A 144,179-nucleotide genomic window follows, 5' to 3' on the forward strand; every position below is an offset into this window, starting at 1 on the left:
ATACATATATTATGTATATCTGTATAATATATTCATGCACTCATACATAAACATGTGTGTTCATATTTTATACACATAATATTTTTGATTCGTTCTTAACCCATTTCTAATGTGAATAGGTTTTCAGCTCTGCCAGCTCTCCTCTGCCCTCTAATGCCTCTGAGTTAGCTCTTTCTCTGCATCACATTGTGTCAAGGATCATTTTTATTTTTTTGTTCATAGCTTTGAAGTAGTCCAATCATTCCTATATTTTCTATTCTTGATATGTTTTTAGATCTTTTTTTCTTATATTTCACATTCTGTTCTATTTTTTTATTCTTTTTATTTTATTTTATTATTTCTTGGTCTTTTATAGCTTTACTGGCTTCCCCTTGCCTAATTCTAAATTTCATGGAGTTATTTTCTTTTTAAGACTTTCTATCTTTTTTTTCTTGTTAATTAACTATTTTTCATAATTTTCTTGTTTTTCTTGCATGGTTCTTATTTATTTTAGTTTCTCCTCAATCTCATTTGATTCATAAAGTCTTTTTTTTTTTTTTTGTTATTTTGTTTTGTTTTCAGTTCTTCTATAAATTCTTTCCATGCAAGTAGCTATTCACCATTATTCTTCAGGGCAGAAGAGGTTTTTTTTTTTTTGTTTGTTTGTTTTGTTTTGTTTTGTTTTGTTCACTGTTCTCTTCTTAAGATTAATTCTGGTCTTCCTTATCCCCAAAGTAAGTTTTTATGGTAAATTTCCTTCCCCATGGTCTACTCATTTTTTTTTTTTTCTTTATGAGAATTTTCTAAGTGTAAGCATGTCTAATCCTGGGATAGAAAGGAATGTTGTCTCTAGCTTCACTTCACCTCTCCCCTCTGACCTGGAATGTCAAATCAAAAATTTCACTTTATTCAAGTGCTTGCAGCCAGAAGCTCCCCTGCCCCATTGTTTTTGCACCAATTGTGGTCCCTAAGTGGGGGCCTCGGAACCTATCTTAGCAGCACAACTGTACCTGGTGTTCCTAATTAGATGAGATCCCTCAGTCTTTATAGACTCAGATCATTGACTCTCCAAGCTGTCAAGGATGTGAAAGATCCAGTTGTTCAGACTGAGGTTCCAGTCAAATTCAGATAGCCCCAGTGGCCTTGCTTGTTGGTTTTGTAGATCTAGTCTGAAAGTGTAGACACTTAACACTGGTTATATCCTGGTTCTGTCCCTAATCTTTCTCTGTATCTACAGTTGTCCCAAGAGGATCCCTGTTCTGCCCCAAGTCTTATTTGTTTTTCACAATTCTTTGTTTTCTATGAGGTGCTAATTTGCTTTGTTTTTCAAGGAAATCTGGAAATCTTGGAATTTTCTGACCTATTTCCACTTTCCATCTTCCCAGAATCCTCCTGGCTTTGTTTCTTGATAATAGAAGATTCATGAGAAAGATAAGTTTCTGCAACTCATTGGATATTTATTATGAACAAGACTGTGGAGTCAGTTCCTTTACCAATATTGTGGTTCTTGGTGACTAGGGAGAAAGTAGCATTGATTTCAATAGACTTAGAATCATTTTTAAGGAAAGTATTTCAGTAATATATTTCATAAATCTCATTAGTAATTGCTTACCTTATCATATAGTAATTTTCTTTGTTTTGTAGGATGTGATAAGAAAAAAAAAAGAAAAAGAAAAATTGCCTAGCCTTCCAGATGATACACATCACCAAACTTGTCTAAATTGGTTCTTAGAATTTTTAAAGTGCTTTCTAAAGCGTCCAAATTGAGGTGTCAAAATATATCATCCGGAACTAGCTCTCTGAAGGATCTTGGGACCAGCCTGAGTCCTAAGTCTAAGTAGAGGAGTGAAAAAGGTAGAAGACCCAAGAGCATGGTCAAAGATGGAGTCCCTTTATTTCAAGTCTTCTCAGCCATTAAATACCTTAATATGTTTTTATCATTATAGCACACTGAGCATATGCTAACTGTTGTAGCATTACATCAGCACAGCACACTGTGCAAGTATTAACTATAAGCACCCTGCCATTGATATGTAAATTTCTCTTTATAGTAAGTATCCCTTGCTTTAAGTAGAACACAGGTGGTCACATCCTCCCTGACTTCTCAGGAAAGGTGTGAAGCACCAAAAGGAATGAGGAACCCAACTAGACGTTGTCAGCGGGTTCATATTGGGCTGAAGGGTCTTATACCTTACCCAGAGTTCCCCCACTATCTGTGGCCCTTTACAGAATTCACATAATCTGATCAAGGGACATAAACTTTCAGCTTGGTAATCCTTGCCTCAGCTCAAATACTTTAAAATAGCTTTCTAAAAGTCATGCTTTTAAAAAAATCTTTTAAAGCACATTGTCTTAATCAAAATAAACTTAAAGTAGACTTAAAATCACATTATCCACTCCCTGACTCTGGGCAAAATTTAAATTCTAAAGAAACTAGATTTAGCAAAGGAAGGGAATTTATATGTTACCTATTCTGATTTTCTATTTTTGTTTATATGGAGAAAGTTGTGGTCCAATGAAATTAAGTATTTTGGCCAACCTCACACAAGCAGCGAATAGCAGAGTCTAGATGCAAGCCCAGATTATTTGATTCTAAAGTAAATATATTTTTCACTGTATTTCCAGGTTCACATAACATTATTGGCACTACACATTTATAAAAGCACATGGCACAGGCCAAAGATCCTATTGATTTTTAAATATGTACACACCATAGGAATATAGAGAATCCTAAGGCAATGATTTCTGCTTTATGCAATTATCCTCTATAATTGTATTCCAACTAATATCTCAGCGCTTTGTTTAGATACTGACAGTTAAAAAACACAGTAGATAGGGTATTGGACCTGAAGTCACGAAGTCCTAAATTTAATCATGACCCGAAACTTTAGCTTTCTAACCCTGGAAACATTATTTAATCTCTTTAGGCCTTTTTTTTTTCTTTCTTATAAAGTGAGAAAAATAGCATCTATCTCCCCAAAAGCTAAAAAATTGCTTTGCCACCTTTGGATGCTTATACTCATAATCATCAGCAGCAGCATCTTCATCATCATCATCAGCAGCAGCAGCAGCAGCATTGTCATTTGAAATCCCTAGTGATAATTTTCAGACATAGTTTATAAATAAACTTGTTAGTTCTCCCTTGCTTCTCAAATAGACAAAGTACAATTAGGAAACCAACCCTGACAACATTTGCCATTAATGATAGCTAATATAACCTGTTGCTGTTAGCCAACTCTAGAAACACATACTCACAAAGTTTACATGCACACACATGTGATGCATATAATGTTTATACATATATACTTATCCATATATATATAGACAGACATGTTCACAAATGCATGCATTTTTTAAAATGATGGATAGATAATGGTCCCAGTCTTTGGGACCATTTTGTGTATCTCCTAATTTACATTAAGTATTTTACTTAACACTGTTAACACTGGTGTTCACTGTAAGTTGTCAATACTTTTCATCCAGTGTGGTTCTTGGATATATTCTCTCCAAAATATTGTACAGAGAATCTTCATTACATCCTGGAAAATTTTCTTATATTAAAGCAATTGGACATTCTGCCTATCCATTATGGTTTCTCTTTTGTTTGTTTGTTTTGTTGATACTTGACTGGCCAGTATCCATTTTTGATTATGTAAGGTATAATTTTTTTTTTATTTTGTTTTGTTTTGTTTTCCCCCATAAGCTCTTGTTAAGTCCCGGCTAGCTCCCTGGAGGCCTCAGGATCAGCCAGAGTCAGGATAAGTAAAAGTGTTTGGTCTTTAGTGGGACAAACAAACAAACTGCCAGGAGTTTTGCCAAAGATCTCTTCTTGATTCTGGAGTCCAGAATCTCCACCTTTCTACTTCTCCCCCTGCCAAGCGAAGACTCTCTCACCCCACCCTCTAATCCTTGCCTACAATTATCTTAACATCAAACATTGAGCCAGCAGTAATGGTGAGAAGAGCCATTTTTCCAAACATATGCTAATAGAATCATTGTTGAATAGGTAATTAGCCTTAAGCACTTGGTTGTCTGATTCAAGCATACCTTTTCGGAGTTTCAGTTCTTTACAAGCTCTCACCAAAAATAAAGTACAACTGAAATGAACCTAAAATTGCCTTTTAGAATTTCATTGATTCTTCCTAGATTCTGCTTTGTTGAGATATACAATATTTTAACATCCATTATTCTGGAAGAATTGTGGAATTTCCACCAAGAGAATAGGTTGCAAAACTGACATCTCATTACATGTAGCCAGGTCAGAAGTTAACATTATCCACACAAACTATATATTTTCCATGTATTAATATCTCTTTCGCTTTTACCTGGTGTTCTGTAAACAAAAAACAAATCAAAATTAACACTCATTTCTAATAAGTGTTTTTCTGTTAAGTGCATTCTGTCAAGTGACAATTCATTGCTGGAGTATTCTATTCCCCTTTCATTTGACTTCCTACAACAGAATTTCCCTGTCTAGCTTTCAATCCCCTATTAGAAATACCTCACCCATTAGACTGAAGGCTCCTTCATACTATTACCTGGAATTAAGAAATAATCATACACCCTTGCTGTTGTTAATGTTATTTCTACTGTTGCTATTTGTTCATTCACTCTATTCATACCTTCTTCCATTCACCATAAGAATGCTTGTATAAAAATTAGATTTTAATTTCGTTCTACTCTTCTAGTAAATTTTAACTTTTGACTCTCAGATCCTGGGCTCTATATGAGTATTCAAATTGTATCATTCTGACTAATATGCTGCCTCCTAGCCATTCCTAAGTCACTAGAGTATGGCTGTAACTTGTACTGAACCCTTTTTTAAAGTTTTCACATCTATATCTTGGGTTTAGGGGCCTTTCAGAGCTTTGCCCAGTACTTTGAACATAATTAGTATGGAAAAATGTATTTTTCCTTTTTTCCTTCCCTTATTCCTTTCTTCCATCTTCTTTTCCCTTCAGGTTATTTTGCAATTTTATATTGCAATTCTCCAAAGGCAAAAATAGACTGAAACTTTCCTGCTAATCAATCATGGGCGAAAGGGATTGTCACCTCAACATATGTTTATAAACTAATTTAATTAAATATCTGCCTAACTGCATATAATAGAGTAAATAATAATAATGTTTCAAACATTAATTTTTCCATTGTGGATTATTAGGTTGAATTCTTGTCATTCATCATAGATCCCATTAAAGAGAATCTGGTATGTCCTTGAAGTTGATTTAATTAAGATAATTTCAGCAATCAACAAGAGCATATAGAAAAATTTCACCACCTACAGGCAAATATTCTTCAATTTTATTTCCACATGTGAATGTTATTTCCATGTAGAATACTCTTTACAACAGTGAATTAAAAATATTGATAAAATTGTATTTTTCCCTGTCATCTTGTTTGATATAATTCTTCATTTAAGTATTTAACAAAGTTATCACCCAGACTTTAATTGTAACTTCTGTTGGAGAGCTTCCTTATCAGTGGGGAATCCTTTAAGTTTGTATTTTATTTTACTCACTAAAATGTTTATCAATAAATATGATATTCAATCCACATATCCAGAACTCTTTAAGGGGTATTTTGAAGATATTAACAAAGAAATTCACCTGAATATACACAAAGTATATATATATACTTTGTGTGATAATTCACAATAACCATTCTCTTTAGCAAAAGATAGATTTATTTAGGGGACTACAGTTAAAATGAAGGGATACAAAAGACACTAGGTAAGGTAAATATGAAAGGGGGAGAGAGAAAGAGAGAGAATATGAAAGACAATTTCCTCAGTGGAACTTACACATGCAAGAGAAAGAAAAAATCCCTTGAGACTGGGGAATGTTTTTAGCTGGCAAGCTAAATCCCTAAGGGCACTTAGCCCCCTAAACCATTTAGTTGTCTATAAGGATGAAAAGTGAAATTAAGAAATATAGTGAAGTTAGGGGAGATACCAGGTTCCATGTGAGAGATAAGGTGAAAGACAACATGAGGCAGTATAAAAGGGCAGGATGACCTGAAGGATAGCAACAGCCATGAGATGGATTATAAATAGATTGTATTCAGGGACATAACAAGGATTTCTGATAGAACGTGGCAAAGTAACACTGCTCAAGGACCCTACAGAGGGTAGGTCTCAAAGGTTTGACATAACTTTGATTTCTGTCTGGACAACCTCCCCAGAAGGACAACAGAACTAAAGTGCCTTCTTCTTGCCTGCCTCAGAGATTTTTTTTTTTTAAGTCCTGCGCTAATTGCACCCAACATTGAATACCTCATCATACACACATACACAGACTTTTATATACACTCATATGTGTGTACATATGTGTAAATCAACACAAAGACAGATACACATTTGCATATACCTATATAGACACAAACATATAGCTAAATTCACTACTGATGGTATGAGTCTTTAGAGATAATTAGGTAGTAATATAAATAAATGTACGTACATAATATATGTATGTGTATTTTATGATTGTATATATGTGTATAAATATGTATATATGCATGAGTATGCATGTATATGAATGCATGTATTTATGTGCATATATGCATTTATTCATTTACACATACTTTCCCATATGCCTATTTGATTTCCTCTCAGAATTCAGTACATTTCTCTCTATATTATGTCACTTCAGTCATTATTTATATTTAAAGAAATATAAACTTGATTTATTTAACATGTTTTCTACTATATTTTAGCTCCTAATACCCACCAAAAAGTGAATTTTAATTGATAATACTAATAATATCTTGTTCTCTGATAGATCAAAACAAGTTCCATAAACTGCTTTGGACTTCCTCTTCGCAGTAGCTGAGAAAAGGATCCCTAATCATGATATTTGCACTGATTTTCTTTCAGTTAAAAAACTTAGAATCACCAGTTTTCTGTAATGAAATTAAAGGATTGGTAAACAATGAATTGTCTAATCAAAATATCAATTACGATTGAATCACAGGAACTGGCAATTTATTCCTTCCATTTTATTGTTTCAGATCTTTAAATAACATGGTTTATATGTAGGGCTATTAAAAAAAAAAACTTATATGAATGTGAAAATTACAAACATTTCTTTTATATGCGTATATTTTTATTAACTTATTTTTTTATTTTCAATACAAATATGTAGATAATTTTCAACATTCATCCTTGCAAAACTTGGATGTGTATCAAAATTTTCCCCTACCATTCACATGGATTGCAAGTAATTCAATATATGTTAAACATGTATAATTATTCTATACATAGTACCACAATTATCACACTGCACAAGAAAAATTAAATCAAAAAAGAAGAAAAATGAGAAAGAAAATTCAAGCAAATCATCATAAAAAATAAAAATACTATGTGGTGATCTACACTCAGACTGCAAAGTCATGTCTCTGGGGGCAGATGGCTCTTTTCATCATGAGACCATTGGGCTGGTCAGAATCACCTCCCTAATGGAAAGAGCCACATCCATCAGAATTGATTATTGTATAATCTTGCTGTTGCTGTGTACAATTGTCTCCTGGTTCTACTCATTTCCCTTAATATCACTTCATGTAAGTCTCTTACAAACTTGAGTCAGTTCTCTATATACTTTAGAAACGAGGCCTTTATCTAAAATACATAAATAATTGGCTCAAATTGGTAATAAATCAAGCTATTATTCAACCGATAAATGATCAAAGGATATGAACAGATAATTTTCACATGAAGAAATTGAGACAATTTCTAGTCTAATGAAAATGTATTCTAAATCACTATTGATCAAAAAATTGTAAATTAAGACAACTCTGAGATATCACTACACAGCTCTCAGATTAGTTAAGATGACAGGAAAAGATAATGACCAATGTTGGAAGGAATGTTGGAAAACTGGGACAGTAACACATTGTTACTAGAATTGTAAAGTGATCCAACCATTCTGGAGAACCATTTGGAAATATGTCCAGAGTTATTACATTGTGCATATCCTTTGATCCAGCAGTATTTCTACTGGGCTTATATCAAAAAAATATTTTAAAGGAGGGGAAAGTTACACATGTGCAAAAATGTTTATGGCAGCCCTTTTTGAAGTGGCAAGAAACTGGAAAATGTGTGGGTGCCCATTAGTTGAGGAATGGCTAAATAAATTATGCTATATGAATGTTTTGGAATTATCCTATAGTAAATGCTCATCGGGCTGAATTCAGAGAAGCATGGAGAAACTTACATAAACTGATACTAAGTGAAATGAGCAGAAGCAGGAGAACATTGTACACAGCAACAGCAAAATTATTCAAAGATTAATACTGACAGACAAGGCTCTCTTCAACAATGAGATTATTCAGTCCAATTCCAATAATCTTGTGATGAAGAGAGCCATCTACATCCAGAGAGAGGACTGTGGGAAATGAATGTGTTTCACAACAAAGTATGTTCACTCTTTTTATTGTTTTTTTCTTGCATTTTATTTTCTTCTTCATTTTTTCCTGTTTGATTTGATTTTTTCTTGTGCAGCAAGATAATTGTATAAATATGCATATAACAGATTTAATATATATTTCTACTGCATTTAACATTTTGGATTATATATGGAGAACAAATGAGGGAAGGGGCAAAATTGGAACGCAAGGTTTTGCAAGGGTTAATGTTGAAAAATTACCCATTCATATGTTTTGAAAATAAAAAAGCTTATAAAAAATGAAATGAAATAAAAAAGAAAATGAGGCCTTTATCAGAGCCCTTGAATGTAATTTTTTCCCAAGTTTGCTATTTCCCTTATAATCACGTCTGCATTGGTTTTGTTTGTACAAAAAGTTTTAAACTTATTATAATAAAAAATTATCCATTTTACTTTCCATAATGTACTCTAGTTATTCTCTGACCACAAATTCCTTCTTTCACCACAAGTCTGAGACATAGACTATCCTTTGTTCTAATTTGCTTATACTATCATTCTTAATATCTAAATCATGAACCCCTTTCAACCTTATCTTAATATACAGTGTTGGGTGTAGGTCAATGCATAGTTTCTGCCATACTGATTTCTAATTTCCCCAGCAATTTTTGTCAAATAGTTAGTTCTTGCTCCAGAAGCTGGAGTTTTTGGCTTTATAATACACTAGATTATGATAGTCTTTGACTATTGTCTCTTGTGAATCTAATCTATCCCACAGCCTTAGTCAAATACATATTGTATAAGTTTCTCAGAGATTTTTAAGGTCAGATGCCTGTTTCACATAAATTCTTTTACAGAAAACCTTAAGTTCTTGCTTGGATTGTGAAATAAAAAAGCTTCCTTCTGTTGGGACTCTATTTAAGTAGATAGTATTCTGAGTATTGCTTCTTTTTAATAATGTTTTCTTTTATTAGAGTTTGTAGCAATTAATCCTATCTTAATATTTGCAATGATGATAATCACTTCCAGTGGAGTAGATTTATGGATTAAGAAAAATCTATACATATAATTACTTTAAAACATCCCAGCGGGCAGGAAGAGTGAGGAGTGTTACTTAAAATTCTGTTAAACCTAGCAAGAATATCAATATGAGGTAGTTATATATTTAGAAATCTGAGAGGGCATTTAATATGTAACTTAAGTGCACTAAATTATGGTATATGAACATCATAATTTATGAACCAATCTAAAATGTTTTAGTGATAACCAGGGAAAGAAAAAAACGAGATATTAGACTTATGAATGTTATATTTTTAATTATTTTATTCAATATGAAATCACATTCATTTTTCCATTAATATTTGAACCTTCCAACAGATTAGGCTAAAAACTATCCATTGTTATGATATTAGGTCATACTTGCTCCACAAATGTCTTTTTGTTTGGTAGCTTTGACCATAATTTGCTCTGAAGATTTGTTTAGTTCTGACAGATATTTCTTTCCCCTTTAAAAATAGCATCAATGTCATGTTAATTCTCTTATTAGAAGAGTTAGGAATATTTACAGAGGTTGTCTTCAGAACCCAGACAAATTCAGAGTTTAGCCTTCAATTATTGACAAGGAGGACTCAACAGAAACAAATAATCCTAATCTTTAGAGGAAGCAATAATGCATTTTCAACATTTTAAAATGTTAGGGTGTGTTTTAGGTTAAAAATATTTATTCTATTAAAATTAGTATTGTTGCATGGTCTTTAAATTAATATTCTGCCTTATATATTATATGAGTTTGGCACAAAGAACTTTAGTATGCATCTACTATGTAGAAACCCTATTCTGGGAAATGCAGAGGCAAAATACATTGTCCTTGGCTACAGCACTTTCATAATACTAGAGGGAAAATACATATAGAAATCAGTTTTTACATGATTAATAGAGGAGACAAACCACCACAAACTGTTGTTTGCCTTTTTTGTAGAAGAGGACAATTGATATCTTGGGTTACTGTCTTGACTAAAGTGGATTAAACTTATGTGATCAAGAGTTGTGCAAAGTTGTTAACCACACTCCTTTCAGAAATGTGCAGTTACAAGACAAGACAAGAAGAGTGATTGACAGTGGCTTGGGATGTAATGTATCATTGTGAGTTCTTCAATGTCTGACCAAGTTCTTAATGCTACTAATCACCCACTTCAGTTACCTTTATAGTTGCTGAGAGAGAAGATGGTACCACTCTTAATTACACTGAAGGAAATTTTCATTTGCACCCCCCTAGCTCATCAATGGTTTGAGATCTATTGATTTTTTAGCCCTAACTACTAAAACATTTTTACCATGCTGTAGCTGTTGGGCACAGCTCATTTGAGACACAAATATGGGCTGTTTGAAGGAGGATATCAAAGATGAATGAGAAGGCCTGAAGAGGACCCAAGAAATCCTCATAACACAGGTGCTAGTACTCCTTAAATACCCCATCTACTCTAAACATTCTGTAGAATAGAAAAGAATTAAATAGGGGATGATGATAATAGTGATGATGATAATGATGATGATGATTGTGATAATGACTATTGATTTATCAATTTAAAGTTTACAAAGCATTTTGCATTGCAAAGCTAACTAATCTGATAACACAATAACTACACCTAAAAAGAGAAAAGAGATTATAAAAATGTAAATCTAAATTTTCTCAGCATAAATACACATGGATATTATACATATAAGAGAAATTATTGCAGATGAAACAAAGATTTGGCATTTTAATCAAGAATATTTGGTTTAAAATCCTATTCCTCTCATATGTATTTCTATACACAAGTCATTTAAAGTCATTTCTCCTTTTTCAGGAGACCTCATTCCCAGTCTGCAACATCTTTGTCAGTAAAGGCTGCCCTGCAACTCTTTCAGATTTTATGATCCATACCTGTGGAGGCTTTTGGAGAATTGACCTGTCCCTTAACAGATTACCATTCATCTACTAGGTTTATATAGTTATGTATCTATTTATATATTATCTACCCTATTTAGAGTGGGAATTCATTAAGAGTATGATATTTTCCTTGTTTTGTATCCATAGATCTTATATAGTGCCTAGGGCATAGTTAGTTAGTCTGACTGATTGTGTGAGAAACTCTCAGGGACTCCAAAGCAGGAAGCTAAAAACTTAAATCTTAGAGTTGATGATTTGTATCAGCACACATAATTCTTCAAATTGAAAGTTCTCAACATAGATGAAATAACTGGTGCAGCTCTACATACTTATTCATTCACATATATATTTAGTATTTCTCAGTGCTGGCCTCTACTACAGCATAAATTTGGATGCATTTTTCTATTATGACGCTTCTTGATTTGAGTATCCATATTTGTGTTCTAATAGGAATCTGATAGGACTGAGACTATTGTCTCTTTTATCAAGCAGTTTATAAAATATTGGATATTTTTTCTTTATATGTTGGAAGAATTCACTTGTAAATTCACTGGACCCTATAAGTTTTTTTTTTTTAATATCAAAATCATTCATGTCTTTTTCAATTTCTTTTTTATCTAAAATGGGATTATTTAAATATTTTATTTTCTCTTCTGTTAATCTGGGCAATTTATATTTTTGTAGATATTTATCTATGTCATTTAGATTGCCAGATTTGCTGGTATAAATTTGAGAAAATTAGCTTCTAATTATTGTTTTAATTTCCTCTTCATTTTTATAATGATATTGTTTTTCTTTTTCTTCAAATCAAGTCAACCAAATATTTGTATCTTGCAATCTTTTCTTTAAAATCACCAACTCCCCCCCTGTTTTTGTCATTGAAACTATACCTCCACCAAATTAAAAACAAAACAAAGACAAAATTAATCAAAGAAAGACCTGTCATCACTCTGAAGTTCTTATTGAATCTGAAGAAGTTAAACCCAGCCTCTTTGGAGTAAGCAATAATTACCTCTGAGTATGAGACATGTTTGCCTATAAATTCACTACCAGTTCAAAAAAAAATACACATCTTGCATACTGATGAAAACAAAGAATAAAACCAGCAAGCAAATAAATTCATATTACATTCTTCAGCAGTCCCCTCAGTGGGCTCTGTGATACTTCTTCATGAATAAAGATGGAGTAAACCACATTTCTAGCATAATAAGAAAAGCTAATTAGTGTCATCTATTCACCTCTGTTAGGATTTGACTAGAACAATTTGATTACTTTTATTGCATTTTAAACTTTGAGAAAGATTTCAGTTTAGTAATTCAGTTAGTGTGGAGAATATAAGTCAGTTTTCTCATATGATTGATGAGAGTACACCAGGAAGAGTACATCTATGAAAAAACACACATACACATATATGTATTATATATACATATATATTTATTTTTTTAAAGTGAATGTGTGTATACATACACACAACTACCACAAAATTGATTGTATTGACAATGATCATTGTTTAAAATAAAAATAAAACTATTATAATAAATCTGTTTTAAATTGATGTAAATATTTTGGTAAGACTAATTCAAAAAATATCAAGACCTCTCCAAAACAATTTTTTTTAATAGAGTAAGTTCTGGGCATGAAAATATTTTAGTTTCAGAATTTCAGAATTTGATTTCCACATTACTTATCATTCTTCAACCATAAGTTTTAAATTTCACATTAAATAAAGAGTCCTGAATTTTAAACTGTACTTAATGAATCTATGAAATGATTAATTTTGTATAATTCCTGCAAATAAAGTAGAAGGCATACCATCCATAGCCACTTTCCTAGTGTTTCTCTTGTCCATATTCTTTTATTTTTTAATGAAAGAATCATCCTAAATGGCAAATGGTCATTTTTTTTCCTGTTATTATCAATGGAAAATTCAGAATACCCATTTGTTATCTCTCCTTCTTGTCAAATGATTAGCTTAATTTCTCTGTATTATAAGTGCAATTATAAATTTAAGCATTTTAGAGAGATGAGAACCATTAGGCATGGTCATTCACTTTTACAAATGAAGAAACCAAAAATAAAAGAAACTAAGGGATTGTTTGTCCAAGATTATATAGTTAGTTTTTGGGCTAATACTTAAATTTAGGCTTCCTAAATATAATTTAGCAAATTTTTAAGAGACTGTTTTAAATGAAAAATATCATTGTTTTCTAAGCTATGATGACAAAGAATAATTTATTAGTAGAGTTAATCTTTGTAAAGTTGTTAAATCCAATCCAACCCATCAAGTATTTAATAACTATTCATTATGTGTTAAGCATCTGGATAAAAAAATAAACAAATAAATGGTCCACCACAACAGAGAAATTATATAAGGATTATTAAATATTTTGATTATGTTTATCAAAATGAAAATTTCCCTCTGGAATAATTTTAATTTCTCATTAATCCAATTTGAATGCTGTGTGCTAGGGAACATAAAATATTTCAGAAGATAAAAAGGATAGTGAATAAACCATGTCCCAACTTGTCAAATCCAAATGTTTTGGCAAGGATGATGAGATAGTAGAATGTGTATTTAGAGTGGAAAGGCAATAATGTTTGCTTTAGATGAGGGATTTTCAAGTTTGGAGCAATGATTCTTTTGAATTTATTCTTAATCTGACCCTTATAGCAATAGCATCTGTGGTCTGACGCAAAAAGTGTGGTCTGAGGATGAACTATATACTACTCTGCCCATGATAATCCTCGGATTTGTCTCCTATACAACTTCACCCACTTCTGTTTTCTAACACACATTCTATCCACCTACTCTGTCCACCAACACCAAAAAAAAAAAAAAAAAAAAAAAAAAGGAAGAAAGAAAGAAAAGAAAAGAAATTATATTATCTGCAGAGCTTTAGTCATTCAGAGCACTTAGATACTAATCTGGTATTAATAGCATCTGTTATGTAGGTATCATTGGCAAAATTACTCCTCTAATACCCATATGTTTATAATATTAAAACCTCACCCAAGATAGTAGCACAAACATGAGCCACTAACCCCTACCAAGGAAAGCTTCTGTGCCTGAATAAGAGTCTCTTTATTTTCATTTTGAGGAATATTAAATCAAATGGAATAGACAGGAATTAATTAGTTGTAATATTTACCACATATTTCATAATGTTATCATTTTATTTCTCCCCCAAGAAAAAGTGCCCATGATTCTTTTAATATTAGTGTGTTCTAGGTAACACAATTTATCCAGGTACTCTGGTACAATGTATTGTGATATTATTACTTTTTCTTTCTTCACAGATCCAATCATTTATATTTTTTTGTCATTTCTAACTAAATTACATATATTGAAATTCCTTACTTTCTAACCTAACAAGTAGCACCCTCTTTGAGATCTTTATATTTCGGTTCCAAATTGCTATCTGTTAAAATTCCACCCCTTTTTGAATCAGTCTATCACAAAACTATCAAACTAGCATTCCTAAGGCATCTATTTAATTATTTTTTTCTAATTCTTAATAAACTCCATTGGTTCCCTACTGATTTTAGAATCAAATTGTTTTTCATCTTTATCTCTTCATTTTCCAATTTATATGCTATTTATTTTAAATTAAATGGTTAGTCAAGACTGTGAAGGAATCAAAGAGAATTACCAAGAATGACCAGCCAAAAAGAAAAAAAAAAATAGGCAAGACTATAGTTCTAGTGTTTTTTTTTTAAGGCACCCTAAATTCTTGTTTTTTAATTATAGTTTTTTATTGACAGAACATATGCATGGGTAATTTTTACAACATTGTCTTTACACTCACTTCGGTTTCAACTTTTCCCTTTCCTCTCTCCACTCCCTCCCTTAGATGGCAGGCAGTCTCATACATGTTAAAATTGTTAAAGTGTATTTTAGCTACAATATATGTGTGAAGAACTATACAGTTCTCTTGTTGCACAAGAAAAATTGGATTCAGAAAGTAAAAGTAACCTGGGAAGAAAATCACTATTAATCAAAAAAAATGCAAATTAAGAGAACTCTGAGGTACCCCTACACACTTTTTCAGATTGGCTAAGATGACAGGAAAAGATAATGACGAATGTTAGAGGGGATGTAGAAAAACTGAGACACTGATACATTGTTGCTTGAATTTTGAATGGATCCAACAATTATGGAGAGCAATTTGGAACTATGCTCAAAAAGTTATGAAACTGTGCATACCCTTTGATCCAGCAGTGTTTCTACTGGGCATATATCCAAAAGAGAATTTAAAGGAGGGAAAGGGTCCCACATGTGCAAAAAAGTTTGTGGCAGCCTTTTTAGTAGTGGCAAAAAACTGGAAACTGAATGAATGTACATCAATTGGAGAATGGAAAAATGAATAAATTATGGTATATGAATGTTATGGAATATTATTCTTCTGTAAGAAACGAACAGCAGGATGATTTCAGAGAGGCCTGGAGAGATTTACATGAACTGATACTAAATGAAATGAGTAGGACCAGGAGATCATTATACATGGCAACAACAAGATTATACAATGATCAGTTCTGAAGGATGTGGCTCTCTTCAGCAATGGGATGGTTCAAAACAGTTCCAATTGTTCATTGATAAATAGAGCCATGTACACCCAGAGAGAGGACCATGGGAATTAAATGTGTTTCACAACATAGCCTTTTCACTCTTTTCTTTGTTGTTTGCTTACATTTTCTTCTTCTTTAACTAATTTTGTTTCCCCTTATATCCTCTTTGGCTATATCCCATAAATTCTGGTTTGTTGTCTTATTTTTGCCATTCTTTTGGATGAAATTATTAATTTTGTCTTTGATTTGCTGTTTCATCCATTCATTCTTGAGGGTTAAATTATTTAATTTCCAATTCAATTTTGGTCTGTTTTCCCCTGGTCTTATATTGCACACAATTTTAATTGCTTTATGCTCTGAAAAAAAAAATGTGTTTCCTTTTTCTGATTTTCTGCATTTGATTTTGAGGTTTTTATGCCCTAACACATGGTCAATTTTTGTATAAATTCCATGAGCTGCTGAGAAAAAAGTAAAATCCTTTTTGCCTCCATTCAATTTTTTCCCAACTTTTTTTTTAACATTTTGTTGATCTCCTTAATATCTTTGTCATTTATTTTGTGGTTTGATTTATCTAGTTCTGTGAGAGTAAGTTTGAGATCTCCCACTATTATACTTTTACTGTCTATCTCTTCTTGTAGCTCTCTTAACTCATCCTTTAGGAATTTCCATGCTATATAACTTGGTGCGTATATATTCATGTTTGATATTGTGTCATTATCTATTGTACCCTTTAGTAAAATATAGTTCCCCTCTTTATCTCTTTCAATAAGCTCTATCTTTGATTTTACTTGGATCTTAGATCAGGATTGCTACCCCTGTTTTTTTTTTTTTTTTTTTTTTTTTTTTTACTTCATTTGAAACATAAAAGATTCTCTCCAGCCCTTTATCTTCATTATGTAAGTATCAATGTGCTTTAAATGTGTTTCTGGTATTTACTCCTCTCTTAACCTGGATAGTCTATACTTTTTTTAGTTGTTCATTTCACCTAATTTATCATATTTATTGGCTTACTGTTGGACAAACTACCTCTTATTGCTCTAATTTCCCTTTGTTAGTGGAAAGTTCACTCTTTTCATTTTTGATACTAATAATTTGATTTCTTCTTTCCTTTTTCTAATCATATTAGCTAATGCTTTATGTATTTTGATGTTTTTTCATAAAACCAAGCCTTCGTTTTATCAGTTCAATAGTTTTCTTACTTTCAACTTGATTAATCTCCCTTTTTATTTTTAGAATTTAGAATTTTTGTATTTAATTGGTGGTTTTTGTTTTTTATATTTTGTTGTTTGTTGTTTTCTTATTTTCAATTTCATTAACCTCCCTTATTATTTTTGGAATTTCAAATTTGGTATATTCTTGAGGGTTCTTTTTCTAGCTTTTTTAGTTGTAAGCCCAACTCAGTGATCTTCTCTTTCTCTCTTTTATACAAGTAAGTATCAAGAGACATAAAATTTCCTCTAAGAACTGTTTTGATTGCAATTATATTTTGCAAATTTTGCAAATGTAATTTTGGCTGCAAAATAAGTTTTGGCATGTTGTCTCATTATTGTCATTCTCTTGGAAGAAATTATTGATTTTGTCTCTTATATGTTGTTTTACCCACTCACCCTTTAGGATTAGATTATTTAATATCCATACAATTTTTAGTCTATATTTCCCTTGCCATTTATTTCAGGTAATTTTTATTGCATCATGAACTCAAAAATATGTATTTACTATTTCTGCCTTTCTGCATTTAATTTTTGAGGTTTTTATGCTCTGATATATATTCAAAGTTTACATGTATCACCAAGAACAATATATATTCTTTTCTGTCTCTATTCAATTTTCTCCAAAGATCTGTCACACCTAACTTTTCTAAAGTTCTATTTACTTCTTTAACTTCCTTTTTATTTATTCTGATTTTATTTACTGATAGAGCAAGTTTGAGATCCCCCATAAGTATATATATTTTTAATTTTATTAAAACTTTTCTATGGCTAATTAATGACCTTTTTACTTAATCATGTTAATTTGCTCAGGAAACGTATTCCCTATGATGGTCCACAGAGTAAAAAGAATGTTGTTAGTGTATATGGATGTGTATATGGAGAGATTAGGTGATGTATTTGTGGCTACACATTAAGTATTATCACACAGGAAAAGAAGGACTTATACCCAGGACTTCTGATTCCTTCCAAATTACTTCTTTGAAGTAATAGAATAAATAATTGAGGACTAGTGATTTCAGTGTTGAAAATGACATGGTCACATGGTCACAGTCATTTTGAAACAAAGGCGAGTTTGAAACCAAATTTTTCCTAACTGCAAGACCAATTCTTTATCCTCTAAATACAAATATTCCTCTTAAATTTATATGCCAAAGGTAGACAAGAGCCACAGAGAAAAATTTCCTTGCACCCTTAAAATAATTATAAAACATACTTAGCTGTTTTAATCATTTTTATCCTGAATATCAGTGTCTTCTACTGAAGCAATTCAAGATTAAAGTCGTGGTAAATAAAAATGGCTGTCAAATGTCATCATTAAAGTGAGCTAACATCACCCATGGGATTTCTCTTTGGAGATTCTATTCATTATTTTTCAAAATCTGTAAAGCTATCTTTTCAGATACTCTTTTGAGAATAGACATAAAAAGAAACAGTCCTAATTTGTAAAAGTGTCAGTGAAAAATGCCCTCCCCCTCCCAACAAAGTGTCATTTTCAAAAAAGGGGAAAGATTACAGTGTGTACTGCCTATCATTCACTCTCAATCCTAGAACTTATATCTAATTGCTTAGATGCATTTCACACAAGGAAAAATGAATACAGTTAATCTAATTTGCAAATTCCCTCTTTCTAAGCTGTGGGGTAGCATCCCCAACTGTCACAGTGGAAAGCAAATGTTGCAGGAGATAAGAGAGCTTTCTCCTTTCCCATTCTCATTCTTTATTTCTGAAATTTGATTCACTGTGAGAGAGCAAAATAAAGCCTTTTGATAGTATGGGGTATTTTCAATAGTAGACAATCAATTCATAAAGAAACAATAGAGATATCTATTAAGAATCATTTTTCACCACTCTGGTTAAAAGATATTTTCATGCAAAGATTATGCAACATTATTTGGCATGTTGTAGAGGAAATTATATTGCATTTGTTCTATCTTATATTCCTTTAATATACATTTCCTAACACACAATATATGCCAGGTATTTTATTAGACAATAGGAATAAAAAGACAAACGAAAAATGGATGCCACTTTAGATTATATAGGACAGAAACAATGTATAAATAAATAAATAAATGCTATACACACAAAAATATATTTACATGCATATGTTTATGTGGAAGTATACATCTCTATCTATCTATCTATCTTTTAAATTGACTCTGGACTCATTCTTCCAATTAGAAGTCATAATTTGAGGGCCCAAAGACCAATGGATAAATTCATAGAATTCAAAGGATAACCCTGAGGGGCTGGTATTGTTTTTTACTATTATTATTCATGAGGCTTCTTTTTGTATGTTCCCCTTAAATATTAATTATCTATTAATATTTCCTTGATAAATTTGACCAATTAGTATGTTAGCTTTCACAAAGGGATATTTATTAAATATGTATAGGAGGAAATATTAAAACATCCAATCTGGAAGTATTCTCTCCTTTGTCATTTTAATTATTGGGAACAATGGGCTCATACTTCAAGTTGTTAGTGGGAAACATTTATTCACCAAGTTTACTAGAGCATATAGCATAAGCAATCTAAAATGTATTCTTATAATTGAAGAAAATTATGTCTTGGCTATCAGTTAATTTCACAAAGAACCAAATTGTGGGGGGAGGGGAGGAGCCAAGATGACAAAGAGCAGACAAGTGTATGAATGATCTCCTCCAAGCTTCCCTCAAAGTAAAAGTAGATTAAGCCTCTAAAATGGTTTTGAAGTGAAATAACCCACAAATATTTGGAGTACAACAAATTTCCAGGAGAAGATACTGTGTAAAAAGTCTGTTTCAATTGGGCATCGGGAAAGGCTGCAAAGACTGCAGAGCAAGGAGGTCAGGGCATAAAACCAGGTTGGGAAGCCAGGGCATTGCTGCATCCATGTAAGAGGGAATATATTATAAGGTTCTTGGGATACTCTGTCCTGATGGTTAAGCAGATTTGCTGTAAGACACTCAAAAGCCAATACAACAGGTAGATTGTGAGCCATTGAGGCCTGGAACAATTTAGGAGTTGGCCATGCTTAGATAAGCCTTGGAAATCAGTCAGCTGAACTGCCTCAGGTCAAACTAAAGCAACTGTCACTATTTTAACTTAAGAGCATTACATAACCTTTTAAAAAATGAGCAAAAAAGCAAAAAGAACTCTGACTATAGCCTTTATGGAGAAAGAGAAGAAGAGGCTTCAAACCCCGAGGATACTCAAGGCAAATTAATACCAGATGAAGCCCACCAAAATGATATGAATTGGTACCCATTTCACAAGGCTCTCTTGGAAAGATTTTAAAAAGTATCTTAAAAGAGAGTTAGAACAAAAATTAGGGAAAGGAAATGAGATCTTTGCAAGGGGGCATGGAAAAGGAAACCCAGAAATTATGTGAAGTAAACTGCTTAAAAGTAGACTCAATTAACAGGAAAAATAACTCCTTACAAAATAGATATGAAAAAGAAACCAATTCATTGAAAAACAAAATCTGTGAAATGGAAAAAAAACTGCAATGAACAAAATATTTCATATCACAGTTCAGTTAGCAAAATATAAAAGGAGATAAAAAAGCTAACTGAAGAAAATAATTCATTAAAATTAGAATTCACCAAAACAAAGTGAATGAATCAATGAGACATGAAAAATCAATCAAACAAAACCAAGAAAATGAAAAAAAAAATTGAAAAAAAATAACTTATTGGAAAAACAACTAACCAGAAAACAATCTAAGAATTATTAGACTTCCTGAAAACCATGATGAAAAAAGAGCCTAGACATTAGCTTTCAGGAAATCATCAAGGTAAACTACTTAAATGTCCTAGAACTAGAGGCTAAAACAGTCATTGAAAGAATTCCTTGACCACTTCCTGAAAGAGATCCCTAAATGAAAACTTCAAGGAACATCATAGCTAAATTTCAGAATTATCAAATTAAGGAAACAATACTGCAAGCAGTGAGAAAAAAAAACAATTCAAATATTGAAGAACCACAATCAGGGTTATCCAGGACCTAGCAGCTTCCACTTCAAAAGCTCAAGGGGCACGGAATTTGGTATTTCAAAAGACAAAGAAATTTGGATTGCAGCCAAGAATCAATTATCCAGAAACATTGAACACAATCTTTCAGGAGAAAAGGTGTACATTCAAAGACACAGGTGAATTTCATCTCTTTCTCATGTAAAGAGCAGAGTTAAATAGAAAATTTGATCTTTAAATAGAGAATTCAAGAGGATAAAAAAAGAGTATTAAAAAAAAGGAAAGAAAAAAAAAAAACAACTTTCACTTAAAAGTTAAACGTTTGTGTCCCTATATAGGAAGATGATAGGTTTAACTCTTGAGATCTGTATATGTGAGATGGGTATTACATAGAGGGTATTAGTATGATTTGATTTTATTATGATGATTTACAAAAGGAATTAGAGGAGAAATGATGATTCTACTAGTAGAAGAGGAAAATGATGTTAAAAGGGGGTAAATTACATCTCATGAGGAGAAGACCTATCCCAATTGAGGAAAACAGGGAACGGGGACTGTGCAAATCCTGCTTTCATCAGATTTGGCTCAAAAAGAGAATATCACATACTTTTATCTTCATAGAGAAGTTTGTTTCACACTATAGGGACGTATGAGGGGAAGAGGGAAAAAAAAGAAGAAAGGAAACGAGAAGTAGAAAGGGAAAGGAAGAGGAAAGAAGAGAGCTGTTTGAAGGAGGGAGTGATCAGTGACAAAATACGAGGGGGGATGGAAAGGGGAAAGCAAAGAGAAAAATATAATTGGATATAAAGAAGATGACAGGAATTACAGAGATAATAATTTTATCTGTTATTGTAAATGAGATGAACTCTCCCATAAAACATAATCGAAAAGGAGACTGGATTAAAAGCCAGAATCCTACAATATGTTGTTTACAAGAAACTAATTTAAAGCAGAGTGATACATACAGAGTGAAGGTGAAAAGCTGGAGCAGAATCTATTATGCTCAAACTAAGGTTAAAAAAGAAAAAAGCAAGGGTAGCAAATCGTGATCTCAGATCAAACAAAAACATAAAGAGCTGTCAGAGACAACACTGAAACTATATTCAATTGTACTAATACAAACGAAGACGAAAAAAGAGTAATGACAAGATTCACTCCAGCTTATTACTACTAGAGAATTAAGTAAAAACAAATACTATTTAAGATGTAACTAAAAGTCAAGCATCTACCTCTATGGTTTTTACTAAGAGAAATCATTCCTATTTTATATAACAATATACTTCACTCTTTTCTGAAGAGAACCACAAGATATGAAGGTTGTGAAATGTAGTGATAATAATTAGGATAACAATTATAATACCATACAATAAAAATATAGATTAGTAAAGCTGGGCAAAAAAATAAGTGGAATGAAAAAGAAAAAAAAGGGGGGGAAGTAGAATATCTGAAAAGCATTCAGTCTTGAATGTTTGTGAAATTTTGAGGAAATTCTGAGAGAATCATTTTAAAGTGAGAAATCTTTTTAAAAAGTAATATGGAATGAATAGAAAGCATGAGTCACAAAGAATGATATTATAATATAGAAGTGCAGATAGAAAGCTATCATGAGAAAGTCAATGTGAAAAGAAGGTAAGATTACTAGTTCAAGTAAGGAAAAACCTGGATTCAATGTTTACCATCAGTGATTACAGTCACATAACTCTGGACAAGGCTTTGGTCTTTCTTAATTTTGAAAAACAATTCATATTTCACAGGATTCTTATGATGATCTAAGAAAATAATGTTTATAAAATATTTTTTTAAAACATAAGTTCAAAGGAAAGATGATTATTAGAGAACAAGTCTTGGAGCCAAGAAATCCTGGTTCATGTATTATCTTTGACACTTCCTGTGACATCTTGGTTAAATCACTTAAATCTACATTGTTGTATAGATAAGTCTCTAAGACTACAACATGTGGCAAAAGTGCTGACCTCTATTGGAAGACAGAATTTCCTGACTAAAGAGATCCAATAGTGCAAGAGAAGTGCAAAGAAGTTCCTCACTTGGTTTTTGTAAGGAGTTGAAGAGGGTTGGAAAGAGATATTCATGCAATGCAATGATTAATATACACACAAAAAAAAATACTTTGCAGTAAAAACTGATATTTAAATATCTGACGGCTACCTGCCATGGTGTAAGCTGGGGCAATTCCAGAGGTCATTCCTTTCTCTTCAAAGCTTTCTTAACCAAAGTCCCTTCTCCAAGTCCCCTTTATATTAGCAAGGATTTTTTTTTTTGAGTTCCATAGCAATGCCCAGAAGATCTTTACTGCTTGCTGCAAATTCATTATTATAATCATATTGGAGATCTGTGAACACTTTGTATATACAGCTAGGGTATATTTCCTTGGGGTGCTTTATTTCTCTTTATATAATGATTTAGAAGAAAAGAAAGAAAACTATTTAGAATATTTCTTCTACATATCTTTGAAACCTCACAAAATAAATATGAATGACTGAAAATTCCACCCTCATTTTAGACAGTTAGAATCACATTTGTATATTACCACACTAGCTGTTAAAATATTTCAACAATGCCCCGCCCCCCCCCAAAAAAGTGTAGGTTCAATATGTGTGTAAAAATTAAAAACATTCAAATACAACTTTCAAAATATATTTTGTCATATGTAAACTCCTTTCATTGATAAACATATATATGTGCATAAATATATTGTAAAAATAAAAAACAAACATAATTTCTACATTATACATTTTTACTAAATAACATAAATATTGACATAAATTTGCAATATGAATTTGTTATAAAACAAACTCATTATTTTTTACATTATAGTTTATTGAACTTTTTCCACTCATGACCCTTATATGCATGTAAATAGACATCATGTATATGTATACATATATGTACATTCATATACATTAACATAAAATACATTAACATATATGTATATGTATATACACATACATGTAAGTATACAAATCAAACATTTATTGATAATAATTCATAATTGCACAACTCCCACATTCAGTTATGAAACTCCATATGAAATTGTGAAATACAGTTTAGGAAATTAACTATAGATGATTTTGTCTGTTGTGTCCAAAAGATTGTTTAGTAAACTATTACTATGTGTTATTGATTTCATTAGCATTTGTTTATTTTTTCTTGTTTTCTCTTTTTATCATCACTTGATATTATCAGTTTCTGTAGGTTCAATTATAATGTCTATATAGTTGATTCTAAATACTAGATATCTGTTTCTATTTTCTTTCCTGACTTGATATTATGTCTCACCAAATTATTTTTGGATAATTCAAACTTTGTGCCTCAGAGGCATCTCAAACTCAGAATGTCTATAACAGAACTCAATTATCTTTTTCTACAAACTTACCCCTTTTTAAACTTTCTTATTACTTTTTGGGCCATCATCATCCAACCAGGCACCTAGACTCATAATTTAAAATTTTGGTGTTACCTGAAATGCTTCAACCTTGCTCATTCTACAGATGTATTCTTTTGGTTCATCCAATGTTTTTTATATTTTATCAAATAACAACAAAATCAACAACAACAACAACATTTGTATGCATCCTCTTTCTTCATTTATAAAGTCTACCTACTAATTCAGGCCTTAGCAACTTTTCATTTGGACTATTGCAAGAGGCTCTTAGCTGGTCAATTGTTAAGATCTATGTTTTCTTTTGTTATATGAATATAATCATTTTTAATTTAATATAAATAATATTTTAACTATGTAAAATAAAGAAGTTAGGTTAAGAAACACTAAACATATTGACAGATTTTTTAAAATGTTACATTTTACCCATCATTGTAAAATGTCCTGTTTTTGTCACCACCTGACCCTATTTTCATACACACACACATATATATGTGTGTGTGTGTAAATATATATAGTTTTAATGTGTTTTAGTAATAATTTCTTCTATTAAGTTTTTTGAAAAATTCAGTAGTGATTGCTATTATTTCCTATGAACTCATTTGACTACTTCTCTAAAACAGCTCTCCCTCATAAGGAGGAAACATAGGTAAGCAAGACACATCAATATTTAATCATATTTCCAAATGTGTTACTTTACATCTTTTGTCTATCAGATCTCTATCAAACGGTAATATTTTTGTTTGTTTGTTTTTATTTTTTGATTTAATAGAAAATAGAAAGACAGAAAAAAATAAAACAAAATAAAGCAGAATATTGCATGTGCCCAGCAGAATGTCAAGAATTCAAAATATAACTATTTAATTTTCAATTCAAGTATAAGAATTTAATTCAAATATAACAATTTAATTTTCAGTTCAAGAAAGTAAAATAAATTATATTTATGACTTTCCATCTTTTCTTTATTTCTTGTAGGTTGTTTTTTTATTCTATATTGTGCATTTTTTTAACTTTTTTAAAACTTTTTATCCCTCCCATTTCCACCAAGCAGGCTTATATATATATATATATATATATATTTTATTATATATTCATAAACATATATTTGTGTATTAAGCAGAGGTACATTTAATAGCTATACACATATACTCATACACACATACATATATACATGTATACATTCACATCATAGACCCTTACACATATACATATAAATATTTACACATGTAGAGCAACATGCATACATATATACATATACTCAAACACACATACTTATACACATGTATTTATCAATATGTAAACATGCATCCAAAATAATATTACTATGCCTGACATATAATGTAACTATCTCTCTTAATTGAATCTTCAATCTTGATTTCTCTAATATCAATGACTATAACTTGTACTTTTTTTTCTAATAAATTGTACTCCTGACCAATGTTGTAGTGTTTATGCACATCTCTTCTTTTTAATCTCTGCAAGTCTTCTACTTTAATTCTGCTTCTTAAATTGCCTTGCTATTACTTAATCCCTCCCTACCCATGGATTCATCTCTAATCTTGTTCCTCTCCTTTTCATCCACCTCTACTGTTGCCCATTTAACCCATTTCCAATAAGAATAGATTTTCAGAACTATGAGTCCTCTTCCCCACTCTAATGCCTCTGTGCTTATTTTCCTCTGCACCTTATTTGTATAAATCTTTCTTTTGAACTACCTAATTCTGATATTCATCATAAACATAGGGTATACATTCCCATGTTGGAAACATAAAGATTTTGTCCACATTAAGCCCCATAAAATTAATCTTGGATATTAGCTCTTAGATGATAACATTTCTACTGTGTTCTAGTTTGGTTGATAGAAACTCCTGAACTCTGCACATTTGTTGAAAGTCCTTTATTTAAATTAAATGTCATGATAGTATTTCAGAAATAATATTTTTGATCATAGGCCTAGTTCCTGCAGTATTTCATTTTGCCGTCTGATAAGTCCTATACAATTCTAATTTGCAGATCTATTTTATTTGAATTGCTTTTTTCTTGTTTCTTATAAAAATTTTCTCTTTAATCTGAAGGTTTCAAAATTTGGTAATGATATTCCTATACATTTTACACAAGGGATCTCTTTGAGGCAATGATCCATAGACTTTTTTTTTTTACTATTTCTTCTATTTAACCACAATTTTTATCCCAAAGAGATTTATATAAAAAAGGAAAGAAAAAGATTTATAAATCTATAAATATTTATAGTAGTTCTTTTAGTGGTAACAAAGAATTGAAAATTGAGGAGTTATGTATTAATCGGAGAAGGGGACCAAGTTGTTACACATGATTGTGATACAATGCTTTTATATTGTAAAGAAAAATGATCAGCAGAATGCTCTCAGCATTCTGGAAACACTTATATGAACTGAGGAGATCCAAATATCTTTTTCTTTATTTATGCTTTTCATATTTTGCTCAAAGTTTTCTTTTACAACATGACTTTTATAGAAATGTGTTTTGCATGACTACATGTAAAACAGAGGTATACCAAAGACAAATATAACCAGTCTCAAATTATTTGCCTTCTTAATGGGGGAGATGCCACAAAAAGGAAAGGAAAAGTTTGCAACTGAAAAATTTAAAAACAAATTACATTTAAATTATTTTTATGTGTAATTGGAGAAATATAATATTAATTTTTTTAAAATCTATTGGAAAACTTCAGGATATAAAATAAAGCCTGATAAAACATCAACATTTCAATATATACCAAATGATCCAAGTAGAAAAATATAAAAAAGAGAATTCTAATTTAAAATAGTTTCTTACAAAATAATTGGGAATTTACCTTTGAAGCCAAACTCAGGTACTTTATGAACCCAATCAAAAAAAACAAATTTTGCACAATTAAAGACAAATTGAAACAATTAGAAAAATAATAATTGTTCATGAATAGGCCACTTCAGTAAAATAAAAATGACCATTTGTCCTAAATGTTTTTACTTATTTACTGTCACAGCAATCACACTACCAAAAGCATGCTCAAAATCGCTTTTGATTAGAGAAATGCTAATTTAAATTACTCACAGGACCAACTCACATTTATCACTTTGGGTTAAAAGGAAAAGGAAAATAATAAATGCTGGAGGTAGTGTAAGAAAATTCTAACACATGCATTTTTTTTTTTGCAGAAGTTGTGAACTGATCCAACCATTCTAGTGCAATTTGTAACTTTGCCCAAAGGACTAAAACTGTGCATATCATTTTACTTAGCAATCCCACTACTCAGTCTTTATATTCAAGAGATTAAAGATAGAAAAAAATGAGTTCTGTGAACAAAAAATTTTATAACAATTTTTCTTGCATGGGCACATTAGTGGAAATTATGGAGATATCTATTAAATAAGAAATTGCTAAACAAGTTGCATTATATGATTGTGATAGAATAGTGCTATGAAATGAAAAGCAGGATGGTTTCAGAGAAACCTGGAAATGAAATGACAAGAACCAGGAACACATTATATATAGTTCCAACAATATTATAAAAATGCTCAACTTTTAAAAATTTAGCAACTTTATTCAACATCATGATCCAAGAAAATTTAAAAAGAATTTTGATTTAAAAAAAAAAATCTGCCACATACAAGGAGAATTGAGATAATTTGGGTGCAAACCAAAATATAATTTGTTACTTCAATTGTTTTTTTTTTTTATTTTTTTGTGACATGGCTGAAGTGAAAATATATATTGTATGATTTGTCATGTATAGTTAATATATGATATATTTCTTGCCTTCTAAATGGAAGGAGCAGTTCACTGGAGAGAGGCAGAGAATTCAGATTTTTTTTTAATGTGAGAATTAAGTATAAGTTAATGTATAAGACATATGTGTATGTAATTTTTGGTAAATTCTTATATAAAATTACATAAATTAGTATATGAAAATTATTATTCTTTTACTGAATCTAATAAACATTATTTTTATCCATATTTCTAACCTGTCCTCACTGTTAGTGAAACATTATAAAGTGAAAAACTCTGCTTTCAGACTAAATGTATAGAGTGCATATATGTATATGTACACACACACACACACACACACACACACACATATACACACACAGAAAGACAGAGAGAGGCAAAGACACAGAGAGAGAAAAAGAAAGAGACAGATATAATAACCAATTTCTTGGAGTAGCATATGACAAATTTGATTTTGACATTTTGAGTTTATTAGATCTGAAAAGAAAATACCTACAATAAATATTTTATGTAGACTAGTAGTCCCTCCAAAGTTTTGCTTTTATCCAATGGAAAAGACAAAATTATAGAGTTTAATTTGTATTATGATTCTATGTAGATTTTTAAAGCTCCAGACTAATCTGTTGTTTATAGAATTATAACTGATTCATAAAACTCAATTGTAGAGTCTTCTAAATAAGGTACAAAATATCTCAAAAGGTTTTGACTTAAGTTTCCACATTAAAAAAAAAAAAAAAGGATGAAAAACCCTTATTGTCTGGACAAACATATATAGTTGGATGGGCAATTTGTAAAAAAATGGTCATTCATTTGATGTATTGCACAGACTATACTTGGATATTTGTTTACTTAGATTTTTTTGAAGGAAATAAAATACATTAGAGTGACTTAAAATTGCATAATAATAAATATTTTAAATGATAAGTGAAACATAAGGAAAAATAATTAAAATCCTTCTTGATATGCAAATTCTTCAAACAATAAAAAATAGTGGCTATACTTCTCTCTGAAACAAAAATCCTGCATTTTAATGTAAATTTGATTAGGTTATGTGTTCCCAAATCACAAAATACTGTTCTTCAAAAAGAAAAAAATCAATAATATTTTTTTTTTAAATAAAAAGGGGAAATTTGTTTTTGACACACTCTTATAAAGTTTAGATTAGTAATGGAAGGTAATAAAGCAAAAAGAAATTTTGCATGGGCTAAATAAATACTTCAGAGAACTAGCAGCCACAGAAATACAAATATTTCTTCCTTGCACCTTGAGATCATACACCTATGCTATCTCTACATCTAGGTGCAATGGATTCAAATTCCATGCAGTTTCTACATGACACTGGTGTCACAAAACTTTTAAATGTGTCTTCATTTCCTGATGAATCCTCATCTCAATTGCCATGCTGGTGTATCATGGTTCTTCATTGTTACCTGAGACATCTCTTTTGAATTGTCTGCAAAACTCTTCATAGTCTTGAAGACTTTTTCTATAACAATCTTTTTAACACTCAGAAGATCTGCTTCATTTAAAACAAAAGAACAAATACCAAAGTAAAGAATTAAAACGTGTGTAGAATACCCTAGATTGGGAGATTCTCTTCTTATGGTAAATGTTTCTTATCAGATACAATCATAATAAAGTCACATGGTGGACATAGATTTAGATGGAAATCTTTTTTTTTTTTTTAATACACCCTCACTTGCATCATTATATCATCTGAGTAAAGGCCAATAAAATTTTGAAATTACTCCTTATCATGTATAAAGGAAATAGAAACCATTCAAAGAGTGTCTCAATATTTATAAATATATCTCTTTTCACCATAATTCTATTAGAAGCAGCCTCCCCAGTTTCTTTCCTATAATAAAATGCACCATTGGCATCTTTCATATAATGATAGGGCTTAGATCCTTGCCCAGTTCCTATGTTTGAGTCTATGGTAAGTGAATGTGAGAATTAAGTTATTGTCATGAGATGATGATGATTATGATAATGATGATGATTTGACAAGAAATAAGTTGGGTCTCTATGAAGATGGTAGAATATATAGTACTGAAAATAATAATTCAAGGTTTATTTCTTTTAATTGCCTATTAAAAGTAGGGTAGCATTCAATGTGATGTTGAATCATTAAACTATTTTGAATGATAGAATTATAATTATCTACTTCTCTCAATAAGTGAGCATAATAAGAAGTCAGATGATTTTCCAGAATCTATACAGTTAGTAAATGGGATTTTATCTAACTCAATAGCTTTTAAAAATGTCGTATATAAATTCCATAGTCCAGAAATAAGAGGAAAACTCTGTCCCTCACTTTGAAGGTTATGTGATAAGAAACACATTGAACATGGTACTTCATCTACTTTTTTAAGACCAGGTATTGACTATAATTTTGGATTGAAAAATTAAGATCTTCCATACTTTCATCCTACTAAAATAACTCAGATGCTATAATATTAATGTATTAATGAATAGTATCAGGGTTGTACCTACAAAACTTTCACCATTCACCTGGATTATAGAAATTTGCTTTGAAATGAAAAAAAAAAAAAAAGAACATGGTTATGATATTGTTTCCTTAAAGGGACAGAGAAATCTCGTATAAGCTAAAACAGGGGAAAAGCTCCCTCAGATCTATTTGAAGACTGCCATAAGTCATAATTAACATCTAGTCACCAAGCAAAGTTCCACATTAATCAAAGAATATCAAAATCCAAGCTCTAAATTAAGGAAGTGAGAAAATTTTCTCTTCATAAACTGAGTCAAGGGGATCTTAGATTTGCTTATATAAGACCATCCTGTCAACTGTCCCAGATGTGGACATCACTGTGTCCATCACTCTCTTGCTGTGGTCTGGCAAAATTTTTACTTCCTTCATCTCTGATTTTTTTTTTACTACAAAAGAATTTTTAAAATATTCCATGGTTTTCTTTTCTTCCTTCCTCCCTCTTTTCCTTCCTTCCTTCCTTCCTTGCCTGATTGTTTATTCCTTGCTTCTTTCTTTTCTTCATTCCTTCTTACTTTCTCCCTTCCATCTTTTCTTCTTTATTTTTGTCTTTTTTTCTTCCCTTCCTTCCTTCTTTCTTTCTCCTATGTAGCTCGAATGCACAAAGAAATGAAGAAAGCACTAAATAAAATTTCAACTAAGATATAGATTTTTAAGTCTATTTTTAGGATGCACATCTAACAATAATCAAGGGACCCAATTTATCCATTCAAATTTTTTTCACCCCATTATCAAAACAGGTAACAGAATCCAATCTGTGAGAAATATCCCCAGTCAATATGGAAGTATTTTCCCCATGCTTGTAATAGTTTCCCTAAGTGTCAGAAAAGAGGCTTTCAGTTTCCAGGGGTTGGAATCAAGATGGCAGAGTAAAGTCAGGAAGCTGCTTGAGCTTTCTCAGTTTCCTTGGAAAACCACATGAAACCAAGCCTTTGAACAGAATCTGACAAGATGAAACTCCTCTCTACCTAAGATAGACGTGAAAAAACTTCAATAAAGGACAAACTCACTGCAGTGAAAATATTATTCAGCCCAAGTCAAATAGACTCTGGGAAAGCTGGTGAGAGGGTCTTAATCAGAGCAAATCAGCAACTATGACCCTCAGCATTGACTCAGCAGAGGAACAAATCAGTGGGGCAGCTTCCAGTCCCAGCTCAGAAAGCAAATTCTGGGAAATTAGGCTCTTTCCTGAACAGAGCAAGCGAAGCTACCCTGTATAAACACAAGGGGCCCTTATGCTCAAAGTCAAGGCTCAGAGCTGCACAGGTGGCTTAGGACAATATCACCTTAACTCAAGGAGTAGAGCACCTTAAAAATGAAAAAAAAAGACTAAATACCAAGGAAAAAAATGACCAAAAAAGGAAAAAAAAAACTTTGACCAGAGAAAGCTACCAAAACACAAACTCAGACCAGGACAGAATGTCCGCAGAAGAAATCTCAAAGAGTGACACAAATTGGTCTCAAGCCCAAAGAGACTTGTTAGAAATGCTCATAAAAAACTTCAAAAGACAAATAAATGAGGTAGAAGAAAACACAAGAAAGGAAATGGAAAGTATGCATGACAGAGTCAACAGTTTAGAAAAGGAAAGAAAAAAATGCCTGAAGAAAACAATTCCTTAAGAAAAAGAATTAAATAAATGAAAAAAATTATATAAAAGATAACTAAAGAAAATCACAAGTTAAACATTAGAACAGGCCAAACAGAAGGTAATGGCTTTCTGAGACAGCGAGAATCAGTCAAACAATCAAAAACAAATGAAAAACTGGAAGAAAATATGCACTACTCCCTTGGCAAAACAGATGAACTGGAAAAGAGATCCAGAAGAGACAATTTAAAAATTATTGGACTACATGAAGGCCATGAGCAAAAAAAAAAAAAACAAAAAAAACAAAAAAAAAAAAAAAACAAAACAAAACAAAACAAAACAAACAAAAAAAAAAAAAAAAACCCTGTATGGCATTTACAAGAGATCATTAAGGAAAACTGCCCCAATAATCTAGAAACAGAAAGGAAAATATTCATTGAAATAATCCATCAATTATCTCTGGAAAGAGAACTACCAAGAAAATCCCAAAGAAGCATTGTTGTGACACTCTAAAACCCTATTTCAAGGGAAAAAAATACTACAAATTACCAGGGGAAAAAAAAGATATCAAGAAGTGAAAGTCAGGATGACTTAGGATCTGGCAGCTTCTATAGTCTAGGCTTAGAGGGCCTGAAGTACCATATTCCAGAAGGCAAAGGACTTGGGGTTATTTAGCATCATATTTTAGAGGAAGCAATAGAGCTTCAATGCAATAAGAAATTTTAAATCAATGCTATTTAAAAAACATAACTAAACATAAAATTTAATCTATAATCACAGCATTAAAGAAAAACATAGAGAAGTAAACAGGGGAAAATATGTATTTAAAGGCTAAAATGTTTACATCTCTAGTTGGGAAAACAATATCCATAACTCTTGAGTACCGTATCTGTCAATGCCTAGACAGCATCTGGAACATCACAAGAACTTAGGATATCTTTGTGAATATTCTCTGATGTATTGATATCAAAGCAAAAAATATTAAAGGGTGGGAAAAGGGCTGTTCTTAAAAAAAAAAAAGAAAAGAAAAGGTGAGGTATAATGGAACAATTCACATAACGAAGTACAAGAGACTTGTTACAATAATGTGAAAGCAGTGAGAGAGATAGGCATTGTCTGAAGCTTGATCCCATCATTTTGACTTTAAGAGACAATAATTTAATCATTTAGTTGGGTATAGAAAGTTTCTAACCCTATAAAAAAGTAGGAGGAGAAAGAGGAAAAGAAAAGGGAGGGATAGGATAGAGGTCAGAAACATTAGGAGAAAAAGGAAGAGAAGGGGAAAAGGGTTAATAGAAGTAAGGTAGAGGTTAGAGTGGGTTAAAAATACTACTAAGAGAAGGGGAAATGGATGATAGGAGATAAAGTAGTTGGTAGGGTGAGCAAAAAAAAAAAAAAAAAAAAAAACATGACTGAGAACAGAGTAGAAAGAACAGAAATATACACAGTAGAGAAAATAGGATGGAGAGAAATAGGGAGCTGGCAATCATAACTGTTAAAATGAATGGGGTGAACTCACCAATAAAATGGAAGCAAATAGTACAGTGGATTAAAAAACAGAATCCTACAATAAGTTGATTATTAGAAATACTTTTTATACACAGAGAGAAATACAGAGCAAAAGTTAAAAGGGGAGACAGAGCCAAGATGGTGGAGAGGACACACATGACATTCTAAACTCCTTTCATACCCTCACTACTAATTACCAAATTCAGCCTCAAAAATAGTGCTTGGCAGGTAAAATTCATGAAGATTGGAAGTACAACAACTTACTTGCCGAAGATAATCTTGAAGATCACCAAAAAAGGTTTGTCCTGAGCTGCGGGAGCAGGTCAGTGAAAGTAGAGAGATAGAAGGAGAGGCTAGCATACTGATGGAACCAGGGCAGGGATGGTCTCTGTGGCTGGAAAATTTACAGGGAGGATTCTACCACAGGTTGGCTGCTCTGCTTTGGCTGCAAAGCAGTAGACCAGCAGAAAAAATAAAGCCAAAGGTACAGTGTACTCGAAAAGACACCAGAATCTAACAGGATATGGCTACACTCACACAGAACTAGAAATGAGTGACCCAGCATTGTAAAAGGCTGAATCTCTGAGCAGATGCACTTGGATAACCAAGCACTTAAGGCTTATTACCAATAGGACAATACTCTAATAGCATTTGCTCAGAAAACTCCACCATTCTGTACTGACTCAATCTGTTGGCCTATAGGGATATCTGGAGGAGGAAAAAAAGGGTGGAGTAGAATTAGCAAGGTGACTCCATGTGGCAGAAGAAAGAGGAGATTCCTGTGTGCATGAGCTCTCCTCTCCCTTCAATAAAGAATAAAAATCAAGGATTTTTGCTTATCCTGTTTCCAGCTGATTTTAAAGTATCCAAGGTGCTAATGTGATCATTAAACAGCACAGAGCACAGCACAGCTGTGCAGCTGCATTTTGTAGCAAGAGGCTTTTGCCAGGAGCAGTCACAAATCTGCATGGGGGGTGGGGCCCAGCCTGGGCCAGTAGAACTCCCATAGTTTGGCTGAACTCCCCAGGGTAAAGACACTTCCCTGGTGCAGGGATCATTCCAGGGCAACTGCTAATCCCATGGCAGGGTTCTGCCTGGGGCAGTGACTTTTGCTGCTCAGCCTCTAGCCCCAGGGCAATCACTAAGCCACACTGCTGGTTCTTAGCAGGGCACCTCCTCAGCTCATCCTGTGCTACCCAGGACAGAAACACTTCCTATGTGTTTTTCCCAGAGCACTTCTGCAGCTTGGCTGCTCTTTGCAGCCTGTTTGCAGGATACCCACTGTCCATATATCTGTCCCTGCTCTGCAGAGGCAGCTGGTAATGTCCTTGCCCTGAAGGCAGACCATAAGGGCTTAAAAAATGCCAAAAATGTAAAAATGCCAAAGGGACAATCCATAGCTTCTATACAGAAACAGAGAAGGTTTTCAACCCAAAGCAGACTAATAGCAGACAGTCTGCTTAATCTCTAGCCCCAGGGCTAGAGGTTATCAGCTGAAGGCTATTATGCTTCAGGTGAAGTCAAAAAAAGCAGGGGTAGCCATCCTTATCTCAGATCAAGCAAAAGCAAAAATTGATCTAATTAGAAGAGATAAGGAAGGAAATTATATCTTGCTAAAGAGTAGCATAGACAATGAAGCAATATCAGTACTAAACATATATGAACCAAGTGGTATAGCATTTAACTTCCTAAAGGAGAAGTTAAGAGTGTTACAAGAATAAATAGACAGCAAAACTGTAATAGTGGGAGATCTCAACTTTGCACTCTCAGAATTAGATAAATCAAACAACAAAACAAATAAGAAAGAAATGAAAGGGGCAAATAGAATATTAGAAAAGTTAGGTATGGTAGATCTTAGGAGAAAACTGAATGGAGAAAGAAAGGAGTATACTTTATTCTCAGCAATTCATGGAACCTATACAAAAATTGAACATACATTAGGACATAAAGACCTCAAAATTAAATGCAAGAAGACAGAAATAGTAAATGTATTTTTTTTTTCAGATTACAATACAATAAAATCTACATTCAACAAAAAGCTAGGGGTAAATAGACCAAAAAGTAATTGGAAACTAAATAATCTTACGTTAAAGAATGATTGGCTGAAACAGCAAATTATACACACAATTAATCATTTCACCCAAGAAAATGACAACCATGAGACATCATACGAAAATTTGTGGGATGCAGCCAAATAGGTAAGGAGAAATTTTATATCCTTCGACACTTACTTGAATAAAATAGAGAAAGAGAAGATCAGTGAATTGGGCTTGCAATTTAAAAAGCTAGAAAAAGACCAAATTAAAAACCCCCAATCAAATACTAGACTTGAAATTCTAAAATTAAAAGGAGAAATTAATAATATTGAAAGTTAAAAAAAAAACTATTGAATTAATAAATAAAACAGAGCTGTTTAATGAAAAAAAAACAATAAAATAGATAAACTTTTGGTAAATCTGATAAGAAAAAGGACAGAGGAAAATCAAATTGTTAGTCTTGAAAAGTAAAAGGGAGAAGTTTCCACCAATGAAGAGGAAATTAGAGCAATAATAAGGAGTTACTTTGCCCAAATTTATGCCAATAAATTTGATAACCTAAGAGAAATGGATGACTACCTCCAAAAATATAGGCTTCCCAGATTAACAGAGAAGAAGTTAATTGTTTAAATAGTCCCATTTCAGGAAAAGAAATAGAACAAGCTATTAATCAACTCCCTAAGAAAAAATCCTCAGAACCAGATAGATTTACATGTGAATTTTACCAAGCATTTAAAGAATTAAATTAGCCCCAGTGCTATATAAACTATTTGAAAAAATAGGGAATGAAGGAGTCCTGCCAAATTCCTTTTATGACACAAACATGGTACTGATAACTAAACTAGGTAGGTTGAAAACAGAGAAAGAAAATTACAGACCAATCTCCCTAATGACTATTGATGCTAAAATCTTAAATGCAATATTAGCAAAAAGACTACAGAACATCATCCCCAGTATAATACACCATGACCAAGTAGAATTTATACAAGGCATTTACAGGACTGGTTCAATATTAGGAAAACTATTAATATAATTGACTATATCAATAACCAAATTAACAAAAACCATAGAATCATCTCAATGGATACAAAAAAAAAAAAAGCATTTTTAATAAAATCCAACATCCATTCCTATTAAAAACACTTGAGAGTATAGGAATAAATTGACTTTTCCTTAAAATAATCAGTAGCATCTATGTAATACCATCAATAAGCATCATATGTAATGGGAATGAACTGGAACCATTTCCAGTAAGATCAGGAGTGAAACAAGTTTGCCCACTATCACCATTATTATTCAATACTGAGTAGGTAAAGAGGAAACCAAATTATCACTCTTTTCAGATGATATGATGGTATACTTAGAGAACCCCATAGATTCTACTAAAAAGCTATTAGAAATAATCCACACCTTTGGCAAGATTGCAGGATACAAAATAAACCCACATAAGTCATCAGTATTCTTATATATCACTAACAAAATCCAACAGTTAGAGTTACAAAGAGAAATTCCATTTACAGTAACTAAATAGTATAAAATATTTGGAAATCTATCTGCCAAGGGGAAATCAGGAACTGTATGAGCAAAACTACAAAACACTTTCCACACAAATAAAGTCAGATCTAACCAATTGGAAAAATATTAAATGCTCTTGGATAGGGCCAGCAAATATAAAAAAAGATGATAATACTCCCTAAACTAATCTATGTATTTAGTGCTATACCAATCAGATTCCCAAAAAACTATTTTAATGACCTAGAAAAAATAACAACAAAATTAATATGGAAAAACAAAAGATCAAGAATTTCAAGGGAACTAATGAAAAAAAAAAAATCAAATGTAGGTGGCCTAGCTGTTCAGATCTAAAATTATATTACAAACAGCAGTTACCAAAACCATTTGGTATTGGCTAAGACCCAGACTAGTTGATCAATGGAATGGGTTAGGTTCAAAGGACAAAATAGTCAATAATTTTAATAATCTCATGTTTGACATACCCAAAGACCCCAGCTTTGGGGATAAGAATTCACTATTTAACAAAAACAGCTGAGAAAATTGGAAATTAGTATATCAGAAACTAGGCATTGACCCACACTTAACACCATACACCAAGGTAAGATCAAAATGGGTTTATGACATAGGCATAAAGAATGAGATTATAAATAAATTAGAAGAACATAGGATAGTTTACCTCTCAGACCTGTGGAGGAGGAAGGAATTTTATGACCAAAGAAGAACTAGAAATTATTATTGATCACAAAATAGAACATTTTGATTATATCAAATTGAAAAGTTTTTGCACAAACAAAACTAATGCAGACAAGATTAGAAGGGAAATAATAAACTAGGAAAACATTTTTACAGTCAAAGGTTCTGATAAAGACGTCATTTACAAAAAAAAAAAAAAATAGAGAATTGATTCTAATTTATAAGAAATCAAGGCATTCCCCAACTGATAAATGGTCAAAGGTTATGAACAAGCAATTCTCAGACAAAGAAATTGAAACTATTTTTAGCCATAAAAAAAAAAAATGCTCTGAGTCATTATTAATCAGAGAAATGCAAATTAAGACAACTGTGAGATACCACTACATACCTGTTAGATTGGCTAGAATGGCAGGGAATGATAATGTAGAATGTTAGAGGGGATGTGGCAAAACTGGGACACTGATGCATTGTTGGTGGTATTGTGAACACATCCAGCCATTCTGGAGTGTGTTTATCTCAAAAAGTTATCAAACTGTGCATACCCTTTGATCCAGCAGTGTGACTACTGAACTTATATCCCAAAGAGATCTTAAGGAAGGGAAAAGGGCCTGTATGTGCAATAATGTTTGTGGCAGCCCTCTTTGTAGTGGCTAGAAACTGGAAACTGAGTGGATGCCCATCAATTGGAGAATGGCTGAACAAATTGTGGTATATGAATATTATGGAATATTATTGTTCTGTAAGAAATGACGAGCACGATGATTTCAGAAAAGCCTAGAGAGACTTACATGAACTGATGCTGAGTGAAATGAGCAGGACCAGGGTATCATTATATACTTCAACAACAATACTATATGTTGATCAAATCTGATAGATGTGGCCCTCTTCAACAATAAAAATGAATCAAATCAGTTCCAATAGAGCAGTAATGAATTGAACCAGCTATACTCAGCGAAAGAACTCTGGGGGATGACTGTGAACCACTACATAAATTCCCAATCCCTCTATTTTTGTCCACCTGCATTTTTGATTTCCTTCCCAGGCTAATTGTACACTATTTTAAAGTCAGATTCTTTTTGTACAGCAAAATAACTGTTTGAACATGTATACTTATATTGTATTTAATTTATTTTTATTTAATTTATGTAATTTAATTTATACTTTAACATATTTAACATGTATTGGTCAACCTGCTATCTGGCGGAGTGGGTGGGGGGAAGGAGGGGAAAAATTATAACAAAGGGTTTGGCGGTTGTCAATGCTGTAAAATTACCCATGCATATAACTTGTAAATATATATATATATATATATATATATATATATATATATATATATATATATATATATATATATACTGCAATATTTCTGCATATGAGCAATATTGCAGTTTCCTCACATTAACCAAACATAATTCTTATTTATTACTAAAATTTGAGTACTTTTTTTTACATTTAGTTTAGTTTATGTTTCTCTGACATTTATTGATTAGTCATTTTACCATTTATTTTGAATCTAGTGGGATCAATTATTTTATCCTTAAAATGGCATATAATACATTATTAGATATTTTCCTAAAATATAAATAATGTTTTTTTTTTATAATTTTCTACTCTAATAGCTCTATCAAAAATTAAATAAGGTTAATATGGCAGGATTTGCTTTTTTTCTCAAAAAGCCATCTTTCTTATTATGACTATATATTTTTTTCTCAATAGATACCAAATTCTAATAAAATAAACTCCCTACTTTTGCTCAGAATATTTTTCTATAACTCCATTGATTTATGGCATGCTACCTACTAGAAATTTTTCCCTGTAAGTTTTAGATATATGTCTCAATCTACATAAAAATCCCTAATTTTCTTTCTTCCAGGATATAAGATAATTCATATTTCCCCATTTATTTTAATGCCAGCATCATTTTCCTAATAATTCTTGTTCATAGCATTGGAAATATTCATATTTCTACCATTTCCTTCAACTTTATTGTTCAATCAGATGCCAAGTTTCGTTTATTGTATCTTTATGGAATCTCTCAACTTTTTCTTCTATCAGTCAAAATTTTTAGTCAGTTAAATAGCTTCTATTGTTGAGAAGGGACAGTCATCAAATATTGTCTGGATTACTGCAATAGATTCTATTAGTCTTTCTGCCTATGGAATCCCCTTAATAATTCATTATCTCACAAAATTCCAATCTGGTATTCATAAATCATGGATCTGACTATTTCAAAATAAAAGCCCCAAAAGTATTTTTGCCATTTTACAACAACAACAACAAAACGGCTCCTCAATATGCCATGTAAAATCATGAATCATGTTACTCCAATCAGCCTTTCTATTCTTAATTCATATTATTCCCTTTTATGTAGCCTCCATTCCAATAAAATTGGTTTACTAACTGCTTTTTGTATATGAGTTTCCATTTCCCTTGTTCATTAATATTCCACCAAATCCAGAGTGAACTCCTTTCTCTCCTTAGTTTTATAGAGCCTCTAGATCCCTTCAAAGTACTTTTACAAACCCATCTTCTACATAAAGCCTTTTCTAATATATGTAGGTCTCATTAAATTCTCTGTCTTAAAATTACTTTTGTAATTACATTGTATATACTTAGAACTTAATTAATCTATCCTTACCCTCAACTACTATAGAATGGAAGTTCCTTTAACATAAGGAGTGATTCATTTTTGTGTTTTTATTCCTAGAGCTTTCAGTGGTGCTTTAATTGAATAAAATAAACTTCAGTGAAGTATATAGTGTTCTGAATCCATTTAATTGTTTTTTAAATCTTTAGTAAATAGGATAATTGTTTGGCTTTCTTTAATCTTGCAAGCATCTCTTCTTTAAGGTCTTTCAAAGATCATTGATAGTAATTCAGCAAACTACCCAGTTCTTAAAATACTTGAAATTTTAATTCATTTTAATTAATAAGGATAGGCACTGTCTCACCATCTTTCTATTTCTCTTGCTTATCAAATTCATATTTGTCATTTTCATTCTTTGCCTTTTAGTCCAAATATAATTCTCTTTGACATATCAAACAGTGTAAAATAACAGCTGAGAATTTTCAGAGCTGGGGTGTCCTTTTGTTTTATTATTATTTTTTTTTTATTTTTCTCTCACAGCACTTAAGTAGTACTTTCAGCAAAAACAAAAAAACAAAACAAAACAAAACACCTATGTACTTACAACTGTATCTTTTATAGCTCTTCTTTTCAGCATGACTTTTCACAACTCTTCATTATTCACTCTGTGTTCAAATTAATCAGCTTATTTTCAGTCCTCTGTATATAACATTCCATGATCCTATTCCCTTAGTTTTTCCCTGAATTTTCCCCCATCTGAGAAGTTATTCTTCCTTCCTTAAATCTTTCACAATCCTAGAGATCTGTTGAAGCCTCAGACTATAGACTTGATTCCAATTTTTTTTAATGTTTATAACACTCAGAAATGTTCACTAATCTAAGCTTTCTTCATTTATAAATCAGCCAATGGAATAAGCTTCTAGAGACCTCTCTCTAGAAGGATTAATTCACATGGATTTGGTCTTCCCTGAGGCTAAGTTGTGTTAGTACTATAGTACTTCTGGAAAATACATGATAATGAAATGCTCTATGGTTTCATTCAGCATTCTGATGATTATATTACTTTTGAATTTAAAGTATCCATAGTGCTCAACAAAATTATAGGAACTTCTTATTTTAGCACTTTACCATTATGTCATAAAGGTTTTATTCCATTTGTTAGATTAACAATACTAAAAAGTTAACATCAAAATATTGTCATCTATATTATATAAGCATATTGAAATATGTGCAGATTCATCAATAAATTTGGATATAATAAATGGGAAATTTGAGCATCACAAGACAAGAGCTTCTTATATGTTTCTAAAACTTGAGTCTTCATTTACATGAACTGATGCTGAGTGAAATGAGCAGAACCAGGAGATCATTATATACTTCAACAACAATACTATATAATGATCAATTCTGATGGACGTGGACATCTTCAGCAATGAAATGAACCAAATCAGTTCCAATAGAGCAGTAATGAATTGAAGCAGCTACACCCAGCCAAAAGAACTCTGAGAGATGATTAAGAACCACTACATAGAATTCCCAATCCCTCTATTTTTGTCCACCTGCATTTTTGATTTCCTTCCCAGGCTAATTGTACACTATTTCAAAGTCTGATTCTTTTTCTACAACGAAATAACTGGATATGCATACTTATATTTTATTTAATTTATTCTTTTTTTTTTTTTTTTTACATATATTGGTCAACCTGTCATCTGGGGGAGGTGGGAAGGGGAAGTAGGGGGAAAATTGGAACAAAGGGTTTGGCAATTGTCAATGCTGTAAAATTACCCATGCATGTAACTTATAAATAAAAAAGACATAATAAAAATGAATAAATAAAATAAATAATCTGATTAAGCCCAGAGCTCCTTCCAGTTTTTTTTTTTTTAAAGATATATAAATGTCTGTCCATAAGTCATGAAATAGGTGACTATTTCCCATGTTATAGAAAAAGGAGACATGCTTTTGGTTTTATTATAATCCATTGTCCTGATTACCATTTGGGGATTTGCCAAAAAATGTCATAAAAACTTGTGGCTGTCAGAACATAATTAGATTTCTATGATTTGTGGTCTCTATACACAATAATCCTAACTGTACTGAATTTATGAATTACGAAAATTGACCAAAATAGAGTTGTACTGATTTAAATAAGTAGCATAATTTAAGTCCAAAATTTGCTGTCTACAAAATTTATTGACTCTGATTGGATTAACCGCATAAATTAATGGTGATTTACAGCAGTTTCCCAGATAAAAACTTGTTACCTGTAATGTGACGACCGTGCTAGCACGCAGGACACCACAAAATCAGCCAAGACAAGCAAAAAGTCCTTAATCTTTATTCTCAGTCTTTAGATGCAGGATTGAACAGGATGGAAGAAGAATCTCTGCAACAGCCTTCTCCCTCATTTACTGCCAAGAGTAAAAGACCCTGACTAGTCTTACTTCACCCCCTAGTCCCTCCTGCAATCCTCTGTATACACCAATCATTGAGCCAGTATGGATAGTGGAAAGGACCATTTTCCAAGCATATGCCCATAGAATATTGTCCAATCAGTAGTTAGCCTCAAGTGCTTGACAGTCCTGACCTCAGTGCATTGACTCAATAGTTTCAGCCTTCTACATCTCCCACTTTCTTTTGTTTTAGAACATAGGTGGTCATGCCATCCCGGTCTTCTCAGGAAAGGAGCTGAAAACACTGAAAAGGAAGTGATCATGTCCCCCCTGACTTCTTAGGAAGGAAAATGAAAACACTAAAAAGCAGATGCTCATGCCCTCCCTGACATCTCAGGAAGGGAGATGAAAAGCATCAAAGGGAAGTGGGGATTGCTAGTGGGTTTCTGTACTTAAGAGTCTTATTAGAAACAGGTATGCACAAACCCATCAGCATGTGAGGTATTACACAAGCACATAGCAATAATGCACAGGCTATTAGTGATGACTCTCCCCACATCAAGTGCAGGCTCAATGTGGTGCAACAAACATGAACTGTATATGCAAGTAGTGATATAACAAACAATATAAATCAATATGGTATTATAAAAGATTTCCAGAAGTCCTAGAAGTAGGGTATGTAAACAACACTCACACATACGCCATCTTCAGCAGCCAAGAAATAATCCAAAGCCAATCTATTTTCCATTGCTTCACATGTCAAGCAACCCAATGATCCCCACAAGTTTTTGAAGTTCTGCAACAGTCTTTTTATGTGTTAGGGAATCCAATGATTCCAGCAGACTTTGAAGTCCTGCAACAGTTTTATCATTTCTTAGAAAATCCAATGATTCCGAAGGGTTTTCAAGTGCTACAACAGTCTTATCATGTCTCAGAGAATCCAATGATTTCTAAGGGTTTTGAAGTCTTATAATTTTTGATGTCCATGAGTCCAACACCATAACTGCCATGCTCTTTCATGGTGGGCACAGTCAGCAATGGAACCATTCAATATTTCTTGGGTCTTCCCCTTTGTTTCAAGGGTCTGCTCCATCTCTCTCTGATAGATAAGGCGAATACGGCTTTTTGGCACTCATCTGATTCCTTCTCCACCTGTGGAGATACAAGCAAACCCTCTCCCCCAAGCAGTTAACCTATCTGGTCCCTTCCATTCACTGCTTTCTGGGTCTCTCCACATCACCTGGTGATTATCTAAAGATAGTGGAGCTGCTCGCACTGGACACCGCCCTTCCAGTGGGTTATAAAACCTGTCTGCTGGAGCCAGTGCATCTTTGTCAAAAATCAAGAAATTAATAGTATAAAGATATTGTATAAATAGTATAAAGAGCTAGATTTAGAAGTTCCCTAGGGTTCTTCCTTTCTTTTGTTTTTGGAGGAGCATCTTAATGTCTCTGTTTCTCCTCTCTACTATTGCCTGTCCTTGAGGATTAAAGGGTATGCCAGTGGTGTGTAAAATGTTATACTGTATAAAAAAGTGTGCAAAATGTTTAGAAGTATATGCAGGCCCATTATCTGTTTTTATGGCTTGTGGCACATCCATAATTGCAAATGCTTATATAAGGAATTCAGTGACCACTTGGGCTACCTCTTTTGCTGCTGGTATTGCAAAAGTGAATCCTGGGAAAGTGTCTACCACAGTATGGATAAAAAATAGGCCACCAAAAGATTTATAATAGATCATATCCATTTGCCAAATTTCGCTGGGTCTAAAATCACAAGGGTTTTTCCCTGGAGGCAGTGTAGGAGCACGGAAAAGAAGGCAAGCTGTAAAGGCTTTTACTATGCTCCTTGCTTCCTCTCTTGTTATTCCAAATTGCAAACGTAAAGCTGGAGCAGTCTGATGATATTTAAAATGAGATTCTTGGGCTTCTTTAAATAAAGGAGCATTGGCCAGCATAGTTAAAAGGCTATCTGCCTTTGAATTACCATCAAAAATAGGAACAGGAAGTCCACTATGAGAGTGAACATGCAAAATTTAAATCTTATCTGGATGCTTTCTCATTTGCTCTTGAAGTTCCTCGAAGAGCTGATATATATTAGAAGCTACAAATTTTATTTGGGCTATGGCAATTCTTTGTACCACATCTACTGAATAAGGTGAATCAGATATTATATTTATATCTCCTGGATAATAAGTAAGAGCTAGAATGATTGCATACAATTAATTCTGTTGAGTGGACTGAAAAGGAGTTTTGACTACTCTATAATTAAGTCATGAGAGTAAACAGCACAAATATTATGTTTGGATGCATCTGTAAAAGTAGTTGGTCCTTTAAGAGGAACTTTAGAAACCTTCTCTTCAAGAATCCATTGCCAATTATATAATAGTCTGGTTATCTTTAATGGAGAACCGTGTGCAAAATTTGGAGCCATGACCAATAAAATTTGCCCTTCTGGGATGGTTTCACAGCATACATTAATTTGTGCATTACTATAAATGATGTATATCTTATAATGTCTTATCCAGATAATTGTACTGCATGCTTAATGGCCTTTAATAAAATTCTAGCCACAATCCCTGGGTAAGGAGTAAGGCTTTGTTCTGGTTATGCCGGGAGGTTCACCCACTCTATCACACTGTCTCCTTGATGAAGGCCTGCTGTGGTACCTCTTGTGTAGCAAAAACTGATATTTCCAAGGATTTTTTAGTGACTCTTTCAACCACAATGGATAAAGCCAGTTCAACTTCTCTTAAAGCCTCTTGAGCTTCTTTTGTAAGCTGGCACGGTGAGTTATAAGCACTGTCTCCCCTTAAAACATCATATAATGGTTGCAATTGATAGGTAGTCAAGCCTAACACTGGATGCATTCATTGGATATCTCCTATCAATTTCCGAAAGTCATTTAAGCTTTTCTTTTCTTAAGGAAAGTTTTTGTACTGTGAGCACCTTAGGATATACTTCATATCCTAAATATTGAAAAGGAGCATGTCTTTGAATTTTTTCTTGAGCTATGTGCAATTTATAATTCCTTAGTGTTTCCATGGTCTTTTGCAGACATGCTTCTAACATTTGTTCTTCAGGTGCACATCCCAATATATCATCCATGTAATGTAATAACATTACTTTTGGAAATGCTTTTCTTACTGGAGTAAAAGCACCAGCAACATATATTTGACACATAGTAGGGCTACTTTTCATTCACTGTGGCAAAATGTCCATTCATATCTTTTATAAGGCTCAGCTAAGTTAATGCTGGGCACTGAAAAGGCAAACCTTTTCTTATCCTCCTTATCTAGAGGGATAGAATAGAAACAATCCTTAATGTCTATAACCCAAAGAGACCGTTCTCTAGGTAATGGAGTAGGAAATGGAAGCCCAGGCTGAAGAGTACCCATAGTTTCCATCTGTTCATTTACCTTTCTTAAATCAGTCAACATCCTCCATTTTCCAGATTTCTTTCTTACAACAAATACTGGGGAATTCCAAGGACTTAGAGAAGGTTGTAAGTGTACTTGGTCAAGTTGTTCCTGTACTATATCTAATAAGGCCTGAATTTTATTGCTACCTAAGGGCCACTGTTCTATCTACACTGGTGTGTCAGTTTTCCATTAATAGGAACAGGTGAAGGTGTTGGCAGGCCTCCAACAACAACCCTGCCTAAAAAACTGAAGTACTCATTTTTAATCCTAATTGTTGTAAAACGTCTCTTCCCCTCAGATTGATGGGGATTTTTTCAACTATAAAAGGAGTAAAAACTCCTAGTTCACCTTCAAATATTCATCTCAAAAGGGTAGCGCTAATTTCAGCTACTATTGATCCCCCTATGCCAGACATGTAGGTGTCTGCCTTAATCTTTGGCCAGTGACTGGGCCAGTTGGCACCTCGAATGACTGTACAATCTCCACCTTTGTCTAGCAATTCTTCTAATTGTATGCCATTTATTTAGATATTCAGCATAGGTTGGTCAGGTGTCACAGCTGCTGTCCTGTATATTCCTGGATTTTGTTGCTTGGAGTCAGAATCTGAGCGATTATCACAGAATGCTTATTAGGAGTCTCTATTAGTAAACCTGATGCTACTACTTCTACTGGTTGATAAGTCACACATTGTCTACATGTATTAGTGACTGGGATATTATCTACACATTCCCCAGTTTCCCACATCAGTGTGTGGATGGACACTGTTTTATACATACTCTCAAGAAGTAAAATGGTCAAACCTACTGTGCCTGGAGGCAAGGGATCCATAGGCTGAAGTGGAACAGATTTCGCCTCTTCAGGGGGTAATTCAGTTATCCCAGCTGCATACAACTCTATTCTCCCCAATTCTAATCCCCTTCTCCCATCATATGGCTTCCTGGCTGATTGGTCATATCTCGACTTCTAGGCACTCTCTGGGTATAGCATCAGCTGCCATCATGCCCCAATGTTTTTTGTCTTGGGCCCTGGGGCTGAGCCCCTCATCCCGTTTCCCTGAATCAATCTACATTCTGAGGCCCAATGGAAGCCTCTGTTGCATTTTGGATATGGGGTATTGGGTCTTGTTCTCCTACCCTGTTTTTTCATTCTGTCTCCATGTCAACATTGAATTTTCAGATGCCCTACTTTACCACACTGAAAGCATCTACGAGTCTCTCTGGAAGTTCTTTGCCAAAAGGGATCCTGTTTTCCTATGTGTGGATTTTGGGAAGTCTGCACAATATCCTGGTTGTAAAAGGCATCTGTGTCCACTGTGGCACAGTGTCTTATGGTCTCCTCTAAAGGAGCATCCTTGCATAGTCCTAGTATAATTCTTCTACAAACCTCATTAGCATTTTCTTTAGCAAGTTGTCTTATCATAATGTCTGTTAATTGCATTTTCACCATTAGTACATATGACAGTGGTCTACAGACATCCCACAAAATCAGCAAAGGGTTCATTTGGCCCTTGTGTTATTTTTGTGAAGGCTTTACCCTTTTCGTTTTTATTGGTCACTGAAGTCCATGTTTTGACAGCAGCAGCAGGAGCAATTTGCCCATATGCTGCTAAGGGGTAATTAATCTATACTGAAATTTTTGCATAAGAAACTACACCTGTTAGTTGGTCACAGGTGATTAAAGGATTAACTCCATTATGACTATTTTGTTGGGCTTGTATCCTACAGAGCTCACTATATTCAGAAAGCCACAACTAGTTTTGTCCAGGTTCTAAGCATGTCCCTGCTATAGATTTCCTGTCCTTGCTATAGATTTCCAGTCCCTAGGGATTAAGACTTCATAAGCCAAATTCTGTAATAATATCTGAACATAAGCTGATGTAGCCTCATAAAGGATGCAAGCCTTTTTCAGGTCTTTGAGGATTTCTATATCAAAAGGAGCATATCTTCTACTTTTTTGACCTGAAGTGTCAAACTCTTGAATCACTGGATACATTTCCAGTTGCAAATCAATTCAATGCTGACCTTCTTCAGTGTCTTTAAGTACTGCCTTTTGCAATCTAGTCATAGGAGGGTGTGATTGCTGGGGGAGAGGGGGGAGGTGCTGGTGATGTCACTGTCCCTCCCAATACTCCATCCCCCTCCATAGTGGAAGGTGAAGTTAATGGGGGCATGTTAAGAACTGGTTCTGGTTTAGGCAGGGTTGAAGCTGCTTTGTGACAGCGGGAATCACCCCACCCTTCACCACACCCTTCACCACACCCTTTATCCTCACTTAACTCCCTATGCCCTCTGGTGATATTGCTTTTAATCCCTGCTTTGTCCTCATTTTCCTCATACTTCCTCATCTAGGCATTCTTAAAATTTTTCTTTTTTCTATAACCTACAGGATTCTTTAAGGCCAATTGTATTATGTTGTATGTATAGAATATATCCTTGGAAATTGAACAAGGACCTTTATCATTGTAGTATTCACATAATTGATCTCCTACCAGCTTCCAATTATCTAGCCCTATCTCCTCTTCCTTTAAGAACCAAGGGGACATGCATTTTAGTGTACCCAACAATCTAGCCATCTGCAACCAAGTTACAATTAATCCTTGTCCCTTGATTAGCTTAAGCATGCTTTCTATAGCACTTGCTTGGGGTGGGTGTGGGTGTAGAGTTGGGGCTGGGGATGGGTTGGGGGAGAATCTTTTCCCAATATTTGTCCCATTTCAGCTAGAAAAGGTTACTAGTTTAGTCCTTAAGAAAGTAAGTTCCCTGTTTGTCTATTTACTCACCCTATTTCCTGGTCACTGGAGACTTCTTCAGTGAAGTTGGGTTCTCAAGCCCTACATTGGGCATCAAATGTGATGACCACTTTAGCACCCAGGACATCCCAGAATCAGCCAGAGTCAGGATAAGCAAAAGTCCTAAATCTTTATTCTCAGTCTTTAGACACAGGATTGAACAGGAGGGAAGCAGAATCTCCACAACTGTCTTCTCCCTCATCTACAACCAAGAGTGCGACCCTGGCTATTCTTACTCCACCCCCTAGTCCCTCCTATAATCCTCTGTATACACCAATCATTGAGCCAATAAGGATAATGGAAAGGACCATTTTCCAAGCATATGCCCATAGAGTACTGTCCAATCAGTAGTTAGCCTCAAGCTCTCAGCAGTCCTGACCTCAGTGCATTGACTCAATAGTTTCAGCCCTCTACACTGTAATATAAAATGAAATGTAAAGAATGTAATATTAAAATAGGCAATTTTTGAAACAAAGTGTTGCCACCAAATTTGAAATGACTGGGAATATACAATGAATTCTGGTAAATTAGTCAGACAGTAAAGATACATCTATTAAAGAATTGCTGTATGTTTTGTCTTTTTAAAATTATTGTTTATTTTTAATACACATTACATTATGAATCATATTGGGAGAGAAAAATCAAAGTAAAAGGGAAAAAAAATAGGAGAGGAAAAAAAAAAACTAAAAAGGAAGTGAATATAGCATTTGTTGATTTACATTCAATGTCCACTGTTCTTTTCCTGATACAGATGGTATTTTCTTTCCAAGTTCTACTGGAATTTCTTTTGATCATCAAACCATTGAGAAAAAACAAGTTTTTCATAGTAGATAATCACATATTCCTCTTGTCTTTAGGTGCAACATATTCCTGCTTCTGCTTGTTTCAGCATCAGTTGGTGTAAATCTTCCAGGCCTTTCCAAAATATGCTTGTTCATCATTTTTAATACAATTTTTTTTACATTACCACAACTTATTCAACCATTTCCCAACTAATGTATATCTACTTATTTTCCAGTTCTTTGCTACCACAAAAAGAGCTACTAGATTTTTCATGTGTGGGCCCTTTCCCCTTCTTTATGATTTCCTTGGGAATGTAGATCCAGTAGTGGCATTGCTTGATAGTCTTTAGGGCAAAGTACCAAATTCCTTTCCAGAATGGTTGAATCTATTCACCAACAAAGCATTAGTGTTCCAGTTTTCCTGCATCCCCTCCAACATTTATCTTTTCCTGTCATCTTAGCCAATCTGAGAGATGTAAGCCAATACCTCAGAGTTGTTTCAATTAATATTTCTCTAATGAAAAGTGTTTTTAAAGCATTTTATATGACTATAAATTACTTTAATTTTGTCATCTGAAAATTCTCTGTTCATATCATTTGACCATTTATCAATTGGCAAATGACTTGTCTTATAAATTTGACATATTCTTTGTATACTATAGAAATGAGAACTTTATCAGAAACATTGGCTGTAAAGATTTTTCTTAACTATGTACTTTCTTTTAATCTTGTCTCTGTTGGTTTTATTTATGCAAAACCCTTTTAATTCAATGTAATCAAAGCTGCCCATTTTGCCTTTCATAAAACTCTCTAGTTCTCTGGTCATAAGTTCCTCTATTCTCCAAATTTATGATAAGGTAATTATCCTTTGATCTCCTAATTTGTTTATATTATCATTCATTATGCCCAAGTCATGTACCTATTTTGAGTTTAATTTGGTAGAGGATGTGAAATCTAAGTATATGCTAATTTCTGACATATAATTTTCTATTTTTCTCGGCATTTTTTCAAATAGTGAGTTTTTATTTCAGAAGCTGGAGTTAGTGGATTTATCAAATACTACATTCTTATAGGTTTTGATTATTTTGTCATGTGTATCTAATCTGTTCCGCTAATCCACCACTATATTTCATAGTACCAAATGCTTTTGATGACTGATACTTATAATATAGTTTTAGGTTAGATACTGTTAGATCACCATCCTTTGTACTTCCCCCCCTTTTATCCTGATGTTCTTACCTGTGACTGATTTATATCATTAAAAAAATTGATCTTGGGAGTTGGAAGGCCCTTTTTCAATCACAGCTCAATTACCTATATGTAGTAATTTAGAATTTTCACAAAAGCCTTCCAAATACCTCATAATGTTTAATAAATACTCAGTAGAAAAAAGTTATGAGAAAAAATACTTTGCAAAGAAGGCCACAAAACAATTCTATAACTCATGTTAATTAATCTATAAAATAACAGCATTAAAGTAAATATAAAAATTTAGGAAAAATAGCATCTTCCCTTGGAATTTAAGCCAAATTGCTGCTGATTGTATGTTTCAAATGTTCATAAAACACAGTTCCTAATTACAGAAGAAACACCAGGATGGTAAGATTCCAGAGAATTTTAAGCCAAAATTCACATCAGATTTATAAATCCACTTGATCTGAAAGGTCCCCACCTGCATGCAGTATGTAAGATACCAACACCTGCATAAAGTATGGACAAAAACCATATGTCCTTGTGATATATTTAGTAATTTTGTGTGGTTAGCCTGTTAAAGTGCCAGGTGCATCTCACCAGTAAAGAGGACTATTTTATGAAAGTGACTTTTCCCCAATGCCTTTAACAACTTTTGCCCAAAACATTTTAATCCAGAGCAAAGTAGCAATCCTATCTTTATGCAAGCCCCTTTATAATCCTTGTCTGACAATAACAGGGACAAATATTCAGAATGAAAAATTACTTCAATTGCAACATGTATGCTTAAACAAAATAACTTTTTGTTTTCTGATGTGTGCTTGGAAATAATGTATTTCTATTATCAAATTATAGATTTTTTCTCAAATAGTTATAATATATGTACATAAATATATATTAATTGAAAAATTGCATAAATTTGTATATAATTTCTTCTAGATCTGTAATTTCATTGGCATAAGGGATCTCTGCAGTGGACCTCCCTCTATCAATGAAAATTGGCATCTGCTCTGCTTCCTTTAGTTGTAGGTAATTACATGATAGCTTCAGAGATTAAATAAATACCTTACTTATTTGTCAGAGGTGGTACTGAGGTTGAAGTCTTCCTAACTCTGAAACCAATTCCCTCACCTTTCTATATTGTTTTCTCCCTCCCTTTCTTCCTGTCTCCCTTTCCTTCTCCCTCTCTCTCCCCTTCCCCCTCTCTAATACATACACACACACACACACACACACCTTTCATATCCTAAAGAAGGTAAAATCAATTCTGATCTCTACAGTATATTTTAATTATGAAAATCAAGTTAAATAAAATAGGAAAACTATCTTCACTAGATGAGTCTCATAATGAAATCAAAGTTGTTTGTTGTTGTTGCTGCTATTGCTGTCATGAAAAGAAAAAAAAATACATCAATCTACAGAACTTAAATTAGGAAAAAATTAAGATTAAATATTAGATGAAAAGATAAATCTGAAACAAATTTACAGTGAAATTTATTTCAATTTTTCTTTTTTATTTTATCTTCACCTTTGTGTCCTGGAATTCATGACTAACTACAGGACTAAGTTCGAATTGTCTTATACAAAATGATTTTAGGTGTTTCCCAACACTCAGTTCCCAACTACTGCTTTTTTTTCTTTAAGATTCCTATTTATTTACACTTTATATTTTATGTAAATTTTGGCAGATTGTCGTCCTTACTAGACCACGAGCTCCTTGAATGCAAAGATCCTATTACTGTCCTGATTTACATCTGTAACATTCAGCTCTGTAACTTATATGCAGTAAACACTGACTGCCTGACTAATTCAACTTCGTCAAGGATAAGTTTACCACAATTTGCTGAACTGTTTCATGGGCACAAATTTATATACCAGGAAATTCTTCTATTGATGATAATAAAATTATATCTAAAAAAATAGCACAGTTCATGGCACATAATAGATGTTTAGTAAATGTTTTTTCTCTTATTCAATTTCCCCTTAACTTCTGATAATTGAAATAATGTGATTATATTACACATACATAAATCAAGGACCAGTCTAACATATAAAGGCATTTGATTCTAACTTAAAATAAATGGAATCATTTCTATCTTTGATAAATGGTCTAAGAACAGGAAGTAATCAAAGGAAAAATTTGGATTAACTGGGCAAATTAAAATAATTCTAATATTCTCCCTTTCAGCTATCACATCAAAGATCACAGAAAGGAAAATTATAAAAGTTTGCAGGGGGTTGGAAAACTGGTTTGCTGAGGGATTGTTGGTCTATCTGTGAATGTGAATCATCATTTTGCAAAGTGATTTGGAATTTGAGACATATTTTTACATATGTTCATTTGCGGAAATTGTTTTGACTAGATATATTTTTATTTAATTTTTTTTCTTTTCTCTATTGTTTTTCCAGTGGGGAATTGTAATGCAAGTAAGAGAAAATGTGTTGTTATAAGTTAAAATGATACAACATAAAATAGGTGAGGGTAGCATTTACAAATGTGGAATGTTACAGGTGCTTCCAAATGAAGTAATCTATTGTTATGTTTATTTATTAGTTTTACTTTGTAACAATGTAACACTCATAGATAGGGGTAATAGATAAATTATTTTATCTATAACCTATAAATTAGAAAAACAGACTAATAAAACTTTAAAAAATAAATGGTCTATATTCATGGCATTGTACTAGTCAAAGAATATACAAAGAAATAGAAAATGGGAAATATTTCCTATTAAAGAACTTGTATTTTTGACAGACTCTATCTAATTTTTTAATTATTTAAGTGTGTGTATTTTTATATATGTGTATATATACATACATATATATATATATATATATATATATTACACACACACATCTATATTTATTTATACATGTAATGCAAGAGTCACACTCTGTGATTCTTACCTGAAACCAACATCCCAAAAAGTTTACATTCTTGGTATAAATTTTAAAGCTCTCAATAACACAAGTGGTGATTGGCTAAAACTAAATCACAAACTTAATCTAGACAATAAGATATCTTTTACTTGAGAATATCTGACAACAGAATTAGCTCTGGATTATTTCTAAACAAAACAGCAAATATTTCTTTTGGAGAATATCTTGAAAATATTTTGCAATCATCAGTGTCTTCTCTATAAATGTATAAAATGCTTCCAATTTAATTATTCTCACTCCATAATTTTTACTCATACTTCTAAGGTAATAACTTTTCTTCTTTGCTTTAATGGGGTTATAAATACATAATATTTCATTATATCATGTTGTTGTTCTTCATTCTCCATTTTCAAAGATAACCGATAACATCGCAGGAGATTTCTTTATTTGCACATGAATTGGAGTTAAATTGAAGGAGACTGCACAATATCTTCAGTCTCGCTTCCTGAGTTGTGTGTGTGTGTGTGTGTGTGTGTGTGTGTGTGTTTGTGTTTATGTATACTGTACATGGAAATTATATTGAATAAAGTCTACTTTACAGAAGCATTTCTTAAACTTTTTCCCACTCAAGATCCCTTTTCACTCCAAAAAATTTTACTTGAACCAGGTATATAGCTATACAAAATAGGTGTACAAATCAAATATTTACTGATAATGAATCATAATTTCATGATCCTCCACATTGAGTTCGAAGATTTCTTACTATTCCAACACTTTAAGAAAGTGGGCCTTATCTCACCTCATAATCTGTTCATTCTCTACTTCACACATACTCTCTCAGATCTAGAGATACAGTCCTTCTTGCTTTTCCTTGAATAATATATTCTATTCCTTTCCACCCAGTACTTTCATTTGTGACCTCTCATGCCTATAATGTACTCTCTGTTTATTTTTGCCTGCAGAATTACCTGGCTCTCACCAACTGTAGGAAGTTTTTTTCTAACTCCTCTTAATTTTAAGGCCTTCTTTTTGTTGATTATTTTATATTTATCCTGTCTATGTTTATTGGCTTTGGTATATCCCCCATTAGACTGTGAGTTCCTCAAGGGAAGTTCTTGATTGAATTTCCTAAAAGTTAAGTATTGGGGTGAGTAAACCCACATAGCCTCAAAAGCAGATGGCAAATTTCTCTTTTGGTAAAATGAATACAAAGGCAAAGAGTGCTCTAATTATAAAAAGCTGTTACACTGAAAGAGAGCAAATCTCAAATCCAGAGGAGATTAAAAACAGTTTGTCTCTAGATAAAACACCAAAAGGTAGATATGATCTTGTCAATACCACAAAAGGCTCTCATAGAAAAAAAATTTTAAACGGCTCTTAAAAGAGAGCTAGAAGAAAAATGGGGAAGGGAAAGGGAAGCTATGCAAGAAGGTCTGGATAAGGCATGTAACTCATTAAAATCACCTCCCTGAAAAACAGAATTAGTGAATTGAAAAAATAAAATAGCTCCCTAAAAATAAAAAATAAAAAAAAAAAATGGAAAAAAGTTCCATAGAACAAAACAACTCATTTATTTATTTTATTTTTATTTTTTAGCATTTAAAAAAAAATCTTTCTTTCTGCATGAGCAATTTTACAGCATTGACAATTGCCAAACCATTTGTTCCAATTTTTCCCCTCCTACCTCCCATCGCCTCCCCTGGATGGCAGGTTGACCAATACATGTTAAGTATGTTAAAGTATAAATTAAATACAATATAAGCATACATGTCCTAACAGTTATTTTGTTGTACAAAAAGAATCAGAGTTTGAAATAGTGTACTATTAGCCTGTGAAGTAAATCAAAAATGCAGGTGAACAAAAATATAGGGATTGGGAATTCTATGTAATGGTTCATTCTCATCTCCCAGAGTTCTTTCACTGGGTGTAGCTGCTTCAATTCATTACTGCTCCATTGGAGCTGATTTGGTTCATCTCATTGCTGAAGATGGCCACGTCCATCAGAATTGATCATCATACAGTATTGTTGTTGAAGTATATAATGATCTCTTGGTCCTGCTCATTTCACTCAGCATCAGTTCATGTAAGTCTTTCTAGGCTTTTCTGAAATCATCCTGTTGGTCATTTCTTACCGAATAATAATATTCCATAATATTCATGTACCACAATTTATTCAGTCATTCTCCAATTGATGGGTATCTACTCAGTTTCCAGTGTCTAGCCAATACAAAGAAACCTGCCACAAACATTCGTGCACATACAGGTCCTTTTCCCTTTTTAAAGATTTCTTTAAAATATAAAATAAGTTAGAAAAAGACCAAATTAAAAACCCCCAATCAATTACTAAACTTGAAATTCTAAAATTAAAAGGAGAAATTAATAATATAGAAAGTAAAAAAAAAAAAAACTATTGAACTAATAAATAAAACTAAGAGTTGGTTTTATGAAAAAACCAATAAAATTGATAAACCTTTGGTAAATCTGATTAGAAAAAGGAGAGAGGGAAATCAAATTGGCAGTCTTAAAAATGAAAAAGGAGAACTTACCACTGATGAAGAGGAAATTAAAGAAATAATAAGGGGTTACTTTGCCCAACTTTATGCCAATAAATTTGATAACCTAAGTGAAATGGATGACTACTTCCAAAAATATAGGCTTCCCAGATTATCAGAGGAGGAAGTAAATTGCTTAAATAGTCCCATTTCAGAAAAATAAATAGAACAAGCTATTAATCAACTCCCTAAAAAAAAATCCCCAAAACCAGATGGATTTACATGTGAATTCTACCAAACATTCAAAGAACAATTAGCCCCAATGCTTTATAAACTATTTGAAAAAATAGGGAATGAAGGAGTCCTACCAAACTCCTTTTATGACACAGACATGATACTGATACCTAAACCAGGTAGGTTGAAAACAGAGAAAGAAAATTATAGACCAATCTCCCTAATGAATATTGATGCTAAAATCTTAAATAAGATATTAGCAAAAAGACTACAGAAAATCATCCCCAGGATAATACATCATGATCAAGTAGGATTTATACCAGGAATGCAGGGCTGGTTCAATATTAGGAAAACTGTCAATATAATTGGCCATATTAATAATCAAATTAACAAAAACCATATGATCATCTCAATAGATGCAGAAAATCATTTGATAAAATCCAACATCCATTCCTATTAAAAACTCTTGAGAGTACAGGAATAAATGGACTTTTCCTTAAAATAATCAGTAGCATCTATTTAAAACCAGCAGTAAGCATTATATGTAACGGGGACAAACTGCAACCATTCCCAATAAGATCAGGAGTAAAACAAGGTTGCCCACTATCACAATTACTGTTCAATATTGTATTAGAAATGCTAGCTTTGGCAATAAGAGTTGAGAAAGAGATTAAAGGAATAAGAATAGGCAATGAGGAAACCAAATTATCACTCTTTGCTGATGATATGATGGTATACTTAGAAAACCCCAGAGATTCTACCAAAAAGTTATTAGAAACAATCTACACCTTCAGCAAAGTTGCAGGATACAAAATAAACCCACATAAGTCATCAGCATTCTTATATATCACTAACAAAACCCAACAGTTAGAGATACAAAAAGAAATTCCATTTAAAGTAACTACTGATTGTATAAAATATTTAGGAATCTATCTGCCAAGGGGAAATCAGGAACTGTATGAGCAAAACTACAAAACACTTTCCACACAAATTAAGTCTGATCTAACCAACTGGAAAAATATTAAATGCTCTTGGATTGGGCGAGCAAATATAATAAAGATGACAATACTACCTAAATTAATCTACTTATTTAGCGCTATACCAATCAGACTCCCAAAAAACTACTTTGATGAATTAGAAAAAATAACAACAAAGTTCATATGGAAAAACAAAAGGTCAAGAATTTCAAGGGAATTAATGAAAAAAAAATCAAATGAAGGTGGCCTAGCTGTACCAGATCTAAAATCATATTATAAAGCAGCAGTTACTAAAACCATCTGGTATTGGCTAAGAAATAGACTAGTTGATCAATGGAATAAGTTAGGTTCAAAGGACAAAACAACAAATAACTTTAATAATATAGTGTTTGACAAACCCAAAGACACCAGTTTCTGAGATAAGAATGCATTATTTGACAAAAATTGCTGGGAAAATTAGAAATCAGTATGGCAGAAACTAGGCATTGACCCACACTTAACACCGTACACCAAGATAAGGTCAAAATGGGTTCATGACCTAGTCATAAAGAATGAGATTATAAATAAATTGGAAGAGCATAGGATAGTTTACCTGTCAGATCTGTGGAAGAGGGAGGAATTTATGACCAAAGAAGAACTAGAGATCACTATTGACCGCAACATAGAAAATTTTGATTATATCAAATTGAAAAGGTTTTGTACAAACAAAACAAATGCAAACAAGATTAGAAGGGAAACAATAAACTGGGAAAACATTTTTACAATCAAAGGTTCTGATAAAGGCCTCATTTCCAAAATATATAGAGAACTGACCCTAATCTATAAGAAATCAAACCATTCTTCAATTGATAAATGGTCAAAGGATATGAACAGACAATTCTCAGACAAAGAAATTGAAACTATTTATAAACATATGAAAATATGCTCCAAATCATTATTAATCAGAGAAATGCAAATTAAGACAACTCTGAGATACCACTACACACCTGTCAGATTGGCTAGAATGACAGGGAAAGATAATGGGGAATGTTGGAGGGGATGTGGGAAAACAGGGACACTGATACATTGTTGGTGGAATTGTGAACACATCCAGCCATTCTGGAGAGCAATTTGGAACTATGCTCAAAAATTTATCAAACTGTGCATACCCTTTGATCCAGCAGTGTTTCTACTGTGTTTATACCCCAAAGAGATACTAAAGAAAGGAAAGGGAAATGTATGTGCCAAAATGTTTGTGGCAGCCCTGTTTGTAGTGGCTAGAAGCTGGAAAATGAAAGGATGTCCATCAATTGGAGAATGGTTGAGTAAATTGTGGTATATGAATGTTATGGAATATTATTGTTCTGTAAGGAACGACCAGTAGGATGAATACAGAGAGGACTGGCGAGACTTACATGAACTGATGCTGAGTGAAATGAGCAGAATCAGGAGATCATTATATACCTCAACAATGATACTGTTTGAGGATGTATTCTGATGGAAGTGGACCTCTTTGATAAAGAGAGCCTTAATTGATCAAAGATGGACAGAAGCAGCTACACCCAGAGAAAGAACACTGGAAATGAATATAAACTGCTTGCATTTATGTTTTTCCTCCCGGGTTATTTATACCTTCTGAATCCAATTCTCCCTGTGCAACAAGAAAACTGTTTGGTTCTGCACACATATATTGTATCTAGGATATACTGTGACCCATTCAACATGTAAAGGACTCTTGCCATCTGGGGGGAAGGGGTGGAAGGAGGGAGGGGAAAAATTGGAACAGAAATGAATGCAAGGGATAATGGGGTAAAAAATTACCCTGGCATGCATTCTATGAATAAAAAATTATTAAATATATATATATATATATATATATATATATAAATCCAGTAAAAACACTGCTGGATCAAAGAGTATGCACAGTTTGATAATTTTTTGAGCATAGTTCCAAATTGCTCTCCAGAATGGCTGATGGTATTCACAATTACATGAACAATGTATTAGTGTCCCTATTTCCTACATCCTCTCCAACATTGTGCATTATTTTTCCCTGTCATTCTAGCCAATCTATCAGTTGGGTAGTGGTATCACAGAATTGTCTTAATTTGCATTTCTCTCATTAATAATGACTTCCAGCATCTATTCATATGGCTAAAAACAGTTTCTATTTCTTCATTTGAGAATTGTCTGCTCACATCATTTGACCATTTATTAATTGGAGAATGGCTTGATTTCTTATAAATTAGAGTCAATTTTGGAAATGAGGCCTTTAGCAAAACCTTTGACTGTAAAAATGTTTTCCCTGTTTACTGCTTCCCTTCTAAACAGGTCTGCATTAGTTTTATTTGTACAAATTTTTTTCAATTTGATAAAATCAAAATTTTCTATATTGTGATCAATAATGATTTCTATTTCTTCTTTGGTCATAAATTTCTTCCTCTTCCACATGTCTGAGAGGTAAACTATTCTATGCTCTTCCAATTTATTTATAATCTCATTCTGTATGCCTAGGTCATGAACCTATTTTGACCTTATCTTGGTGTATGGTGTTAAGTGTGGGTCAATGCCTAGTTTCTGCCATAATAATTTCCAGTTTTCTCAGCAATTTTTGTGAAATAATGAGTTCTTATCCCAAAAACTGGGGTCTTTGGGTTTGTTAAACACTAGATTATTAAAGTTATTGTCTATTTTGTCCTTTGAACCTAACCTATTCTATTGATCAACTATTCTATTTTATAGCCAATATTAAATGGTTTTGGTAACCCCTGCTTTATAATATAATTTTAGATCTGGTACAGCTAGGTTACCATCATTTGATTTTTTTTTCATTAATTCCTTTGAAATTCTTCACCTTTGTTTTTCCATATGAACTTTGTTGTTATTTTTTCTAGGTCATTAAAATAGTTTTTTTTCGGAAGTCTGATTGGTATAGTGCTAAATAAATAGATTAGTTTAGGTATTATTGTCATCTTTATTATATTTACTCTCCCTTCCAAGAGCATTTAATATTTTTTCTAATTGCTTAGATCAGACTTAATTTGTGTGTAAATTATTTTGTAGTTTTGCTCATAAAGTTGCTGATTTTCCCTTCTTGGAGACATTCCTAAATATTTTATACCATTAGTAGTTATTTTAAATGTAATTTCTCTTTGTAACTCTGACTATTGAATTTTGTTAGTGATATATAAGAATGCTGATGACTTATGTGGTTTTATTTTGTATCCTGCAACTTTGCTAAAGGTGTGGATTATTTCTAGCAACTTTTAAGTAGAATCTCTGGGATTCTCTAAGTATACCATCATATCATCAGCAAAGAGTGATAATTTGGTTTCCTCATTGGCTACTCTAATTCCTTTAATCTCTTTCTCAACTCTTATTGCCAAAGCTAGCATTTCTAATACAATATTGAACAGTAATTGTGATAGTGGGCAACCTTGTTTCACTCCTGATCTTATTGGGAATGATTGCAGTTTATCCCCATTACATATGATACTTACTGGTGGTTTTAAATAGATGCTGCTGATTATTTTAAGGAAAGCATTTATTCCTATACTCTCAAGAGTTTTTAATAGGAATGGATGTTGGATTTTATTAAATGTTTTTCTCCATCTATAGACATGATCATATGGTTTTTGTTAATGTGGTTATTAATATGGCCAATTATACTGATAGTTTTCCTAATATTGAACCAGTTCTGCATTCCTGGTATAAATCCTACTTGATCATGATATATTATCTTGGGGATGACTTTCTTTAGTCTTTTTTCTAATATCTTATTTAAGATTTTAGCATCAATATTCATTAGGGAGATTGGTCTATAATTTTCTTTCTTTGTTTTCAATCTACCTGGTTTAGGTATCAGCACCATGTCTGTGTCATAAAAGGAATTGGTAGGACTCCTTCATTCCCTATTTTTTTCAAATAGTTTATATAGCATTGGGGCTAATTGTTCTTTAAATGTTTGTTAGAATTCACATAAGTAAATTTTGGGGATTTTTTTAGGGATTTGATTAATAGTTTGTTCTATTTATTTTTCTGAAATGGGACTATTTAAGCAAATGAGATTCTCCTCTGTTAATCTGGGATGCCTATATTTTTGGAGGTAGTCATCCATTTCACTTAGGTTATCAAATTTATTGACATAAAGTTGAGCAAAGTAACCCCTTATTATTTCTTTAATTTCCTCTTAATTGGTGGAAAGTTCTCCCTTTTCATTTTTAAGATTACTAATTTGATTTTTCTCTCTCCTTTTTTCTAATCCAATTTACCAAAGGTTTATCAATTTTATTGTTTTTTTTTCCTTTCATAAAACCAACTCTTAGCTTTATTTTTTAGTTCAATAGTTTTTTTTTTTTTTTACTTTCAATATTATTATTTTTTGTTTTTAGTTTTAGAATTTCAAGTATAGTAATTGATTGGGGATTCTTAATTTGGTCTTTTTCTAGCTTTTTAAGTTGCAAGACTAATTCATTGATCTTCTCTTTCTCTATTTTATTCAGGTAAGCCTCTAAGGATATAAAATTTCCCCTTATTACCACTTTGACTGCATCCCACAAGTTTTGGTATGATGTCTCATTGTTGTCATTATTTTGAATGAAATTACTAATTGTGTCTATAATTTGATGTTTCACCCAATCACTCTATACAATGAGATTATTTAGTTTCCAATTACTTTTTGGTCTATTTATCCCTAACTTTTTGTTGAATGTAGTTTTTATTGCATCGTGATTTGAAAAGAAAGTATTTATTATTTCTGCTTTCCTGCATTTAATTTTGATGTCTTTATGTCCTACTATATGGTCAGTTTTTGTATAGGTTCCATGAACTGCTGAGAAGAAAGTATATTCCCTTTTGTCTCTACTCAGTTTTCTCCAGAGATCTATCATACCTAATTTTTCTAATATCCTATTTAACTCTTTTCTTCTTCTTTTTTTTTTTTTTTTGTTTTGTGCTTTGATTTGTCTAATTCTGAGAGTGCAAGGTTGAGATCTCCCACTGTTATAATTTTGCTGTTTATTTCTTCTTGCAACTCTCTTAACTTCTCTTTTAGGAAGTTAGAGGCTATACGAATATGACTTGGTGCATATATGTTTAATATTGATATTGCTTCATTGTCTATAGTACCCTTTAGCAAGATATAGTTTCCTTCCTAATCTCTTTTAATTAGATCAATTTTTGCTTTTGCTTTATCTGAGATAAGGATGGCTACCCCTGCTTTTTTGACTTTACCTGAAATATAATAGATTCTGCTCCAGTTTTTTACCTTTACTCTGTATGTATCTCCTTTTTAAAAATGTATTTCCTGTAAACAATATTGTAGGGTTTTGACTATTGATCCAGTCTGTTCTCTGGCTCTGCTTTATGGGAGAGTTCATCCCATTCACATTTATGGTTAAAATGACTGCTTCTGTATTTCCCGCTATCATAATATCTTTTTTTTTTCTTTCCCCGCCTTACCTCCTCCCTAGTATTATACTTATGGGCCCCATTTGTGTCATGCAGTTCTCCCTCTTTAGGATCCCTCCCTCCTCCCTTTGAAGCCATTCCCCTTTCTTGTACCCTTTCCTTATTACTCTTTTTCCTTTTCCCTTTTCCTCTCCCACTTTTTAATGAGGTGAGAGAAAATTCTCTGTAAAATAAATATGTCAATTATTTTCTCTTTGAGTCAACTCTGATGAGAGTAAGATTCACACAATGTTCCTCCCCATTTTTAAGTTTCCTCAGACATGATAGGTTTCCTTTGCCTCATTGTGGGATGTAGTTTCTTTCTTTTTATCTCCCTTTTCTCTTTTTCTGACACTATCCCCTTTCCATTTCTAGTTCCCTTTTTTTAATATTATATCAATGAAATGAAATTATACATGTGGTTGTTTTTGTATATCCACAACAGAAATACAGTTCTTAAGAGTTCCTTTTACCTTTTCTGCTTCTCTTGAGTCCTTTGGTTGGAGATAATTTTTTTTTTTTGTCTAACTCTGGCTTTTTCCTCAGAAACAAATGGAATTCTTCTGTTTCAATAAATGTCCATATTCTTTCATGGAAATAAATGCTCAGCTTAGCTGGATAGCTTATTCTTGGCTTCATTCCAAGTTGTTTTGCCTTTTGGAATATCAGATTCCGGGCCCTTTGATCCTTTAATGTTGAGGTAGCCAGATCTTGATTGACACTTATTGTGGAACCTCGGTATTTGAATTGTTTTTTCCTGCCTGCTTATACTTTTTTTTTTTTCTTTAGTCAGATAGTTCTTAAATTTGGCTACAATATTCCTTGTAGTTTTTATTTTAGGGTCTTTTTCAGAAGGGATTCGATGAATTCTTTCAATGCCTATTTTACCTTCTGGGTCTATTATTTCTGGGCAGTTCTCTTTGATGATTTCCTGTAAAATAGTATCTAGGCTCTTTTTTTTCATCATAAGTTTTGGGCAGTCCAATGATCCTCAGGTTATCTCTCCTAGATGTATTTTCCAGGTCTGTTGTTTTTCCCAGGTAAATATTTGACCTTTTTTTTTTTTTCTAATTTGTCTTTTTTTTTTGGTTTTGCTTGACTGATTCTTGATGTCTCAATGAATCAGTCATTTCTATTTGTTTAGTTCTGATTTTTAGTGACTTATTTTCATTAGCTTTTTTTTTTTTTTAAGTTTTTTTATTTAATAATTACATTATATTGACACTCATTTCTGTTCCGATTTTTTTCCCCTCCCTCCCTCCACCCCCTCCCCTAGATGGCAAGCAGTCCTTTATATGTTGGATATGTTGCAGTATATCCTAGATACAATATATGTTTGCAGAACCGAACAGTTCTCTTGTTGCGTAGGGAGAATTGGATTCAGAAGGTATAAATAATCCGGGAAGAAAAACAAATATGCAGATAGTTCACATTCGTTTCCCAGTGTTCTTTCTTTGGGTGTAGCTGCTTTTGTCCGTCATTTATCAATTGAAACTCAGGTCTCTTTGTCAAAGAAATCCACTTCCATCAAAATATGTCCTCATACAATATCGTTGTCGAAGTGTATAATGATCTCCTGGTTCTGCTCATTTCACTTAGCATCAGTTCATGAAGGTCTCTCCAAGCCTCTCTGTATTCATCCTGCTGGTCATTTCTTACAGAACAATAATATTCCATAACATTCATATACCACAATTTACCCAGCCATTCTCCAATTGATGGGCATCCATTCATTTTCCAGTTTCTAGCCACTACAAACAGGGCTGCTACAAACATTTTGGCACATACAGGTCCCTTTCCCTTCTTTAGTATTTCTTTGGGATATAAGCCCAATAGAAACACTGCTGGATCAAAGGATATGCACATTTTGATAATTTTTTGGGCATAATTCCAGATTGCTCTCCAGAATGGTTGGATTCGTTCACAACTCCACCAACAATGCATTAGTGTCCCAGTTTTCCCGCATCCCCTCCAACATTCATCATTATTTTTTCCTGTCATCTTAGCCAATCTGACAGGTGTGTAGTGGTATCTCAGAGTTGTCTTAATTTGCATTTCTCTGATCAATAATGATTTGGAACACTCTTTCATATGAGTGGTAATAGTTTCAATCTCATCCTCTGAAAATTGTCTGTTCATATCCTTTGACCATTTATCAATTGGAGAATGGCTTGATTTCTTATAAATTTGAGTCAGTTCTCTATATATTTTGGAAATGAGGCCTTTATCAGAACCTTTAACTGTGAAAATGTTTTCCCAGTTTGTTGCTTCCCTTCTAATCTTGTTTGCATTAGTTTTATTTGTACAAAGGCTTTTTAATTTGATGTAATCGAAATTTTCTATTCTGTGATCAGTAATGGTCTCTAGTTCATCTTTGGTCACAAATTTCTTTCTCCTCCACAAGTCTGAGAGATAAACTATTCTATGTTCCTCTAATTTATTTATAGTCTCGTTCTTTATGCCTAGGTCATAGACCCATTTTGATCTTATCTTGGTATATGGTGTTAAGTGTGGGTCCATGCCTAATTTCTGCCATACTAATTTCCAATTATCCCAGCAGTTTTTATCAAATATTGAATTCTTTTCCCAGAAGTTAGGGGCTTTGGGTTTGTCAAACACTAGATTGCTATAATTGACTATTCTGTCTTGTGAGCCTAGCCTTTTCCACTGATCCACTAATCTATTTCTTAGCCAATACCAAATGGTTTTGGTGACTGCTGCTTTATAATATAATTTTAGATCAGGTACAGCTAGGCCACCTTCATTTGATTTTTTTTTCATTAGTTCCCTTGAGATTCTCGACTTTTTATTGTTCCATATGAATTTTGTTGTTATTTTTTCTAGATCAATAAAATATTTTCTTGGAAGTCTGATTGGTATAGCACTAAATAAATAGATTAGTTTAGGGAGTATTGTCATCTTTATTATGTTCGCTCGGCCAATCCAAGAGCACTTAATATTTTTCCAATTATTTAAGTCTGACTTTATTTGTGTGGAGACTTTTTTATAATTTTGCTCATATAATTCCTGACTTTCCTTTGGTAGATAGATTCCCAAATATTTTATGGTATCAACAGTTATTCTGAATGGAATTTCTCTTTGTATCTCTTGCTGTTGGGTTTTGTTGGTGATGTATAAAAATGCTGAGGATTTATGGGGATTTATTTTGTAGCCAGCTACTTTGCTAAAATTATGAATTATTTCCAATAGCTTTTTGGTAGAATCTCTGGGGTTCTCTAGGTATACCATCATATCATCTGCAAAGAGTGATAGTTTGGTTTCCTCATTGCCTACTCTAATTCCTTTTATATCTTTCTCGACTCTTATTGCCGAGGCTAGTGTTTCTAATACGATATTAAATAATAATGGTGATAGTGGGCAACCTTGCTTCACTCCAGATCTTACTGGGAAAGGTTCCAGTTTTTCCCCATTGCATATGATGCTTACTGATGGTTTTAAATATATGCTCCTGACTATTTTAAGGAAAAGTCCATTTATTCCTATGCTCTCAAGTGTTTTTATTAGGAATGGATGTTGGATTTTATCAAATGCTTTTTCTGCATCTATTGAGATGATCATGTGGTTTTTGTTTGTTTGGTTATTGATATAGTCAATTATGCTAATAGTTTTCCTAATATTGAACCAGCCCTGCATTCCTGGTATAAATCCTACTTGGTCATAGTGTATTATCCTGGTGACAATTTTCTGTAATCTTTTTGCTAATATTTTATTTAAGATTTTAGCATCAATATTCATTAGGGAGATTGGTCTATAATTTTCTTTCTCTGTTTTCAGCCTACCTGGTTTAGGTATCAGTACCATATCTGTGTCATAAAAGGAGTTTGGTAGGACTCCTTCAATCCCTATTTTTTCAAATAGTTTATATAACATTGGAGTTAATTGTTCTTTAAATGTTTGGTAGAATTCACATGTAAATCCATCTGGTCCTGGGGATTTTTTCTTAGGGAGTTGATTGATAGTTTGTTCTATTTCTTTTTCTGAGATGGGACTGTTTAGGATATTTACTTCTTCCTCTGTTAGTTTGGGCAAGCTGTATTTTTGGAGGTATTTTTCTATTTCGTTTAAGTTGTCGAATTTATTGGCATAAAGTTGGGCAAAGTAACTCCTAATTATTGCTCTAATTTCCTCTTCGTTAGTGGTGAGTTCTCCCTTTTCATTTTTAAGACTAACAATTTGATTTTCCTCTTTCCTTTTTTTAATCAGATTTACTAAGGGTTTGTCTATTTTGTTGGTTTTTTCATAGAACCAACTCTTAATTTTATTAATCAATTCAATAGTTTTTTTTTACTTTCAATTTTATTGATCTCACCTTTTACTTTTAGAATTTCAAGTTTAGTGTTTGACTGGGGGTTTTTAATTTGTTCCTTTTCTAGCATTTTTAATTGCAAACCCAATTCATTGACCTCTCTTTCTCTATTTTATACAAATAGGCCTCTAGAGATATGAAATTTCCCCTTATTACCGCTTTGGCTGCATCCCATACATTTTGGTATGATGTCTCATTATTATCGTTTTCTTGGGTGAAGTTATTAATTATGTCTATGATTTGCTGTTTTACCCAATCATTCTTTAGTATGAGATTATTTAGTTTCCAATTATTTTTTGGTCTACTTCCCCCTGCTTTTTTGTTGAATGTAATTTTCATTGCATCGTGGTCTGAAAAGGATGCATTTACTATTTCTGCCTTACTACATTTGAGTTTGAGGTTTTTATGTCCTAATATATGGTCAATTTTTGTATAGGTTCCATGAACTGCTGAAAAGAAAGTGTATTCCTTTCTGTCTCCATTACATTTTCTCCAGAGATCTATCATATCTAGCTTTTCTAGTATTCTGTTTACCTCTTTGACTTCTTTCTTATTTATTTTCTGGTTTGATTTATCTAATTCTGAGAGTGCAAGGTTAAGATCTCCCACTATTATAGTTTTACTGTCTATTTCTTCTTGCAGCTCTCTTAGTTTCTCTTTTAAGAATTTAGATGCTACCCCACTTGGTGCATATATGTTTAATATAGATAGTGCTTCATTATCCATGCTACCCTTTAGCAAGATATAGTGTCCTTCCTTATCTCTTTTAATTAGGTCAATTTTTGCTTTAGCTTGATCTGAGATCAGGATGGCTACCCCTGCTTTTTTGACTTCACCTGAAGCATAGTAGATTTTGCTCCAACCTTTTACCTTTAACCTGCATGTATCTCCCCGCTTCAGGTGTGTTTCCTGTAAACAACATATTGTAGGATTCTGGCTTTTAATCCATTCTGCTAACCGCTTCCTCTTTATGGGGAGTTTACCCCGTTCACATTTATGGTTAGAATGACCAATTCTGTATTACTTGCCATCTTGTTAACCCCGGTTTATGCTTTCCTCCCTTCTTTCCCTTTCCCCCCTTCCAAGTATTAAGCTTGTGAGCACCCCTTGTTTCTCACAGCCCTCCCTTCTCACTTTTCAATGAGATGGGAGAAGTTTCACCGTAGATTGAATATGTCTTAAGATTTTTCACTTAAAGCCAATTCTGAAGGCAGTAAGATACCCACTATATTCATCCCCCTCCATTCTTTCTCTCAGATATAATAGGTTTCCTATGCCTCTTCATGAGATGTACTACCCCCACTTTACCCTTTTTCTGGTACAATGTCCTTTCCACATCAATTTCTAGAACAAGGTATACATGTATTCTTTATGCATCTATATAGTCAAAATATAGTTCCCAAGATTAATCTTTACCTTTTTAGATTTCTCTTGAGTTCTATATTTGTAGGTCAAACTTTTTGTTAAGTTCTGGTTTTTTCATCAGAAATAGATGAAATTCGCTTACTTCGTTGAATGTCCATCTTCTTCCCTGGAAAAAGATGCTCATTCTCGCTGGGTAAGTTATTTTTGGTTGCATACCAAGTTCCTTAGCCTTTCGGAATATCATATTCCAGGCCCTTCGATCTTTTAATGTGGATGCTGCCAGATCCTGGGTGATCCTTATTGTGGCTCCTTGATACTTGAATTGGGTTTTTCTAGCCGCTTGCAATATTTTTTCTTTCATCTGAGGGTTCTGGCATTTGGCCACTATATTCCTTGGTGTTTTGATTTTAGGATCCCTTTCAGTGGGTGATCGATGAATCCTTTCAATGTTTATTTTTTCCTCTGTTCCTATGACTTCTGGGCAGTTCTCTTTGATAATTTCCTGGAAGACAGTGTCCAGGCTCTTTTTTTCATCATGTTTTTCTGGGAGTCCAATGATTCTCAGATTGTCTCTCCTGGATCTGTTTTCCAGGTCTGTTGTCTTCCCCAGAAGGTATTTCACATTTTTCTCCATTGTTTGATTTTTTTGGATTTGCTTGACTGATTCTTCTTGTCTCCTCGAGTCATTCAATTCCACTTGTTCAATTCTGATTTTCAGTGAAGTATTCTCTTCACTCACTTTTTAAAATCTTTCTCTAATTGTCCAATTGAGTTCTTTTGTTCTGTGGAATTTTTTTTCCATTTCGCCAATTTTGTTTTCCAGTTCACTAATCCTATTTTTCAAGGATTTTACTTCTTTATCCACTCTCTCTTTAACTGACTTCTCCAGGCTCTTTTGCCAAGCCTCCCTCTCCTTTTCCCAAGCTTCCTTCTCCTTTTGCCAAGCCTCACTCTGCTTTCCCCATTTTTCTTCTAGCTCCCTTGTGAGAGCCTTTTTAATCACTTCTATGAGGTTCATCTGTGCTGAGGAACAGACGATCTCCTCCTTTGGGGAATCACCTGGGGACTGCCTGTTTTTAGTCTCCTCAGGATTTAGAGTCTGCTCTCTATCTGTGTAGAAGCTGTCTAGGGTTAAAGTCCTCTTCAGCTTCTTGCTCATTCTGTCTATTAATCAGAGACAAACTACCAAAGAAAAACATAAAAAACTGGAGTCTTTCTTTGGGGGGGGGGCTGGGTGTGTTATCGAGCTTCCTCTACAGATTGCAGGTGGCAGCAGTGAGGCACTAGCAGGACTGTGCTGCGCCTGCGCTCTGAGATCCCAAAGCGTGCTGAGTCACTGAGGGGGGGGAAGGCATTAGCTTTTTTCACTTCTTTTTTTATATGTCCAATTGAGTTTTTAAATGAGTTGTTTGGCTCTATTCTATTTTTTTTTTCCATTTCACTATTTTTTTTAGTGAGTTATTTTCTTTTTTCAATTCACAAATCCTACTTTCTTGGGAATTCTTAACCTTTTCTAATTCATAAATTCTGTTTCCCTGCACTTCTTGGAAGTCTTTTACTTTTTCCAATTCACATTTCAGGAAGTTGTTTCTCTCTTGCATAGCTTCTCTTTCCTTTCCCTATTTTTTTTCCTAGTTCTCTTTGAAGGTTTCTAATAGTCTCTTCTAGAAGAGCCTTTTGTATTGCAGACCAACAATTGTCTGGAGACAGTCTGCTATTAGTCTCCTCAGGGTTGAAAAGCTGCTCTTTTTCTATGTAGAAGCTATCAATCATCCTTATGTTTTTTTACTCATTTTGTTAAAGCCTCTAGAGTCTGCCTTCAGGGCCAGGAGGTTAACAGCTTCCTCTGCAGAGCAGTGATAGGTATATAGACGGGCTACAAAGAGCAGCAAAGTATGGGAGTGCTCTGGAAAAGAGTTCCCCACCCAGAAGTAACTCAGGCCAGCACTGTGGAGCTGTGGAAGTGCCCTGCAAAGAACCCTGCTGTGTGAGTTAACAACTGCCCCGGGGCTAAATGCTGATCAGTGAAAGTTTCACTACCCGAAGCCAAAGCCTTCCCTGGGCCTGTGGGTATTAGCTGCTGAGCAGTGGATAGCCCTGCAGAACTGGAAGTATCTCTGCCTCAGAAAGCGCAGTCATGCTGGGAATGTTCTATTGCCCCAGGCTATGCCCCCTTCTGTGCAAATTAGAGGTTGTCCTGGCCTGTGACCCCCTGCCCTTGCAGATTTGTATCTGCCCCCACAAAAGCCCATACCACAGGATGTGGCTGCAGGGCTGTGTTACGGGTCTTCCAGAATCACCTCTGGTTTGGGGTGGTTATAGCCAGATCTTATTAGGTTCTGGCATTTCTTAGAGAGTACCCTCTGTCTTTGTCTTTAATTTCTCTGCCAGTTTACTGCTTTATAATTAAGGCAGAGCAGTTAGCCTATGGGAGAGTAATCTCTAGCTGCAGAGGTCACCCCTGCCCCTGGTCTGCTCCCAAATGCTAGTCTCTCCCCGCCTGAGCTGGTCGGTTCCTAGCCCCTCAGGACAAACCTTTCCTGGTGATCTTCCAGAATATCTTTGGCTGGTGAGTTGTTGTGCTTTTAATATTCATGGGTTTTACCAGTCAGGGGCTATTTTTGAGGCTGCGTTTAATGTTGGTCATGAGAGCATGACAGGATCTTAGAAAGCCTCATGCGCCTTCCCCGCCATCTTGGCTCTGCCCAAAATAACTCATTTAAAAACTCAATTAGACAATCACAAAAAGAAGTTTAAAAAAGCTAATGAAGAAAATAATTCATTAAAAATCAAAATTGAACAAATGGAAATGAATGACTTGAGGAGACACCAAGAATCAATCAACCAAAACCAAAAAAAAGAAAAGAAAAAAGAAAAGAAAAGAAAAAAGAAAGAAAGAAAAAAGAAAAAAGAAAGACAGAAAGAAAAGAAAAGAAAAGAAAAGAAATAGAAAAAAACGTTAAATACCTACTTAGGAAAACAACAAACCTGGAAAATGGATCTATTGGAGATAATCTAAGGATTATTAGGCTCCCTGAAAATCATGATAAAAAAAGAGCCTAGAAACTATTTTTTTAGAAAATCATCAAAGAGAACTGCCCAGATATTATAGAAACAGTAGGTAAAGTAGATATTGAAAGAATTCATCAACCACCTACTGAAAGAGATCCCAAAATCAAAACTCCAAGAAATATTGTGGCTAAATTCCAGAACTATCAGACCAAGAAAAAAATACTACAATTTTTTCACCAGAAAAAAAAAAAAAAAAAATTCAATTACAGAGGAGGCACAATAAAATTTACTCAGGGTCTAGCTGCATCCACATTAAAGGATTGAAGGTCCTGGAATCTCATATTCTGAAAGACAAAGGAACTAGTTATGCAGCCAAAAAATCTTACCCAGACAAACTGAGCATTTTATTCCAGGGAAGAAGATGGATATTGAATGAAATAGGTGAATTCCATTTATTTCTGATGGAAAAAAAAAAAAAAAAAAAAAAGAGCTAAACAAAAAGTTTGACCTACAAATATAGGACTCAATAGAAGCATAAAAAGAACTCTTGAGAACTGTATTTCTGTTGTTGGAATCCTTACTAACTGCTAAGTAATTAGACTTGATCTAATCTTACAAGAAGATGTTTTGGGCAGAACCTGAAACAAGGTACTAAGTAGAACTACCCATAATCCCTCTCTCTGGAAGGAGCATAAATAGGCCAATGGGCCAGTCGGAGAGGGCTCGAGAGAGGAAGACGCTACAAGTCAAGATTTCACTGGAATGACATGAAGACTGGAGCTGGCTGGAGGCTAAAGAAAGCAGAGGCAGAAGCTGAAGGACCAGACCTTTGGATTTAAAGACATTTGGAGAGAGCTCTTGGAACCAAGCAGAGAGATAGGCCTCTAAGCTAACCGGGCTATATTGCAGATAATAAAAGATCTGAACTTTTATCACCTGGCTGTGTTTTGAGAAGAAAAAGCTCACCACATTTTGGCGCCCTGAACGTGGGACAAACAGACTCCTCAGTGGATTTCAGTGGAAAAGCTCCGATCCTGATTCAAGTGGAAAAGCCTCTGATCCTGATCCAGTGGAAAAGACTTCAACCCAGAAATTAGGGTGAGTGCAACAAAGAAATTTTGTTAGAAGAGTTAAAGTAGAATTTCATCTAAGATGGGACAGATATTTAGAAAACAGCCTGTTTCTGTTCAAGGAAAATGTTTAGAGAGCATTGTCAAAGTTATAAAAAGCCAAGGTTTAATTATAAGTTTACAGCAAATTACTGAACTTTTACAAACTGTAAAGGATATATGTCCTTGTTTCTCTCTTGATAAGGAATTAGATTTAAATGAATGGAAATTGGTTGGAGAGGATCTTTGTCAATTCTATGATAAAAATGGTCCTAACTCAATAATTAATACATATAATGTAATACAGTTGGCTATAAGAAGTTATTTAAGTGATAGAATGATGAAAAGGAAAGTACAGGAGGAAGAAATGCCAACTTTACTAGGTGAAAAGGAGGACAAATCAGATGAGAATGGAGTTAATTACAATTCTGAGTATGATACTTCACAGCAGGAGGAATTAGGTGATTCCACATCTCATGACCCTCCCCCCGCAATTAACCCTTCATGGGTGGAACAAGGGGGAGGGAGAGAGGCAGAAACACAGTCAGCTTCTCCTATAAAGCAGAATTTGACAAGATTAGAAAAAGCATTAATTAAAGCAAAAAATGAAGGAGAAGATATATCTGATTTTATAAATGCATATCCTGTGATTGAAGAGCTCAACTCCTCAGGTCAAAAAGAGAGAAAATACACTCCTTTTAATTTGGGAAAAATTAAAGATTTGAAAAAGGGTTGCACTCTTTATGGGGCTACATCATCTTATGTGAAGATGTTACTGGATAATTTGTCTTATGAAATCTTAACCCCGAATGACTGGAAATCCATCACTAAAACATGTCTTGAACCAGGACAAAATTTATTGTGGCTTTCAGAGTTTCATGAATTATGTAGGATTCAAGCCCAACGCAATAGGCAAACAGGAGCTATTGTACAAGTTGCTTTTGACCAACTAACTGGAGAAGGTCAGTATGCAGAGAGTTCAGAACAGATTTATTATCCCATAACAGTGTATGAGCAAATTTCTAAGGCTGCAATAAAAGCTTGGAATTCTCTCCCTGGACAGAAAGATGGAAATAATGCTTTCACAAAAATAGAGCAAGGTCCCAATGAACCTTTTGCAGATTTTGTGGGACGTTTACAAACAGCTGTAATAAGAACCATTGGAGACAATGCAGCAACAGAAATAATGACTAGACATTTGGCTAAGGAAAATGCCAATGAGATTTGCAAGAGAATTATATGGGGGCTAGACAAAAATGCTCCTTTAGAAGAAATCATTAGACGCTGTGCCACAGTAGGCACAAATGCTTATTATGCCCAGACTATGATGAACATGGAAAGACAAGGTCCTTCTTGGCAGAGGAATTCTAGAGAAACTCGTCGATGTTTTCAGTGCAGAAAAATTGGACATTTGAGAGCTCATTGTAGATATGGAGATAGAGTGAGAAGACAGGGTGAGAGAAAACCCAAAACCCCATATCCAAAATGTAACCAAGGCTTTCATTGGGCCTCTAAATGTATATTGACCCAGAAGAATGAGAGGCAGGGCCCAGCTCCAAAGTATCAATCAAAGGACAGGTGGGGCATGATAGCAGCTGAGGTTACACCCAGAGAGACTTTAGAAATTCAGGATTCTGATGTCATCAACCAACAGAAAAGCAATCAGGATTACAGTTGGGAAGAATACAGGCCTTTTAAGACAACAAGACAATATCCAATGCAAACAACTCCAATGTAATTACCAGATGATGAGGAGAAATCCCAAAAGTGGTAAACAGAAGAGAATTAGATAGGTTAACTGCTTGGGGAAGAGGATCTGCTTATATTTTCACAGGTGGAAAAGGAATCAGATGGCTAACAATGAGACTGTCAAAAGAACTTTAAAATCTTCAGCTTTCAGTTCCTGAAAAACCAGCAAGAATCACTGGATTCCCTGAGATGAAAAATTGTTGATGAGACTTTTTGCAATACTTCAGAGCTTACAGGAATTATTAGATTCCTGGCGCATGAACTAATGAACAATGGATTCCTTATGGACTATTTCTAGGACTTATGGACATTTGTAAATTTTCAGGTCGATTTATGTTGTTACATTACTACTAGCCTGTGTTATATTACTATGTGCTTATGTATTTTAAGCAATTGCAAGAATCATTGGATTTCTTGAGATGAAAGATTGTTGATGAGACTTTTGCAGTAGTTAAATTTTCATGTTGATTCATGTTATTTGTTACATTACCACTAGCCTGTGTTATATTGCTGTGTGCTTTTGTAAATTATGTATAATGCCTCCCATATTGATGGATTTATGTATACCATGTATATCTGTTACAAAGTTCTGGCCCATATTGATGGATTTATGTGTACCCCCTCAGAAACCCCCTATGTTTTAAAACAAAAGAAAGGGGGAGATGTTGGAATCCTTACTAACTGCTAAGTAATTAGACTTGATCTAATCTTACAAGAAGATGTTTTGGGCAGAACCTGAAACAAGGTACTAAGTAGAACTACCCATAATCCCTCTCTCTGGAAGGAGCATAAATAGGCCAATGGGCCAGTCGGAGAGGGCTCGAGAGAGGAAGACGCTACAAGTCAAGATTTCACTGGAATGACATGAAGACTGGAGCTGGCTGGAGGCTAAAGAAAGCAGAGGCAGAAGCTGAAGGACCAGACCTTTGGATTTAAAGACATTTGGAGAGAGCTCTTGGAACCAAGCAGAAAAATAGGACTCTAAGCTAACCGGGCTATATTGCAGATAATAAAAGATCTGAACTTTTATCACCTGGCTGTGTTTTGAGAAGAAAAAGCTCACCACATTCTGTTATGAGTTTACATAAAGACTACATGTATAACTTGGTTTTACTGTTATAATATAAAAAAGGATCTAGAGGGGGAAAGGAAATTGTACCAAAAATAGGGAAAAGTGCAATTACTACATCACACAAAGAGGCAAAGGAAACCTGTTATATCTGAGGGAAAGAAGGGCAGGGGATAAACATAGTGTGAATTTTACTCTCATCAGAATAGTATCAAAGAGAAAATATTAGACATTTTCGTTTTACAGAGAAACTTCTCCCACCTTATTGAAAAGTGGGAGGGGAAAAGCAAAAAGGGAAGGAGTAAGCTAAGTAGAAAGGAATACAGGAATTGTAAGGGAAAGGTTTAAGTAAAGGAGAGGGAATCTAAGGAGGAGGGAGGGATCCTAAAGTGGGAGGGCTTCATGAATCAAGTGGTGCTCATAAGTTTAATAATGAGGGGAGGGGGTAAGGGGGAAAGGAAAGAGAAAAGCATAATCTGGGGATAACAAGATGGCAGGAAATATAGAATAAATAATTTCAAACATAAATCTGAATGGGGCAAACTCCTCCATAAATGTTTGTGGCAGTCCTTTCCACAGTTCCTAGAAAATGAAATTTGAATGGATACCCATCAATTGGAGAATTGCTAAACAAATTGTGGCATATGAATGTTATGGAATATTATTATTCTGTAAGAACATGACTAGCAGGATGAATACAGAGAGGGTTGGAGAGACTTACATGAATTGATGCTAAGTGAAATGAGCAGAACCAGGAGCTCATTATACTTCAACAACAATACTATATGAAGATCAGTTCTGATGGAAGTGGCTATCTTTGGCAATAAGAGGATCTAAATCAGTTCCAACTGATCATTGATGAGCAGAACCAGCTACACCCAGTGAAAGAACACTGGGAAATGAGTATAGACCACAACATATCATTTTCATTCTTTTTGTTGTTGTTTGCTTGCATTTTTTGTTTTTCTTCCCAGGTTGTTTTTATCTTCTTTCTAAATCTGATTTTTCTTGTGCAACAAGAGAACTGTATAAATGTGTGTGTGTGTGTGTGTGTGTGTGTGTGTGTGTGTGTGTCTGTGTGTATATAGTATTTAACATATACTTTAACATGTTTAACATGTATGGGACTGCCTGCCATCTGGGGTGGGGGAGGGGAGGGAAGGAAGGGAAAAGTTGGAATAGAAATGTTTGCAAGGGACAATGTTGAAAAATTACCCAGGCATATGTTTTGTCAATAAAAAGTTATAATAATAACAAAAATCCTTCAATATATAGCTGCAGAGTCCAGCAAAACTATTCCCCACATTGGTCATATTTGAAAATGTATACTTTACAAATACATCATTTTTTATCAGAAAAAAAAGTTAAGTATTGCCATTTGCCTTTTTTTCTGTCCTCAATATCTAACATTGTTTCTGAGACATATAGGTTAATGAATTTCCTATTTACTGATTGATTGCCTATGGGATTTATCACTTTTTGGTAGGACATGACTTTATAAGAGTCTAACATTTGTTTGAAAATAGGTATTAATTAGAAATAATGCAGAAGTTTAATAAAAAGAAAAAGTGAGTTGAATAAAAGCCTAAAGTTAGTTTATTTGCCTAACTCTTGTTACCATGGAGTTAGTTGAGATATTATAAAAAGCAAGAAAGATAGACACAATAAGAGAAATAAGTGAATTTTACTCCCAGAGTCACAAAAGTCAGCAATAGATCTTGATGAAAAAAATTTATTGTGCCCATTCAAGGAAATGTGAAATTAAATTAAGTAAAATATTGGGGCAAGCAATTAAGAAAAACCTGGTGCAAGCATGCAAATAAACTAAACATTCTAGCAGATTGAACCCTAAATGATAATATTTAACAGTTTAATTTTGTGATCAAAGCATAATAAAAGAAAAAAGGGATATGAAAAGATACCATTGTCTTTAAGTAGAAACATCCTTAAACAAGTTCAGGGGAAAAAAATCTATTTTCATTTTATTGGCTTTTGAGGAAGAGATGTCAGAATACTTTTAGGCATCAAATTCCAATATTTAAGAAAACTTACTATAAGGAAATCATACTTTTATATATTTAATACCAGTGCTTCCTCAAAAAGACCATTGGGATATACGGAGATGAGACCTAGTTTTCCTGCCAGAGCACCTGGTTTCCAATTCCACACTCATTTAAACTGTAAACTCTGGAGTCTGGCATTGAAGATCTCAATGATTCCATTTTTTCCCCTGTAAATTTGTAAAAGGAATTTAGTATAAACTGGACATTGTGGTGTACACTTGTAATTCCTGTTTTCCTGCTGAGGAGATTAAGGTTAATAGGTCCTTTGAATTTAGAACTTTTCAGTTAGATTAGGTGAAGACAATCAAGTGATTATTCTGAGTCCAGTAGCAAGATAGTGGGCCTCTGAGAATGGAGGCCACTTATAAGCAAATAATCCCAGATCAGAAAGGGTGGAAAGACTACTACTAATGAGTAAATGTATACTTTACAAATACATCATTTTTTATCAGAAAAAAAAGTTAAGTATTGCCATTTGCCTTTTTTTCTGTCCTCAATATCTAACATTGTTTCTGAGACATATAGGTTAATGAATTTCCTGTTTACTGATTATTACAGCTCATTAGTAGCTGTTACACTTTTGGCCTGCATGAGAAAAGGAAATGAAGTTTCTGAAAAACTTAATAGTACCAACATTTGAGTTAATTCTTAGTAAAAACATCAATATCAATGTGTCTAAATTTCTTCAGTAATACATCAACTGATCTTAGGACAAAGATATTACATTTAGAACAAGGATAGTTTAAAACTTATTTCTAGTCAAAATCTTATCAGGTTCAATCCCTTCAAGGCACTAAGATTTCAATGTTGTTTGCAGAACAGTACCTTCTAGACTAAGGATTAAAGGATTGCTTAGTTTGTTAAGTGTTTTCCTTGATGATTTCCCCAAAGATGATGTCTAGGCTATTTTTAAAATTCCATAATGGTTTTCAGATAATCCAATTATTTTTAAATTGTTTCTCCTAGATCTGTTTTCCAGATCGATTGTTTTTCCAATGAGGTATTTTACATTTTATTCTATTTTTTCCTGTCTTTTTTTCTTCTTTTTTTTTTTGGCTTTGTTTGACTGATTCTTGAAACCTTATTGAGTCATTCACTTTCATTTTTTTTTTCAATTCTAATTGTAAGTGAATTATTTTATTCAGTTAGCTTTTTTATATCCTTTTGTATTTTTAATTGAACTTATAAATGAAGTGTTTTATTCATTGCATTATTATTTTTTTTCTATTTCACAAATTCTTTTTTCCAGCAAATTATTTCCTTGTTCAAATCTATTTTGTAAGGAGTTGTTTACTTTTTCCATTTTCAAATCTATTTTGTAAGGAGTTATAAGATTATTTTTTTCTATTTCAGTAAATCTATTTTAAGGACTTTTCTTCTGATAATTTCTGTGTTTCCCTTTCCAAACTTTTTTGCAAAGTTTTCATTTCATGTCACCAATTTTCTTGTAACTCTCTTTTAAGATCCTTTTTGAATTCTTTCAAGAGAGCCTTGTGAGATGGGACCAACTTGTTAAGGATCATGTCTAAATATGAAACCCAGACAGCATGTAAAGGTACCATTAAGGGGTGAGTCAGTTGTCTGAAAGCCCACACAGCTGGGAATCATAACACATATGAAGGAATTACAAATTAGCTTTTACTGACCCAGATCTTGAATTGGAAATGAAATAAATCAAAGGCAAGAGGGAAGAGGAGAGAGGTTAGATAATGAAACTGCCTCAGTCTCCTTGTATTATTATCACATTCTGACAAGAAGAGATTTATTCTGTGGGTCAGAATTAGAACTCTTGCAGCCATTGGAAGGTTGCTCCCATAACACCGACTCATATCACCCTTGGGGCTTCATATGGATATGATTTGCCTTTGAGATCCTCAGGATTTGAGATCTATTGTCTTTCTCCATAAAGGGTATCTATGGTCAGGGTTGTTTTTTGTTTTTGTTTTGTTTTTGTTTTTGTTTTTTTGCTTTTTTAATCCTTTTATTAAAGTTTGATGTCTGCTCTTCCAACAAAAGGGAGATTGTCCCAAGCTTCCTCTACAATCCAAAGCTTTATTCTGCCCTTGCTGATTTCTTTTTGGTGTTGTGTGGGTGTGGCCGAGTTCCACATGATTCTGGAAGTCAGAGGCTCACTATTTGCCTTTTGTATTTGCATTTGATTTCTCATAGCTAATCTGCTGATCCACTGGCTTGTAACCAGGACAGAGAAGCCAATGCTGCTTTATTTTGGTTAAGGGTCTCTGCGTAGATTTCCCAGCTTTGGGTCCTTACCCTGCACTTGTGTTTGGCTATCTACCTCCAGGCCTGATTGAAACAGACCTTTTCTGAATTTTTTTCCAAAATATCTTCTGCTGGAAATTTGTTACATTCCAAATATTTGTGGATTTGTGGATTTTCTGTCACTTCAACCGTTGATCTAAGGATCACCACGAAGAGTTCAGATAAGACCTGTCTGTTCTCTGCCATTTTGGATCTTGGCTAATGTTGACAATATTCTCTGAGTCTTTCCATCTATCATGTCATCAAGAAATAAGAATAAATAATGATCTCTTCATGAAGCCAGTTGTCTCTTTGATTTTGCTTTCTTTTTCATATGTTCATAAGCCATCTTTCTAATAATATAATGAAGTTTTTTGAGAACAAAATGAAGTTGATAGTCTAATAGTTGTAGAATATTTGTCATTTGCTATTTCTTCAGTATTCCAAGTCTTATAATGATGACAAGTAATGATTCAGTAAGCACATCTGCTATTCCATCCAGTTTTCTCATTACAACTCATTGGGTCCTCATGCCTAAAACTCATCATCTAGTATTATTTTCTCTTCCCACAATCTCTTAATAAATCTCATTGGGAGAATAACACCTTAGATTTTGTCCCTCTTTCCCCATCATCCCACCATTGCAACGGTATGCTTTGTAATCATGAACATGCTTACCAGATTATTTGTTTGTTTGTTTGTTTTGGTTTGTTTTTGCCTCCTGGTTCCTCAAAGAAACTTAAGCTTCCCAGATGTTCTTCTAAAATGTAACCATGAGCTTTAAAAAAAGAATTGTCATTCATTACTTCTAGAAGCAGACCAAAAAGGTGAAGAGGGGCACACATTTCTTTCTGATCTTCTCCTACAACCCTCAGACTAATTAGCAAATCCAGACTCTGAATCAGCTCTGGGCCAGCAGAATCCATAAATATTGGGAATGCAACAAAATATGAACAGAAGATATTTTTGAAGATTGCCAATAAAGATCTGATTCAATTGGAAATGGGAGGGAGGCAGTCAAAGGCAAGCAGAATGAGCATAGATGCCAGCACAGACAGAACAGAGTCCCAGGGCAATGAGGACCCCATGGATGGTGGTGCAAACTTATTGGAGAGGTGCCTCATAGCAGAGAATCTTCTGGGAGGAATCCTTAAGAATCTACAATAGCGTTGGCCACTGTCCTGGTTGTGAGCCAGTAGATCAACAGAGAAGTTATAAAACATGCAACAGAAACAAAAAAGGTAAATAGTAAACCCCCAAACTCCAGATACTCAGGGATCCTGGCCACATCCAGTCAGCACCAGGAGTGAGTCAGCACTGACCCAGGGCAGCTGTTGCTGCTTACAGAGGAAGCCACTGTATAGAGGAACATTGGAAAACTTCATCTGCCCTAAGAACATTTTTTAAATGAGTAAAAAAGTAAAGGGAACTCTTACAATAGACAGCTTTTATTGTGAAAGAGAAGAACAATTTCAAACCCTGAGGAGACTGAAAGCAGATTGTTTCCAGATGAAGTGCCAAAAGGTGATATAGTCTAGTCTCCATCACACTAAGCTCTCCTAGAAGAAATTAAAAAGGATCTTAAAAGAGAGCTAGAAGAAAAATGGGAAAAGGAAATGAAATCTTTGACAAGAGGGTTTGCAAAAGCAAACAATTCATTAAAAGATATATTCGATAAAATGGAAAAAGAAAATAACTCCCAGAAAAACAGAATTTGTGAAACAGAAAAAGAAAATAACACCTAAAAAACAGAATTTGTGAAATAAAAAAAAAATCATAGAACAAAACAAATCATTTAAAAATTCAATTGGACAAATATAAAAAGAAGTAAAAAAAGGAAATGAAAAAATAATTCAGTAAAATTCAGAAGTGAACAAATGGAAATGAATGATTCAATGAGACAACAAGAATTGGTCAAGAAAAAAAAAACAAAAAAAAGAAAAAAAATAGGAAAAAAAATGTAAAATATCTAATTGGGAAAAGAACTGACCTGGAAAATAGATCTAGGAGAGGTAATCTAAGGATTTTTGGACTCCCTGAAAACCATGATAAAAAAAAAAAAGCCTAGACACCATTTTTCAGGAAATCATAAAAGAGAACTACCCAGATGTTGTAGAATCAGAAGGTAAAATAACCATTGAAAGAATTCACCAAACACCTCCTGAAAGAGACACCCAAATCAAAACTCCAAGGAATAGCATGGCTAAATCTCAGAACTATCAGACCAAGATAAAAATATCACAAGCAGCCAGAAAAAAACAATTAAAATACTGAGGAGCCACAATAAGGATTACTGAGGACCTAGCAGCTTCCACCTTAAAAGATCAAAAGGCCTGGATTCTGATATTTCAAAAGATGAAGGAACTTGAAATACAGCCAAGAATAAATTACCCTGATAAACTGAGCATTTTCTTTCAGAGAATAAGACGGACAATCAATGAAATTGGTTAATTCCATTTATTTTTGATGACAAGAGCTGAGCTAAACAAAAAAAAAATGAATTCCAAATATAAAACTCAAGAAAAGCATAAAAAGGTAAAAATAAAAAAATAAAAATAAATTTAAAAACACTTGAGAACTGCATGTCTATTGTGGGTATACATAGTGAGAGTATATGTATAATCGAATTTTACTGTTATAATATAAAAAAAGAAACTAGAGGTGAAAAGCAGATTGTATAAGAAAAAAAGAGGAAAGTGGAGGTAAAATAAGGGAAATTACATCTCAGGAAGAAGTGAAGAAAAACTATAATAATTGAGGGAAAGAAAGGAGGATAATGAATATTGTTTGAATATTACTCTCATCAGATTTGGCTCAAAGAAAGAATATATAGAAGGGGAAACAGAAACAATAAAGGAAAGGCTTATAAAAGGAGGATGGTCTCTAAAGAGGGAGGACTGCTTGAGGTAAGTAGTGCTCATAACTTAAATTCTGGGAAGGAGGGAAATGGGAAAAGCAAAGAGAAAATTATAATTTGGTGTTAATAAGATGGCAGGAAATACAGAATTATTGTAATGTTTGTAATAATTGTAAATGTGAATGGGGTATACTATCTCATAAAAATGTAAGCCAATGACAGACTGGATTAAAAACCAGAATCCTAAAATATGTTGTTTACAAGAAACAAGGACTAATGATGGAAAAATTACTCATGGATATGCTTTGTAAATAAATTAATTAATTAATTTAAAAAGGAAGTTTCCTATATATTTTTTCCTAATGAGACCAATATTGTCTCCTAATCATCATGATATTCTTTTCTAAGTGCTTATCAAACATGAGTTTTACAATCTGTTGGGAAGCCAACACCAAACTTATCTAGCTACATATTCTAGTAATTCTCTTTTCCCTCATTTTTATAATAACTTGCCAATTGCCAGTCTTCTGACAATTTTCTCATTTTCTGAAAATTTTAAAATAATAATGCTAAGTGAGGAGTTTTTCTTTACACATTAATATTTTCATAAATCTGGTTTTGTGAAAGAAGTTAAAATTTGTATATAGGATTTTAGTTTTATATGTTGTATAATTAGGGGAGTCTATAAAGAAATTATTTTCTTAAGTTATACTATTATAAAACAATGTTTCATAATTATCTCCAAATAATGTGTCACCTGCAAAAACAGAGATTAATGATGATATTTCCCCTTACCATCTGCTTTATAGATACCCTGGAAGACATACAATATACTAGCTGTGTACTCAATGATTCTGGCAAAATAAAATAGTTCTAATGTCAAAATTATTCTGCCTTAAAAGAGAAAAAGAAAACTACACCAATAAAAAAGGAAAAATAAGTCTCCTTTATAAAAGTGTGCCTTTTATTTTGATTCTCATTTCTATTGAATTTATATTTTTTTCTCAAATTTATACAGACTTTGTAAAAAGAAATAAAGCAACTCATTTTGATTTTTCAAAACTGGTTGCCACTTAAAATTTAAGTGAAAGCAAATTTCATGCATGTGATTAAAGAATAGTACTTCATGATTATTGTTTTTTTTCACATTTAAAAATTAAATTCATTGTAAATTTTTGTGAAGAAATTGTCTGAAGTATTGAAGAAACAGCTACAATTACAGAAAATAACTTCCTTTGTTCTATTTTTTCTTCCAATAGTATTATACTTACTATAACAGATAATATCAGTATTTCATTTCCCTAAAACACTCAGAAATTCCTAATAGAATGAACAGCTTGGTTTAGTGATGTGCTTTTATAAGCTATATTAAGTGTTGCTTTAGAAACAAAATGTAATTGTTTACCCTTAAACTATCGCCATTGAGGTACTCTGTCTGACCATCTAAGTATGTTATACTTTCTTTCTTCAAGCCCATGAAGAGAATGGTCTGTTCATTATTTCTCCCACCTGCTTTTCTACACATATATTCCCAATAGAATATGAAATAATTAAATAAAAGTCATTTTTCCTTTGTGTCTTTCAATGACCTGCATTTAAAATTCTTGATGAATGAATATATAGGTAAATGAATCTACAAATATTAAATAATCTGATGGGGATACACAGAAATTTAAGTCAAAACCTATGAACTTAATAGTATAATTCTATGACAATGTCATCAATAACTGTCAAGTAGATGGTACCATAATTATCTATTCCTTTGTCTTGAAATTTTCTGAAACCAATTTAAATAAGATGCAATTACCATTTAGAAGAAATCCATATAGCTTATTAGCTTTTCCATTAAGAAATAACCTTCAAGGGAAAGAGTATAGAAATTGGGAAAGCAATTCAGCATAATGGTCTAGGGATTATTCTCATAATCTCCAACGTAAAAAAAAAAAAAAAACAGCTTGTATTAATATTGAGTCACTACTTCCCTAACTGATGTTTCAGTGTCACTTTCCAAAAATGTGACATTTCATTGATCAGTGCTGATCTTCAGTGTAGCTTTCCAGTCATTCCCAATTCTACTCAAATCTGTTTTTTTATAAATTATGCTTAATTATTTTGAAATTATGTTTTCTTCTCCAATGTGGCTCAACTTTCCAAAGCAGTATAGTGGAAAAAGTCAAGAATAATAGTAAGATTGTGATACTCATTTGTTCACTAAATAGCTATTTGATCTAGATCAATATGCTGAGTGATTGTGGAAATGACTCAGTTTCCTCATTTGAAAAATGGATGGGCTAGGCTGAGTAACTCTAAGATCTCTTCCTACTCCAGTATACTAAGCTTGTTTAATTAGACATTCACCTTCTAAGGCAACTATGCTCCAAAAATGAAGCCTCAGGTTTTTACCATGCTAATTTGTGTTTGCATATGTTGTATCAGTGGTACTAGGAAAAACTCTTTGTTGATTGGTTACAATAAATGCCACAACAGTGGTAGAATCTGATCTCCTTCACAAAGATGGGCAATGTTGCTGCTTTGTAGAATTTAACAGATAACTAAAGTTTTATTTTTAATTCTTCTAATATGTTATCAATTAGCTCATGGAAGGATTCACTGGATTTCCTGACAATATTTTCAGTAATTTCTAATTAAAAAAACAATATCATGACTTAATATTGAGTGAGAACACCCTTGTGAATTGGGCACTGATACATAACATGCTATCTGTTGGAATCTTTACAAACTGCTAACTAATTAGAGTTGATCTGATCTTTCAAGAAGATGTTATGGGCTAGAACCTGAAACAAGGTACTAAGTAGAACTAATTAGTACAATGCTTGTGTTTACACCTTTACTCATCAGAGTTCACAAGTATGCCAGATTCACAAAGTAAACTTTGTAACTTTGTGAATTCACACCTCCCTTAAAGCTCTTAGGGCCAGAGAGCACTATGGGAGAAAACCCATAATCCCATTCTCTCAGAAGAGTCAGTGAAGAATGACTCATTCGAGAATATTTTCCACTTGGCTGGCTGGTGGCAGAAGAGAGTTCAGCTGGATTGGAGAGGAGCACTCTGGTGCAGACACAGAGCACTTTGGGAGATTGAGAGCCAGAAGCCCTCTCTCAGAGGCAAGACAGATTCAAGTTGGAGCTGGATTGAAGGCTAAAGAAATCAGAGGCAGAGGCTAAAGGACAAAACCTTTGGATTTGGAGACATTCGGAGGGCTCTAAGCTAACCGGGCTATATTAGAGATAATAAAAGATCTGAACTTTTATCACCTGGATGCATTTGGGAAGAAGATTACCACATTTTGGCACCCAACGTAGGGCTGATTCAGATCCTGATCCAGTGGAACAGCCTCTGATCCTGATCCAGTGGAAAAGATTCTTCAACCCAGAAATTAGGGTGAGTGCAATAAAGAAATTTTGTTAGAAGAATTAAAGTAGAATTTCATCTAAGATGGGACAGATATTTAGAAAACAGCCTGTTTCTGTCCAAGGAAAATGTTTAGAGAGCATTGTCAAAGTTATGGAAAGCCAAGGTTTAATTATAAGTTTATAGCAAATCACTGAACTTTTACAAACTGTAAAGGACATATGTCCTTGTTTCTCTCTGGAAAAGGAATTAGATCTAAATGAATGGAAATTGGTAGGAGAGGATCTTTGTCAATCTATAATAAAAATGGGCCTAACTCAATTTCCAAAGACATACTTAATCCATATAATTTAATCCAACTAGATTTAGGAAATTTTATAAGTATTAAAATAAGGAAAAAGAAGAAACAGCAGCAAGGAGAGGTGCCAACTATACTAGGTGAAAAGGAGCAAGAATCAGGTAACAATGGAGTTAAGTACAATTCTGAGTGTGATACTTTACAGCAGGAGGAATTAGATGATTCCACATCTCATGACCCTCCTCCCTCAATTAACCCTTCATGGGTAGAGGAAGAAGGGAGAGGAAGAGAGGCAGAAACACAGTCAGCTTCTCCTTTAAAGCAGAATATGACAAGATTAGAAGAGGCATTAATTAAAGCAAAAAATGAAGGAGAAGATATATCTGATTTTATAAATGCATATCCTGTGATTGAAAAGATTGACTCTTCAGGTCAAAAAGAGAGAAAATATACTCCTTTTAATTTGAAAAAAAATTAAAGATTTGAAAAAGGATTCCACTCTTTATAGGGCTACATACTCTTATGTGAAGATGTTACTAGATAATTTGTCTTATGAAATCTTAACGCCGAATGACTGGAAATCCATATCTAAGACATGTCTAGAACCAGGACAAAATTTGTTGTGGCTTTCAGAGTTTCATGAATTATGTAGGATTCAAGCCCAACGCAATAGGCAAACAGGAGCTATTGTACAAGTTGCTTTTGACCAACTAGCTGGTCAAGGTCAGTATGCAGAGAGTTCAGAACAGATTTATTATCCCATAACAGTATATGAGCAAATTTCTAAGGCTGCAATAAAAGCTTGGAATTCTCTCCCTGGGCAGAAAGATGGAAATAATGCTTTCACAAAAATAGAGCAAGGTCCCAATGAACCTTTTGCACATTTTGTGGGACGTTTACAAACAGCTGTAATAAGAACCATTGGAGACAATGCAGCAACAGAAATAATGACTAGACATTTGGCTAAGGAAAATGCCAATGAGGTTTGCAAGAGAATTATATGGGGGCTAGACAAAAATGCTCCTTTAGAGGAGATCATAAGATGCTGTGCCACAGTGGGCACAAATGCTTATTATGTCCAAACTGTGATGAACATGGAAAGACAAGGTCCTTCTTGGCAGAGGAATTCAAGAGAAACTCATCGATGTTTTCAGTGCGGAAAAGTTGGACATTTGAGAGCTCATTGTAGATATGGAGATAGAGTGAGAAGACAGGGTGAGAGAAAACCCAAAACCCCATGTCCAAAATGTAACCGAGGTTTTCACTGGGCCTCTATATGTATATTGACCCAGAGGAATGAGAGGTAGGGCCCAGCTCCAAAGTATCAATCAAAGGACAGGTGGGGCATGATAGCAGCTGAGGTTACACCCAGAGAGACTTTAAAAATTCAGGACTCTGATGTCATCAACCAACACAAAAGCAATCAGGATTACAGCTGGGAAGAATACAGGCCTTTAAAGACAACAAGGCAGTATCCAGTGCAAACAGCTCCAATGTAATTATCAGATGATGAGGAGAAATCCCAAATTTGGTAAATAGAAGGGAACTGCTTGGGGAAGAGGATCTGCTTATATTTCCACAGATGGAGAAAGAATCAGATGGTTGACCATGAGACTGTTAAAAAGACTTTTAAAATCTTCAGGAATCATTGGATTTCCTAACACAAGATGAAGCTGTTTTAGTTCTTGAAAATCCAGCAAGAATCATTGGATTCCCCAAGAAGAAAAATTGTTGATGAGACTTTTGCAGTACTTCAGAGCTTACAGGAACTAATGGACAATGGAATCCTTTTGGACTATTTCTAGGACTTATGGACATGTATAAATTTTCAGGATGATTCATGCTATTTGTTACATTACTACTAGCCTGTGTTATATTGCTATGTGCTTATGTGTTTTATGTAATTGCAAAAATCATTGGATTTCTTGAGATGAAAAATTGTTGATTAGACTGTTGCAGTACTTAAATTTTCATGTTGATTCATGTTATTTGTTACATCACTACTAGGCTGTGTTATATTGCTATGTGCTTATGTAAATTATGTATAATGCCTCCCATATTGATGTATTTACGTATACCATGTATATCTGTTTCAAAATTCTGGCCTATATTGATAGATTTATGTGTACCTGTTTCAAGTGAGCCCCTTCAGAAACCCGCTATTCTGATTTGACTTCCTATTTCCTTTGGTGTTTTCATCTCCCTTCCTGAGGTGTCAGGGAAGGTGTGGTCACCTTTTTTGGAGGGTTCACACCTCCTTGAGAAGTCAGGGAGATCAGGACCACCCTATATTCTAAAACAAAAAAAGGGGGAGATGTTGGAATCTTTACAAACTGCTAACTAATTAGAGTTGATCTGATCTTACAAGAAGATGTTATGGGCCAGAACCTGAAACAAGGTACTAAGTAGAACCAATTAGTACAATGCTTGTGTTTACACCTTTACTCATCTGAGTTCACAAGTATGCCAGATTCACAAAGTAAACTTTGTAACTTTGTGAATTCACACCTCCCTTAAAGCTCTTAGGGTCAGAGAGCACTATGGGAGAAAACCCATAATCCCATTCTCTCAGAAGAGTCAGAGGCTATTCCACTGGATCAGGATCTGAATCAGCCCCACGTTGGGTGCCAAAATGTGGTGATCTTGTTCTTTTAAAATAAGTAAAATAGTTCTCTCTGGGGGAGAGGGTGCAGGTTTCTCGAGGAAAGTTTCTCTGGAGGCAGTCTTAGTTGCAGTTGAAAGTAATAATCACCTCAAAATGCAGCCAGGTGATAAAAGTTCAGATGTTTTATTGTCTCCAATATAGCCCGGTTAGCGTAGAGGTCTATCTCTCTGCTTGGTTCCAAGAGCTCTTGCAGTTTTGTCCTTTGCTTTTGTCTCTGCTTTCTTCAGCCTTCAATCCAGCTCCAAGTTGAATCTGTCTTGCCTCCGAGAGAGAGCTTCTGGCTCTCAATCTCCCAAAGTGCTCTGTGTCTGCACCAGAGTGCTCCTCTCCAATCCAGCTGAACTCTCTTCTGCCACCAGCCAGTCAAGTGGAAAATATTCTTGAATGAGTCATTCTTCACTGACTCTTCTGAGAGAATGGGATTATGGGTTTTCTCCCATAGTGCTCTCTGGCCCTAAGAGCTTTAAGGGAGGTGTGAATTCACAAAGTTACAAAGTTTACTTTGTGAATCTGGCATACTTGTAAACTCCGATGAGTAAAGATGTAAACACAAGCATTGTACTAATTAATTGTACTTAATACCTTGTTTCAGGTTCTGGCCCATAACATCTTCTTGTAAGATCAGATCAACTCTAATTAGTTAGCAGTTTGTAAAGATTCTAACAGCTACCAAGCATCATTAGTCAGCAGAGTACATCAGTGGCCTAGATAAATTCTATTAATTTAATTTAAGGGAATATATTTGGACCTGGAAGGAAGCTAGAAGGAGAGATCATCAATACTAACACATTTTCCAGATAAGGAAACTGAGTACCAGAAACATTTGGGAACTTCTTTAAAATCATGAAAAGAGCAAATATCAATTGAGTTATACATGTATATTATATATTTAATTGTATTATCAGTGATATACAAGACTTCTGATTTAAAGTTGAGAATTTTAGATAAAACAGTCTTCTTTAAAGAGGTAATTATTATATCTATGCAAAAAGTCAATTTTATTTAAGTACTGTGGAATAATTTATGTATAAATAAATATATTTATCTATCAAACTATATAGCCATAAAAGAAGCTGCTGTACAATCTATCTCAATCCATGCTAGAACAATTCTTTGTGGACTGGTCAGTCCATCTCAAACTCATGTTTTTGATAGGTAATTGCAAGATATGTTAAGAAAGTCTTTGTGACTCTGTTAGTCTGCTGGGATTCCCCTTCCAAAATATTGCTTTTTGGTTAAATATAACTTTAGCTCCCAAAACAATCTCCTTCCTGGGGAACTTGGATACTCTCTTTGCTTGACTCTCCATCATGGCAATCAACTGCTAATTGTCCTCTCAGAATTAAGTGGGTCTTCTGTTTTTAAGTAATCCTTTTGTTCTTTTATTATTATTATAGACCAAAATCAAGTGGAGGTCTTAGAATTCTAGGGACTCTACTTCACCCTCTCTCATTTTTATTTTTACTTTTGGAATTTCTTTATCAAGTGAGTACAATGTTTCTCCTTGAATATAATATAGTTTTTTTTTTGTTTTTTTTGTTTTTTAGAAGAGATGATTCTCACCTAGTTTTTTACAGATCTCATCTCTGCCTGGCATATTCTATATTCAGGGAAGGTAGAAAATTTTAATTATAAACCTTTTATCCACATATCCCAAGAATAAAGAATGAAGTGCTGTCCATAATTTAAAGAATCATTATAAGGTTTAATAATTTAATTTATTTTATCTGTCCTCAGAGGAGAACTAATCTACTCTATTGTGCTCTAGTAACCAACTTTGAATTTATATGGTATCACAAAATCGGCCTCTGTAACACTCCCTATCCAAGGGCCACTATGTTTCACTTCTAGCTTCTGGAAACTATTTGACAGTATCTCGGGATTTGGTCTCTAAAATTTTAGCATCAATTTCTTAGAACATCTCCTATTTAGGGACATTTTAATTAATTTTTCAAAAGATTTCTTTAACAAATTAAAAGAGTGGCAAAATGATAAGGTCCTGGGTCACTAGGTGGGATTTCCCAATACTTCCAAAGGAATGGGATTCCATGCTTGTTTTACAGAATAATTTTATTAGTACTTCAGGTTTTCTCTGACAATCCCATCTAGTGACCCAGAACTCATCAACATTCACTAGGACTGTAGGCTTCAAGGTGTTAAGAGAAATGCCAATTCTGCCAGGTCTCCTGAGAATTCAGAGGACACGACCAACCTTGCTAATTCTTGGTACCAGGATTCTTGGAGGAAGGCAGGAGTACTAACTTCTAAGAAATGTGTCTGGAAGATATCTTTCAGACATCCTGTTATCTGTTATCTGAATAGCTTTGTATATGATGTATTGACTATTGATAGAATACAGATGAAGTGATAATCTAACTCAGCATTTAAGCATTTGTAAATGATCAGGTAAACTTTAGGTATATAAGCATTTTTATATTATTGAATAAACAGACTCCTGTTCACCATCCTTCTAAATCCAGCCTTTTCATTCCTTGTCTAGAATCAGGGCACAGGCTGGCCCCATAACTCCCTTAAGCAGATCCAGACAGAAAATGCCATCTACATCTAGAGAGAGAACTATGGTGACTGAATATTAATCCACATGTTATGTTCAATTTTTCTCTTTTTCCTGTGTTTTCTTTCCTTCATAGTTTTTCCCTTTTGTTATGATTTTTATCTCCCAACATGATTCATAAGGAAATATGTAAAAAATGTATGTACATGTAGAACCCTGCAAATATGTTGTTGGATTTTTAACATATAACTGGAGAAAATAAAAATTAGAAAAAGAGCACTATTTCAAAGAAAGATCATGCTAACCTAACTTCATTTTAAAGTAAAAATGAAATAATGACCTGTTATTACAATTTACTATAAGACTGTTTGGTTTAAATTACTTGAATAAGTAATTATAAGAAAAGATCAAATTTTCTGTTTAGTTCTGTTCTTTTCATCAGAAATGAGGAAATGGGTAATTCTGACTATATAGTCTCACTATTTATGTTGGTTCTTTCTGGATTCTTATCTTTAGTTGACAATTCTGAAATTTAGCTAAAGTGTTCCTTGGAGTTTTCACTTGGGGGGTTATTTTGGTGGTAATCAGTAGATATTTTTAATGAATATTTTATCTTTTGGTTCTTGGATATTTTCTTGAAAGATCATGTTTAGACTATTTGCCATTTGGTCAACTCTTCTTTTAAAACATTGTTTTATATAGTGGATTTCCCACTCCCATTTCACCAAATCTATTTTTCAATCTATTTCCTTTTCTAATTGTTGACTTTTTTTGAAATTCTGCACAACTCTCATTTCTGTTCCCAGTTTTTATTCTCTCTCTTACTCAATTAAAAAAAAATTGTTCAACTCTTCCAAGATAATCGTTTGAACCTGACACCAATTTATATTCTACTTTTGAGACGTCATATATTTCGATTTTGCCACTGCTATCTTCTGAGTTTCTTATTTATTAAAATTAAGCTCTTCTCCTAATTAATTTTAATAAATGAGTAAAAAACCCAAAAGAACATATATCATATAAAGCTACTTTGGTAACAGGGAATATCAGAAGAGAACTATATAAAACTCCTGTTTTGCCTTCAAAAGTCCATCTCATAGGGGTAGCACTAACTTCAGCCGCTATTGATCCTCCTACTCCAGACATGTAGGTGTCTGCTTTAATCTTTGGCCAGTGACTGGGCCAATTGGCACCTCTAAACAAATCATTTAATCTAACAGATATCTGACTCTATTAAAAAACATAAATACATTTTTATTATTAATTTGAAAAAGGAATACTATCCAAAATACAAATAATGAATCCAGAATTTCCTCTAGTGCCATTCTTCTTTAAGGATTGATTTTTTAAAGGTTTTTGAATAAAAATGATATATAACCCCTCCAAAACAATTGGAGTATAAAACAATTATATGATCTTAAAAGGTTTACTCAATACAAACAAAAACTCACTAGACATTCAACAAATGTAAACTAAAATCCCACTTATGTGGAGATTAGGCTGCCAGTCAATTCAGTTCTCTTGAATATAACTATAAATTCTGCTCTTTGTAGGAGAAAGCACCTTGAGGTATAAAATATCTGTTATGAAGCTCAAGTAGTTTACTATACAGAAAGAAAGATTCTCCAGGATCCAATTTAATTTATTTTGCATGAAATTCCAACTAACTTAGTTGGCACATGGCAGGTCCAAGGTAATAAAAGGGAATATGAGAGCAGCTGACAGTAAGAAGATACAGTTGCTAGCAGTTGTGAAGCCAAAGTTGATAGCCTGGCACTGAGAGAGAATAGAAAAATTATAACCCTGTCCAACTAGGAAAAAAAATAACATGAGCAGATTGGTGCAAGCTCTTCTTTACACAACAAATACCTCAATAGATAAACAATAAGAGCATCAATCTGTAAAATGTGACCTGTGAGGATTAGCATGCTGATCTTGAATCATGAAGGAAAAATATTAGTTATATTATATTTAAATAAGGGGGAAAGTATTTTATGATAGAATCCTAGATCTTAGGAATATAAAAATCATTCATTTAGAGAAAGAAGGAACTGCACAGATCGTTTACCAATATTGCTCAAAGTCACACAGGGGAAGTAAGTTTCTTTTTCTTTTTTTTTAATTATACCTTTTTATTGACAGAACATATGCATGGGTAATTTTTACAACATTGTCCCTTGCACTTACTTCTTTTCCAACTTTACCCTTCCCTCCCTCCACCCCCTTCCCTAGATGGCAGGCAGCCCCATATGTTAAACATGTTAAAGTATATTATAGATACAATACATTGTTTTACAACAACAATCAGATTCAGAAGGTAAAAATAACCTGGGAAGAAAAACAAAAATGCAAGTAGTCCACATTCATTTCCCAGTGTTTCTTCTCTGGGTGTAGTTGATTCTGTCCTCATTGATCAATTGGAACTGAATTAGATCTTTGCTTTGTTGAAGATATCCACTTCCATCAGAATACATTCTCATACAGTATTGTTGTTGAAGTGTATAATGATCTCCTGGTTCTGCTCATTTCACTTAGCATCAGTTCATGCAAGTCTCTTAAGCCTCTCTATAGTCATTCTGCTGGTCATTTCTGACAGAAGAATAAGATTTCATAACATTCATATACCACAATTTACCCAGCCATTCTCTAACTGATGGGCATCCATTCATTTTCCAGTTTCCAGCCACTACAAAAAGGGCTGCCACATTTTGGCAAATACAGGTCCCTTTCCCTTCTTTAAGACCTCTTTGAGATATAAGCCCAGTAGTAACACTGCTGGATCAAAGAGTATGCACAGTTTGATAACTTTTTGAGCATAATTCCAAATTGCTCTCCAGAATGGCTAGATCGATTCACAACCCCAACAACAATGCATCAATGTCCCAGTTTTCCCACATCCTCTTCAACATTCGTCACTCTCTTTTCTTGTCATCTTAGCCTGACAGGTGTGTATGTCCGAGTTATCTTAATTTGCATTTTTTCTGATCAGTAGTGATTTGGAACACCTTTTCATATGAATAGAAATAGTTTCAATCTCATCAAATGAAAATTGTCTATTTGTATCCTTTGGCCATTTATCAATTGGAGAATGGCTTGATTTCTTATAAATTAGAGGTGGAATTCTCTATATATTTTGGAAATTGAGGCCTTTATCAGAACCTTTAACTGTAAAAAGGTTTTCCTAGTTTATTGCTTCCCTTCTAATCTTGTTTGCATTAGTTTTGTTTGCACAAAAACTTTGTAATTTGATATAATAAAAATATTCTATTTTGTGATCAACAATGATTTCTAGTTCTTCTTTGGTCACAAATTCCAGAGAGTAAATTTCAGAAGAAGGATTTAAAGACAGGTTTTCTGGCTCCTGTTTTTCTCAAAAAATTATGTTTTTGAATGTTGTTAAGGTCACAGACAGTAGAGAGATCCCTGTAAAAGGACACTTTTGTCCTTGGGGAATTCTGCTAATCAAGTCTGGATTTACTTTTTTACATCCCCTGCAGATGGCAGGTCTTAGGATAACTCAGGAGAGATGTTTAACCTTGATGATTACCAGTTCCAAGAATCTTTGGAGGAAATCTAAGCAACACATCTGGAGGACATCTGAAAGACATCTATTATCTGTTATCTGCTATCTGAATGCCTTTGTGTATGATGCATTGACTATTGTGAGAATTCAGAGGTAATAATAATCTAACTAAGAATTTAGTCATCTTTAGCCAATTACATAAGAGCTTGTGATCCTATGAATTTTAAATTTAAAAAAATTGTTTTAGTCATAGATCAATGATAGCATCAAGATTCCATCTTCTACTCTGAAGCAATTTTTTAAATAACTTTTTATTGATAGAACCCATGCCAGGGTAATTTTTTACAGCATTGTCCTTTGCATTCACTTCTGTTCCGATTTTTCCCCTCTTTCCCTTCACCCCCTCCCCCTGATGGCAAGCAGTCCTTTACATGTTGAATAGGTTACAGTATTTCCTAGATACAATATGTGTGTGCAGACCCGAACAGTTTTCTTGTTGCACAGGGAGAATTGAATTCAGAAGGTATAAATAATCCAGGAAGAAAAACAAAAATGCAAGCAGTTTATATTCATTCATTTCCCAGTGTTCTTTCTTTGGGTGTAGCTGTTTCTGTCCATCTTTGATCAATTGAAACTGAATTAGCTCTCTTTATCGAAGAGATCCACTTCCATCAGAATACATCCTCAAACAGTGTCATTGTTGAAGTGTATAATGATCTTCTGGTTCTGCTCATTTCACTTAGCATCAGTTCATGTAAGTCTCGCCAGTCCTCTCTGTATTCATCCTGCTGGTCATTCCTTACAGAACAATAATATTCTATAACGTTCATGTAGCACAATTTACTCAACCATTCTCCAATTGATGGGCATCCATTCATTTTCTGAAACAATTTCTTAAGAAAAAGTTCTGCCATATCATTAAACTGTTATCCTATATTGAAAAAATAATGAGATATAAATAGAAGTTTGTTAATTTTTTGCATTGTGCCTCAATTTCCTTATTTCTCAAGTGAGAATTTAGGAAAAATATCTCTAAAATCTCTTTCATCTTTAAAAATCTATAATTCATTTGATGTTTAAATACATACATATATACGCACAGATATACACTGGCAGGTTGTTGGGAAGCATTTTTCAAAGTAAAAAGTATATTTAATCTGGCAGCATTTAATATAAATTTTGTTTTCTAAATTCAATTTGCCTCATTTACAAATCCATTTACAAATGATATTTTAATAAATTATAGTTTAGAGAGTATCACTGGGATACTAACAGTTGCAAGTTCTATGCATGTATCGAATCAATCTACTGCTAATCAATAATGCTACTAATCAAATAATGTTTCATAACACATGCACCACTTGTCACAGACATTGTAATTACATGCAAGATTGTATATGAAGAAGGTGAATTGTCAAGGCCCGCAAATTGGCAAATATATACACTCAAAACATGATCACCAGAAAATGAATTAATTATATAAGGAATAATGTAAATATACGAATGCTGTTTTTTTTTTTTCTCCCATTGATATGTGTAGCACATATTGTGGTGTGATGAGGAAAACACTGAATTTGGAGTTAGGTGACCTCTGTTTATGTCTAGTATCTATCACTTGATTGTGTATCCTTCTACAAGTCATTTAATCAGTATAAAAATAATTTTCTTTACATAACAGGGAAGTATGATACTTGAAGCATCTAACTCATGTTTGCTATGCTAATCAAATAATTTAAATTCAACTTTTAATGATAATGTTTACCTTATTTGAACCATCAATATTTCAAATAATTGAGTAAATCACCTCAATCGATCCTCACAATAAACTTATAAAATAGCTGCATCCTCATTTTATACAGAAGAGAACTAAATGGAAAGTTGAATGACTTATTCAGGTTCAAACAGCTTATTATTGCCCCAAGAGTTAAATCCAGATCTTACAGATTATGAGTCTAACATTCTCTCCACGTTACCAGACTGCCATTACAATAATTAATTATTACATAAACATACTATTTATTATTATTGCCAATAGACAAGTGAAATATTACTCTATGAAGTAGTTACAAAATCTAATATAATGGGACCAACAAATAAATTTAAGAAGTTTTGAAAGAGTTACTCTAATTACCCATATTTTCCATAGGGCTGTTGCTCACTCCATGCCACTTTTCATTCTACCACCAAATTCTATCTACCCACTTTACTTACTAGTTTCTATTACCAAGAGAAGAATTGAGTGATATTTAATCTCCTCTTCAACCCATGAGAGCTGTTTCTCCACCTCAAAGTAGTTCTATACCATTTCTTACTTGTATCAGCATTAGAAGCTCTCTGTATGGTAGTGGTCAGAGATTTCTGAAAATTTTCTTTGGAAGAACTCACACTCAGCCTTATTTTGACACCAAAGTTCACAGCTTCCTTCAATTTCTTTTTCATCTTCTTTCTTCCATCCAGATCTCTGGGTCTTGCCTGGGTATTGCCCAGGTGAGAATCTCCCACCTCATGATTGTCCATCAGGTATTTAGTGGTATAATTGGGTGCCTTTTCTTGCCCATTGGAAAGCAGGTCATCTCAAAATGTGATGATCCACTGATTCTGTTGTCTGTCTGTATGCTACTGTATGCTATGAGTCTTACTGACTCAACTCTAGGTAATAATGTCAAACATGCCTGATTTTGTTGTTGTTGTTGTTGTTGTTGTTGTTGTTGTTGTTGTTGTTGTTGTTGTTGTTTTCTGACCCATATCCTCAACAGAAATGTTCTCTGGATCTTCTGAATGAGAATTCTGAAGAGAATTATGCCCACTTTTCTCATTGTTATTCTCTATTAGTTCTTTCCACTCCAAATGAGCTGTCATACCAAGTGTCTGAGGAGTAGACCTACCCAGGGTTAGAAAGTAGTAGGGCTAAAAGTGGTCCTAGAGTCTCTGTATACTGTTTCAATGAAGGCTCCCCCTTTCTATAGAATTGGTGGCAGTGATGATGAGTATATACATATGTACAAATGTATTCAGGTATGTTTATGCATAAGTAGTATTGTATATATATGTACCTGTGTGTATATGCACATCACATATATGCGTGTGTATACACATATGCATATGTGTCTATATGTATGTGCTTAAGCATTGTTTTGTTAATGCCTGTGTGAATACACATGTACATATCCAGGGTATGTATGTGCATATGTTTGTGTAGTTGTTAAATATGTCCATGTTTATGTGTATGCAAACATACACATAAATACCGACACAAAACAATGTCACAAAGTGGAGAACTAGCCTTGAAAATTTACTTCAAGTCTCATATCTGGCAAATGTTGATTGTTTGAGTAAGTCATTTAACGTCTCACTGGTCTGTGCAACTCTCTAACAGTATATGTGGCAAAGAAGGTGACAACATTGATTAATAGAGGGAGTTTCTTCTGCAAATCAGCAAAATTACGTACTCACATACCCATATAGGTTTATATAGATTCATCCACCGCCTACCTTATAGTTTGTTTTTGTTTTTGTTGTTGAACAAAGACTTGACCTCTTCTCAGATACATTTTAGGACAAAAAAAAAAAAATTCTTGTTAAGATATAGATTGAATCAGATAGCTTCCAGTGCTTATATTTTCTCATTGAATCTGGTCTCCTAGGTTTTCTTTGAAGACTACAAGTTATGGGAAACTCAATATCTCCAAAGCATAATACTCGACTGCCAGATGATTTTAATTATTAGCAAGTCTCCCTTTCTCCTTATCCTCTTTATAATGAAGTGAAATTTACCTAACAAATAGCAACTGTTGGTCCTATCATTTCCAATGGTGACAAAGTAAACAAATGTATTCTTTTCCCCCACATTATAATAGTCCAAATAACTGAAAAAAAAATTAAGACCTTCTAAGACTGCTTCTCTTCAAGTTAAGCATTCCCTGTGCCTTCAATCACAATCATACCATTTGATCTTAGTGTGTTTTTCCTCCTATTAATTTTGTTTCTTTTAAATGTCCTAGTTCCTAAAAGTACTCTGCCAAACTAAAATACCTATCATTAACCAAATTTGTAGGAATCTTTGTTTTACTCTCCCAATACATATTTTTAGCTTAATAATAATGCCTCAAAGATTTGGAGATTGTCCTGAAAGTATATTAAGATAACGTCCTTCTCATTTGATCTTGTTGACTGTCTTTTTCCATGTCGTTGGCTCTAAAGATCAGAAAGACCTTTCTTTTCTCTACAAGGACAGCATCCTCCAAAGTAGCTTCCTTCAGATGTATGCAAAAGAGAGTCAACAGCTTGGAAAAGGAGTGGTGAAAATTGATTGTAGAAAACAGTTCTTTTAAAAAATACAATTGGCCAAGTGGTAAAAAAAAAAAATCCCCTGAAGGAAACATTTTCCTTAAAATGTAGAATTAGACAAATGGAAAAGGAGATATAAATGGTGACAAATATTTCTTCTCAAAAATTAGAATTGGGTAAGTGGAAATAATGACTGCATAAGATATCAAGAATTAGTCAAAAATCAAAAGAAAAAAAGATGATGTAAAAAAGCCTCATTGGAAAAGGAAAAGACCTGGGAAAATATATGTAAGAGAGATCATTTAAGAATCATTGCACATTCTAAAAGCCATGATCAAAAAAAAAAAAATAGCATGGACAATATATTTCAAGAATTCATCAAGGAAAACTGCCCTGATATCCTAGAACCAGAATAAAATAGTAATTGAATAGTAATTGAAAGGATCATTATATTCTCTTCCTGAAAACTCTAAAGAATATTTTCACTAAATTCCAGAATTATCAGAAGAAGGAGAAAATACTGCAAGCACCCAGAAACAATTCAAATATCAAGGAGCCACAATCAGAACTACCCATGACATAGCTTCTACATTAATGGATCGGAAAGCCTAGAACATGATATTACATAATACAAAGGAGATTGGACTACCACAAAAATCAACTAACTATCCAGCAAAATTGAGCACAATCTTAAGGGGAAAGATGTGCGTTCAAAAAATAAGGAAATTTCAATCATTTCTGATGAAAATACCAGAATTAGAACAGAACATTCATCTTCAAATAAAAGACTGAAGACAAACATAAAAGGTAAACATGAAATAAACAAAAACAGGTTATTCTAAGATTAAAGTATTTTCATACAAAGGAAGATGCTTTAAACTCTTGAGAATTGTATTCCCTTGAAATTCTTGACCTTGTTCTTCCAGATGAACTTTGTTACTATTTTTTCCTAGATCTGTAAAATAATTTTTTGGAAGTTTGATTGGTATGGTACTAAATACATAGATTAATTTTAGTAGCATTGCTATTTTTATTATATTTGCTCAGCCTATGGGAAAGGAATGTGGATTACAACATAAAATTCTTACTCTTTTTATTGTTGTTCACTTGCATTTTGTTTTCTTACTCATTTACTTTCTTTTTTTGATCTGATTTTTCTTGTGCAACAAGATAATTGTATAAATGTTTATGTATATATTGGATTTAACATATATTTTAATATGTTTAACATATATTGGATTGCTTGCCATCTATGAGGAGAAGGAGGAGAAAATCTGAAACACAAAGCTGTGCAAGGCTCAATATTGTCAAATTATCCATGCATGTGTTTTGAAAATATAAAGCTTTAAAAATTAAAAAAAAAAGAAAAAAAGAAAATTATATATTTATCAAGTCAATTAGAATGGGTATACATAGATAGAGTATGTAGCTATGAGTTGACACTGATTCAATGATATCAAAAAAGAAATTAAGAGATAGAAAAAATATTGTACTGGAAGAAGAGGAATGGGGAGGCAAAATGGAAAAAAAATTACATTTCAGGAAGACACATGAAAGATCTATTACAGTAGAGGAAAAGAAAGGGGAGGTGAGTTTTGTTTGCATCTTAATGTCATTAGACTTGGCTCAAGGAGGACTTGTAAGACTTTAAATTTATCTCCATTAATTTTTGTTTTTGTTGTTATATAGTATTAGTGTTACATAATGGGAGAGGGAGAATTCTTGAACTTGAAGGAAAAATCCCTGGGTTTGTATATACTATTTCAGCTTTGTAAAAATGAAAATGTTGCCTATCTTCATCTCCTCTCAGTTCTCACATATATAAAATGAGATTATGTACCTACTTCTCAAATTTGATGCAAATATTTTAAAAGATCCAGATGTGAGTTTTTATTATTACAATTAGTCCATTATCCTAGTCTCCTGAGGTTCATTTGTATCTTAATTTGGACATGTGAAATGTTTGATGTTCCTTTGAGGTTTGTGTCATCTGCCATTCTATTCTTAATCAATTACCATGACTTCCAATCACCTTAGAGATACTTTATAAACCTTTTCATTAAAAGTTCTTTACAACTTCACAGAAATCTATCCTCACTGAACATTGCTCACATTCCCCATCTTTTCCACATAATTAAATTGCCATTCTCTCTGTTTCTTTGACATCTTCCTTTCATTACCATTCCTTTACAATAACTATCCTATAAGCCTGGAATGAAACTGTTCCTCATTCTACTTTATAGGAACCTTCTTTTCTTTAAAGATACCTGTCAAGAACCTTTTTTGTATGAAACATTTCCTGATGTCTCTTATGTTAGTGCCCTTCTTCCCTCTCAAACTCTGTTGCATTTAATTGTACACACACACACACACACACACACACACACACACACAGTTATGTATATTTTTGTACACCTATATAACTGTGTAAAATTATGCATTTACATTTACATATATACATTTATTATGTTTGTATTCACATATACACAAATCTATATAGGTCAATAGATAGCTATTTAAATAAATACATAGATACGTACATAGATAAAATATATATACACATATATACATATATAATACACACATGCATATATATGTATATGTATACATATATACACATATATAGATATAGATATGTACATATCTATATATATACATATGTATATACATATATATATATATACATATGTGTGTGTGTGTGTGTGTGTGTATATATATATATATATATATATATATATATATATATATATATATAATGCATACACACACATATATGTATATACACTTTCCTTCCCCATTAGAATATAATCACTTTAGGAGTGAGAATTGTTACATTCTTTGGACTTGTATCATGCTTTGTATTTTACCTGACAAATAGCACTTTAAAAATGTTTTTAGTTGAATAATTGTTAATACATTCCTTGTAAAATTTTGTATATTTTCTCTCAATTATTCTATTCTACCTTAGATCTTGAAACATTTTGTTGTACTCATCTTTTTTCATATTGATTTTAATGTATCTTTTTGATAAAGTACTTTCTCTCTCTCTCTCTCTCTCTCTCTCTCTCTCTCTCTTCTCTCTCTCTCTTAATATGCATTCTATTTCTTGCCCCTATACCTTTGGATACAATTCCCGCACTACATTCTTACTATTCATACCCAGATCATATTCTCAGTCCTTCCTGTATACATTTTGTCCCAACCATCTTGGTTCTTAAAACAGTCACTTTTAAGAAGAAACAGTTTAAAACTATAAACAATTTGAAATATCTCATAATTCTTTCAACAAAAACAAAGTTCTCTTTTTAGTACCATTAAAAGGCCTTTTATCCCTCATCCAGCTAACATTCTCTCTCTCTCTCTCTCTCTCTTCTCTCTTTCACCTTTCACTGCCTTGGTTGATACAAATAAGATTTATGACATGTTCACTATCCCTAATCCTACCAACACATTTGTATATTATTCTCTCGATGCAACTTAATTACAAGGAATCAAGAAATAAGCTACTTTTTCTTCTTGATCTCTACTCAGGAAATTTCTTGCTCCCTTCACTTTTCTCTACTTTGAAATCAAAGAAAAAGTACCCAAGTCTTCTATATTTCTAAACCAGGATCATAGTATAGGGTGGGATCAGTATTGGAACATGGAATTAGTATTACAGTATACAGACTGCATTTCTGAAGTTTTCACTAATATTGATCTGTTCAGCTTTTCCCATTGTAGGGGGTGAGGATTGTCCTTATATGGACACTTCTTTACGACATATGGATTTAAATGTCAGATTCTAGAATAATGCTATCCAAAGTTTATTGGTTTGGGCCTGGTTTCACATGATGTGTCTCTCTCTACATCTATTATCCCCAAATTGCCATACCAATACTCACCCATTACTGTGTTTATTTTGGAATTCACTGGCTTTAGGGTTTAATAGCATAAATAGTACAGTCATGAAATTTATAGATGACACAAAACTGAAAGGGTTAGATAACAAATAGACTATATTCTAGATTTGTATGTATATCACGCTTAGCCCAAAAGATCACTCTGATCTCAAATATATACCTTGGGAGCATCTTCCATCCCTCTGGGCTGTCCTTCTGATTAGACAACACCTCCCAGAACACACAGACCGATAATATCTCCATTTCTCACCAGACTGTATATCTACACTTCAATACAGTACCTCCAACCATTTTTAGTTTCCTTTTGCATGGTCCTCCCCATTAGAATGTAAGGTCTTTGAGATTAGGAACTTTATTTTTTTGTTTATGCTTCTGTATCTCGTATTCAGCATAATGCCCGACATACAGTAAACACATAATAAGAGCTTGTCTATTTATTGAAAGTATCAGCACAAAATGGAGGAAGCATGTTTAGGCAGAAGTTGTACCGAGTTAGGGAAAAAGGCTGTCAATCTTTAACTATAAAGTCAACACGAGTAAATAGTGTAATTTGGCAGGCAAAAACAGGTAGAGTAATCTTTGATGTTGGGATTCATTGTGATGTTAAGGACTATGCCTAAGTACACAGTAAGGAGCAGGTCTTTCTAAGAGCCTCCACAGCTGTGAACATCTGAAGGCATTGCAAAGCATACTTTACTGGCACAAGTGTTGCTTGTGCACTGGGAAAATAAATTGGGGGCAGAGGGAAAAGAAGAGAGGTCAGACAATGCAACAGCTTCTCAGTAGGGAGGTCAGTGAACAGGAACTGCCTCTCAATCTTCTTGAATCACCATCATTCTCTCACAAGAAAAGAAGAAAAGGTCTACCAGAGGTAAAGCAAAGTTACATATTGTGTTCCCAACAAAGTGAGACAAGTCTAGGAAGAGGAACATGAAGTGTTCACTGTAGTTTGATTTGATCAAACATCAATAACAGTATCGTTCTCAGTTCTAGATGGTATAGTTTTAAGACTTTAATAAATGAGACAGCTTCTAGACAATGGCAGCCAGCATCTTTAAGGTCTTTGAGTCCATATCATATATAGTTCATTGAAGCAATTATGATTGTTTAGCCTGAAGATGAGAAAACTCAAACGACTGTGAGTATCTTCAGTTATTTGAAACGTTGCCAAATGGAAGAGACATTATACTTGTCTAACATATCCCCAGTAATCCATAAAGATGACCAATAAGAAGTTGAAAGTACCACTTATATGATTACCACTTATATGGTATTTTATAATGGGCATTTCTTTTGTGTGTGGACTGGACTGAATGGCAGCTAAGTTCCCTTATAACTTTTAAATTCTTTGGCAGTTTTTGTCTATGTCAGTAGAAATTTATACAGAAGTTAAACTTAGACATTCCAAAAGAATACTGGAAGGAATAAAATAAGCCAAACTCTGATGATCCCTAGGGAAATACTCAAATGGTGCATGAGAATTAGCAGTATGGATAAATCTTGAAATCAGGAAAATCTAAGTTTAAGTCCCCCCCACACACTACCTATTTCTGTGACCTTAGTGAACAGTTCTTCTAAGCCTCATTTCTTCACTCATAAAGTAAGGAGATTAGACATAATAGGGATTAGACTTAATGATGTCAAATATTCTTTCCATTTACAAAACTGATTTATTGAATGTTATCTTTGTAAATCCAGAATACAGAACTCTCACATGATTTACACTAATCAGATGAGGTATATGTATATGTCAGTTATCAGCTACCCAACAAGCATTTATTAACAACTTATAACAGACTCAATATTATGAGGAAATACTAAGGAAATTTTAAAAATGTGGAGGGCATGATCTCTTCCCTTAAATAATGTTTACAACATGAAAATAACTAAAGGCAATCCTTAAAAAAGAATACACTAGTGAATGAGGGATGGAGAGAAGGAAGAATAAGACATGCAGAAGGTAGGGTTCAAATTCAATCCAAAATGATGCAAGAAGAGTCATGGGGCAGAGGCCAAAGGAAAGCTTATTTTAGTGGTGGGGAAGAACTTTGTGACAATTGGAAATAGAATGTGCAGAAGTTTAAATGATCTTGGTTTAAATGTCTTAAATACTAGTAAATCCTTGGAAATTGATTTCTCATTATGCTCACTTAGCCATGAAAGACATGTCAAAAAAAGCAGGAAAAAAAAAAAAAAACACTATACTTTCAAATATTTTTATGGTATTTCTTCACAACCACTTTGACCAACTGATCATGCAATCATTCTTATCTTTATTTCATTGATGAGGAAACTGAGCCTGAATTGTCACAAATGCACAAAGATGAAGTATAATAAATAAGCGATCTTAAGTAGGCCATCATCATTTAATTTCAAATTTTGTGGAAAGAAGTAAAGTGTAAGAAACCTGGAACAGTAGGGATAGTTTAATGAGTGGTTTAAATTCCAAACAAAGGACATTATATTTCGTCCAGAGGATAATAAGAAGCCACTGGAATTGAAGTGAAGCACCTTATAATCATAAGATGTTATTTAATATTACATATAATAGCAATAATTATAATTTAATCACACAATATATTTCATTATTATTTTAACACAAACAGGCAATATTTAAGACCAATATTGCAACTATTTAAAGAAACTAATATTTATAGAATAAGATAAATGTATGCATTCCCATTTAATACCAATTTGCTAATTTTCCTGAGGATTTCTTAAGGGGAAATGAAGGTAAGTTCTAAGGTTGTGACTACCAAGGGGCTTATCATAAAAAGAACTGTATACTCTGAGAAACACAGGGTCTTCTCCAAAGGGAATATTCTTCTTAATGGAAAGATGTACTTCAAATCTAGGAGAATTGGAAAGGGATGTCACTATTGAAAACTGAACTAGAAGGTAAAATAGTCACTCAATGAATGACTGGTATAGACTATCAGGTTAGATCATAAAGATTTATATCACATCCATGATTGCTAAAACTGTTTTACTATTAGTTTCTAGCTAAGGATACTATTTAATTCTATTTGGCCTTATGATATGGATCATCTTAAAATAGAAATTAAGGTAAGTTAAGGCACAAAATTCCAAACATGACCAATTTATTATGTAGGCTAGCAGTAATCAATAAATTGGACATTTTTGGTTTCTCTTGATTACAAAAGATCTTGAGTGAAGGCTGATAGGATCTTTTATAACAATTAGCAAGATAATAAAATAAAATCTTGCATAATACAGCTGTCTTCTTCTGACTGGGTATCGATAACAGTCAAAGTTGAGATTATTTAATTTGGATCTCCTTTTCTGAAACCTCTTAATCACAGCCAAGACAATATGATTTGAGTTGCAAGATAAAGGTTCTCAAGTTATTGCAATAGACTTCAGGTGATAGGATTAGTATGTAAGTTTCAGAAAATTGCCAGAAAAGCACAAATTGATGAGATTTGATGTTTTAGATTAGTCAAATTAATCTGGAAAGTGGGTTATGAGTAAGTTTAGGAAGATGGAGGAAATTACAAGATAAAAGATTCACCTTCAGGCACGTTTCTCCAGATTGTGGATGGTGGGTCTTCACAAGGAGAACAAGGAGAAAGAAACAGGAAAGGGAATATTAAATTTAGTTTGATAACTTCTTAGCAAAATAGAACAAAAATCTCTCTTATCTCTGTCTATGTCTCTCTGTCTCTGTTTCTGTCTCTGTCTCTCTCTCTCTGTATCTCTCTGTGTCTCTCTCCTCTCTTCCCTCTTCCTCTATTGCATGTGTGTCTGTGCACACACATAAACTTTTGGAGCACCATATGTATGTGTATTTTATGTGTGTATATATATCTATGCATGTTCACATATACATGTTAAAGTGTGTATATGTGCATGTCTGTATAAATATGATGTATGCTTGTATGTATAGAAGCAAGTATGTATATGAAAATACATCTATATACCCTATCAAAGTACCATTACAAAAAATATTCTTCACAAATTTTCAAAACTATTACAATATATAAGTGATTCATTGGTCTCAATAGATAAGTACATTGGATATATATGAGGCTTGGATTCAGAAGAATTGAATTCAAATCCACTCTCAAACAGTTACTACCTAGGCAAATCACTTAAACTCTGTTTGCTTAGTTTTTTTTTTTTTCCTTCTGTAATATAAGGATAATAATAGCACCAATTTCCCTGGTTCTTGTAAGGATAAAAACGATATTATTTATAAAATTACTAACCTTAATAAATACTGAATCATCATCATGAATATTCATTACAAAATATAGTTGTCCATTCATTGTCTTGCATTTTCTTTAATTTTCATTGAGGTCCTTTTAAGAGTTCTTTAAGACAGAAGTTGTTAATTTTTGTGACATCAATCCCTTTAGCATTTCTGTAAAATCCATGTTCCCTCTTACCAAAATAATATTTTTAAATACATAAAATTCATGATAACAGAAAGAAAATAGTTACAAATATAATAAAATGGGACTATTTAATTATTTTATTTCTTCTGTTAATCTGGACATTCTATATTTTAAAAAAAATATACATCAATTTCAATTAGATTGTTAGATTTATTGTCATATTTGGACAAAATAACTCCTAATTATTGGCTTAACTTCTTCATCAGTAGTAAATTTACCATTTTCATTTTTGATACTGGTAATTTGGCTGTCTTCTTTCCTTTTTTCTCATCAAATTAATGAAAGCTTAGAAATATCTCTTAGAAGTTAGAAGTGTTATCATCTCATATAGGAATGTAAAGAGTTTAACTTTATTAAATACCTTATAATTTTCCTTTCTTGTTTATGTTTTTTAAACCTCTCTAGACACTTGAATGTGAAAACTAAATTCTCTATTTAGTTTTGCAAGAATTCTTGAAAGATGCTCTATTTTCTCCCCAATAAATTATACTCTGTTTCTGAATAGGTGATTGTTGGTTGTGATCTTAATTTTTTTCCCCCATAAGAATATCATATTTTCGGGACAATGCCAAGATGGCAGAGAATGCACAGCCAACTTTCTAAACTCCTTTCCTAACCTCACGACCAACATTAAATTCAGTCGCAAAAATAGCACTTGACTGGTAAAACCCAGGAAGACTAGAAGCACAACAACTCACCAGCCGAAGATAATCTGGAATTTCCTCAGAAAAGGTTTGTCCTGAGGGGCCTGGGAGAAGATCAGCACAAGCAGGGAGAGAACTAAAGGCTAACATATTGTGCAGACTGGGTGGGAGTGGCATCTGTGGTTAGAAAATTATAGAGATGGCACTGGCATAGACTGATTGCTCTGCAAAACAGGAGATCAGCAGAGAAACCACTCTAAAAAACACCAGAACCTAACAGGATCTGGCTGTAGACATCCAAAACCGGAAGTGACAGCACAGATCACAGCACAAGCTGGAAGCCCCAACCCGCAATATGGGCTTTTCCTTGGGGCAGTTGCAAACCTGCACAGCATGGGGCACTGCCTGGGGCAGCCTCTCATTTGCACAGTGTGGGTCAAGGCCTGGGGCAATAGAACTGCCTCAGCCTGACTTGCTTCAGGGCAGAGACACTTCAGGTCTGAACAGGGCTATTTGCTGGTCAGCCCCTAATATCCACAGCCTAATAAGGGACTCTGGCCTCAGGTAGTGACACTTTCACTGCTTAGTCTCTAGCCTTAGGGCAATCGCTAAACTACACAGCAGGGTTCTCCTCTGGGCACTTCCTCAGCTTGGCCCATGCTGAATCACTTCCAGTTGGAGGAAGGGGAACTTTTACCCAGAGCACTCCCAAACATCGCTGCCTGAAGCCTGTTTACATCTTTCTCTGCTTTGTAGAGAAAGCTGGTAACCCCCTCGCCCTGAAGGCAGACCCTAAAGGCTTTTAAAAATGAGTAAAAAATCAAAAGGATTATTGATAGCATCTATACAGAAAAAGAGCAGGTTTGCAATCCTGAGGACTCTAATAGCAAAAAGTCTGCAGACAATACTCAAATTGGGAATGTTACCTGGTCTCTTTTACATAATGTTCTCCTAGAAGAGACCATTAAAAGTCTCAAAAGAGAGTTAGGAGAAAAATAGGGAAAAGAAAGAGAAGGGTTGCAAGCTGAATTGGAAAAGGTAAAAAATTCCCAGGAAGTGTAGGGAAACAGAATTTGTGAATTGGAAAAAGTAAAAAAAATCTCAGGAAAGTAAGATTTGTGAATTGGAAAAGATAAAGAATTCACAAGAAAGTAGGATTTGTGAATTGGAAATTATTTTAATTGGAATTAATTAATCCTACAAGAATGAACTAGCCAGCCTAACTGAGCATTTTCTTCCAAGGAAGAAGATGGACATTTTATGAAATAGAGGAATTCCATCATGGATCCATTTTGATTTTATCATGGTATATAGTGTTAAGTGTGTGTCCATGCCTAGTTCCTGCCATACAAATTTCAGGTATCCCAGCACTTTTTGTCAAATAATGAATTCTTATCCCAAAAGTTAGGATCTTTGGGTTTGTCAAACACTAGATTGCTACAGTTATTTTGTCTTGTGAACTTAACCTATTCCAGTGATCAACTAATTTATTTCTTAGCCAATACCAAATGGTTTTGGTGACTGCTGCTTTATAATATAGTTTTAGATCAGGTACAGCTAGGCCACCTTCATTTGATTTTTTATATTTTTTTATTAATTCCCTTGAGATTCTCAACCTTTAGTTCTTCCATATGAATTTTGTTGTTATTTTTTCTAGATCATTAAAATATTTTCTTGGAAGTCTGATTAGTATAGCACTAAATAAATAGATTAGGGAGTATTGGCATCTTTATTATATTCGCTCGGCCTATCCAAGAACACTTAATAGTTTTCCAATTATTTAAGTCTGACTTTATTTGTGTGGAAAGTTTTTTGTTTTTTTTTTTTTTAATTTTGTTCATATAATTCCTGAATTTCCTTTGGTAGATATATTCCCAAATATTTTATGCTGTCAACAGTTATTTTGAATGGAATTTCCCTTTGTATCTCTTGCTGTTGGATTTTACAACAATAATTCCTAATAAAAACACAAGGGAGCTTAGGAGTAGAGGAAATTTTCCTTAAAACAATAAGCACTATATATATAAAACTATCATCAAACATTATTTGTAATGTGGAGAAGATGGACACATTCCCAAAAAGATCAGGAGTGAAACAAGGATGATGTTTTTCTATAAAGTCTAGGCTAGCTCCCTGGAGGCCTCAGGATCAGCCAGAGTCAGGATAAATAAAAGTCCTTGGTCTTTAGGGGGAGAAGCAGGCAAACTAACAGGAGTTTAGCCAAAGATCTCATCTCAATTCTGAAGTTCAGAATCTTCACCTTTCTTCTCCTCATCCTGCCACCAAGTTAGTCTGGCTTGTCTCACCCCAACCTTTAATCTTTGCCTATGATTATCTTAAGACCAAACATTGAATAAGCACTAAATAGTGAGAAGAGCCATTTTCCCAAAGATATGCTAATAGTCATTGTCTCATATCAAATAGGTAATTAACTTTAAGTGCTTGGGTGTCTGATTCAAGTACACCTTTTCATAGTTTCGGTTCCTTTACAGTTTTCAGTACTATTATTCAATATTGTACCAGAAGAACAGGGAAAAAAATAGAAAGAAATTAAAATAGGCAATGTGTAGATACAAATAGCACTCTTTGCAGATGATATAATGTTATACAGACAGAGTCCTAAAGAATCAAAAAAAAAAAAAAACCTTACTTGAAACAACAGTTTCAGCCTATTTGTAGAAAACAAAATAAATCTACAAAAATCAACAACCTTTCTATATGTTGCTGACAAGGCCCAGCAACAAGATATAAAAAGAGACATTTCATTTAAAATAATTGCAGCCAAAATAAAATATTTGTGGGTCTAAGTGCCAATACAAACCCAGGAACTATAGGAATACAATTACAAAATACTTTTATATATATATTTATTTATTTAGCTTTTTATTTACAAGTTATATGCATGTGTAATTTTATAGCATTGACAATTGCCAAACCTTTTGTTCCAATTTTTCCCCTCATTCCCCCAATTCCCTCCCCCTGATGGCAGGTTGACCAATACATGTTAAATATATTAAAGTATAAATTAAACACACTATAAGTGTACATATTTTAGCAGATTTTTGTTGTACAGAAAGAATCAGACTTTGAAATAGTGTAATATTAGCCTGTGAAGGAAATCAAAAATGCAGGCAGACAAAAATATAGGGATTGGGAATTCTATGGAATCATTCTTAGTCATCTCCCAGAGTTCTTTCACTGGGTGTAGCTGGTTCAGTTCATTACTGCTCTATTGGAACTGATTTGGTTCTTCTCATTGTTGAAGGGGGCCACATCCATCAGAACTGATCATCATATAATATTGTTGTTGAAGTATATAATGATTTCCTGATCCTGCTCATTTCACTCAGCATCAGTTCATGTAGGTCACTCCAGGCCTTTCTGAAATCATCCTGCTGGTCATTTCTTATTGAACAATAATATTCTATAATATTCCTATACCACAATTTATTCAGCCATTCTCCAATTGATGGGCATCCGTTCAGTTTACAGTTTCTGGCCACTACAAAAGACCTGCCACAAATATTTGTGTACATACTACAAAACACTTTTCAAACAAATAAAGTTGAATCAAAACAACTAGCAAAATATCAGTTCTTCATGGGTAAACTGAAGCAATATAATAAAAACAACAATTCTATCTAAATTGTTATTTTTCAGTGTCATGTCAATCACACTGCCAAAGAATTATTTTTTAGAGCTAGATAATTCATTTGAAAGAACTAACAATCAAGAGTATCAAGGGTATTAATGAAAAAAAAAATACAAAAAAAATAGCACTACCAGACCTAAAACTCTATTATATACCAGCAGTCATAAAAAGCATATGGAACTGGTTAAGAAATAGAGTGATCAATCAGTGGAATAGATTAGGTACACATGATACAGTGATCAATGATTATAGTAATCTAGTATTTGATAAATTCCAAAATTCTAGTTTCTGGTATAAGGAATCCATATTTTACAAAAATTGCTGGATCAAGTAGAAAATAAAACTCAGCATATACCTACATCTCACACCCCATATCAAAATAAGGTCAATATAAAGGGTGATTCCATAAGCAAATTTGGAGAGCAGGAAATAATTTATCTATCAGATCTTTGGCGAAGGGAAGAATTTATGGCCACAGAAAACCCAGAGAACATTCTTAAATGCAAAATGGGACAACCTTGATTACATTAAATTAAAATGTGTTTGTATAAACACAACCAAAACAAGCAAGATTAAAAGAAAAGCACAAAGCTGGAGGAAAATCTTTTAAAGCCAGTATTTCTGATAAAGATTTTATTTCTAAAATATATAAAGAACTTGTGACACATTTATAGGAATAAAAGTCATTCCCCAATTGATAAATGGTCAAAAGATACAAGCAGTCAAATTTCAGGTGATGAAATTAAAGCTATCTATAGTGATATATGAAAAATGCTCTAAATCTCAGTGATAACATCTCACATTTAGATTGTATAAGATGACAGGAAAAAAGATAATGATAAATTCTGGAGGTCATGTGGGAAAACTCAGATACTAATGCATTATTGGTGAAAGTTGTGAAATGATCCACCCATTCTGGGAATCAATTTGGAATTATATCCAAAAGGGTATCATACTGTGCCTACCCTTTGCTCCAGCAATTCAAATACTAGATCTGTAATCTGAAAAAATCATAAAGGAGGGAAAAGAACCCATGTGAACAAAAATGTTTGTGGCAGCTTTTTTTTTTTTTTTTTTTTGGTGACAAAGAATGAGAGAATGAGTAGATTCTGATCAATTGAGCAATAGTTGAATCAATTATTGCATATGAAAATAATGGAATATTAATTTTTATATAAAAATGATGAATAAGCTGATTTTAGCAATGCCTGGAAGGATTTGCATGATGCTGAGCAAAACAAGCAGAACCAGAATATATTGTATAGAGCAACAGAAAAATCACCTATGAAAGATTTAATTCTTCTCAGTGGTTCATTGATCCAAGGCAACCATAAAAAACTGGATGAAAACGCCATCCACATCCAGAGAGAGAAATTGGAGATTAAATGTAAAAATCACTCCATTCTCTGTTCACTTTCCTCCCCTTTTCCTTCTGCTTTTTCTTTCCTGGTTTTCTTTTTTGTTTTGATTTTTCTCTCCCAACATGATTCATTACAAAATGTGTAAAGACAAAAATGAATGTATTTGTTTAACTGGAAAAAATTGTGGTGAAATACTAATATGCTATACAAATTATGAGCATAATGATTTCAGAAAAAAATCTGAGAAGAAATATATGTCGATTCAAAATGAAGTGAGCAGAATGAGGACAGCATTATACTTAGCAAGAGTAATACATTGTAATGTCAATCAACTGTGAAAGACTTATCTACTCAGATTAGTATAATGATACGAAAGAATTTTCAGGGACCTGGATGAAAGTTGCTATCCACCTTTAGGGGAAAATGTGATGATTTCTGAATGCATATTAAAATATATTTTACATTTTCATAATTTTTCCTTTTTTTCTTACAGCATGTCTAAGTTGAAAATATATTTCACATGATTTCATACAAGAAGATATATGCAAACATACATGCATAAATAAGTCAAATGATATGTTGTGTATAGATGCACACATGTGTAAATATGTCAAATGATATATGTATATGGGTGTGCATATATACATACAGTGTTTGCTCTATTGTTGAAAATCCCAATTAGTATTTTATTTTAATTTAGTGACTTTAAAGAAATAGAAGTTAAAAACATAATTATTTATATTCCATTTATTTTACCATATATAAATTATCCATTGAAATATAATGCATAGGGGCAGCTAGGTGGTGCAGTTAATAGAGCACCAATTCATAATTGGACGTAAATGGTTTCTTTTTTGAAATATTTTATTTTATTTTATAATAACTTTATATTGACAGAATCCATGCAAGGGTAATTTTTTTTTACAACATTATCCCTTGCACTTGCTTCTGTTCCAATTTTTCCCCTCCCTTCCTCCACCCCCTCCCCTAGATGGCAAGCAGTCCTATATATGTTAGATATGTTGCAGTATATCCTAGATACAATATATGCTTGCAGAACCGAACAGTTCTCTTGTTGCACAGGGAGAATTGGACTCAGAAGGTAAAAATAACCCGGGAAGAAAAACAAAAATGCAAATAGTTCACATTTGTTTCCCAGTGTTCTATCTTTGGATGTAGCTGCTTCTGTCCATCATTTATCAATTGAAGCTGAGTTAGGTCTCTTTGTCAAAGAAATCCACTTCCATCAGAATACATCCTTATACAATATCATTGTCGAAGTATATAATGATCTCCTGGTTCTGCTCATTTCACTTAGCATCAGTTCATGTAAGTCTCTCCAAGCCTCTCTGTATTCATCCTGCTGGTCATTTCTTACAGAACAATAATATTCCATAACATTCATATACCACAATTTACCCAGCCATTCTCCAATTGATGGACATCCATCCAATTTCCAGTTTCTAGCCACTACAAACAGGGCTGCCACAAACATTTTGGCACATACAGGTCCCTTTCCCTTCTTTAGTATTTCTTTGGGATATAAGCCCAATAGAAACACTGCTGGATCAAAGGGTATGCACAATTTGATAACTTTTTGGGCATAATTCCATATTGCTCTACAGAATGGTTGGATTCATTCACAACTCCACCAAAAATGCATCAGTGTCCCATTTTTCCACATCCCCTCCAACATTCATCATTATTTTTTCCTGTCATCTTAGCCAATCTGACAGGTGTGTAGTGGTATCTCAGAGTTGTCTTAATTTGCATTTCTTTGATCAATAATGATTTGGAACACTCTTTCATCTGAGTAGTAATAGATTCAATTTCATCATCTGAAAATTGTAAATTTTTCTCTTAAAGCCAATTCTGAAGGCAGTAAGATACCCACTATATTCATCCTCCTCCATTCTTTCTCTCAGATGTAATAGGTTTCCTTTGCCTCTTCATGAGATGTAGTACCTCCACTTTACCCTTTTTCTGGTACAATGTCCTTTCCACATCTAGTTTCTAGAACAAGGTATACATGTATTCTTTATACATCTTTATATCAGAAATATAGTTCCCAAGATTAATCTTTACCTTTTTAGATTTCTCTTGAGTTCTATATTTGTAGAACAAACTTTTTGTTAAGTTCTGGCTTTTTCATCAAAAATAGGTGAAATTCGCTTACTTCATTGAATGTACAACTTCTTCCCTGGAAAAAGATGCTCATTCTAGCTGGGTTAGTTATTTTTGGTTGCATACCAAGTTCCTTAGCCTTTTGGAATATCATATTCCAGGCCCTTCGATCCTTTAATGTGGATGCTGCCAGATCCTGGGTGATCCTTATTGTGGCTCCTTGATACTTGAATTGGGTTTTTCTAGCCGCTTGCGGTATTTTTTCCTTCGTCTGAGGGTTGTGGCATTTGGCCACTATATTTCTTGGTGTTTTGATTTTAGGATCCCTTTCAGTAGGTGATCGATGAAGTCTTTCAATGTCTATTTTACCCTCTGTTTCTATGACTTCAGGGCAGTTCTCTTTGATAATTTCCTGGAAAATAGTGTCCAGGCTCTTTTTTTCATCATACTTTTTCTGGGAGTCCAATGATTCTCAGATTGTCTCTCCTGGATCTGTTTTCCAGATCTGTTGTTTTCCCCAGAAGGTATTTCATTTCCATTGTTTGATTTTTTTAGGTTTGCTTGACTGATTCTTCTTGTCTCTTCGAGTCATTCAATTCCAATTGTTCAATTCTGATTTTCAATGAAGTATTTTCTTCACTCACTTTTTAAATATCTTTTTCTAATTGTCCAATTGAGTTCTTTTGTTCTATGGAATTTTTTCCCATTTTGCCAATTTTATTTTTTAGTTAGCTATTTTCTGTTTCCAGTTTGATAGTCCTATTTTTCAAGGATTTTATTTCTTTATCCACTCTGTCTTTAAATGAGTGGGATGACTTCTCCAGACTTTCTTGCCAAGCCTCCCTCTCCTTTTCCCATTTTTCTTCTAGCTCTCTTGTGAGAGCCTTTTTAATTACTTCTATGAGGTTCATCTGTGTTGAGGAACAGATGATCTCCTCCTTTGGGTATTCACCTGGAGACTGTCTGTTTTTAGTCTCCTCAGGATTTAGAGTCTGCTCTCTATCCGTATAGAAGCTGTCAAGGGTTAAAGTCCTCTTCAATTTTTTGCTCATTTTGTCAGAGAAGACTCAAAGACAAACTAGCAAAATTAAAAAAAAGAGAAGAAACCCCTAAATGGAGTCTGCTTTTTTGGGGGGAGGGGCTGGGTGGTGTTACTGAGCTTCCTCTACAGACTGTGGGGGCAGCAGCGAGGCACTAGCAGGATTGTGCTGCGCCTGCACTCTGAGACTCTGAGAGCATGCTGAGACACTGTGGGGGAGGGGTGGCCATATCCCCAGAGACTCCAGCTGTTCCAGGTTGTATTCTTCACTGCCGCTCCCTTCTCCCCGCAAATGTTTTTAGCTTCTCTGCTGGGCTGCTGACTTGCTGCCAGGGCAAAATATCCAATCCTGTAGCAAAGCCCTCTCTGCAGAGATGGCTGCGATCACACCCCACCCCCGCTTCGATCTGCTTGGCTGTGAACTGCCTGCCGTGCTCTCAGCTGTCTGCCCTCAGCCTGCACCCGATCTAAAACCGTCCCCACCCTCGTGCAAAAACAGATCTTTCTTGGAGAATCTCAAGGATGGCTTCTCTTGGTAACTATTTGAGGGTTTTTTTTTTTTTTCAGTCAAGCATTAATTCAGAGGCTTGTAATGGAATGGATTCTGAGAAAAAAACGCGGAGCTTACACAGCTGTGTGCCTCTTCTCCGGATGTAAATCTTGGCCGGAAGTCCTTGGATGTAAATGGTTTCAAAGGCTTAGACTGATGAGATGTCTTATCTGGTTTCAATTTTTTTGTTGCTTTTCAATTGTTTTCACTGTGCCTGACTCTTTGCAGTCCCTTTTGGGATTTTCTTCAGGAAAGCCTTTTTCTTCTCCAGTTAGTTTTACAGATGAGGAAACTGAGATAAAGACACAGCTAACAAATGTCTGAGGCAGACCCAACGGCAGGAAGAAAAATCTTCCTGATTTAAGGATCAGCACCCTATCCACAGCATCATATAGATTTCTAATACAATTTTTTATCCCTGTCATCTAGCTAGTGTTAGGATTAGTACTTGGAGGCAAAAAAGAACTTCAAGAAGTGGGATGACACAAGTATGCACTCACTTTACAAACCTTCTCCATTGAGTTGATTATATACTGGTTGGCTTAGATGGGAATCTGGTCAAATTTATTTTGTTGCTTGAATGTGATGCCATCCTTTAAAAAAAAAATGTGTATTCTAAGCAAGCTACTACTCATACTTTTATTTCAAACATATTCTTTATAAAAAAAAAAAAAAGTAGAGGTTAGGGAGTGTCTGACTGGTTCAGCACTGCTGGCAATTTAAAGATTTTTTCGAAGACAATAATTTTTTATGCTAGCATAGAAATGATTTTCTAAAACTGCAATATCATGTAATTCTTTGACAGAATTGCTTGATACCTGAGGGGACTGATTATAAAACTATGTAATATTGTTTTTAAAACTCCAAGGAGCTTCTCATTACTGTTGTTTATGTAAATATTACTGCTGAACTGACAGTGAAGTTATTCATTTTTTGTATTGAGTCTAAAACATTTGAAGAAGCAAATTAGAATTTAAAGCAATATTTATGATTTCCTCTTAACATTTACTTTCTTCTCTTTTCAGTAAGAGCTACTCAGCATCTTGCAATGGGGAAAATCAAAGCAAAATAAAAGAAAAAGAACCTCAGAAATTGTATAGAAGTCAATGTTTCCTGACATGTAAATGTGAAAAAGTTTTTTTTTTTTTTTTAATTTATTTTTTAACTTAAGGACCACTTGAATAGAATACTTTGTCAGATCCACTCCCTGGACCTAATGAGCTAAAATAAGTACCATTTCGCTTTTTAGTTTTTTTTTAGTGGTTTAAAATCTTTTTTTATTTTATTTTATTGTTTAAATAATTATAACTTTTTATTGACAGAACCCATGCCTAGGCAATTTTTCTACAACATTATCCATCGCATTCACTTCTGTTCTGACTTTTCCCCTCCCTCCAGCCACCCTGTCCCTCAGATGGCAAGCAGTCTTATACATATTAAATATGTCACAGTGTATCCTAGATACAATATATGGGTGAAGAAGTGACCAGTTCTCTTGTTGAACAGGAAGAATTGGATTCAGAAAGTAAAAATAAGCTGGGAAGAAAAACTAAAATGCAAACAGTTTACATTCATTTCCCTGTGTTCTTTCTTTAAGTATAGCTGCTTCTGTTCATTGTTGATCAATTGAAACTGAGTTAGATCTTCTCTTTATCAAAGAAATCCACTTCCATCAGAATACATCCTCATACAGTATCGTTGTTGAAACATATAATGATCTCCTGGTTCTGCTCATTTCACTCAGCATCAGTTCATGTAAGTTCCTCCAGGCCTCTCTGTATTCATCCTACTGGTTATTTCTTACAGAACAATAATTTTCCATAACATTCATATACCACAATTTACCCAACCATTCTCCCATTGATAGACATCAATTCATTATTTAGTTTCTAGTCATTACAAACAGAGCTGCCACAAACATTTTGACACATACAAGTCCCTTTCCTTTCTGTAGTATCTCTTTGGGATATAAGCCCAGTAGTAGCACTGTTGGATCAAAGGGTATTGGGCATAATTCCAGATTGCTCTACAGAATGGTTGGATTCATTCACAACTCCACCAAAAATGCATCAGTGTCCCATTTTTCCACATCCCCTCCAACATTCATAATTACTTTTTTCCTGTCATCTTAGCCAATCTCACAGGTGTGTACTAGTATCTCAGAGTTGTCTTAATTTGCATTTTTCTGGTCAATAGTGATTTGGAACACTCTTTCATATGAGTGGAAATAGTTTTAATTTCATCATCTGAAAATTGTCTGTTCATATCCTTTCACCACTTATGAGGAGAATGGCTTGATTTCTTATAAATTAGAGTCAATTCTCTATATATTTTGGAAATGAGGCCTTTATCAGATCCTTTAACTGTGAAAATGTTTTCCCAGTTTGTGGCTTCCCTTTTAATCTTGTTTGCATCAGTTTTGTTTGAACAAAGGCTTTTTAATTTGATGTAATCAAAATTTTCTATTTTGTGATCAATAATGATCTCTAGTTCATCTTTGGTCACAAATTTCTTCCTCCTCCACAAGTTTGAGAGATAAACTATCCTATGTTCCTCTAATTTATTTATAATCTCATTCTTTATGCCTAAATCACAGACCCATTTTGATCTTATCATGGTATATAGTGTTAAATGTGGGTCCATGCCTAGTTCCTGCCATACAAATTCAGTTATCCCAGCAGTTTTTGTCAAATAATGAATTCTTATCCCAAAAGTTAGGATCTTTGGGTTTGTCAAACACTAGATTGCTACAGTCGACTATTTTGTCTTGTGAACCTAACCTATTCCACTGATCAACTAATTTATTTCTTAGCCAATACCAAATGGTTTGGTGGCCTGGTGCTTTATAATATAGTTTTAGATCAGGTACAGCTAGGTCATCTTCATTTGATGTTTTTTATTAATTCCCTTGAGATTCTTGACCTTTAGTTCTTCCATATGAATTTTGTTGTTATATTTTCTAGATCATTAAAATAATTTCTTGGGAGTCTGATTGATATAGTACTAAAAAAATAGATTAGTTTAGGGAGTATTGTCATCTTTATTATATTTGCTTGGCCTATCCAAGAGCACTTAATATTTTTGCAATTATTTAAGTCTGACTTTATTTGTGTGGAAAGTTTTTTTTTTTTTTTTTTTTTTTTTTTTTTTTTTAAATTTTGCTCATATAATTACTGAATTTCCTTTAGTAGTTGGATTCCCAAATATTTTATCCTATCGACAGTTATTTTGAATGGAATTTCTCTTTGTATCTCTTGCTGTTGGGTTTTGTTGGTGATGTATAAAAATGCTGAGGTTTTATGGGGATTTATTTTGTATCCCACAACTTTGATAAAGTTATGAATTATTGCTAATAGCTTTTTAGTAGAATCTCTGGGATTCTCTAAGTATGCCATCATACCATCATATCACCTGCAAAGAGTGATAGTTTGGTTTCCTCATTACTTACTCTAATTCCTTTAATCTCTTTCTCGACTCTTATTGCCAAGGCTAGCGTTTCAAATACAATATTGAATAATAATGGTGATAGTGGGCAACCTTGTTTCACTCCTGATCTTACTGGGAAAGGTTCCAGTTTTTCCCCATTGCATATGATGCTTACTGACAGTTTTAAATATATGCTCCTGACTATTTTCAAGAAAAGTCCATTTATTCCTATTCTCTCAAGTGTTTTTTATTAGCAATGGATGTTGGATTTTGTCAAATACCTTTTCTGCATCTAATGAGATGATCATTTTTTTTTTGTGATTTAGTTATTGATATATTCAATTATGCTAATAATTTTCCTAATATTGAAACGTCTCTGCATTCCTGGTATAAATCCTACTTGGTCATAGTGTATTATCCTGGGGATGATTTGCTGTAATCTTTTTGCTAATATTTTATTTAAGATTTTAGCATCAATATTCATTAGGGAGATTGTTCTATAATTTTCTTTCTCAGTTTTCAATATACCTGATTTAGATATCAGTACCATATCTATGTCATAAGAGGAATTTGATAGGACTCCTTCAATCCCTATTTTTTCAAATAATTTATATATTAATGGAGTTCATTGTTCTTTAAATGTTTGGTAGAATTCCCATGTAAATCTATCTGGTCTTGGGGATTTTTTTCTTAGGGAGTTGGTTAATAGCTTGTTTTATTTCTTCTTTTTCTAAAATGGGACTGTTTAGTCTATGTACTTCTTCCTCTGTAAATCTGGTCAAACTATATTTTTGAAAGTATTCTTCCATTTCATTTAAGTTGTCAAATTTAATGGCATAAAGTTGGGCAAAGTAACTCCTCATTATTGCTCTAATTTCCTCTTCATTAGTGGCAAGTTCTCCCTTTTCATTTTTAAGGCTAACAATTTGATTTTCCTCTTTCCTTTTTTAAATCAGATTTACTTAAGATTTGTCTATTTTGTTGGTTTTTTCATAGAACCAATTCTTAGTTTTATTAATTAATTAATAGGTTTTTTCTGTCAATTTTATTGATCTCTCCTTTTCTTTTTAGAATTTCAAGTTTATTGATTGACTGGGGTTTTTCATTTGTTCCTTTTCTAGCATTTTTAGATGCAAGCCCAATTCATTGACCTCTTTCTCTATTTTATGCAATTAGGCCTCTAAAGATATAGAATTTCCCCTTATTACCACTTTGGTTGCATCCTACACATTTTGGTATGACATCTCATTATTGTCATTTTCTTGGGTGAAGTTATTAATTATGTCTATGATTTGCTTTCACTCAACCATTCTTTAGTATGAGATTATTTAGTTTCCAATTATTTTTTGGTGTATTTCCCCCTTGCTTTTTGTTGAATTTAATTTTCATTGCATCGTGGTCTGAAAAGGATGCATTTACTATTTCTGCCTTACTGCTTTTGAGGTTTTTTTTTTGTTTGTTTTTTGTTTTTTGTTTTTTGTTTTTTTTTTTTTGTCTTAATATATGGTCAATTTTTGTATAGGTTTCATGAACTGCTGAGAAGAAAGTGTATTCCTTTCTGTCTCTGTGGTGATTTTGTTCTTCTTTAAAATAATATAAGATGATGGTTCTCTATGGGAAAAAGCAGGTTTCTCAGGAAGTTTTCTGGAGGCAGTCTTAGTTTCAGTTAAGAGGAAATAATTCCCCAAAATGTAGCCAGGTGATAAAAATTCCGATGTTTTATTGCCTCCAATATAGCCCAGTTACCTTAGAGGCCTATCTCTCTGCTTGGTTCTAAGAGCTCTTGCAGCTTTGTCCTTTGCCTCTGCTCCCTTCAGCCTCCAGCCAGCACCAACTCGAATCTGTTTTGCCTCCAAAGAGCTCTTGCATCTTTGTCCTTTGCTTCTGCCTCTGCCTCCAGCCAGCACCAAGGAAGAGGTTGTATTGGATCTTTCTTGCCTCCAAGAGAGGGCTTCTGGCTCTCCCAGAGTGCTCTATGTCTGGTCCAAATTGCTCCTCTCCAATGAAATTCAGTTGAACTCTCTTCTGCCACCAGCCAACCATGTGGAAAATGGAATGAATCTCTCTCCTAGAGCCTCTGTCTATTTCTTATATGTGAGCGAGAGGAATTGTGAGATATGAGAGAGAGGGATTATGGGTTTTCTCCCATAGTGCTCTTTGTCACTAGGAGCTTCAAGGGAGGTATGAATTCACAAAGTTACACAGTTAACTTTGTGAATCTCCCATACTTGTGAATTCCAATGTGTAAAGGTGTAAACACAAGCATTGTATCAATTAGTTTTACTGAGTAACTTGTTTCAGGTTCTGGCCCAAAACATCAACTCTAATGAGTTAGCAGTTTGTAAAGATTCCAACATGTCTCCATTTAGTTTTCTCCAGAGATCTATCATATCTAACTTTTCTAGTATTCTATTTACCTCTTTGACTTCTTTCTTATTTATTTTGTGGTTTGATTTATCTAATTCTGAGAGTGCAAGGTTGAGATCTCCCATTGTTATGGTTTTGCTGTCTATTTCTTCTTGCAGCTCTCTTAATTTCTCTTTTAAGAATTTAGATGCTACACCACTTGGTGCATATATGTTTAAAATTGATATTGCTTCATTATCTATGCTACTCTTTAGCAAGATGTAGTTCCCTTCCTTCTCTTTTAATCAGGTCAATTTTTTGCTTTTGCTTGATCTGAGATCAGGATGGCTACCCCTGCTTTTTTGACTTCACCTGAAGTATAGTAGATTCTGCTCCAACCTTTTACCTTTTCTCTGTATCTCCCTGCTTCAGGTGTGTTTCCTGTAAACAACATATTGTAGGATTCTGGCTTTTAATCCATTCTGCTAACCGCTTCCTCTTTATCGGGGAGTTTAGCCCATTCACATTTATGGTTAAAATTACCAATTCTGTATTACTTGCCTTGTTAACCCCTGTTTATGCTTTCTCCCTTCCTTCCACCTTAGCCCCGTTTTTAATATTAAACTTGTGAGCACCACTTGCTTCTCACAGCCCTCCCTTTTTAGTATCCCTCCCCCTACCTTACTCCTTTTCCTCACAATTTTTGTATTTCCTTCCGATTAGCTTATTCTTTCCCTTTTCACTTTTCCTTCCCACTTTTCAGTGAGTTGGGAAGAGTTTTCCCATAAATAGAGTATGTCTAAAATTTTTCTCTTTAAACCAATTCTGATGGCAGTAAGTTACACACTATATTCATCCCCCTCCATTCTTTCTTTCAGATATAATAGATTTCCTTTGCTACTTCATGAGATGTAGTATGCCCACTTTGTCCTTTTTCTGGTACAATGTCCTTTCCACCTCTAATTTCTAGAACAAGGTATACATGTATTCTTTATATATCTTTATAGCAGAAATATAGTTCCCAAGATTTCTTTTTACCTTTTTAGGTTTCTCTTGAGTTCTATATTTGTTGATCAAACTTTCTGTTAAGTTCTGTTTGTTTTTTTTTCATCAAAAATAGGTGAAATTCACTTATTTTGTTGAATGTCCATCTTCTTCCCTGGAAAAAGATGCTCATTTTGGCTGGGTACGTTATTTCTGGTTGCATACCGAGTTCCTTAGCCTTTCAGACTATCATATTCCAGGCTCTTTGATCCTTTAATGTGGATGCTGCTGGATACTGGGTAATCCATATTGTGGCTCCTCTATATTTAAATTGTTTTTTTCTAGCCACTTGCAGTATTTTTTCCTTCCTCTGATAGTTCTGGCATTTGGTCACAATATTTCTTGGTGCTTTGATTTTAGGATCCCTTTCAGGAGGTGATCGATGAATTCTTTCAATGTCTATTTTACCCTCTGTTTCTATGATTTCTGGGCAGTCCTCTTTGATAATTTCCTGGAAAATAGTGTCCAGGCTCTTTTTTTCATCATATTTTTTCTGGGAGGCCAATAATTTTCAGATTGTCTCTCCTAGATTTGTTTTCCAGGTCTGTTGTTTTCCCAAGAAGGTATCTGATTTTTTTTCCCATTGTTTTATTTTTTTGGTATTGCTTGACTGATTCTTGTTGTCTCCTTGAGTCATTCAATTCTATTTGTTCGATTCTGATTTTCAATGAAGTGCTTTCTTCACTCATTTTTTAAACATTTTTTTCTCGTTGTGCAATTGAGTTTTTAAGTAAGTTGTTTTGTTCTATGGATTTTTTTTTCATTTCGCTAATTTTATTTTTAGAGAACTATTTTCTGTTTCTAGTTCACTAATTCTATTTTTCAGGGACTTGATTTCTTTATCCACTATGTCTTTATATGAATGGGATGACTTCTCCGGGCTCTCTTGCCAAGCCTCCTTTTCCTTTTCCCATTTTTCTTCTATCTTTCTTGTGAGAGCCTTTTAAATTTCTTCTATGAGATTCATCTGTGCTGGGGACCAGATGATATCCTCCTTTGATGATTCATCTGGAGATAGTCTGTTTTTAGTCTCCTCAGGATTTAGAGTCTGCTCTCTATCCGTATAGAAGCTATCAATGGTTAAGGTCCTTTTTAAATTTTTTGCTCATTTTGTCAGAGAAGAATCAAAGACAAATTAGCAAGGAAAAAAACAAAAACCCAAATGGAATCTGCTTTTTTTTTGGGGGGGGGGCTTATGGGGAGGGGTGATCTCCAAAGACTCTAGCTGTTCTGGTTGTAGTCTCACTCCCTGTTTTTCTCTTCGCTACTAGTCTACTGACTTGCTGCCAGGGTAAAGTATCCAATACTGTAGCAAAGCTCTTCCTTCAGAGACAGCTAAAATCACACCCCACCCCACTCCGGTGTGCTCGGCTGTGAGCTGCCTGCCCTTAGCCTGGGACCAATCTAAAACCTTCCCCACCCTCCAGTAAAAACAGACCTTTCCTGGCGAATTTCAAGAATGTCTTCTCTTGGTAATTATTAGTGTTTTTTTTTTTTTCTTCAGTCAAGCATTAATTCTGAGGCTTGTCATGAATCAAATTCTGAGAGAAAATGTGTACCCTAAGCAAATGTGTGTCTCCTCTCCGCCATCTTGCCTGGAAGTCATGGAAAAGTTTTTTTTTTAAATCTCTGAGCTTCATTTTTCTCTCTTATGCAATGGAACTTGTATATTTACCACCTGTGCCATTAGGTAGTTCTGAAAATTGATCAAAGTATGTGAAAAGACATAGTTACTCACTACAAGGCATAGAATATATAGCAGCTTTTAACATGGGCATATATGAATGGGGGTTTTCTCTCAGATATATACTTGTTATTTAGGTACAGCTATATTATCCCTTTCAGCTTCAAATTCCACATCAATAAAATGTGTGATTATTTCACAGAATTGTAGTTTGTATTTAGCAAGATAATACATTTATTTTCTCTTATAACATGTAAAGTACAAGATAAACAATAGAACTATTATTAGTATTATTCATATTATTAATATCATTTTATATACTGCTACAAATATTTTTGCACTTGTTTGTCATTTTTTTCTTCTTTAAAATTTCCTTGGGATACACTCATAGTAGTAGCACTAATGGATCATGTTTTACACTCTTTAAAATAACTAAATAGTATAAAGATGAAATATTACTGTGGTATAACAAATGATGAGTTGAAAGACTTAGAAATAGATGAGAAGACTTGGTCTTATGAAAGATGATGTTTTTCACCTTCAGAGAAACCAAGGACAAATAAGTATAGTATCACCTTACATGTATGTAGGTGAATGTGGTTTTGTATATTTGAGTTTATAAGTATATGCATTATACATATTTATTTATGCAGGTATGTATAGAGTATATAATGTCTACTACAGTGTACATAAAATATGTATATATGTATGCATTTTATGAGTGTGTGTGTGTGTGTGTGTGTGTGTGTGTGAAAACACAAATATTATTTGTAGCCATCTTGAAGAAGTAGGGGGAGGAAGTAAAGGGAAAAAAATCAAGTCAAAAATGCACAGCAGAGAACAAAAGACAATCTACAAATAAGCAAAGGAAAAACTAGTCAGCTTTGATCACAAGAGACAGAATTTATTGTATAGGCATTCTTGAAATGAAAATTTATTGTTTTATCTTTTGAATCTCTTTTAGGCTTTTCTGTGTACCTGGTAATGTCTTTTTTTTTCTATTTCTGTTTTTGTTTTTACTTTTCTATTTTGTATTTCACTTCTTAAAAATGATTATTTTTAAATGAAACTCTACATTAAAAAGAAGAAAATATTGTTATTTACAAGTGCTCTTGAAATATTAGGCATTTAGTATTTTTTTTTAAATTCAATGTACTGGTTTTACTTTAGATAAGATTCTATAATATATTTTTCTTTTTTTCCAAGCCTTTTCCTTTAATAAATATGTATGTGCATAGTAACTCCCTGTTTCTAAACAAAATTATATTAGTTTTAGCATCTAATCTCAATTTTACTCTTTACTAGTATTAAATCTTTTAATTTACTAGTTTAGTAATGCTAATTGACTTATTTGCACTAATTTACAATAACTATTTTTACTGTATCATTGCTTTCCTTTAACAATTAAAAGATTAAATTAAAGGATTTAGATCTAAATTTGCTAATTTACTAATTTAGATTTTTAGATTCTAAATTTTATCTAATGATACAGTAAAAATAGCTATTATTTTTGTAGGATTTAGATTTGTCACTGCTCTCATAGATTACTGAATTTTGGAAGCATTAGTGTTTTAGCTGGCATTATACCTAACCTATCAGGTTGCATTTGAGAAAATTGAGGTCTGGCAATGTTAAAGAAGTTTTACAATGTATATGTCTGACATTGAAAAGTTTCATCCATTCCTATACTGAGTAATACCTACCATTAAATATGAAGACAAAATTTCCATCAATAAGGTTTTAAATTTAAAACAGGCACTATGAAATTTTAACATAAAATTATGTGCTCATCATAATAAAGCTTTACTAATTTTAAAAATATGGCAAGTATAGAAAACAGCAGGTTTACCAAGCCTTTTTCATGAAGTGATAAAAAAGTCACAAAAGGGTGTTGAAGAATAACTAAGGACACCAAATGGAAAACAATTTTAGAGATTTCAACATAACTATGGGTTACAAAGAAACAGTGGCAAACAGCCCAATTTCATATATAAAAAGCAAACATATTTTAGTAACTCCAGGCTAGCCATGAAGAAGGAAGAACAATGGACAGTGGTAATCTTAGGAAAAAGATTACAAAAACCACAAATTAGAGGATTATCGTCAATGTGAAGTACAAAATGGACTGTTGGTTATAAAGTTCAGTGCTTTGAACAGTTTGTGTTGCTTTAGTTTTTTATAATACATATATATCTATAATACAAACATATGTATATATATACATATACATATATATTCAACTAAAGTATAAAATGTAAAGTGCATATATTCTCATTGTATGTATAATATATATTACATATGAAATTTATCTACTTATTCCTTAATACTTTCTTATTTCATTTCCTCCATTCTTCCTCCTTCTCTCCCTTTCTTCCTATCTTCTCTCTCTTTATATTCACCACATAACAACACTTTGAAGTGATAGTTGAAGAGATTTAAATGCAGAAAACTATTTTCTATTATTTACTAAATTAACCATTATAGTTATAGTGTGCCAGACATGGGTGGGATTAAAGAATCCATTAACACAATTCATCACTTTAATAATGAATCATCTTTGTAAAATTCCTGTTAAGTAATATTTCTGCATGTATTGGAAAATCTCCAGTGACAGAAAAATTACTATCAACCAAAGAGGTTCATTTTATTTTGTAATAATAATAACTGGAATATTTTCCTCACAGAAAAAAGGAATTAAATTTGTTATTTTATTATTATTTGGAAATCTCCAATGAAAAACCTCTCTCTGCCACTGAAGGTTAGCATTTTATTGAGTGTTTGTTTTAAATAATTGCCTAGATTTACCCAGGATCCTATAATTAGTATGTTTCATAGTCAAAACTAAAAACCAGTTCTTTTTAACCCCAAATGCCAGCTCTCTATCTACTGTGCCATGTTTCATGAACTTTCACCCATTTATTTCATCTTCACTCATGGGAATAAACAGATTTTACTACCTTTTTTTCATACATTAGAATATTCTTAACATATAAGTAAATATCATGTTCTTCCTTTTTTAAAAACACAACCATGTAATTTTCTATCATTTTAGGTTAAGAATATTCAATTCTTTAAAATGTCATTTAATTTCATTTAAAAAATCTTTTAATCATCCTGGTTACTCCTTTCTAGATACCATTGAGCCTGTCAATTTTCTTTCCTAAAATGAATATGATAATCTATAGTATGTATAACTGAGGAAAACATAATGAACCTCCCTCATTCTGGACATCAGACTACCATGAAGATAGTCAAAGATGAGTCATATTTTTGTCTTCTTTATTACAATGTTGACTCATTCTGAGTTTATGGTCCCATAAAGCCTGAGTGCTACTCCAAATTCTTGGTCCTTTTCATATTAATAGCTTTCTAGACATGGTTCCCCTATCCCGAATTAGCGTATTTCATTTTTTTTAAATTCAAATGTAGGACTTGACATTTATCCTTATTAAATTTCATTTTCTTAGATTCATCCTATTCTTGCCTGTCAAGATTTTTTTTCTATCTCTATTCTGTCATCTAATATATTAGTTATCCCTACCAGCTCCATGTCATCTATAAAATTGACATGTATGCCAGTTATTTCTTCATGAAACCAAGTGATACATTTATTGAAAAGGATATGCCAAGAAAAGAACCTTGCTGTGCACACAATTCTTTTACTTATTAGTCATATTATCTGTAGCAATTCAATTTGATATAATAATTTTAAATGATTGCTATAAGCAAGATGCTGGGAAATCAAAAATAAAAAGAAAATATGTAATGGTCTCAAGAAGCTAATGTTCTACTGTGGAGGTCACAATTTTGTACAGACAATTAATTACTAGAGAAAGAATACCATTCACTGAAATAAAGCAGAGAAATCTTCAGGGATGAAAATTGCCTAAGATGGACCTTGGGGAAAACAAGTGATTCTAAGACATAAGAGATATAAAGAATATAAACTATAGAAGGGTGGGGAGCCAAGAGTGATGGGAGGTTGGGTTATAAGTTCAGAAAACTATGGGCTAATTTGTTTTAAACACAGAATACATGAAAAAAATAGGAATTATCTTTGCAAATACAAGCTTTCAAGGGTTTCAAGTGTCAATATGAAGGATTTTTTTTGTTTAATTTTACTTTTTATTGTGTTTTATTCCACAGATAATAGGAAGTCATTGAAAATTTTTGAGCAAGGGAATATCAAACTCAGGTGTAAATTTTGGGAATAAAAATTTGTTGGCTATGTGGAAACATTAAATAATTAGGAATCAATTGCAGTAACACACATAAGAGGCTGAGAAAGACTAAACTAAGATAGTGTGCTCTGAAATAGTGGTTCTAGAATTGAGAAGCTCAGATGTGAGAAATGATGTTGAGATAAAATTTGCAAGACTTGACAGTTGATTGAATATGAGAGTGTATGTGAAGAGACAAGAAAAAGGGGGCCCTCTCTCCGCGGCAAGGCAAGAGAGAATACATTTTTTCCACTTGGCTGGCTGGTGGCAGACGAAGAGCTTTCAGAGGATAAAGCTACGAGTGAGAGTTCAGTGGACAACCAGATTCATCTTCATCTCACACCACTGTGGTAGATGGCTGGGCTCCTGCACGCCCCCCACTGAGACCAAGCTGGTCTGAAAGACTCACCAGAAAGCTAGCCAAGCCCCAAGAGAAGGAAATAAGAGATTCATTCCATTTCTGTGCTGGTTGGAGGCAGAAGAAAGATAATGCCTCCCATATTGATGGATTTATGTATACCATGTATATCTGTTACAAAGTTCTGGCCCATATTGATGGATTTATGTGTACCCCTTCAGAAACCCGTTAATCTGATTTGAATTTCTTTTTCCTTTGGTGTTTTCATCTCCCTTCCTGAGGTGTCAGGAAAGGCATGATCACCTTTTTTGGGGGTTCACACCTCCTTGAGAAATCAGGGAGGTCATGACCCTCTTATGTTCCAAAAACAAAAGAAAGGGGGAGATGTTGGAATCCTTACAAACTGCTAACTAATTAGAGTTGATCTAATCTTACAAGAAGATTTTGGCCAGAACCTGAAACAAGGTATTAAGTAGAACTAATTAATACAAGGCTTGTGTTCACACCTTTACTCATTGGAGTTCACAAGTATGCCAGCTTCACAAAGTAAACTTTCTAACTTCAAGGGAGTTCACACCTCCCTTAAAGCTCTTCGGGCCAGAGAGTGTATGTGAAGAGACAAGAAAAAGGGAGTCTATGTAATAGGTAGAACAGTGGTACCCTCATTAGGGAAAAAAAAAAAAAAGCTGTTTTAGGAAAAGGCATGTTGATGACAGTAAGGATAGAGGGTATAAAATCAGAAATGTTTATAGACAAAGGGGCAATCAGGAGCCATCTAGTCAAACCCATAAGCATGCTCAAAATTTACCTCTACAACATGTTAAGGTATCTTTGGTTGTCTAAATAGTTCTCACCATGTCCTAAAGCAGCACATTCTGCTTTTGGATAGTTCTAGTTGTTAAGAAATCTGTTGTTGTCTTTATTTTGTTTTAAATCAAATCTAAAGTTGTTCCTTTAAAATTTCCAATTATTATTCTTAATCCAATTCTTTAGAGCCAGACAAAATCTGTCTAATCCACATATTAAATGATAGTACTTCAAATACTAAGAAGTAGCTATCCTGTTCCCAGAAGTCTTGCACTCTACTAAACTCCTAGGTAAATATTTCTAATCCCTTCAACTAATTATCATATAACAATGAATTGAAGACTTTCTCATGATGACCCTTTTTAGGCATTCTCTCAAATAACAATATTTATTTCCTTCATTATAAAACCTAGAACTGAGCATAATGATTTAACTAGGACATGACTAGTGCCATGGAGAGCAAAATCATAACCTCTTTACAAAAGATCTAACTCTCAGAGAAGCCTAAGATCATATTGACTAGTTGTTATTGTTGTTATTTTTATTACCATATCATTGCAAACTGAGTCATATTGAGCTCACAATCCATGAAAATCCCAAACTTTATTTAAGTAAATTAATATCTATCTATACCTATTCTTATCTCTGTGGAAATCAATTTTGGGGGACAAAAATGTTCATTTTTCTTTGTTTTGTGTGATAAATTATGTACAATAGTGGATAGAGATCCACTTTGAAAGACAAGAAGTTTTGGGTGTTTTCTTATCTCTGACATATACTAGATATGTAACCTTTAACAAATCTCTCAACTCCTTTCTATCCCAGGAAGTTGTCTAACTCTATATACTGAAGTGAAAATACCAATTTCAATCAACAGATCAAGTTTCTTTAGTGGAATTTTCCTATGCCTGTGAAGTCATAGGAATGGTTGGAGGAAGGGGGGGATTGTTATCTGGTGTGTTCATTATACTTCTCTGCTCTATGGCAGCTATAAATTTGATGAACATTCTATCCACATTATTATTCAAATCATCAAATCCTTTATACATTTTTATTATGTCAATTTCAATAGTAATATAACTTTGTTATCATCTAATATCTTCTAGTTCATACTGCTAATTTTTATTTGCTGTTCTGTTTTCCCCAGTTACATGTAAAACCAAATTTTAACATTTGTTTTTAACTTTCCAAATTCTGTCCCTTCCTGCCTCTTCAGTCCTTCTTATTGAGAAAAGACATTAAATATTAGTTACACGTATGTAATCATGAAAACAGTTCCATATTATTCATCTTGTGAAAAAAAAAACTATATCAAAAAACCTTCAAGAAAAATGAAATTAAAAAATAAAAGTATTCTTCAATCTATATTTCAATATCATCATTTCTTTCTAGGGGGATGGTTAACATTTTTCATCATAAATTTTCAGAGTAGATTTTTGTTTTGAAAAGAATATAAAAGTCATTTACATTTGATCATGGTATAATGTCCCAGCTAGCTTTCTGGAGGATGTTGGGACCAGCCAAATCCTTGGTCTTAGTGGAAGAGGCAGGAAAGCCAACCAGGATGGTCAAAGATGGAATATCTTATTTCCAGTCTTCTCAGACTTTAAATACCCTATTACAATTACATCATTGTAGCATATTGAATATGTGTGAACTAGAGAACCATTACATCATCATACTAAGTACCAAGTATATATGTGAACTAGAGAGACATCATCTCATCAGTTCCGCTAAGTTAACAACTTCTTGTTAAGTATCCTTGTTTCAAGTATACTGCTCCAGAGTTCCTCCGCTCTACAGCACAGAATTGATATTACTTGGAACACCAAACATGTCACTTTGCATGAGCTTATGGAAGCCTTTCTAGGGTTTTCTGAGAGCATCCTGCTCATCATTTTTCATAGGACAATAGTATTTCATCACAATCTAAAAACGCACTTTGTTCAGGCATTCCCCCATTGATGGCATCCCCTTAATTTCTGATTTCTTTTTTTGGCTACTTAAGCATTTCTACAAATACTTTTTTGCACATATGTATCTTTTTTTTAATATTTCTTTTATGATATAAACTTAGTAGTGGTATTGCTAGATTAAAGGGTGTGCATGGTTTTATAGCCCCATGGGCAGAGTTCCAAATTGCTCTACAGGATACTTAAACAATTCCCAAGTCCACCAACAGTACAGGATTGCCCTTTTCCCCTCACATCACCTAAATCCTTTATCATTTTTCTTTCTCTCGGTAGATTTCTCTGACCCCTTTTTTCTTGTTTGTAATGCTAGATTCTTTCTCTTTCAGAATAACATATCCTGAGTACTCCAATCCTTTAATATAAAAACAGCTAAATTTTGGACTCAGGACAAAGAATCTAGTATTACAAACAAGAATCATCTATTCAACTGAATATAATGCTTTAGAGTTAAAATGAATATTCTATAAAATACAGGACTTTAAAGCATTATTGATGAAAGTAGTATTTGACTTTCAAACATAAGATGCAAGAGATACATAAAAAGTTAAATAGGAAATGGAAATCATGACTTAATAGGGTTAAAATGACATTTCTATGTGGGAATGTGACACTTTTAACTCATAAAAACTTTCTTATTTTAGGAAAGTTGAAAGAAGTGTGTGTGTGTATTTATGTATGTGTATGCATGTGTGTACCCACACAGATGCACACAGAGGAGAGACACAATTATATGTTGAATATTAAAGAGATGTGCTCTGAAAAAAAAAGGGTGAGATAAAACTACTGACAGAAAGAAAAGGAGAAAGGTTAAATGGGGTAGATTATCTGAAATAAAAGAGACAAGAAAAAACTTTTACATTGGAGAGGAAGAGATGGTGATGAGGGGTAATGAGTGAACCTGACTCTCATCAGAATTCACTCAAAGAAGGAATAACATGCACTCCTAATTGGGTATTGAAATCTCTCTTGCCCTACCAATGAGTAGGAGAGTAGAGATAATAGAAAGGAGTGTATTTGTGTGTGTGTGTGTGTGTGTGTGTGTGTGTGTGTGTGTGTGTGTGTGTTGTATGTGTGTGTTAGAATACAGGGCTAATTAGGAGAGTCACTAATCAGAACCAAATCATTTTGAACAGAGAAAATGTGAAAATAGAAAGAATAAAATAAGTTGAGGGTAGAATAGGATGGAGGGGAATACAGCTAGAAATATAACTGTAAAAATTGTTACAGTAAAGTTTCTGTGATAAAGGTCTCATTTCTTAAACATTTTGTGGAATTCAGACAAATTTATAAAAATAAGAGCCATTCCCCAATACTGGCATAGTAGTCAGTCTTTTAAATATGAGATGTTAGTTCAGAGATAGTTTCATTTGTATTTTCTTAATCAATGTATTTTAGATCAATTTTTCTATGACAATAGATAACTTTACTTTCTTCATCTCAAAACTGACCACTGATTAACTGGGGGAAAGTCTTTTTATATTCTTAGAAATTTCACTCAATTATCTCTATATTTAAGAAATGAGACCTATACCAGAACAATGACTGTAAACATTGTTTCCCAGTTTTCTGCTTCCCTTTCAGTCTTGGTTTCATTGGCTTTCTTTGTGCAAAATGTTTGATTTAATATTTAAAAATAAAAGAAGAAATATATGTACATATTCCAAAATGTTTTTAGGGGTTCTTTTTGTGGGGACAAGGAATTGTAAATTGAGTGCATGCCCATCAAGTGGGGAATGACTGAACAAGGTGGAGTATATGAATGCAGTGTGACATTATTTTTTTATAGCAAATGAGCATACTGATTTCAGAAAAGCCCAGAAAGACTTGTGTAGAGGGCTGAAACTCTGAATAGCTGTACTTGAATCAGACAATTATTTAAGGCTAATTACCTATTCTATATGAGATAATGACTCTATTAGCATACGTTTGGATAAAATGGCTGTTCTCACAGTTGATGCTGGCTGAATGTTTGGGGTTAATAAAATCGTAGGCAGGGAAGCAGGGGGGGGGAGAGGTTGAAAAACCAGAATCACTTTGCAGAAGAACAAGGAGAGACGTTGATGACTTTTGACTGGAGAATGCAGTATACATCATTGGCAAACCTCATGGCAGTTTGTCTGTCTCCCCTAAAGACCAAGGACTTTAATTTATCCTGATGTCAGCTGACTCCGAGGCCCTTCAAGGGACTAGTCCATACTCCACAGACTTATATGACTTAAGTGAGCAGAAACAAAAGAATATTGTACACAGTAAAAACAAAGTTGTATTTTAACAATCTGCAATAGATTTAGTTCTTCTCAATATGATTTGAAACAATTCCTACAGACTTGGCATGTAAAATGTCATCTGCAACCAGAGAAATAACTATGTAGGCTAAATGCAGATTGCAGCACTGAATTTTCATTTTTTTTTTTTAATTCTTTCTCTTGGTTTTTCACTTTTATTCTGAATTTTCTTTCACAACTTGAAGAATATGAAAATATGCTTAAAATGGTTATACATGTATAATCTATGTCAGATTACTTGCTTTCTTTGGGGAAGAGATCGATAAGGAAGGTAGGAAGATAATTTTTTGAACTCAAAATCATACAAAAATGAATGCTGAAAACTATTTTTATACATTGTATAAAGATTAATAAAGTAAAAATTTTAAATAATTACATTACTTTTAATTTAATTCCTTCCTTAAGATAAGGAAGGAAAGTTACTGTACATAATGAAGTAATATCAATATTAAAGATATGTACACCCATTTATATACCACTCAAATTCTTGGAAAATAAGCTTTAAAAGTTATAGGAAGAAGGAAGAAGTAGAAAGTACAACTAAATTAGTGAGTGATCTCAACCTCCTTTTGTCAGAACCAGATAAATCTAACCACAAAATAAACCAAAACAAGATATGAAAGTGAATAGAATTTTATAAATGTTAGATGTGATACTCTGTCGAAGAAAATTTACTTTTTTCTCACAGGTACATATCACCTACAAAATAATCAACTTTTTATTAGGGCATAAAAATCTTTCAACCAAATACAGAAATGTTAAATACATCTTTATTAGATGATGATGCAATGAAAACCTATATGTAATAAGTGGCTGTGGAAAGGTAGGCCAAAATTTATTTGAAAATAATCTAATCCTAAGGAATGGGTTAGTCAAGCATCAAATCATAGAAACAAGTGATAATTTTATCTAAGAGAATGACAATAATGAAAAAAACATAACAAAATTTGTGGATGCAGTCAAAGCAATTGTGAAGAGAATTTTATTTATATTTATATATATTTTATATATTATAAATTAAACAAAAATACATATTATATGCATATTTACAAAACCAAACAGTTTTATTAGCTTATTAGCTTTCTTACTTTCAATTTTATTAAACTCTCTTTTAATTTTCACAATTTTTTTTAAAATTTGGTATTTGAGTTTTTTTAATTTGTTCTTTTTCTAGGTTTTTTTTTTTTTTTTTTTTTTTTTGCTTATCCACTTCATTGGACTCCTCTTTCTCATTTTTTCATGCAAGAATTTCTAGATATATTTTTTTCTGGGACTCCATTACATCTATCTTTTCTAAAATTCTATTCACCTCATAATTTCTTTCTTCTTTATTTTGTGGCTAGATTTACCTAGTTTTGAGAGAGATAGAGGCCGAGTTCTCCCTCTAGAATACTTTTCAATTTCCTTTCATTTACTTAGCTTTTTTTCCCTAAGAATTTGGATGCTATGCAACTTGATGCATGTACCTTTTGTATTGATTTCATTATGTAAAGTAACTTTTAGCAAGATGTTGTTTTCCTCCTTGTCTCTTTTAATTAGTTCTATTTTTACTCTTTAAATTCACTTTTCCCCTATATTAACATTGCATTATTGGTAAAAATCCAACTTGGTCTTAATACAATTATATTTAGTGATAAATTGTTGTAATTAATGTGCTAATGTTTTATCTAAGACTTTTGCATCAGTATTAATTAGGGAGATTGATCAATACATTCCTTCCTCTGCTTTAGTTCTTCTAAGTTAAGGATCACAACCATATTCATATCCAAAAGAATTTTACAAGCCTTCACCTATTTTTTACATATGTTTATATTCTATTGGATAATTGTTCCATAAATCTTTGATAGGTTTCATTTGTAAATTCATATGGCACTGGAGATGTTTTCTCAGGGAACACTTTGACTACTTCATTTTTTTTTTAATTTTGTTTTTTGCTTTTCTAAAATGTGGTTAAATATTTGATTTTCTCTTCCGTTAATCTGAGCAATTTTTATTTTTGTAAATATTCTTCTATTTCACTTAGTCAGATTTATTGCCTTAGACTTCAACAAAATAGCTCCTAATTATTGCTTTTAATTCCTCTGCATTGGCTCTATGTTCATCATTTTCATTTTTGATATCAGTAATTTGATTTTTTTCTTCCTTTTGTTGTTAATCAAACTCACAAAAACATCTATTTTGTCTTATTTTTCATAAAACCAATTCTTTGTTCTATTTATTAGTTCAAGAGTTCTCTTACTTTCAATTTTATTAATTTCACCTTTGGTTTTCAGAATTTTTAATTTTGTATTTGATTTGTTCTTTTTCTAGCTTTTAAAGTTGCATACGCAGTTCCTAGATCTTTTCTTTCTGTTTTATTCAAGTAAATATTTAGAGCTGTAAAACTTTTCCTAAGAAATGCTTTGAAGAGATGTATACTTATTTTGTATTTAATTTATACTTTAACATATTTAACATGTATTAGTCATCCTGCCATCTAGGGGAGAGGTGGGGGAAAGGAGGGGAAAAATTGGAACAAAAGATTTGGCAATTGTCCATGCTGTAAAATTACCCATGCATAACTTGTAAATAAAAAGCTATTAATAATAATAAAAAAGAAATGCTTTGTCTGTTTTCCCTCCTCACTAGTATTTTACTTCTACCCATACTTCCCTCAGTCTGCCTTCCTTTGTATCAGCTCCTCTCTTTATTTTCCTTTACCTCTACTTCTGTCCTCTTTTCTATCAGTCTTTCCTGTTCCCTTTTCTTCTCCTTTTCTCCTCCTACTTCCCTATAGGATAAGGTAAATTTCTGCTCTCTTTATTGTTTTTTCTCCTTTCATTTCCCCCCACCACTTCCAAGCAAGCGGGTAGTTATGAAAAGAAATATTGATATATACATATACATACATAGACATACATAATGCCCCCCCACACACACCCTTGCTGATTCTTTGCTTAAATTCTGTTTCTAATGAAATTTGCTATTACTCAATCTCCCCCTACCCATGAAACTCTCCCTTGTTTTTTCCCTACACCCTTTGCTTCCTGGTTCAATCATCCCTCCCCCTTATTTCTTTATAAATTTTAGCAGGTGCTATACCTTTTAAGGTTTATGTGTAGTATTGCCTCTTTAACCCATTGCTGCTGTGAGTAGGTTTTCAGAACTATGAATCCTCCTCCTGCTTCTAATGCCTCTGTGTCTATTCTTCCTCTACACCTTATTTGTATAATTGCTATTTTTGCCTTAACTCTGCCCCAATCTTTCTTTTCAGCTGACTTATTGCTGATGTAAATCTTACATATATATGGTTTTCATTTTCAATTTATTAAAAAAAAACATTAAAAATTACCTATGCTTAGTTCCTTGAAATTGGTCTTTGATAATGGCTCTTACATGTTAATTTTTTTTTTTTTATTAAAGTTGGGTTTGGTTGATAGTTGATAGAAAAGAGCCAAGTCCATGAGAACTCATCATCATATGATCTTGCTATTATTGTGTACAATCATCTCCTGGTTCTGCTCATTTCATTTACCATCAGTTCATATAAGTCTCTCCAGGCCTCTCTGAAATCATACTTCTGATCATTTCTTATAGAAAAATAATATTACATAACATTCATATACTATAACTTATTTAGATATTCTTTAATGGTTGGGCATCTGCTCAGTTTCCAGTTTCTTGCGAAAACAAAAAGAACTTCCACAAACATTCTTGCACATGTGTGTACCTTTCCTTCTTTTATGACCACTTTGAGATACAAGTCTAGTAGGAATGCTACTTGATCAAAAAGATATGCATAGTTTGATAACCCTTTGGGCATAGTTCTTCAGAATGGTTGAATCAGTTACCAACTCCACATTGTGTCCTAGTTTTTCCAAATCCCCTCCAACATTCATCATTATTTTTTTCCCTGTTAGCTAATCTGAGAGGTATAAAGACACAATGTGTCTTAATTTGTGTTTGATGAATAATGATTTAGAGCACCTTTTCATATGACTAGAAATGGTTTTAATTCATTCATCTGAAAATTGTCAATTCATATCCTTTAACCATTTCTCAATTGGAGAATGGCTTGTATTCTCATAAATTTGAGTTGATTCTCTATATATTTTAGAAATAAGGGCTTTATCAGAATCCTTGAATGTAAAATGTTTTCCCAGTTTATTACTTTCCTTCTGATCTTATGTGCATTGGTTTTGTTTGTGCAAAAACTTTTTAACTTAATATAACCAAAATTATCTAATTTTTATTCAATAATGATTTCCAGTTCTTCTTTGGCCACAAATTTCTTCCTTCTCCAAAAATTTGAGAGGCAAACAATCCTATGTTCTTCTAATTTGCTTATGATATTTTTCTTTATGTTTAAATCATGCATTTATTTCGAACGTATCTTGGTATACAGTGTTAGATGTGGGTCAATAGCTTGTTTCTGCCATGCTAATTTTCAATTTTCCCAGCAGTTTTTGTCAAATAGTGAGTTCTTATCCCAAAAGTTGGTGTCTTTGGATTTGTCAAACACTATTTTACTTTAGTAATTGACTGCCCTGTGAACCTAATCTATTCCACTGATCAATGGCTCTGGTTCTTAGTCAGTTCCAAATGATTTAATTGAAACCTGCTTTATAATATAGTTTTCTGTCTGATCCAGGTAAGCCACCTTCATTTTTTCATTAATTTCGTTGAAATTCTTGACCTTTTGTTCTTTCAGATAAACTTTTTTGTCATTTTTATAGCTCTATAAAGTAATTTCATGGGAGTTTGATTGATATGGCACTGAATTAGTTAATTAGGTACTGGCTAATTACATAGTATTTTCACTTTTATTATATTAGCTTGGTCTTCCAATGAGCACTAGATATTCTTCCAATTGATTAGATATAACTTTATTTGTGTGGAACATGTTTTATAACAGTGTTCATAAAGTTCCTGACTTTGTTTTGGCAGATAGACTCCTAAATATTTTATATTAAATACATTTATTTTAAATGGAATTTCTCTTTGTATCTCTTCCTGTTGTACTTTCTTGGTAATTCATTAAAATGCTGATTATTTCCATAGATTTATTTTGTATCCTGCAACTTTGCTGAAGTTGTTAATTTTTTCTAGTAGTTTTTTTGGTTGATTCTCTAGGATTTTTTAAGTATACCATCATATCATCTGCAAAGAGTGATAATTTGTTTTCCTCATTACGTAAGTACTATAATTCATTTAGTTTCTTTTTCTTCTCTTATTGTCAAAGCAAACATTTTTAATACACTATTGAATAGTAATGTTGATAGTTGGCAACCTTGTTTCACCCCAGATCTTGCTGAAAATGTTTCTTGTTTACATATGATGCTTGCTGATGGTTTTAAATAGATGCTACTGACCATTTTAAATAAAACTCCATTTATTCCTATGTCTATAGTGTTTTCAATAGGAATGGTAGTTGCATTTTGTTAAATGATTTTTCTACATTTATTGACATAAGCATATGATTTTTGTTAGTTTGGTTTCTGATAAATACAATTATGCTAATAATTTTCTTATATTGAACCAGCCTTGTACTAATGGTATGAATCCTACTTGATCATCATGTATTATTCTGGGGATAACTTGCTGTAATCTGGTAATATTTTATTAAAAAGTTTTGCATTTATGTTCATTAAAGGAATTAGTTTGTAATTGTCTTTTTCTATTTAGAACTTTTATCTATTTAGATAAATTCTATTTGATAATACTGATTCTTTCCCTATTTTCCCAAAAGATTGCATAGTATTGGAATTAATTGTTCTTTAAATGTTTGGTAGAATTCACATGTAATCTGCCCCTGTACCTTTTTTTTTTCCTTAGGGAGTTGATTAATAGCTTCTTCCATTTCTTTTTGTAAAACAAGACAATAAGTAATTTATTTCCTCCTGTGTTAATCTGGGCAATCTATATATTTGTAAGTATTCCTCCACTTCACTTAGATTATCAGATTTAATGACATATAATAGGGCAAAATGGTTCCTAATTATTGCACTAATTTTCTCTTCACTGGCGAAAAGTTCTCCATTTTTATTTTTAGTATTAACAATTTGATTGTATTCTTCATTTTTCTAATCAAATTAACCAAATATTTATCTATTTTGTTATTTTTTCCATAAAAAAAGAAATCTTACTTTTATTTATTAATCCATTAGTTTTCTTACATTCAATTTTATTCATCTAACTTTTTATTTTCAGAATTTCAAATTTGATATTTAATTGGGGGATTTTGAATTTTTTTCTTTTCATTTTTTAGCTTTTTTACTAGCATGACCAATTCTTTAATCTTTTTCTCTATTTTATGCAAGTAAGCATCCATAGATATAAAACTTCCCCTAAGAACTGCTTTTGTTGCATCAAATAAATTTTGGTATGTTGACTCATTATTGTCATTTTTCCTGGATGAAACTATCAATAATGTCCAAGATTTATTGTTTCACTCACTCATTATTTAGGATTAGATTAATAGGTTCCAATTATTTTGATCTATTTTTCCCCAACCTTTTATTGCATGTCATTTTTATTACATTATTATCTGAAAAAGTTCATTTACAATTTCTGCTTTTCTGCCTTTGATTTTGAGATTTTTATGCCCTAATACATGGTCAGTTTTTGCATAGATTCCATAAACTGCTGAGGGGGAAAAAAAGTATATTCTTTTCTTGTCTCCTTTCAATTTTCTCTTAAGGCCTATTATATCTAACTTTTCTAGAATTCTATTTACATTCTTGACATTTCTTAATTATTTTGTGGTTTGATTTATCTAGTTCTGAGAGAGCAAGGTTAAAATACCCAACTAATGTAGTTTTGCTGTGTAATTACTGCAGCTCTCTTAACTTCTCTTCTAGGAATTTGGGGGCTATAACACTTATTGCATATTAGTATTGATCTTATTCATCTATGGTACACTTTATCATATTTCTTTTTATTCCTTATCTCTTTTAATTAGATCTATATTTGCTTTTATTTGATTTGAGATCAGGATCACTATGCCTGATTTTTATTATTATTTTTTTTTTACTTCACCTGAAGCATAATACATTCTGCTCCAACCATTTACCTTGATTCTGTATACATCACTCTACTTTAAATGTGTTTCTTGTAAGCAACATATTGTAGGATTCTGGCTTTTAATCCAGTCTGCTCTCTGCTTTCTTTTTATGGGAGAGTTCATCCCATTCATGTTTACAGTTAAAATTACTAACTCTGTATTTTCCACCATCTTATACTTTTCTTTTTCCCTTCCACTTTTTCCTCTTCCCCAAGATTTTGCTTCTGATTATTACTTCCATCAAATAGCTCTCTCCTCTTAAAATCCTTTTCCCTTTCTTGTACCTTCCCCCTTTTACTTCTGTTCTCCCATCTATCAGTTTCCCCTTTTCCTTTCCTTTTCCCCCTCCAACTTTCTATAGAGTGAAACAAGTATTTCTGTGAAGATAAATATATCTCATATTCTCTCTCTGAGGCAAATCTGATGATAGTAAGATTTACACAATGTGCATTCCCCTGCCTTCTTTCCCTCAATTGTAATAGGTCTTTTTTGCATCTCCATGAGATGTGATTTACCCAATTGTAACTCCATTTCCCTTTTCTTCCAGTAGAATCTTTTTCCTCCTCTAATTTCTTTTTATATCATCTTAATAAAATCAAATTATTCCTGCTCCCTCTATCTATACCCATAACATTGATACAGATCTCAAGAGTTAAACATACCATCTTCCCATATAGGGACATCAACTTTTTAACTTTTAAAAAAAAGTATTTTTTTTTCTTTTTTATCTTTTTTATACTTCTCTTGAGTTCTGTTTTTGATGATCATTTTTTCTATTTTTTCTATTCATTTAATCAAAAATGAATAAAATTCACCTTTTTCATTGATGGCCCATCTTTTCCCCTGAAAGATAATGCTCAACTTTGCTGGATAATTGATTTTTGGCTACAATCTAAGTTCTTTTGCCTTTCAGAATATGAAATCCCAGACCCTGTGATTCTTTAAAGTGGGAACATCTAGATCCTAGGTAATCCTGATTGTAGCTCCTCATTATTTGAATTGTTCCTTTCTGTCTGCTTGCAATATTTTCACCTTCATCTGATAATTTGAAATTTAGCTGTGATGTTCCTTGGAGTTTTCATTTAGGGGGTCTCTTTCAAAAGGTGATAGCTTAATTCTTTCAAGGGCTACTTTACCCTCTGGGTGTAGGACATAAAGGCAGTTTTTCTTCACGATATCCTTAAAGATGATATCTAGACTGCTTTTTTTCAGCACATTTTTAGGAAGTTCAATAATTCTTAGACTATCTCTCCTTGGTCTATTTTTCATGTCAGTTGTTTGTCCAATGTGATAATTTATATTTTCTTCATTTTTTTCATTTTTTATTCTTGTTTGATTTATTCTTGAAGTCTCATTGAATCATTAACTTCCATTATTTTTTTAATTCTAAGTTTTAGTGAATTATTTTCTTCAGTTTGCTTTTTCATCTCCTTTTGCATTTGGCCAATTACACTTTTAAATGAAGTGTTTTGTTCATTAGTTTTTTTGTTTTTTTTTCACTTTACAAATTCTGTTGTTCAACAAATTAGTTTCTTTTTCATATCTATTTAGTGAAATTATATGCTTTTTCCATTTCATCAAAGCTATTTTGTAAGAAGTTATATGTTTTTTCTCTTTCATTAAATCTATTTGTTAAAAAGTTTTCTTTAGATA

The sequence above is a fragment of the Antechinus flavipes genome, chromosome 1, assembly GCF_016432865.1.
Source record: "Antechinus flavipes isolate AdamAnt ecotype Samford, QLD, Australia chromosome 1, AdamAnt_v2, whole genome shotgun sequence".
Taxonomy (NCBI): domain Eukaryota; kingdom Metazoa; phylum Chordata; class Mammalia; order Dasyuromorphia; family Dasyuridae; genus Antechinus; species Antechinus flavipes.